The 119691-nt window shown below is 41.2% G+C and overlaps 3 protein-coding genes across 13 annotated transcripts; 1 reads left to right on the top strand and 2 right to left on the bottom strand.

Moving 5' to 3' along the window:
- Positions 1-7827: 7827 nt before the first annotated feature.
- tfb1m (transcription factor B1, mitochondrial) lies at positions 7828-35508 on the top strand. Of its 6 annotated transcripts, none has more exons than XM_061842937.1 (9): positions 7828-7963; positions 8058-8210; positions 9463-9611; positions 10135-10286; positions 10521-10629; positions 11084-11235; positions 12780-12899; positions 33700-33827; positions 34854-35508. In XM_061842937.1, exons 2-9 carry the CDS (start codon positions 8191-8193, stop codon positions 35107-35109), a joined length of 1086 nt encoding a protein of 361 aa, XP_061698921.1. In that variant the 5' UTR covers positions 7828-7963; positions 8058-8190; the 3' UTR covers positions 35110-35508. The 6 variants fall into 6 exon arrangements, with proteins under 6 accessions (XP_061698921.1, XP_061698926.1, XP_061698922.1 ...); XM_061842942.1 differs by lacking the exon at positions 34854-35508 and adding an exon at positions 33903-34183; XM_061842938.1 differs by lacking the exons at positions 33700-33827; positions 34854-35508 and adding an exon at positions 28272-31279.
- Positions 23229-28016, bottom strand: LOC133513246 (claudin-20). The gene is made up of 2 exons (XM_061843831.1): positions 27537-28016; positions 23229-26985 (listed from the first exon to the last, which is right to left on the bottom strand). The coding sequence occupies exon 2, from the start codon at positions 26861-26863 to the stop codon at positions 26138-26140; it is 726 nt and encodes a 241-aa protein (XP_061699815.1). The 5' UTR covers positions 26864-26985; positions 27537-28016; the 3' UTR covers positions 23229-26137.
- A 386-nt stretch (positions 35509-35894) lies between the features above and the next one.
- Positions 35895-117625, bottom strand: tiam2a (TIAM Rac1 associated GEF 2a). Of its 6 annotated transcripts, none has more exons than XM_061842924.1 (27): positions 117218-117625; positions 91441-91529; positions 89212-90397; positions 86728-87172; positions 85913-86085; positions 83408-83632; positions 80042-80227; positions 79680-79817; positions 75161-75217; positions 71684-71860; positions 71176-71280; positions 71012-71090; positions 70845-70934; positions 69830-70027; positions 68351-68442; positions 53693-53926; positions 52933-53001; positions 50307-50432; positions 49796-49904; positions 45935-46114; positions 45671-45789; positions 44232-44340; positions 42093-42151; positions 41898-42000; positions 41129-41222; positions 39665-39819; positions 35896-38831 (listed from the first exon to the last, which is right to left on the bottom strand). In XM_061842924.1, the coding sequence occupies exons 3-27, from the start codon at positions 90385-90387 to the stop codon at positions 38212-38214; spliced, it is 5118 nt and encodes a 1705-aa protein (XP_061698908.1). In that variant the 5' UTR covers positions 90388-90397; positions 91441-91529; positions 117218-117625; the 3' UTR covers positions 35896-38211. The 6 variants fall into 6 exon arrangements, with proteins under 6 accessions (XP_061698911.1, XP_061698912.1, XP_061698908.1 ...); XM_061842925.1 differs by having other exon boundaries at positions 89212-90393; XM_061842927.1 differs by lacking the exons at positions 91441-91529; positions 117218-117625 and adding an exon at positions 90613-90806 and having other exon boundaries at positions 35895-38831; positions 39665-39768.
- Between the last annotated feature and the right edge of the window lie 2066 nt (positions 117626-119691).

The following is a 119691-nucleotide window of genomic DNA, read 5'->3' as shown; positions in this document are numbered from 1 at the left end:
ATCAATCCTAATAATGAGCAACACAAAGCCAATGAGGAAAAACTAATATGATTTGATCGACGATAGCAAAGCGATATTAATTTAACAATATCTTGTAATTTTGTTGTGCTGTACTTCTCGTTTTATTTTGCCTCATGCAGCAAAACCAAGTAAACAAAGTATTGGCAACACCTCTCGGTATCACCACGACAGTTCTACAATACTGTATTATATTGTTATATCAATACCTCTTTGACAGGATCAATTAAAATTTGATTTGTGAAGCCAACATTAATTATACAGTACATACTGGAGATGTCGCTAGATTGTGTGGGTATACCTAATATTCCTCCTGTTTAATGCACATCAATAACAAGGGTGGTTGTGTCTCAGTCAGTAGCGTGTGTTGTGCAGTGATCGTTGGGTAGCTGGTTAAAATCCCAGTTCCGAGTGTCCAAATGTCCTCTGGCAAAATACTGGACCATAATTTGCTTCCACTGTACATAGCAGCACTTTCCATGGCATCAGTCGCCAATTTGTGAACAAATGTGTGTGCTTGAAAGCTCGAATATATTGGCTGTGTTTTAAATTATTGCATAGTCTCAACCTTTACTATTCACATTTAATTTACAGTATTTTTTGTTTAGCTTCTTATCCATCAAAGATTTTCAGTCCAATGTTTAGATTTTCAGCAACAAAAGGACCTCTATTTTTCCACTTGACCGCTGCTCCTACTGCTGCTAATGCTTAGTTTTTCCGCACTTAGATCCACCTGCTTTCAGTCGACGCTCCAACAATGACACGTGGTTTTGTTCAATGATCTCATTGATCTCTAAAGAAAAGGGCCATAACCCAAGAATTATGTATCTGGATATTTCTTTGAGTCTACTAAGAATATGGATCGTGATGCATACCATGTGTTTAATATGGACTTGATGTATGCTTTGAAGACACTAGATACATTATGTCAGGTCACGGATGGTGTAGTGGTTCACATGTCTGAATTCTGTGTCGGCAATTCCAACTCAGTGCTTATGTGATTGTGAGTGTGAATGCTTGTTTTTTGCCACGTGTGCTCCCTGTGATTAATTGGGGACCTGTCCAGGGTGTAGTTTGTCATTTCGCATACTGGCTTTGGTTCCAATTCCCTGCAATCCTGAACAGGATAAGCATTTTAGAAAACGGATGGAAAAATTATTCTATGCCATGTCTATGCCAGCAAAGAGTATAAAATTTTACGCGTCATGTTAAAAACAAGTTAGCCACAGTTATTAGTTAAAGATAAATGTAATAAATCTGTCTCACATTAATTACATAGATCGAAAGTTGAACTTTGCTTAGTCACAAAGGATGGGGACCGAGCATCGCTGTGAATAAAGAAAAACCATGAGCAATCCTTTTTTTGCTTTAGCCAGAGCCAGCAAATAGTTAATATGTGAGGGGTTTTTTTTTTGGCATGAATAATGAACAACAGGCTCCCCTGAAAAATATGCAAACACATGAATTAACGAAGCCAATTGACAAATCTCTCTTTTTACCAATTTTACTTGGCACACAAGGGTGACATGATTTCATCTTGTTCGTTAAAAAAAATAATGTACTGACACGGGTTTGATTTTAAACTGCATTTATGTAACTCAGAACATGCCTTGCCCTATCATTAAAGTATGATACCCCAGAACCTAAGAACAAAGTCATTTCAGGTTTCCATACAAATGGAAATATCACTACTAAAACTAGTTGATGACACACCAGTAGTAACCTTGATGCAATGTAACTGTTACTCTACCATCGTGACCACATGCCATTTGGTACATGTCAGAGCATAAAACGCCAATTCTAAAGTCTTTACACTGGCTTCCAGTCAGTTTTAGAATAGATTTTAAAGTTCTGTTACTGGTCTATAAATCACAAAATCCTGAATTAGGTCCTGAATACATGAAAGAAATGCTTACGGAATACAAACCCAGTAGAGCTCTGAGATCGATTGACTCAGGTCTAATCATGGAGTGCAGAGTCCAAAGCAAACATGGTGAAGCAGCATTTAGCTATCATGCTGCTGCTGCAAAAAAAAAAAAAAAAAAGGAATAAGTTGCCAACGGAGGTGATGTCAGCCCCAAGTGTGTGTGTTTTCAAATCCAGATTAAAACTCTTCCTTTTTCTTGTGTTGTAGAGTACTTCCACTTTTCAGTGATATTTGTTCCATTAAAATATGTTTTAATTGTAATTTTTCAAATGTTTTTATTCATGTATTTATATTTATTTATTGAGTTACATTGTGTATAAAATGCGCAATACAAATAAATTTGCTTTGCTTTACTTTGCTATGTACAGTATGTATGGTGACACTGAAGTCCATTTTTGAATGTTGACCTGGTTACTTCATGTAACTTTGTACATTCCTTGGAAAGCTTCCTCTTTTTGAATATGTTTCACATAAAAGCAAAAGAAAGATGAGACAAAATGTCCCATGTGACAAATACATGATTGCGGTCTTTCACCCAGAATTAGAAGTTCACTCAGTTGGCTCGAATAGCTTTTACAAGTGCCTTTTAATTATCATGGGACAAAACTCTTCACTGTAAAACCACTTGTGTGTTTCATAACTGTATACTTATCCATTGGTTTGAAGAGAATTTTTTGGTATGCGGTAAGAATGTTTAATTCACAGTCAGTAGGATGCTGCTGTTTGGACTTTGCATATTCTCCCTGTGCTCATTCTTGCGTTTTTCTGGGTACTCCAGCTTCTTCCCACATCCCCCCACCAAAAGAAATGCATGGTTAGTTGAGCTGAAATCAATTTAAAGGTCCACTGGCACAAAAAGCATGATTTTTAGTATTTTTTTAATAGAAAGAAGGCAGCCGGAATGGACCCATCCGCTTTTTCAACTCACAGCATAATTTTGACGTATATGGCTTTTTGTAACTCACGCTGTGATAATCCTCTCGATGGATTTGTTTTGGAGAAGAAGCAGGAAGTGACATTATCAGCAGGAGCCACCTCAGCCAATCTCGTGTGCTTATACCAGTTTTACCTGCGGGAAGGTTGCTCTTTGTTCTTTCGTGTTTCGTATTTTTCATTACAATATCTATTTTAGAATGTTTATAGACACATCTATTGGGCTTTAAGAGAATGCCGAACCAATGTCTTTGGTTTCACCTTGTCACCAGTATCTGTCTCTGCTTAGTCTTCATAGCTCTTTTAGTTCTGTACTACTAGATGGCTGTTTTTTTTTTCCTGCTGTTCCCTCAAATGTGTTCTGTGGGCCTCTGATGCCGTTTGCTCCAGTGTTGTTGAGCATTTTGAGGAAAACACCTGGCAAATATAAAGATGTTGGAAACCAAAGCAAACAAAAGACACATGAAGCATATCAAGTCACTCAGGAGTTACTTTAGATGATGGCACGACGAGTGCATTTACTCCCTCTTCTCCGATTCAGTGCGGATCTGACACAAGAGCAGTATTGTTTCATGTAGTCATTATCAAACTGGGCGGGTGTTGTGCTGATGTCATGCTGTTGATGAAGTGAAAACACACTGCACAGGCCATCTGGTTGATAACTCCTGACGTTGCCTCAACTATCACTTTATTCTGCATGTGCATGTGCACGTGCTTGTGTGACAGAACACCGTGTAATTATGTTGCAGGACGTCGCTCCACAAGCGCTATAACTAAATCCAATATGTGTTTTTGTGTCACCTAAAGCCAAGCAAATCGAAGAAAAACAATTCCTTGTGATATTCACTATGATGACATCTTCCTACTTGTGGTATCAAAGAAGAACGCTGATCCAAAATGAGGTCATGAAGAGTGTATTTTGATGGAAGGCCATAAATCCCACACCCTAAAGTGAAGTCATGTGGTGGAAAGCAACGAGGAAGAAGGTTGTTATGATTTCACTCTTTATACAGCGCATGTAATGCGCACATGACCCGTATGGGCCCATGTGTTATGAATCGCAGAAGAAATTTGGTCAAGTTGAAGAGAACCATTCCCACACTAACTTGACCGATAATCATATCTGATGTACATTCAATAATATTTAGAATAAGACGATGTGGTCATACAATTGCCCATTTGTGCTTCGTGCAACGCTTCTATTCCTTCACTTTTCCCCTCGGGCTCATCAACTGTGTCTGTCGTCAAAACACTGTTGCCGCTTTAGCAACCTACTCGCGAACACTTTTTTCTGTGTGTCTCATTCAAGGAACAGAATGACCCAGGGCCAATGCCGTAAGGGGATTATAAAGCAAGACAATTATGTTATGATGGAAAAAAAAAGGTCATGTAAATAGAAAGCATCAAACATTCTTGTGCTGTGAGTCTTTTGCCTTTTATGAAGGTGGCAGACTAGTCTGGGAGATGAGTATGCATGAATACATCAGTTGAAAAAAATGGACGGTTTTTCGCTTTTGGTACATCTGATGGTTTTCACCATGAAAAATTTGGGAGAGCACGAGTATAAAGTGAAATACTAGTTGAAGTGAATGAACTGGAAGTGTTATTGAAGCAGACATACAAACATTACTGAATTACAGAAAATAAATCAATGGCTTTGTTTGACTTTTTTTTGTCTTTTATTCAAATATCTATGCATGCGAGTAACCGACTACAGTGACAGGCAGGGAGAAAAAAAACGCTTCCACAATCTAGCAGAACATACATAATTCATTTCAATTTGTGACTGAGTAAATATGTGGCTTGGCTCAGTAAAGGTTGGGAAACAAAATAGAAGGTCAGAACCATAGGAACTTTTCACAATATAATGCAGTATGAGTACACGTAATTGAAATTGTTGCTATGTGTCTGTCGTACTGGATCTCATCCGGATGGTGAGTGACATATAAGTGACAAAAGAAGTTTGGTTCCAGTAACTAATAATGCGAATATATAATATGCAAGCAGCTGTTTTTTTTTTTGTATTTACCATCCATGCTTTAAAATAGAAGTTCTTATCGAATTAGTATTCAAACTGGACCAAACTTCCATCTATCTGTTTTCTACCCTATCCCGGCTATCTTTAGGCAAGGGGCCCTGAACTGGTCGCTTGTCAATCGCATGGCACATATAAACAAGCAACCATTCACACCTATGTGAAATTTCTTCAATTAACCTACATGCACATTTTTAGGGGATGTGGAAGGATGTTTAAAAAAAAAACCCAGGCATAGAGAGAATCTACAATCTCCACACAGAGTTAGACCAGATTTGCACCCAAGTTCCCAGAACTGTGAGACAGATGTAAAACCAATGGTCCGACGTGCTGCCTGGACTAAACAAAAGCACCATAAAAAAAAGTATTTCATAACCAACGCAATTCAGTACTATATACAGATACAGTGTATATCAAAACAATATGTCACTGTGCAAAGTGTTTGAATATCTTTCAAGACAACAAACACAGATAACTTGTTCATATTGAACAGTTGAACCAAGCAATTCTCGATTCATTACTGTATACATCTGGTTTCACTTTGTGTTTTAGTTCTTATGGCACCCTTGAGACGTCAAGTAAAATAACACAAAATAATACTGAGCCAGAGGTTATTGCTGAATATGGTGCAGACTTTATATTTCTTCTGGTTTGTGTGTTTATTTGCGTTAGCCAGTAATTTTTGAACTGCTATGGAAATGACATACTTGGGTGTTTCTTTTTCTTTTTGATCTTCCACTTACAGTTTTGTCTGAACATCCAAGGAAAGTTAATTGCACGTTAAGTGTAATTTCCAAGCACACTTTATGTCAGAATTAGAAGTCAAGAAAATTCCATAAGCCCTGATAAAACCTAGAAAGAAATGAGAAGTGGAAACTGCGTTTATCTCTGGCATATCTTCCAGAGCCACCCGTGACAGGTGAAGGTCTGCGATATAGGGAGACCATATTTATAAATATATATTCATAATTGGCTTGCTTTACAATTTATGCTAGGTGACAATGTAAATTAATATTTAATTTAATTTAATTTAAAATAATTCAATAATTTGTGCTTGAAATTTTTTTAAAGACTGTTAGATGCCCTGACGAAATAGGAAAGACTTGTGTGCAAAGTACAACACTTCTAATTCCCAAGCGCAAGATATATAAATGCATGTCCTAGTTACTATAATGCAAATTGTACCTACGCACTAAGTTGCATTTTTGAGTTTTTAAGGCATGTCCTCTTTCCTAAATAATTGTTTATATTACTTGGGCATTGATCATGTTAATGATCTTACTTTTGCCTTACAGCCCACAGTTCAAATGGTTCAGTTTGACAGTAATGTATATTTAAAAATATGAGGTTAAATGTTCACTCAGTGTCCTCAACCAGTAAGGTATCTTTGCCTTTGGATTCAATTAACTTTCTTTGAATTTCTCTCATAAGTTAAAAAAAAAAAAAAAAAAAAACAGAAAGAAGTCATCCCCTGCAGAGCCGTCAAATTTCCATGTGTAGTAACATCATCATATTCAGCGGACAGCTCCTCCTGTTCTGTGCTGCATAGCTCTTGAGTGGATTGCTGTTTATGATCTTCATGCCCAAAGCCGATCACTTTTGCACATACTGTAACGCCCGCTGGTGAATGATGCTGTGGTATTGCAGAAACTTTGGAAACTGTGTCACTTTTACAGCAATGAGCAATAAATCCTGTGTCGGTTTATCATAGCAGGAGCAACGTCTGTAGTCACTGTCACATCAGTTTATCCAACAATACCGTTTATTCTGTGAAAAAAATCTTGCACTGCGTTATATATTTCAACTCCTCTTGCAGTTGTCTTTAAGGGCACTAGAATCAAAAGTTCTTTTGTGGGGAAATCACCCAACACCATCCGGATAAACACCATTAGCTACACTCTACTGCTGCTATTCACAGACACATCTGCCTTTCGCCCGGCCCAGCTTATCGGACAAATTCCCAGACATACTAGCCGGCACTCCTCTCTCTTTCTTTTTTTCTTTCTTTTATTTTTTAACCTGTCCTGTTCAGCTGGATTTCCAATACAGAATGATGCATTCTTTTTTGCTCAAACAGTTTTGTTGTGCAACAGGGAAGTTTGAAAAGCTCTCCCTGCTTATGTTTTCATTTTTTTAAATTATTGTGATGTTTATTGAAAATTAAGCCAGACAGAAAAGGGCTTAAGGGAACAGGGGGCAGACCGAATACGAGGAATAGGGGGTGCGACCCACATTACAACAACAGTTAGTTGAGATATTTGACCACAAGTATGTTACACGAATCAAATTGTGATTGGGAAGGGGGAACCAAGTGAGGACATGCAAGAAGTCCTCAATAGGATAAGATGAGAGAGGGCCGATGAGGACCGAAAAGGGAAAGACAAGACAGTATGCGAAATGAACTAGGCCGTGCCACTGACGAGTGGTGCGGGGGAGGCTCTTATAGTCTCAAACACCTGCAAGAAGCCAATGAAAATAAAGTACAAAATATCTATCTAACTAATAAAGGAATATAAGAGTTTGAGCTTAAAGTAGTTCATAAGATGTTGCTGCATCCTGTGTATGAAAGTGTGAGACTGGTGGCACGAAACAGGGTATGTGGTGCAAGAATGTGCAAGAAGGGAATGTTTTAGAACAGACGGTGGGAACTGCAAGGATGGTGCGGAGACGAGAGGACTCAGAGGCAGTTGGTGGAAAAACTACTGTCAGGAAACCACCACCAGGAGGAGCCAGCACGCGATTCTGCAGGGGATGAGTCGGGCCAACATCCGGCGGACCAAAGGAGACCAATGAGAGAGCGCCAAGGATACCAGCAGGAGACACAGAACCAATAGTGAATTTGTAGATTGTACTTGAAAAATTGTTCTGGGAAACTCGGATGTAGAGTACGTCGGTTGCAGGGAACAGAGACGTACAGGGTTGTAAAGAGAGGGACCCGAGACCCAGGTGTTTGTTGAAGGAATAAATCCACTCGTGTGTGAAAATGCCGGCTTCCTGATACCTTTCTATTGCAGAACGAGCGCGCGTATTGTTGGATGAGTAGCAGTTGGGTAAGGTCACAAATTGGAGTCAGATTACTAACTTAAGTTTATGATGATTTAGAAATAAATTTCCTACTCTAACCTAGATGGCATGTCTTTTTAGAGGGGTCTTAAAATTGTGGATATAGTCAGTGTCTCTCAAGAGTTTTGTAAGTGAGTCCCAAGAACGAGGAGCTGCACGTCTGGACCCAAAAGAGAACGAATGGGGAGTACCAAGATGGAGGAAAAACATCGTTATGGGTGCGAATAGCAGAAAGTAAGGGTTTCAAAGTTGAGGAGAAGGAATTCTGATTACTGTATTAGTACAGTATTAATGTCAGAGTTTGTGCTTGAAAACTACACTCGGCAGCGTCCCGTCACTTACAAAGCTCCCTCTTCTGGCCATGAATTCTCAACACATAAACACAAACGACTGTTGAAGGGCAAGTTTTAAACCCCGCCTCCGCCCATTGATTGGTAGAATTTCCAAATCTCGCAATTTCATTGGGTAGTCTGACGTAATTGTCCTGACGAACGCGGAAATGCCCGGAAGAAAAGCGGCGCGGGTGAGACGCATGCTTTACGTTTCTACTTTACTTCGTTTCGTTGGTCGTGTAGTTTTTTTTCCAGTTTATTTGCACGCTGGCCTCAGTTTGTTGAATCCACGTTCTGCCACGCACTAGCATATTTATGCGCAACCTTTGCTAGCTCTTGCTGAACGAATGAGGAGTAAACATTAGCTCCTAATGCTAACGCCTGCTCGTGTCACAACTCGTAAATCATGACATTATAATATAGTTATGATCAACGTTAAGTATCTAGTTGGCGTCCATATGACCACTTTTTGAAATGAACGCAGGAGTGTCATCCACTTAATGTTTAAAAACTGTGACTAAATTATTTTATACCTCATCATAAAATAGATTCATAAATGCGTTTAAAACTTATTAGTCAAACATGTCAGTAAATAAAACAATTTTTGAAATGTGGTGGACGCTGTGTACTTTGATGTGGAAAGTACTCTACTGCCGTATTTAACTAGGCCACGAGATGGCGTACAAGGCCTTTCGGTGTAAATGCGTCATCTGAATTTCATCCAGTACAGCACAAATACAAGTTGGAGAAGCAATTTTGGGGGTGTTGATTGAACAAAGCATTGAATCAATGGCGTGGCTGAAATACATACAAGCAAAGTAAATCGAAACTTTGATAACCAAGGACTACATCAATGTTTCAATTGTTTTTGTAATACAGTTCTTAAACTAATGAGGCTTGGTGGACACCCTGATTAAAATTGCTCCACATGTTCTTGCTCAATTGTCCATTTTGACACAGAAGTGAGCTGCCTTCAAAGGTGCACATCTTAAATATTAATTAACCATTTAAGACTCATGGCAACATTCCTGTATCACGTCTCTATATAATAGTGTCCATTTGACCCCTGTTGCCTTTTCCAGACATTTATGACTCTCATGGTTTGTAATGCCGGGCATATTGTGGCTCATGTTTTTGTCTTTTGACTTCAATAGTGTATATTTAAACGGAATGGCTGCCTCCAGGAAGCTTGCATCTTTCCACTTGCCTCCTTTGCCCACCATCAGTGAACTGATCAAGCTGTACAACCTGCGGGCGGAGAAACAGCTATCCCAAAACTTTCTGTTGGATTTGAGGCTCACAGGTTGTTCATAGTGCCACACACACACACTCCCTCTCCTCTTCGCACTCTATCTGCATTGCACCAATACCTGCTACCTCCTATTCCTCATTATTTTGTCTACACCAGTGCACTTGACTGCACAGCTCCACATAGTCCTGTTTCCAGAATTAAAACAGACAGGCTTTCCTGTTTGGGTCAGGTTGAGGAGATCTCCTGCTAAAGGAATAAATAAATGAAAGCGAGTCATCAGCCCTTGTGGAGCTTAATATACTTCACTTATATGTAATGCACTGCAGGTCAGATGTGCTCTATTGTTATCGGGCAAGGTGACCGGTAGATTAATGCAGCTCCTCTTCATCACACATATATTGCTACATCGCACCCTATTTATCTAAATTTAGATGGGCAAGACTGATGAAGCCTTATGAATGGAGTGTGTCGTGTAATTTACATGACACACGACTCTTCTCCAAGCCTAAAATTTGTTATACACCGATTGCCTGCGCAAAGGCATTAACTTGATCATCCGTCTCTTCCTTTTCAGACAAACTAGTGCGGCAGGCAGGCAATTTGAACAATGCCCATGTATGTGAAGTGGGTCCCGGTCCTGGGGGCTTGACCCGCTCCATTCTGAATGCCGGAGCATCGGACCTACTTGTGGTGGAGAAAGATTCACGCTTCATCCCCGGATTAAAGGTAAATGAGAATCTTCACTCAAGATGGCTTAATGTCATTGCACCAACTTCTCAATGCCACTGGTTCATTTTGACAAAAAGCTTCAGCACTTCCTTGCATCTGCCCTTTCTAAACTGTTGATTTATCGTTATTTGCCTCATTAGCCACCTGGAGTGTGACTGATGAGACTGCGTCATGTTAATGAATGCGCTTTCATACTTCAAATTGGATGTTGTTCCAACTCTGTTTCCACAGCTGCTGTCTGAGGCGGCGCCGGGCAGGTTGAGGATTGTCCACGGTGACATTCTTACCTACAGAATGGACAGAGGATTCCCAGGAAGTGTCTCTCAGCCATGGGAGGACGGTGAGAATTTTTTTTACTAAACGAGTGTCTGGATTCGTTGTGTCAGAGGTTATTTTATCAATGAGTTGCATCCTTAATTCAAGTTTTATGAACTGTGATACACGAAATGTGTTCTTTGAAATTCTGCTGCCACGCCATGTACTCACGCCATGGCAATTTGAAGCAAAGGTGGTGAGCAAAGAAAGAAAGTTTGTTGTAGTTTGCTGCTCTTAACACAGGTCATTTCTATCCCATCTGGCCTGCTTCCATCAGCTGATGGTGGGCAAGATATACGGTCCACCTGGACTGGTCACCAATCAGTTGCAGGCGCTATATAAATGTAGCTAGCTGGTATGTCACCGTGCTGCGTTTCATGGTGTATTTTGGCAAAACTCCAAATTGTACATTTAACTTTCTTCTTTCTGCAATTTTTTTTTTTTTTCCAAATGTAACTTTTGATGTTTGTGTTCCATAGATCCACCAAACCTTCACATCATTGGCAACCTTCCCTTCAGTGTTTCTACTCCCCTCATCATCAGTTGGCTGGAGAACATGGCCAACAGGACCGGGCCTTTTGCATATGGACGCACCCGACTCACTCTTACCTTTCAGAAGGAGGTCGCAGAGGTGTGAGACTTACATTTTGTGCACAGTTTGTGTGTCTGGATTTTTAAACTCTGTTGAAGGAGGTTCGTCAGAATAAAAGTTGACATTTCCCATGTCGACATTTTTGGCCAAAAAAATCTCATTTTTTTTCAATATCTCAACCATTGTGGGAGGTGGAAGTCATAAGAGATGACTGATACAAAACCTTAATACAGGGGTGTCAAACTAATTTTTGTGGCGGGCCACATTGTCGTTATGGTTTCCATCATAGGGATGTTTTGGCTCTGAAAGCATCGAAATCTTTTGCCTCATCATCATATTTACACATGAAATTTATGAAATAGTTTTGGAATCTGAAATCAAGGGTAATGGATTTTTCAACTATTGTTGATATTTGCTAGCACAAAAATGCCTGCAATATCTCAATGTTATCATTTATGATATGACAATTTGAAATTTTGGTACAGATTTGAACAAAAATCACACATGATTTACCTCTGCGGGCCACATAAAATCATATGGCGGGCCGGATCTGGGCCCTGGGCCTTGATTTTGACACCTGTGCTCTAATACATTTTTTAATCTCTATCCTATATTGAAAAAAGTTGGAATGAATAGAATGGTTGCTAAACTCAGACACCTACAACAAATAATATTAATCATTTTTAATGAATCCTGATGTGAAAGATAACATGGCACATAACATACAAAAGAACAACACTGCATATGTTGCTAATATATATGGTAATGTACAAATATATCACAGAAAAGAGGCATTTGTAGTTGTTCATGAAATTAGCTTTGGAAGCAAAAGAATATCCAACTCGCTTATGTCACAATTGTATGTATATTGCACATGCGGAATCACAGAAACATCTAGAAATCACGTTGTTGTAGGGACTAGAAAGTGTATTGAGGCCTTGAAAAAAACTAGGAGTTGTTTGATTGCACTTCCTAATTGAGTGTCAGAGGCGGCCACTACAGATTCATATAAGTGCACATATCCTACTGTACAAGGCAGCGCTTGATACAGACCAGGGTGAATATAAGGACAAGTGTCTTTTTCAGGGATATTTATGCCCATTTATTTATTTATAACCTGTTAGCAAATTCCTCATTTGAGTTATTCTTACTTTTTATAATTGACTGTGATTGTGCATCTTGGATAAAAGATGTTTGACGTATTTGCATTGGCTGATCTTGCATTAAATGTGGATAGGCGTGGCCTGAGGATGTTCTAAAACAAGTACCAACATAATTATAAATCCCAGGTTTGTGCATCAAATGTTTGTAAGCGCTATGTAAGCACAGATGGTTAATGACGCCCAATAAGTCTTATAACTAAAATGAATGCAGCGCCAAAGCACAAAGCTATTGAGACAGTTTTTATGACTGACTAGAAACATTTATGAATTTCAGGCATGGAGTGTCGTTTACGTTCCTAAATATATTCTGGTAGTATGCCGACGACTAAGAATATTTGAATTAGCTCACTCTGTAACCATGGTTTACCAAAAAATGTATCAGTGAATACTAATTATTGTGGGGTTGTCTTTTGCAACCAGAGGTTAACAGCCAGCACAAAGAGCAAACATAGGAGTCGTCTGTCCATCATGGCTCAGTACCTCTGCACCGTACACCACCGTTTCACCATCTCTGGAAAGGCCTTCGTCCCCAAACCAGAGGTAGGACTTGATTTTTAGGTTCTCTCTGCATTCAGCACTGTGTCAAAGCAAGCACAAAATTGCTTCATATTTTGTTACCGAGGCAGTCTTTTTAATTTCTGTGGAGTCATTTGATTGCTGCCCCTTCAATAATTATCTTCTGATGTGTTTGCTTAAGCGGAGAAAATCCTCGCAGGCCTCCTCAGGGGGGTGTTACTCAAATAGCATTTGATCTTTCAGAACACATATTTCTTTATTTTTTTATTTTCCCAAAGTTTGCTGTTTATTTCTATCAGTTGTAAAATTGTTGCTCCAAGGCCATCAGTGGCAGATGGACGTCTTGTTAGTATTTCGTGCTTCTTCCTGGAGGCCAATTGTGAAACCTCAACAAGAAATCTGTGGCCTTCTTCATCTGTACCCATGTTCCCATCACAAGTCCCTTGTCATGTCCCCATCAACCCCCCCCCCCCCCCCCATCCTTGCTTCAAGGCTTCATTATGACTGTGTTGAATCACTTTTGTCTCAGTTCTGTCTTTGGACCATTTCTGGGATGTAATGATGCCTGGTGGGTATTTGAGATGTGGCACCCTTGCGCTGCGCCTCGTAATGAGGCCCGAATTCTTTTTTAGGCCCCATTTCTGCCGCGGTTTTTTAGCCCGTGTGTGGATGAGCGGAGGAAGAAAGACATTGGTGCTTATGTAACATGTGAATGCAAGATGTTTTTGCTTTATTTTCGGGGCCGGGATTTATAGTAAGACTAGAGGGCGTATTAAAGAAATAAAAACCCTGCTGGAAAGACTTGAAAATTAAAAATGTCAGAACTGGATATAGACAGCTGCATTGAGATATTTATTTTGAGATAATAGACGCAAGGCCTTAAAGACTCAAGGGCTTCCTTACAACCTGATACAAATGAAACCATGTTTCCTTAGTGCCTGAATTAAAGGATAGGTGTTAAGTTGATGTCAGGGATGGACTTTTGGTCCCTTGAAGATACTGTGGTACTTTAGGACGCACTATCGATAAATAATTCATTCCCTGTGAGGGGTAAAATGTGGTAGAGTGAATGGGACCAGGGCTGATTTTTCATTCTCTTTTGAAGAGATGGCTCACGATGATTATTTCATCACAGTCAGCTGCCACTCAACACGTTCCTTTTACTCTTTGTGTGTATATCTAACTGTGAATTAATAGGGATCAGCATGCTGTGCTGTATACACACACACACGCGCACACACACAAACCTTACATACATGATTTACAGAAGGATCACACTGCACTGCAGATGATTCAGTGCCTCCCACATGCCTACACGAGGCCATCTTTCCTCCTCTAAATGTTTTAATAGGCACTTGGTGGAAGTGATATCATTAGGAAATATGATGACAGGTTGATGAGCAGACCCCCTAGTGCTGCGCCCTATAAAAGATTGCGGAGGACTGAGTCTTTTAATGGTGGTATGTAAGCCCAGGACATATGAAATAAAGTTCTGGGACTCCAGGGCGTGATACCTACAGTGAAAATAGAGTTTGTCCTCCTTTTGAGCTTTCACAGCTTCCACTCATTTAGGGAATATTACTAATATGTTTGTTGGAGATTCCGTTCAGAAGAGCGCTGGTGAGGACAGAGGTCACAGTTGTTGGATGACAGCCTGGCCGACAATCTCTGTTGTAGTTCATCTAAAAGAGGTGTTTGATAAGGACTGGGTTGCAGTTCAGTTCTTCCACATCAAACTCATCCTGGCATGCCTGTACCCTGCTTGTGCATTTGGGCACAGTAATGCTGCAACAAAAAAAAGTTTGGAGAATGCATTATTTACCCATGAACATCAAATTGTGGTAGTCCAGTGCAACTGATTAATCCATGTGCAGTCTGTCAGTGAGATACATGGACAGTATTTTCAATTGTCCTCTTATGTAATGCCTCAGTAAAAAGCTTTGTAGTAAAGTATTTTTTTGTCAATAGTCTTCTCATTATATTTTTTGCCCAGTAAAATTTTAAAATGATCTCATAGGTTGCAGTGTGCTGGTTGCTTGACTGGAGGGAAACTTTTTTCCTTTGTATTAAATTGCAAATGTGTGCTATTTTGTCGAGGGAGGAAAACTATTAAACTCGTGCAATGGCTGAGCAGAATAGATATTTTAGGCAATGGAAATAATTTAGTCAGCCAAATTGGTTAAATAAAATGTTCTCTCATGAAAATGAATTGTTTTTAAAAGGTTTGCTGCAGGAAATATGCTGCCCTTGGTGTGTGTTGCTTGTAGAGGGGAGAAGTATGCAATATAACATTTCAGCTTACTCATGAGGATTACTTTTTAAAAAGTTAGAGTATATCCACTCTTCAATTCCTTGCATTTTCAACAAGACTTCAATCAAAGTAATCTATTTCAACTGGAATCTGCACAGAGTGGTTCCTTTTCAAGAGGTTTTTCCCGTATGTGGTTCAAGGGAGACATTTTAAATCTACAAAATGTCATACAAAAACCACAGAACAAAACTTCCGCTACTGAAATAATGATGATCTCCTCTCAAATTATTGTAAAATATGGGTCTTTTTTGTTTAACACAAATCTAATTTGTGTATGGTACTCACAGAAGCCATGCCTCTTGTATGAATTGCAAAAGGCAGATACACAGGTTTATTTATTGCACCTTCTGCCATCCAATGGGTGAGCATGGGATAGTTCTGTTTTTGATGCCAGAGATTGATAGAGAAATATTTTGCCATGAACAACTAATAATTTTTGGCCAAATTAAGTGAAATTGGATCGTTTCCCATGGCACCCATGATAAACTCATGGCACCCTAGGTGCCATAGCACTCTTGTTGGGGATCACTGATATGATGGAACCAAGGTGTTAAAATAATTACATTACAGACTATATGTTCATATCTCACCATGACCATGTAAAATAAAGCAAAACAAATTCAGTCTATCTAATAAGATTTCTACATGGCAAAGTTGCACTTTAAAAAAGAGACCATTTTGGTTTGTTCACTGCTTAAAAATATATTTAAATATATTTCCATGTTTTTATTGAATATACGTTTATATATATAGTGTGTGTGTTGTAACTGTGAATATAAGCAGGAAAAAAAATCACACGATGTATGTATAGCCAATTCTGCTGTTATAAAATACTAGTTTATTTCATTGAGTGTGCAAATGTTTTTTTTTTGCATACCACACACGCATTGCCAGTAAATCGGATCACTGGTCTAATTGTTAGTGTTATTGCTTTGCTTCTGAGGCTGTAGGCTCACCAATTGTGTTAATGAAGAGGGATTTGCTCAAATTGTTACACAAAAGTGATTTCTTTTTGTGTGCTCTTGGCATACCTAAACCTTAGTTTCATTGTTCTGCTGTCGGCCTTTGAGTTGCTGCTCTCCTTAGAAGGTATGTTGAATCATTTATACTGGCTGGAAGTAACTGTATTTAACTTACCTATACAATCCAACCCAAATAAGCTGTCTGGAAAAACTATCGTGCTTCCCTAATTGTGTGAAAATAATGGCTTTCGATCCTCACAGTTTCTCTCTGCTCCATTCTGTCGTCAGTGGCAATTCTGGGCCAGTAGCAGGTGTAACGCGATCCTTATGGCAATTGACTTTTTTGGAAGTGGATTGATGTTGTGCACTCGCACAAAAATAAGCAGTGCACCATTCTAGGACACAGTAAAAGGCGGGAGGAGGTGCCGTGGTGCTGGACAGTAATCAATGTATTAGGAAGGATTTGTCGAATCCATTTTGTATGAGTGACCGTTGTTGGCATTACTGACACAGCGCAATGTGTGATAGTCCGTCCTATTTTATTTGTCAGCGTTGTTTTCCTTACCCCCATCTGCTTTGTGTCTTATTGAGTGGCTGAGATTGTCCTTGAGGGTTTCAGAGAGTCAGGATTGGACGCTTTGATGGCGTTGTCCCTAGCGGCATACACTCGAGGCAGATCACACCTGAGCCCCGCGTGCTCCCACTTCCTACTTTTTTCTTTTTAGTCACACTCCTCTGGTACATTCCCACACAGCCCGATCTTTGGATCGCTTCAGTTCACTCTCTGGGTTCTGTGCTGGCCATTTGTGTATTTGTATCCACCTCTTTTTTTTTTCTTTTCTATTTCTTCCTTTTTTTTGCAACCATTTTAACTGTTATTACAAATGTAATAAAATGTCCTATGGGTGGCGACTGATTTTGCAATTTTCAACTTCACTGCTTTAAATATATCAATAAAGAACTGTTCACACTGAATTATAACTCGTGGCTTTTCAACGGCCCGTTTTGGCCAAGTGAAATGCATTAAACCCATAATTTTGAATTGCTTGTAATACAAGATTGACTCATACAAGTTGTGTCAATTGGGTTTCATTTCAGACTCAACACTTTGACTCAATTGTTGTTTTTAATGTTTTGGAGCAGATTGCATCATTTATCAGTTTTTGGGCAAGGGAGCAATGTCACGTAATATTCTCAGTTTCTGAGGCATTCGCAGGCATGCTTAACTCTAATGGACTAAATAAATGGTGCAATTCAGCCCTTAAGAGGTGGAGATACACTCTGCTGACCATGGAGAAGACGTCCATTTTAATTTAAGAAGCGGGAGTTACCTCTGCCAGCTGTAGTAAAATCCTATTATTTGCAGTATAATGAAAACAGTGAAACTAAGCATGTGTAAAATCGTCGTTGTTTTGAACTGGTGCATTGTCCACACTAACTGCAATTTGAAAGGTTTAAAAAAAACCTCATAACAAGAACTGCTGGTCGTTAAAAACCTAATGCAGTAATTAAAAAATTTAGATTGAAATTACAGTATAGCCTATGGGGCCATGATTTGCTAAAGGTATGCACGTGTAAAAAAAACTGGTGCACCCCTGGATTGTGATCGCTTACACAAAGAGATGTGGAAGCTGATCCACCAACTGGGTGGACCAAAGATGACATCTGCCAAATGAGTAATGTTGCCGTGCAGTTCATTTTGCGCATCCTGGAACCTGTATCAGCTAATTGATGAATTCAGCACACACAAAGTAATTGATTGAACTTGAGGTGAATTGTGAGATCTTATTTTGTGTCTTTAAATGCGTCCAGCAGTGTCAGCGTAGTACATTGAAAGGCAGCGAGGTCAGCTTTTCTACTTGTATAAACCTGGGGTTGCACTGGTACCACTTTTTTTCAGACAGAGCATAGCTACATGTACTTAGATTTGAGTACTCACCTACCATGTACCTGATAATGCCATTACATCTTGCAGTTATGATGAAAATGTATTTTTATCAAATATTGTTCAGAGGCACACAATGCAAACTTTTGTTCAACATCACATCCTCAAATCTGTTTTTTAAATGCAGTAAATAACTTACTGAATTCCTGGGATTTTAAAATCCAACGCCATTTTTTTTTCCCCATTGTTCTTAAAGGACCGTTTCACTTAAATACAGCCTGTAACAGAAGATATTGCAGTTACAAAAGAAAACCTTGAGCAGCATAACTGAAGTGATACCTCATCACACCATTGCTAACGTTTCTCGACGTGCCGCACTGCAGCATGTTGCCTGGCCCGTCATGACCTCCTCCATTTCTACTTCATGATGGGGGTGTGCGACTGGGTTGACCAGTGCCGAGCAGCACGGAGCAGAGCTCGAGAAAACTGGATGCTTGCCAGATGACACCGTGTTTCTAGAGCTCTCATATTGTAATTTGTGTTCGAAGGTATATGGCAGGCTGGTAGAGTGGCATGAGCGTCTAAATATCAGAGCATCCTGAGTGCATTTTTTTAAATGCCACAACAAAATTTATTGTGACTTTTGTGAGTTTCTGAATGACCATGACAAGGAGCCATGCCAAAATCACCTTTGGCAAAACTTCTTTTAACTTTGTATTTGGTTGCATCAGTTTCATTTTAACCAGCGGATTGTGTCAATTTGGTGTTATATAAACGGTAAGCCCGCACAGTGTCTCCACACTGTTTGTGTGTGCAATCTTTACTGCTGCTGTTTTTGTAATCATAGTAATTTCTCATTTATATTCTCGTCATGGGTCAAGAGGGACCCATCAAACTATCATTACCTTCCACATCCTGCCATCCAGATTCATCTCCACGGCATCTTTACATAGAAATGAGCTAATTGCCAAAGAATGGAGCTGTGTTCATGAGCAGAATGTATTTCAAAGTCCACTTCAGACTGTGATAAGTAGCCCTATAAGTCATGCAGTAGATGCTTCATCACATGCAACGTGCTTCTGTAAAGCTCCACAGTTCCCCAGCAAATAGATCATTTGGGAAAATTTTTAAATGCACACTGGGGGAAAGGTAGAACAAAAAGATGCTGGACAAACGGCTTGGTAACGGCACTTGGTAACTGTGTCACAGTTTGGGCTGTATTTTTCAAAAGCTGCGTTGCACTGCAAATGTGGCCTTGTTCTACCATTTTGTAGCTGGTACACTGCTACTATCATTCACAGCCACCCATAATTCCTTCTACACTATCCTTCTGTGTTAAAAAATGTGCTGCTACAAAGCACAGAGCGGATTTGTACAACTATTAGTCCATAATCATTTGAACATTACTGCCATATATGTTAAACCAAAATTTGTAAGCAGTTGCCTCCTGGCACTGTGATGCAAGTTGGAGGGTAATTGTGAGAAAACAGAACCAGGAAATCTTTCAAAGGCACAGGCGTTTTGTGTAATAAGGGTTAACACAGTAATTTGTAGTGTTAAGAAAAAATACAAATCATTGAACCTTTGGAAAAACTTGCTCAATTTGATTTTTTTTAATTCATTCGATTACATTTTAGATGAAATAAACATTTGCTCGTTACGAGTGTGTCAGGAAAATGACCGGCACAGTTAAGCCTTATTTACAGAATCAGCCAAAAGGCCGCTTCATTAGAAGATGGATCTGATTAGAGCGCGAGCCGTACCTCCAACAGATGGTTGTATGTCTGGGCCATCATCGGCCCGGTCTTGAGTAATGGTTGCAACGGATGGCTCAGTTCAGCTAACTGAGCCTCGCGGGAAGAAAGTCCTACAGATGTTGGCCTTGTACACAGTCATCAGCTAAGACCACAGGCCAGATGAGCTGAGCCGAAATTAAATTTGTTAATGCAGCATTGAACATCCATTAGTGCTCGTGACTGTCCAGGGAGGATGCAGATGTATGCACTGCTGTTATATATTGGTTCTCCTTTCGCCTATGCCTTTAGCTTGTGGTCCAAGTATCATCTCTCGAAATTCTGCATGGTATTTGGATGGTGAACTAATGTAGTGGCAAATGCAGTGATGGATACCTTTCCCATGACCTGACGTGGCCCAGCCCTGCCTTCAACAGCAAGAGCTCAAATTTATTCTGCGGGGCTGCACGGTTTTCTCACCTCCTACTGTGCAGAAGCTCCACGGCCACCGTAATTCATCCCAGCCTCCTCCTGTCTCGTAAAGCGGGTCAAACGTGGTATCAAGAGGATCGGGGAAAGTTATTTTCAGGGACCCGTGCCAACACATTAAAAGCCTGAGGTTTTGCTCTTGCTACAAGGTTAAAAAAAATATATATATATATGAATACCGTTCTCCTCCTCAAACAGAGGGAAGCATTTGGCAAAATTGTGCTTTCATGATGTATTTAAACAATTGATTTTCTGGACCACAGGTGTGCTGTTATCGTACGACTTGCTAACTACCGCTAAATACAGGCTGCAGATGTGGCGGTGGGGTCATATGTACTGTATGTTTGCACGAATGTAGCTACGTAACACGATATTTATGCCGGCATGAGGGAAACCTAATTTGCTATTTGGTTGCAGTTGTCACACCACAGCCAGACTGTGTTTGGAACCAGTGCTTTTCAGTTTGATGACTGTATTCATCCCTAAACAAAAAAAAAAATGCCAACGGGGACAAAAACCAACAAATTATCAGTTAAAACAAACTGAGTCTTAAAATATGTATTCTACTTTTTAGCTTCTTCCTGTCAGTCGACCAACTGCAGTGGTACAGTACCTGAAAGGTGAAGCCTACTGTCCATTTATGATGATGTCAACATACAGCATTGTTCTCTTTGTTGAAGTTATTATCCACATATTTCCTCCAAATAACGCAAGCCAACCTACTCTTGAAAAACGTGAAGGTCATCTGGATTTACCATTGCAAACTATACCTTTTTAAGGCAAACCTCTTAGTGGAAACTTGGCTAAAGTAAAGCAAATTTGTCTGCGCTCAATTTGAAGCCCAAGAGGATTTGCTAGTGCGTTTTTGTGCCCACACACAGAAAACGTAGCCAGCCTCACACTGCTAATAAGGTATGATAACAGCAGAAAGAAAAAAAAAACAATCTATAAGCTTTTAACTTGAATGTGCCTATTTAAACGTAATGTACTGTGATTTCACGATTTAGTCTTTGTGGAAACACCTGTGAAAGTGAATGTGTCAATTTTGTATTGTTCAGAAAACATTCACCAGCCTACATGTTGCTTCGGTACTATAATTAGAACACAGCTACAGAGATTTCTTTTCCCATTTAGCCTTGCCTGGCCACCAAATCCTCCCAACCTCACAGCTACCCCCCTGTATTAAACGGCCTCCTTTTGAACTGTCACAGTATTTTGTTTTCTTCCACGTTGTCCCTTTGTCATCCCCATGGTTTTTACTGCCTTCCTTAGCAGTTTACCGTGGCGGCAAGGTCGCTGCCATGGTTCCCCAGCTTTGCATGTGCGCCAGGGACACGAGTCGCTCCAAACAAAGGAAGGTCATACTCCTTCTCCCCCACCTCCACAAGCCTCTTTTTCAGCATCAATAAGAACATTATATCTCGAGTATGATCGTTCACAAGCATAACGGCTGTCCAAAACAGTGAGCGGCACTTAAGTTCAGTGACACACACGGGCCATTTACTGTAGTTTTCTATTGCATTTCGGCCATTGCACTGATGGAAAATGGACGAATGTCTCTCTCATCCCTGCCAGCCTGGATGCTGGACTGTGCTGTCTTTGCCTCATTATCGCCTACGGTTTCCATTTCTCCACATTCTCACAAAGGTCATTTGTAGATTAAGAAGGCAACTAAAGATATGTGCAAATGTGACGTGGTGGGGGAGGATGTTCAAAAAAAAGGCACCGTGTGAGATTAACCCCTGGTTGGAAGTGTCGCCCGCTCACCAACCCACTCGTCTAAGTTCATGCTTGGATCTGTCATTGTGGCAAGTCAAGGTGGGAGCCTTTGATGGAGAATGTAGGTTAAATACACTGAAGAGAAGCTCTTATTAGTGTGTTCCCAATAAGAGGAGTAGCTATTTAAGATCCACGCTAGTTGCATAACCACGAGGAGTGGGAGAATGTGAGAGAAGCGTGAATATTCCATGTTTGTTTCAGGAATTTCCTCTCTTTGATGCTGGTCAAAATCCAATCAGTTGTAAGAATGGGCCAACCCTGAATTTCTGTATTCTAAATGCTGCGTGTGAAACGGAAGACAGAGATTTCAGTGAAATAACATAATATTCACTCTCGGCATTCATATATGCTACTTGTATGGATAATGTTTCAGGTTTTGGTATTCATTTCACATCTCTGGATTGTTTCTGATTTTTATACCATAAATACTTACGTACATGGCTTACCTCCTGGTTCCCTATTAGGCAAATGATAGCATTCCAATGTCATATTCTGTTTTTTCTGAGTCAGAATTGAACCTGTCTACTAAAATAGTGAGACACTACAGTAACAGTTATCAAAAGATGTAGGGGGCTTATTATTTATTTTATTTTAATTTTCTCTTGACTTATGTTTTAATGAGATTTTATATTGAATGGTGCTTATTGCAGAATCTGTCATGTTTGCTGACATGTGCCCTGTAATTGACTGGTGACCAGTCCAGGGTGTTCCACACCTCTTGTCAGCTGGGTTACGCTACAGTAGTAGTTGAACTTGACCCAAGCATATTTTCTTCTTGCCATCTAATCGTGGTTTAAAATAATTTTGGAGTAAAAACACATTTATAAAATACTAATAAAGTGCTTTAATAATGCAGAATTAATCTCTCTCTACTTGTACCTATAATTCCATGGAAGGTTATTATTCATGCTGTCCTCCCAGTGAGGAAATGCTTGGGTGCGACATTCTGAGTAGAATTCCTTTTTCAAAACCCATTTGCACATGGCAATGTATTATGGATGCATACAGTACAGTCAAACCAATGCCGCCGCTCCCCAGGGTGCTGTGCTGTGTAAGAGCAGCTCGGTCGGCCGGCTGGGCTCAGCACGGTCTGTACCATCTCACATTCTGGCAATTTGGCAGGACGGGTGACTGCCGTCTTCATGCTTGTTCGCCAGACATGTAACATATACCCAGCAGGCGTGATGCTTTCATAAAATAGTTTTATTAGTAAAAAATAGAACTACTTGCACAAGCACATTGAGACAACCGTTTCAGAACTTGTGAGCTGCTCATCATCACAAATATGCTCTGGCAAAGTAAGAAGTGCTAAAGCATCCACAAAAATAAGCTGCAGTTTATCCAAAAAGATAAATTAATATATCGGTACAGTTTCTATGCACATAACTCTTTAAATTCTTCGGAGCACTTTGCACTCGGGCCATTTCTAAGCTAATGAAATTGCGTGCTGACATCAAGCTGCACAGACAAAAAAGAGGAACCTCTAGCTCGTAACTCCCTGCTGGAGCGGTCAGACGTCATTGCCTTTTTTTCCTCATCTAGAGTGCCACTTGTGTTGTGTTTGTACTGGTGCAGGGAGCTTGAAATGCTCAACCATTTGAAACAAACTACTCTCAAAATAGTAACACAAAAAAGGTGCATTGGAGTACTCTTCTTATAAAGAAGATATGGTATGATCATGGTGTTGTATCTTCTATAGGAACAACGTAAGGAAATCCCTCAGCATAATCACATTGATACTTGTGTACAGCTGCCACAAACCCTTCAATACTCCTGAATGAAAATATTTATTTAGAAAATTCCACTCTCATGTCCTCTCCACACTCGTGCTTAGCGAATCTCTCTGTGCTTTGGGAAATCAGGAATAAAGAGGATTTGTACTAACCCTCGAAAGCCGCCCTGGACTGCACACAAGCATCGAGTTGACTTCAGACTTAGTCTGGCAGAACAAATCCATAAAACATTCGCTAATGTACAATTGACGTACAAACAACACGTTAGAAAAATAAAGATAAAGGATTCCGAATAGTAATAAAATGTCATCATGAGACTACAGTATTTGGCACATTCTTGAAACGCAAAAACGTCAGTATTAGTTGATGACATGGCACATTCTTCGCGCTTTTGTTTATTGCATTGGTTCTGGTGCCTGGGCACTGAGTTATTGTCACTAGGCCAGCTCTGTTGGAGATGCTGGGACAAGATGGCGTAGAAATCTGGTCCCGGAGGGCTGCCAGGACTGGAGATCATGCCCACAGTTATGCCTTGTGGTGTGCCAGCGTCGGCCTGCAGGTGGCGAGCGTGGCTTAGCCATCTGCTCGCTCCACAGAAAGCTTAGAGTGTTTATGAGAGAGAAGGAGGGAACCGTGTGGTCCGATGCATCACTGCCAAAGCCTGTCTCAGTTATAATTCCAATGTTTCTGCACTCCTTCTTTAGAAAAGCGTACACGCACACTGGGACATGGATGTGTGAGAGTGCAACAGTGCCCCTGACATTTGAGGCGCTGAGCGTATGTAGACGTGTGTGTGTGTCGGGTCACGCTTTTAACACGCATCAGACTTCTGCCGTCAGCTATCACATCCATGTGACGAAAGCGGGACAGAGAAAGTGTGCGTGTGTGCATGTGTGTGGTTTGAGGCGGGGTGGCAATGGTGATAACAATGAAGTGGCTCCTATTTACGACATTGAGACCTTCCACAGGTGCAGCCTCGATGCTGACAAGCTTGGAAAACAAGTCACATATGGAGAATGACTCAAACGTTTTTTTTTAGCTGCCCGCCATATAGTGCGCCAGTCGAACAAGACTTCACATTTGCCTCTATGCCTCTCTTGCCACTAAATGTGTCTGGGCAAAAAAAAAATAATAATAAATGGCTAAACAATTAAACATGGATGCTGCCTCTTCTCACTGGCTAATAAAGGGGATTAGACTAAGTCGTGTACACAGAGGCTCTGATTGAAGCTTATGGAACAATGGGACGAAGCAGGGAAAAAAAAGCTGTCCTACCACAAACAAATCACTTGGCTGACAAGCACCAGCCCTCAGACAATAATTTGGTTTCCATGGTAGCATGGAGGAGGATGGTAGGGGTGAAAACAGATGCAAAAAGCAGCATGTGTGTGTGTCTTTACTGTGTCTGTAAGGACACACACAAGTATGTGAAGGAGTGGGGGAGTGCATGTGTAATAGGGCGCTCATGTGTGTTTGTGTTTGTGTGTGTGTGTGTGTGTGTGTGTGTGTCCCAGCAATGGTTACATGGGCCAAAATTGACAGCTTAGTGACGGGGTGTTTTCAGGGGGCAATAAGAAAACGACCCCACTCCCACATGGTCCACTCATGCATTCATTTTTCTCCATCTCTCTCAAATTTCCACCTGCCAAGAGGAGGAGATCAGGCATCTGTTTGTGTGAATTTGCTCAAATCCTGCCCAGCAGCCCACATCTCCTCCTCTTTGAACACTTTCCGCACGCTAATGTCTCTACAGCTTTTTCAGGCACAGGCATATTGTGTGGCTATGTCTCAGACTTCTAACGAACATCCCACTGTATTAAAACACAAGACAGGCGCCACACAGAGCATGCTTAGCGGCAAGACATCAAAGTCACTGGAACAGCAAACAAAAATATGGCCATTTATGTAAGGATGTCCACCTACTGCGTTTGTTGTCAATTGAGAGAGCCCCAAAAGATTGTAAATAGCAGCTAAGTGATTGCTTTTTTTCTCTTTCGATTCAAACCCTGGGCGGGGGGAGGGGGGATCCTTCCTATTTGCTTAATCCACTCCCCAAGGAACCCTCTCAGTGATTTACTGATGAAGGATGTCTTGCTTTTGCTTAGCGACTCCCTTCAATTGTGCAGCACCTCATCTGTGCTCCTGACGCCTTCCGTCTGTTTGTTCCAAGGTGCAGCTCAGGGATTACCTCCGCTGCTTGTGCTTGCAAAACAGAAGAAAGACAGGCGCAAGACACAAAAGCAGGAGATACTTACTTCCCCTCTCATATTTTCCCACCTGTGTGGAGCACAGCCTACTCATAAATCATAAACCGTGATCGTCCACTCCTCCCCCTCTCCTGTAAGCTTGCGGATACGCAACCCTGCCTTCCTACACATAGTCCTGCAGGCTGTAGCCCGTCTTATTGTCTAGTGGGGAAAGAGAACAATACTGGTGCTGGAGCTCCTGTTGTTGGAGCAGCTGTTGCTGCTGTTGCTGCAGTAGCAATTTGTCAGGCGGGGGGAGCAGGACCAGGTCCTGGGGGCCGTGCCTCTTCCCCGAGCAGGACATGCAGAAGATGGAGCCCCCCATCAGGAGGAACCCGGCGGAAACGAAAGCCACGTACACAGCACCCCCGGGTTCGAACTTATTGCTCTCGGGCACAGTTGAGTCCAAGAAGTTGGTGATGACCTCATTGGTAAACCAGGAAGCAGGCACCAGACACAGAAATCCAGCTGCAACGAAACAACCGCCGCTGGCGATGGCCGCATGCTGCTTGGAACGCCGGCCCCCTCCCCAGCGTGTGCACTTCAGTCCCAGGGATGCCAGGCAGAGGCCCATGGCTGCCAGTACGCAGCACAAGACCATGGTGGTGCGCGCAGTCTGCAGGTACGCGGGAAGTGAAAGCACGGAATATTTCAGCGTGCAGCTGAACATTCCCGTGCTGTACCATGTGCAGTCCATCCACAGTCCCTGCATCTGGGAGATAGCCGTGATGATGTTGGAGCCCACGTCGGCGCTCACCTTCCAGTTGGGCAGCAGAGTGGCCACCATGGCACCCATGATGCCCAGCAGCGCCAGCACAAATCCAAATATCTGCATGCCCGTGGACGCCATGCTACTTCCACGTCCTCGCCAGGTAGCATTCGCTGACCGGCGACCACCGGCGCCGTGCCTCTCCCCTCCCTCGGACGCCAAACCCTTGCTTCTTCAGCTCCTCGGCTGCAGCTCCAACTGGTCTGGAGGAGGGACAGACAAATGAGAGAAGGGACAGAGTGGCTGCCTTCGCACTGCCTCCTCTCTCCCCTCATTCAGCTCGTACAGACGCACTTTAGTGGCTGGAAACAAAAGACAAGCAATAAGAGCTGACTGTGCCTGACCCTAGGTAAGCAACAGAAAGGAATCTATTGTGCATGTGTGCATCTTCTATCTCCTCTCCTCTCCTCTCCTCTCCTGTGCCTTACACAGTGGTGATACTGGAGAGGGAAACATGACTTTGTGTTATTTGCAATGCTCAGTGGCTATGGAGAGTTAAAGCTGCAGTGCCGCTTACCTTAATACTCATTAAATGTCTTTATTCCACTGAGATTTGAGTACTTTTTACCAGCAGTCAGTTTTTAAAACCGAAAAAAGCACTCCGTTCGCATAAGTAATGTAACAATAAATACACAAGTCATCCGTAACTTTCTTAGTCTACTAATTCCGGCATAAAATCTTTTTTTAGTCAAACTAGGTTAATTGTCTCGTGTCCCAAATGGGGGAGTAATCGGTTTCTTTTGTTGCGTCTTACCCTGGATACTGCTGCAGCGCTGCCGCTGACGCGTCACGTTGTTTGCAATGATTCCGGTAAACACACATACACGCGTTGCACGCTGAATGACGACAGGAAGTCGAGGAAGGGACGCCGTGGACAATTTAGCCCGGACCGCAGCTCCGTTCGAGACGTCCATCTCCTTAGCAACAGCGGAGGAGAGCACACCCCAGCCCGACGGACCACACAGGATGGACCGAAGCCTGCTGGGGGGGAAGAGCCAAGGTGCTCTGGCGCTCTCTCTATTCTCGATCGCCCCCACCCCACAAGCCCGCCCTCTCTCCTCTCTCTCCTGCCCGGTGTGTGCGTGCGTGCGTCTGTCAGTGGGAAGTGTGTCCGTGCAGCTTGTCAACATCTCTCAATCAAACACACACGTGCGAGAACTTAGTCCACAAGTTTGACATTTTCCAAAATGTAATCCCTCACTGATAAGTTATCCATATCTTTAGTGAGTTGAAATATTACAATTAATGACACACACGCCTTTATCTTCTTTGCTACGCCTGAACTATAAAACTATTGTACATGTGTATTGAAGGCTAAATGGTGTGTATTTAAATAAAACTTGTTTATTTTCATTGCGGTGTATCGGAAACTCCGAAGCAGATTGAAACAAACCTACCTTAGGGAATCATGTAGATCAGGGATCAGTTAGTGGGGGACTTAACCTCGCAGACTCTGCCCGATACAGCTCTGATTATCTCTTTTTTTCAGTGGAGGCCATACAACAGGGGAGCGTGTGACAAGAACGTTCTGCCGTTCCTGAATGACAAAGAGGCCAAATTGAGAGCGCACACCAACATGACCGATCGACCGATACAATTCAGCACGCAAACGTGTTGTGTTGGTATTGTGCTTCATTGCCGTATCAGCACAAGCAGTTCTGCAACACCTCCAAAGCTGCAGGCGCTGACCATTGCAAGTGGCATCTATTCCTTTCAGATCAGCTGCTCGCAGTTGCTCTGCACATCTATCGATCTGTTTTTTTTGCATGGCCCAATCCTCTCTTCAGTTCCCCTGAAGAGACTAAATATTCAATCTGAATTATATTACTTAGATGGTTCAAATCACATTCCTTCAAATATGTTGCGTTAGTTCTGTCCTACCGCAGCTCCCGGAAAAAGAATCTTTCCACTTTTCTGCAGACGCAGTCGTATGTGACCTGTCTCCTTGGAAGTGATGAGAGCCTAAGTGCTGATTCTGGTGTTGCTCTCCGGGGAATTTGATAAATAAATAAATAGCTCTGAAAAGGAAGGTGGGTGAAGGTGCAAAGAGCGAAGCAGCAAAATGCAGTTAACATACAGTGGAGTAGTGCAGATGTGTGACTTCGATGTGTGAAGATTTCACAGGCTATTAAAAGCATGGTCTCCCCAACCTGCCCCTTCTTTATCACCTCACAGCAAATCCCTCCATCCCAGTCTTCCCGCAGCGCAGCCTGACCAGTTGTATGACCCGCGTGTGCGTCTTTTGTCGTTCAATTAGCATTCCTCTCCTTTCTGCAGCCCCTTGTGTAATTGGTTCCCATGCTCGTTTTAGAATGGCCGTTCGTCCGCAGCTGAGGTGCAAAGGTGTTACGTGAAAGCGCTTACGTCGCTGTCAGCGCCGCCTGCGCCAGGCCTGGCACGGCCTGTGCCCAGCGTGAAGCGCTTCATAAATGGGATTCTGACATTTTGCCGGTTGAAGTTGCACACCTCAACTGGCCATGGAAAGTAGTTACCTGTGATGAACAACTTTGGACAGATTTTGCGAACTTGTATGGGGACGGCAGTTCTCAAAGGAGCCGATTCGGCCTGCCGTCCTCTTGCACGCCCTGGGCCATTCGGTGGGAACTACGCTGGGCTGCCTGCTCAGGAAGCCAAAGCCCTTCCTCTGGAAAGCCCTCGAGCAACATCAGACTTGTATAATAGGCTGCCGTCTCTGGTTGAGAGGCTGCCTTTTTTGTGCTTACGTGGGGGTGTTCTTCTCAAGGTGTCCTCATGATTAATGTAAGTCTTCGTTTTTGGTTGCAACATCCCGGTGAGCCGTTCTCCCACGTATTCTCTCCCGGCTTCCTGTAAATAGCTTCCCAGCTTTTCCTTCCTCTTTGCTTTTCCTCATTATGTAAGCGCAATTGTTGGTGGGACAGCTTCCAAGGTGCCTTGCGCCCCCGGGCCTCTCCCATCGCATTTCCGTTCGACGGACGTGACAAATTACAGCTCGCTCACTCACCCCTGGGTGAAATGTCGTCGTGATGCAGGTGGGAACGGGAGGCGGAGCCAGAGAACAAAAGAGCAAAGCGGTAATAGAGAATTGAACGGAGGAAAGGTCAAACGCGTGAAATGTGGAAAAGTATGTCTATGTGGATATTGGACTTTTCAAGTAGGTCAGAAAAAAAGTTGTTGCTTTTCCAGCAAATCTTTCTATGCACCATATTGCATTTGTAATGTGATGCACCAGCCAAAATGTACACACCGGCTGAAGTGTGAATGCTCCACACGCACACCAGAGTTGACGTGATCCACATTGCACCGCAGTTTTCAGAATCATTGCTTTAGCATCGATTCCTACACAACAAACTCGTTTTGATGAGTCACTTGTTTTTGCCTACAAATGATAATTGCTTTTACGCGATTTCAATGTTTTTTTTTTTTGCCTGTGGGGAAAAAGGAGTGTAAGCATGTCGGTAGCACCTGAAGTTTCAGGCCAGGTGCTGGCATTTGATTTACTGTAGAGTTTCCTTGCATGCTGAGGTTATGAGGGGAGGATTAATGGTGGGGCGCAATATATATTACACGGGGCTACCTAGTGAAGCTGTGCAGCAAGGCCAGCCATAAATCATCATGGCAAAGTGACATGGACAAGCTGATGGCTGAAATGCCGCCCTACGTATAGTCCCGATATCCACTTTTCGCTGCGCTCTTCTCTTAAATCATGGAATATGGAATATAAATGGCCCAATTATTCCAGAAGAGGGTGGAATTAAAGTCATGCGTTTTTATTGCTTCCGCGGAACAGATGGTGGTGTGATTTTGATATTCAGTATATGCTGGCGACAAATCCCTCGTGTGTGCACGACAGGTGGAAAAATTGATTCCGATAAGGTTGCTGTTCTGAGCCGTGCGCCGGGTCAGCATTGCAGACATCTGCTGCTCATCCTTTTGTCTTGAAAATGCATTTTCCAAACGTAAACTTGGCGGGGGAAAGAGATGTTGACAAACAAAGGTAACGTGATGTGGCAGACAAGATTTTGCATGAAAGAAAGCCATTTTGGAGCTTTCTCCACACATGCATCGTCCCATTATTGCACTTCACGGTGCAGTGAGGCTCCACAGGCCCGTTTGCAGATGTCATAAGAGATAGTCCTGTGGTTTACCAGCACAGCTAAATGCAGCCACAATTGTTTACTTGAAAATCTAAACATCTTAATAGGAGCCGCTCACGAGTCCTTGGACCACTTTCTTTCCCTCACTTAATTCCTATCGTCTCTCCAGCAATGCAAAGGCCGGCTAAGAGCGGATGAGTCACCAAAGTCCAAGAATACAAGCTTGAAGGGTGCACGAGTTGATCATTTGCGTGACTAGTGGCGGAATAAACGCAGCTCTCTGCAAGTTCCTTCCAATCCAGGACCACTAAGTTATGGATGTTGTTCTCTAATGGATCTTTCCAAAGCACCCAAAAGCCCTTAAAGGGAATGAAATGTATTATGATGATGATGATGAGTAATACCACTGATGTCTGTGATGTGTATGCGCTTAGCCAGAACGCAGCCACTGGACCGACTAGTGCTAAGCTCCTCTGTGCCCGGCCTTGCCAGGCCATTGGTTCTCTCTCTCTCTCTCTCTCACACACACACACACACACACACACACACACACACACGCAGATTGTATGCTCACGCCACCCCCATTAAGCTATAACATTCATGTCAAATACTGTTTACAAAGGACCACTAAATGCCCAGATGTGGGATTATGAAATTGTCTTCCGATGTTCCGTGTGATTCCATTCTGGTTTTGGGAAGATGAAGGAAGATGATCCTCTAGAGGAAAACAAGCGATCGGGGACAGAGGGGGGCGGGTGTTAGCGGCGAGCGTGTGCACTTGCTTGTTGGTTAAAGTGAGAGCTCCTAAAGCAACTCTGCCGACCGAGTCTGTCACGACTTCTTCAACGGCGTGTCACGTCAGCTTAGGGCTGACACGGGAAGGATGGGGGGGCAGCACCTCCACAAGTCGTCATGCGCCGGCAACAGTGAGGACCACATGCGCAGGGAGCTCCACAATTACACACTCCTTGACACCAAGATAAATCACTCGAAAACTTTTTTTCGACCATTAACATGGCCTATCATAACTTGTAAACCTCTGTTGCATTAAAAACAAAAATGTCAGAGTGGGAACGCAAGAGTAAATGATTGAAACTACTTGAGATGGGACTGTGTTCAGAATTAAGACTTGAACCATCACAAAATGGCTGACGTGTGGGAAAGGATGCATTGAAACCAAGATTTTTCATGCAAACCCAGCACTTAATATTTAATATTTAAGGTTTCACTGATCCCGCTTGGGAATGGGGGGTTGGGGGGAGGGGGATCCATGGCACACTGGGTGGCGCATTGACACACTCGTGTTATGATTGATCTGAAATAGGCTTTACACAAGCACACGCCGGATCAGCGAGTTGAAACGAGATGATCACCGATCTGATCACAAGATGGAGCAATGAGTCTATTCAGATAATCTGTTCATTCACTGTATATACTTGTGTACTTATTTGTTAAAAAAAAAAAAAATATATATATATATATATGTGTGTAGAATAAATGAACAAATTCTTTGCACATATCTTTATACCAGTGAGGCATAGTGACATAGAGAACATAGGTACGTAAATTCAGCAATTCATGTGACATTTTTGTTTGTTGGTATGCTGTGAGATGTGTCAATTGTAGTACCGCTATGTGCCTTGACTTCAAAAATGTTGGAATTCACTGCTCTGGTCAAGTCATCTGTTCAATACAACAGCAGCATGTTTACACACACACCCATGAGTGCTAGCACTAGCTTGCTAGGCTATGTAACGTTTTGTCGATGGCTTGCGAGCCGTATCACAAAAATATGTGAACATATCTCAAGCAAGCCTTACTCGAAGTTTTCTCCTGTCCTGACCACCAACACCCCCAACATTTTCATCTTATAATACAATCGGCGCATTCCACTCACGCTTTCATGCCCACAGGAACGAGTGTATTTGGTCACATTTGAATTGACAGGATAAAGCCCAATGATCATGAAAAAAGGGACGCGGTGGTATCGGAGTACGAGGTTTTATTGCAATTGTCAAAGAGCTAATTTTTCTTGCAGTCTGAGCCGCACATTATGCATCATCTCTCTCAACTGTCTTGTCGCTCCCATTTTACAGATACTGTACTGTATATAACTTTATTGTCTGTCAGATATTTAGAGTTCTACATCAAAAGACAAGAGAGAATGCTAAATATAAACTTGCTGTTGTATTCAAATATCCCGGGCACGATGGTGACGTGGAGTAAATGTCTTTTGCGGACATAGATGGGATCGGTGAATTATGACAATAAACCGATCAGCATAAAATGCTAATGATCGCACAATACCGATCTCACTAATCAAATTAGCGTCAAGTTTAATCCGAATGCTTCTCTTTGTCCTTTTTTATTAAGAAAAATCACCTTACACGAAATAAATCAGCTTAATGTTGTGTTGTATGCAGAAGCGATATCAGAGTTGTGAGGGGAAAGGTCAGTGGGGTCAAGGGAGGATCTAAACGTGTCAAGAAAATCCAAATGTATAATTTTTTTTTTTTTTTTACACTTCGGTCACAAACAGGCATACAATGTACGACGGCTTCGGAGTGACATTTAACAACATTTACATTATAAAATAATGACATAAAAGAAGAGGTGAGTCAGCCTTTAAAGGTGAACAAAAAAATGATGCCACAGCAAAGACAGCTCAGTGTTTGGTCTGTGGTGTTACTATGACAACTCCGCTGCCGCATCATCGTTTTCCTCTCTTTAGTCCAGCAACCTTTCTTTCTCCACTATCGTGTATTTCACACCCCAAACGCCTTCTTGCAATTCTTTCCCAAAGTCAGCTTTACATTCTCTGCTGTCTTTGTGTGCTCATAGGTGGACGTCGGAGTTGTGCACTTCACCCCTCTGGTTCAACCTCTCATCCAGCAGCCCTTCAAACTAGTGGAGAAAATCGTCAGGAATGTTTTCCAGTTCCGCAGGAAGTACTGCCACCGAGGAATTGGGTGAGTACTGATGTCATGGTGTTATCTGACTGTGGTGTTTCACACCTTGTCGGTAATTCGTCCCGTGCACTTTAGAAGATTCCCTAACGGAACTTGACCAAAAAATGTGAGCTTCAAAAGCAAAAGGAGCGCACAGACGCGCTCACGTGCACGGCCCAGCCTCCCCCGTGCTTGTGAGAAGCCCAGAAATCAACACCGCGCCGGCTACGGGAATGAGAGTAGCAATTATTAGTCACCGAGGTGGCATAGCAACGACGAGGCTGCGGATTTGATGGAATATTCGACATGTTGGCGGGAGCAGCGCACGACTGGCGATTGTGCGGCCATGCCTATTGACTACTCGGGATGGACCTATTGAATAATTAATTAAATAAACAATGAGGAAAAAATATATATATAAATATATAATGGGAATGTCTCAATGAGTGAGCGTGATTGGATGAATCCAGTTCAAACCACGCAGGCTTACTGCCGCCCACCACCGATAAAACGCCCACAGGAGGGATTCGCGCGAATCTAAGGACAGTCTATCCGGATGGCTACACTGAAACGCATCGACAAAAGCACAATTCACTGCGTGCTTTGGAGAGTGATAAAGCATTACCCATGGCTACGTTGGGACGCAGATTGGACGGTGCGTAGGGATAAGTGTGGCAGCCGTGAAGAGTGTCCCAGAATGGTGCTGAACTGAAATGGCGAACAGAAAACCTGCTTCCCAGGCAGCTATTTTGCAACGCCAAGTGAAATTCTTACAAAAGTGCAAAGCATAAGATGTCACGGTGGCCTCGAATGATACCCGGAATGAAAGACGGAAAAAATAAATAGTTCTGACTACCTGCGGCATATGGTTCCACCATTGTCTGAGAATTAATGCGCTGCAGGTCAAAAGTGCAAAAGGTGAACAATAAGCTCTTTGCACGATTTCAAATAATTGAGCACATTTCTAATAATTGGTGAGTCTTCCTTCTATTTAAGCATTAATCATGAATAATCAAAGCCGCTCCTCTCGATTCTTCCTCCTCCCAGAATGTTGTTCCCTGAGGCGTGTCGGGACGCCCTCACAGAGGAGCTGATGTGCAAGGCAGATGTGGAGCCCACCCTGCGCCCCACCGAACTCACCATCCCCCACTTTAAGGCGCTGGCGGACGTCTACGCTCACATGTGCAGCCGGGAGCCCCATCTGCTCGGCTACGACTTCCGACAAGAGCTCCGGCTGAAACACCTCGCCAAGCGGAGAGGGGATGCGGACGAACATGCCGGAGGCGATGCCACCGAGCCCTGAGCAACCAAACTGAACATGACAAAGACCAGAAAGCAAAACCTAGCTCTGCTCTTATAGTCTTGACATTTCCATCTGGCAGCCTGCATTTTTGATGCTTTTTTTTCATGCATCCAAGACCACCAACTGCTTATTGGAAGATAAGACATTAGCAGGAATTGAGCAGAGGTTAAAGGTTTGTAGATGTTCATCACACACAAAGTGAGTGCTCCTGTCACATTTTTCAATGTATTTAATTGTATCTTTTTGTGGAACAACACACAGGAAATGGTGCTTTGCGCCAATGTAAAGCAGTGAGAGTAATTGTGTAAATTTACTTGGCATTCATAATAAAGTCTGAACCACTGGCAAGAAGAGTAGACCGGAAGCAAAAATGTCCAAAGTGTCATTATGTTTTGAATCAGTTCCAGCAGGCTTGTATATTGGGATGGAAAAACAATGAGCAGATTGAGCAGTGTTAACACCTGGCTGATGTTAACTGAAGTGTATTTTTGGTGTAAACAACATGGCTGAAGCATATCCAGGTCATTAGTTTTGTTTTACAGTGTTTTGCTGTCACTTGGCAGGAGGACAACAGATCACACATATGAACGTGTGCTGGGTGGAGAAGTCATCTTTGGTCAAAACAAGTCAACTTGGGAGAATTGTGCATGTTATGAAAGCCAATGATGTTCCCCATCAGGGGATTGTCAACAAAGGCAGAAAAGAAAAATAAGCAATTTTCTCCAAAACGCCTCACCTGATGTGTGGAATACGCACACACACACACACTCAGAAGCAAACGCAGCACTGTTCACAGATAAGTTTTTATTTTGAAAATAATTCATCAGGAGGAATTCACATTCATTGGTATACTAACATTGAAGGCATGATAAGAATAATGTCTTTTAGTGGTTTGCCTTTGAAAGTACCTCAACTCCATCCATGTTGCATTACAAAAAAAAACAAAGAGCACTTGAATTTGTTGCATATTTTTCTGCCTCATTTCTAAGTTGTCCAGTATCAAGTAGAAAAAGGATACATCATGTAGAAAAGATTGCGTACAAAAGATGCACACAAACATACAAATCATTTTACAAAATTGTCATTCAAAAACAAAGAAGCCTTACCTGAAACAATTCCTCTCCTCAGAAAAAAAAAAAAAATCTAATCCAAAGGCTCCACATTAGAAAATAAACCTGCCTTTTACTTTTCCTATTTGCAAGTGAATCTAAATCTTAAATGCCTGACACCTTAAACCGGCTTTATAAACAATCTTCACTAAAGTAATAAATAAAACCTGCCGTTAATAACATTAAAACCTGTACAGGAAAATATTTCAATTGTAAAGGCAAACAGTGTACTTTAGTGCAGAAAATACAGAAGGAAAAAAAAAAAAAAAAGATTTGATCATTGACTGCAGCACGTCTTTGGATCTTTGCTCACAGTGAAACATGTGACCATTAGCTGGGGCACCGTGTGCGTGCACATCTCCCAAGTATATCAAAGAAGCCATCATTTCCTTTTCAATCTGCTTTTATCATATCTCATCATTCAGTCTACTTTTAAAATGTGTTCCTGTCAGCTATTTTTAAAGGTGACAGGAAACGAGATGTCATAATAGAAAGTGAAACCAACGTGCCCCAAACTTCATTTTCTTTCAAACCATCACATGCTTTAAAAATAAACGTAAGTCAACCTTTATTACAAAAAAAACCCTCTCCAAATAAATAGTTTGTCCTATTTTTGCATGTGAGGCTGCCGTCACCATGTTATTGATTACCTGGTGCCCTTCAATTGCCATATGTTCACGTTTGTTGCCAAAATTTTCTCCTTAGCTCCGTTGGTGCTTATTAAGTATTAACCTCTGCAGAAAACAATAACCGTGTCTGCTCGCAAACTAAATGCAGATTAGAAATATCCATGCATTATTTTGGGTTAACCAGCATATGATGGGGTTTTTATAAACTTTACATTTGAGGTATTATTGAGGCAGGAATATAACCAAAAATGTACTGTCTGTATTTTAATGGCCCCGACCCCAAATTAATCATGCTGTTCCGAGTTCACAACACAGATATCAAACCAAAGGGCCAGGGGACATATGTTGCCTGTTAAAGTAAGTCTACTTGCTGTTTTTTCTAAAAATACATTACTGAAATTGCAACTTTTTAACTAGCTTTTACAAGTAACCATTTTCACCAAATTCTTTTTTTTTTTTTTTTTTTTAAACGGACAATAATTGTACAGTCAACCAGCTACCAACTTGCTTCAAGGATTCACAAATTTGCTTCGCAGATTTTTTTGGGGGTGGGGGTGGGTGGGCATTTCCTCCATCATTAACTGAATAACTCACCAACTCATCACGTTTCTGGCCCAACCAAAATTATGACATAAAAAAAATTGCTTTGTCGTCACTTTTAGCATCTTGGTGCCAAGGAATTCTGTTGAACTGAGGGGATAGGTTTCATTTAGTCAGGCCATAGCTTTGTCTAACAGGGAGAGAGGGGGGGAGAGAGAGATTTGCCACCAGCAAGTTACAGATTATTGCTTTTGCCAGCGGGACTTGGTCCATATCCCTCATTAATTATTTGCATACCACTATTTATGATTTGAATTTAAATTAAAAATATACTCCAGCCATCTGAGAAACGGACTTATGTGGCCCGCGGCGAAATGTGAAACACTCGACCATATTGGTACAATGTGGTTTGATTGTGGTGTTCAAGGATTTCGCTCATCTGATCACTGCAAAATTTGAAGTATTTATTGAAGTAACAACAAAGAGCGAACTTGTTATAAATTCACCCCTACGCCAAAAACTGTAAATGGCCTATAGATGCCACAAGCTGGTGGCAAAGAACTGAAGTCTAAATGAAACTCAAACTCATCTTGACATGAAACCAAAGCAACTAGATAGGGCCCCCCAAAAATAATGCTATAGTTTGGTCCAGAGAACAAAACCAGCAAATATGAATATTGCTGAAAACTGCACTTGTTTTCCAATGTCACAGCAGACTGGACACAATGCACGGCCTTGAGGCTGTAGGTGACCCACAACCCCCTTGGGAGAGTCCATACGCCAATCAGCTTGCCTCCAGTTCTCCACCTGACCACGGCTGAGTGCTAACTGGAATTGTTGTCCCGTACTCTTGGGGGTCTCTCCAGGGCCGTGTCATAGAAACAGTCCTCATTCACCACTGATGTCAGACTTTGGACGCTAAACTCTCTCTCCAGGAGTGCGTTGAGGTCCACGGCGCCTGGTGGTGATGACGGCGCATCCAGCGAGGTGCTTTTATCCTTCATGCACACTAGCGCCCCTTGGCTCCTCCGCAGGCTGCCGTTCTTCCTCTTTGCTGCAACCGCTTGGTCACTTGTCAGTCTGGGTCCGGCCTCGGGAGCGTCCCCCTCAGGCTGGACGCAGGGCGCGTACGTCAGCACCGGTTCCTCGGATATTTTTAACTGGAAGAACTGAGCGTCAAGAGCGTCCCTCTTGGCAGCCGCAGTGTCGCTAAAGCCGTCATCGTCCTCGTCGCTGAGAATGTCGGACTCCTTCACAGAGCCGGAAACAGGCCGGGAGTAACTTGCCGGCGGCGTCCCGGACCAGCTCTCTTGGACAGGAAGAAGGGAGGCGGCGGCGCCCGACAGACTGCAGGTGCCGCTGCTCAGGCTACCTTCGTCGGAGTCCGGTCCGGACTTGAGGTCTGCGAGGGGCTGCCGACACAACCAGGAGGCCCTGGAGGAGCCTGGAATGAAGATGGACATGGAAGTCATACATGGTCATCTTATCTGGGCAAAACACGCATCCAGCTCACTGCCTTCCAGTCTTTTTATGACCTAAAAAGTAAAGATATGATCTGGTGAAGGTGTATTTCACACTTCACACATTAAGGCAAATGACCTGAAGGCTAAATAGAAAGCAACCAAGAACATGTTCTTCCTTTAGAATGTTATTCAATAGATTTGCCTAGGAAAAAAATATGCCTCCTACAATGTATTTTTCAAAGTATATACTGTCACATTCACATCAATATGGATAGAATGTACAGTGTAGTACAGTACATTTGTATTTATTCATGTACAGTTGACATGTTCATGCTGCCAAGCCTCATTGGCTGATGTTGTACATGCATATTTTTGAGTTTATTGATTTTGTTATTCTTGTGTGCTGCTCCTTTGCACGTTGCTAGTGTAAAATAGAATTTCCTTGTTTCCAGGCTGTTTGCTTGTGGGTGTTTTCTCAATGTAATTAAACCTCCTTCTACAGTACAAAAACACTCAATTGAAAACTACATTGTTCATTGGAGTGAATGTGAGCGCAGATTTTTTGTCTATACGTACACTGGGAATGATTGACGACCGGTCCAGGATGTATCCTGATTCTCGTCTAAAATAGATAAGACTTTAGCCCAAGATCCTATTGACAACATTAAGCGGATGTATGGATTTTCAGTGGGTTATGAAGTGGTACGACTTAAAGTTCCTTCAAATTTGGAGGATTTATTCCATTATCAACTGTTTTCCATAAGGAATGCTTTTGGAGGGATAAACTGAGTCTGTGGCAAATTGTGACACTCACCCATCCTAGCGGCGGAAGGCACAGCGTTGCGCATGGCCGCCAGGCGTTCTTTACAGCCACGCTCCAAAGTGGATTCGCCTCTCGTGTTCCTCCGGGCGTTCTCCCTGAGGATGGAGCGGATCACCTTGATTACGTTCACCTTGCTCTCGGGCTCGCTGAGGAGGACAGAGACGAGGTGACTTGAGCACATAGTGTGATCGCTTGATGGTTTCAGTCAAAATGTAGATTAAGCGGAATGCTGCCAGAGACTTCCAGTCTGTCCCCAGAGAGAAGAGCAATGACATTCATTCAGCCTGATCCCAATTTCTCAGTGCATTACGGGACTTTCATTCTTGACAGCAAGCCTTACTCTCACCATCGCAGTGAGAAACTTAACGCCGTAATCGATGCAATTCACAGGACGTGAGAAATTTGGAGCTGGGAGGGTTGAACTACAAGCAACAATTACGTGGCCACAGCCAATCCGTGCGTGTTGAGAATAGAGTACGTCACGCACAGCAGCCTGTACAGTTGTTGGGATGAGGAAAATGGAGGCGGTGATTGTTGCAGTCTGGGGACCATGGCCTGTTATCAGTACCAGGACCACACTTAAATGCTTTAAAAAAAATTGTGATACCTGGTCAGTACATTTATTCATTTACAGCTGTTCAACTGTGAAACAAGATGGCAAGAGCATTGGCCAAAGCTTTACCACAACCAACGCCCACTTGATTACACAGACACGCACTTATTTTTTTTATTTCTATTTACAGATGGAGAACAGGAGGCTGCTGCTTGTGCGCCAACTCAAAGACCACCTGGGGGTCCATAAAACATCTGGATTGAATTTTACAGGGTACAACTATGGTATGCTTTTCACAGTCAGTAGTTCTGTATCCCATAGTTTTCCTTTTGGATTATTTACTTATTTCATGGCTTTTTTTCTGTATGGGCTCAAATTTCAAGAATTTTTTCATCACCCACTGCTGCTCACAATTGTGGAAATAAATGTCTTCACCTCCTGGAGGAGAAGCCCCTCCTCCTCCTCTGCATGTACATTGCAAATTAAGCAAATGCGCATACAATGTGTATTTTATTCCCTCCCGCAATCAATCTCAAGTGAGGGACACGAGGCGGAGAGAACTTTTGCATTTAGTGTGAACGTAATATCACCCATGTATGGCAAAAAATACCCCTTGTAAATTGCAGTTTCGATACATTCTGTCTTATCAGAGAGAACTACTGGACCTCTCAGTTAAAACTCTCAATTAGTGCACATGAACGAATTCCCTCATTGCCTAGTTCGTGTGCGTAAATATATATATATATATGCAAGAAATATCCTTCTACAAGATGACAACCATCCACTTTTTGTCACATTTGTTTGTTGATGTGCAGTGTGATTTGTCACATGTAAAATATGTTCACCAGCTCAATATGGTTGGGGAAACTGGGTCTAGAAAAGGTACCGAGTATATGTCTAACCTGCTACACAGCTGGAAGACAGTCTGTGGTCTCCCTTCCACTTCAGACCTAGAATGAATCAGCTCCCAGATACAGCTGCTTTCCGTGCCCGGTCCTATGAGAAAGCAGAGGGAAAAAATGTTTTAATCCTGAAGTCTTAAAAGGTTTATCATTTTAGAGGAAGCTGAAGGGGGGGGGGGGGGGGTGCAAGGAGAATGAGCTTAGGGGGGTGTTCCGGGAGAAGATGAGAAAAGAACAAACAGATTTAGTGGATTTTCTTTGTGAGTGATTAGCAGTATTGGGCAGCAGCAGTGTTGAAAGTAGCAACGCTACTAGTCTTAACTATATTTCTCATTGGGTGGTCATAACGTTGCCCTTTTATACCTCAAATAACCTTTCAGCACTAAAGCTACTTTTGTGACCACAATAGCTGCACTTCTCTACAAAATGCTAATGCTTACATGCATTTCTTCTGTTCGACTTCACTTATCTATCCTCCTCATGTCCTCCCCAAGATTTCTATAGATGAGATTTTGATAAAAGATCCCCACAAATTGTTTGATAATGCAGTGAAGCAGGATGAACAGTGTGCAGCAGGACAACAGCAGAGCAGAGGGAAGATATGCAGATTTTGTGAATCTCCTTTCCCGTAGCATAGTTTGCCACATGTTTCTCGTATGTACAGTAGCTTTAGTGTAGGAAAGCTTGACTTCATCTAAAATATGTCATCTCACTCACTACTTTACTTTACTACACTACACTACAACACTGGTACTCTGAAAAGTCTCACCTGCTGTATTTCCAAGCCTAACTTGGAGTGCAGAGAGAGGGATGAGCCAACGGAACTTGAATGGGTCCGGGTCACCGTGAGAGAGCGCCGAACGCGGGTTGGTCTGATCCCATAAAAACGAGGATAGAGATATGTTCTGTTTTATTCCAAGATACCATTTATGCCATGTGAATGGGCATGAGCGAAGTGCCTCACCATCTTTTTCTTCAGCTTGTTGTTTTCCCTGTAGACCAATATGACGGCTTTCTTGAAGACTGGCAAAAAAGAAAAACACATCTCAGCATCTTCTGCGTGTGAATGCCTCATGGGGGGAGTGGAATGAAGCAGTGCAACACAGAGAGGCATTTTAGATGTCTAAAAGTAACAGTTTTAGAGCAAGACTTTGATTCAAACCCAAACCCATGCACTGTACATGGATTTAACCCCATCAAGTGAGATTATTTAATAGTATGTTAATAGCAGTCCAACTTTGCGGGGTTATTGCATATCAGGTTAGCAGTCAAAAATATTATTTTCATTTGTTCAAGATAATACGACAAAATACAGGCTGGATTTACACTGTAGGTTCAAGTTCCCAATTCTGATCGACTGCTTACATCCAATATTTTGAAATGGCTAGACATCCAATTTCCATTCCTATTGATGGAACACATAATACGACACACGCGCAGTGCTTAAATCACACGTGAACAACTACAGTACTTGAGCATTGGCATTGAGAACATCAAAGTAAACAGTAACTAATAAAATGCAAATAATAGTATTAGACACCACAGTGTTGGCCTGGGCCTACTCTTACCCTTATTTTCAAAGAGGGGAAATGTCTGCATTATTTCATTTTGTTTTTCCACATTCCAAATTATTTGTCTATACAGTCACTGAAGTTCAGATTTTCAGTTTTTTCCCCCCATATGTTTGTTTGTGTTCTTTGGTGCTGTCTATACATCGCCGCTCAGTATTTTGATGGCGCCAAGCTCAAAGTGTGCAACATTGGCATACACACTATTTCCGCCCAAACATTCACTCGACTGCCTTGTGCAGGCCAGTCAAGTTCATCCATACCAAATTCTCTCAACCATGCCTTTATGGACATTGCTTTGTGCATCGGTGCAGTCATGTTGGAAGAGGCCATCTGCAACCTCCTCCCACAAAGTTGGGAGCAATAAATTTTCCAAAAAATCTTGTTGTACTGAATCCTTCAGAGTTACTTCCAGTGTAAATAAGGAGTTGTTATTATGGACAATTCCATGCTCCCAACTTTGTGGGAATTAGGCTTTACATGATCAGGATTTTTGGGACCGATCACTGAGCTTAAAAAAAAAAAAAAAAAAAAAACCATCACCCGTCTAATCACAAGTTGGAGCAAAATCTAAATTTAGTATTAGGCTACCATTGTTTTTTTTTGCAGTGCATTTTGAGTAGTGACTTCAAAATGAGATGTGTCCAGCAGAGTATTTAGCAGGAGACCCAGTAGCAGCCCCTAGCCTAGTGTACCATAAGATGCAATTAAAATTCTTACATTTTCTCCAAAATGGACTGTCTACGTTACGTGCACAATTGTTGTGTGACTTATCCAATGAGGTAGACTTGAACACACTGGTTACACTGTTATGCATGCCTGCACATTTTTAGCACATATGTAAGTTAGCATATGATGGCACGCACGAGGCAGTGAGGAGGAATTGCATTTCACATCTGCAAGAAGATGAAGCTTACACTGCCCCACACAGCCTGTGTAGGCAGGTCATTTCTGACGATGTACACGCTCACGCTGTCTCATCAAAAGTAAAATTAATACCACAGGAAAAAGAATATCATAGCTTGCAAATAAATAAAATAATGACACAAAATTACCGACACAGAACATGCACTTTAAATCCTATTCAGGACCTCCATAATGCCGCAAAGCATGCTCGGAGCTTGTAAATATCACTTAAATGTATAGGCAGGTGAGCAGACACTTTTGACAATATGGTGTATCGGATATAGACAAACGCCTGAGGATATCCAATTTGTTTTGTTTTTTTTAATTTTTAAATGCAGTCATGGTCAATATACGAATTCTGTCACTTGAAAGGGAAAAAAATAAAATAATCTGAATTGTGTCACTTGAACCCTGCAGTTTAAATCCAGCCGTAGGCACTCGCCACATCATTAGGTATAATGGTGAGCCTATGAGATCCAATACATAAGAGAGATGCATCTAGAAATCAGTTTATTTACTGGTGTGATAGTGTCCATCAAAACTCTGTATTCTTCTGATATGTGTACCAAATGTGGCTGTTGAGTCTATTTATTTTACCCAGTATGCAAGAGTCAAAGAGCCAGACCTACCAAACACGGTTATTTCGGGGTCTTTCCTCATGCGGCCTAATGATGGATGCGGGTTGAGCCACACTGCAGTGGAATGCAGAAGAAACTCACCCATAGAGATTTCAGTGACCTGTGTGACACAAAATTATGTGAGATTATTAGTGTGTGTGTGTGTGTGTATGTGTGTGTGTATATATATATATATATATATATATATATATATATATAAAAAGGCGGCACAGTGGAGCAGCTGGAAAGTGTTGGCCTCACAGTTCTAGAGACCGGGTTCAATCCCTCCCTGTGTGGAGTTTGCACATTCTCCCTGTGCCTGCGTGGGCTTTCTATGGGCACTCCGGTTTCCTCCGCCATCCCAAAAACATGAACATTAATTGGACACTCTAAATTGCCCCTAAGTGTGATTGTTGAGTACAACTGTTGTGTCAATGTGCCATGGGATTGGCTGGCAACCAGTTCAGGGTATACCCCAGCTCCTGCTCGTTGACAGCTGGGATAGGCTCCAGCACTCCCGCCACTCTTGTGAGGATAGGTGGCTAAGAAAATGGATGGATGGATGATCGAAATTGAGTATTAGAATTGCAACTGCCAACAACTAACAGCTCTGACAATCCTTATGTAATCACCTCAAAGAAAATATGTTGTGAATTTGTTCTAACATTTCCAAGGTGTCACAATAACATGTCTGTGACATGCTTTAAAAAAAGAAATAAAGAATAATATTTTAGCAGAATGTTCCCGCCACAGTGAAATTAGCTCATTTTAAGGGCCGATTTGTCTGATTCATTGCATCCGGCCTCATCCAGTCCCACATATTGTTGGGTCAAAGGTGAGCTTGGCTTTTGTTAAATCTCCTCTTCAGTTAGTGTTCTGAGCTGCCGGCTGTTTGCTTCTTTTAGCATAAGCAGAGCACAAGTGTGGAAAAATAAACAACCACCCCAGACATCAAAAACATTTTTGTGTGCATGGACTCCTGGTGAAACAAATTATGCCTCTAACAGTGGGGCAGAAGACCAGAACGGCACATTTACAAAATAGGGACAGAAGATTTACTTGTTTAGATATCATAGACTATTTGAATACAAATATTAAAAAGAACTTTCATTTACACACCCACTTTAAGTAACAAACCAGACGTTTGTAGACATAGTGTGTGTTTCTCTCTGATAACTAACTGTTTACATGCACGCTTTACTGCATTATGGACCATATTATTTCACATTCACTTTGAATACTGATACTGCAAAGGATACCAACTAAATATTCTATCAATCTGTAAATGTATTCAGTCCCCACAAGGCAAAGAAACCAGAAGATGGCATAAACAGCACAAGTAGCAATGCAGTTTTATGCTGCATGTGTGTGGGGAATATTCAATTTGACTTAATTCTTATTAAGAGGCACCATCAGGCCTATAAGAGATCCCTTGTGAAGTATGCGTGTACCTCTCTATCATGGCTGGCCTGCTCGGTGACAAGTTGATCAAAGACTGCGCCGTAATCCTCGTAGATTTTCTGCATCTCATTGATGTGGCTGGCCACCTTCTCCATGGCCCGAAGCGCGTCTGCACACGCACCAACAAAAAAAGTCTTAGCAGGAATTAACTCTTAGCACGGACTGCACAGGACATCTTAATACTGAATGGCAAGAGACGAAATGGTTCAGTCCATTTGTATACAACGTGCATGTATTTTCATCTTTTAGATTACCTGTGAGGTGGTAGTGCTCTTCGCTGTTGGTGTCAGTGAGGGAGACCAGCTCCCTGAGCAGCAATGGGTACTTGAGAACTCTTTGCACCGGTTTAATCAGATAAGACTCTAGGGTGGAGGAATGCTGCTTAGTGGGGTTCCTTGCATCCAAAAATTCCTTAAAGGCCCGATCCGTCTTGGCTGAAAAACAAATAGACCAAATTGTTACTAATTGCGAGAAGAATAACTCACAATACAAGAGAGTATGTGTGGGTTTATGTCATGGGTGCCCAGACCTTTTTACCCCAAGATCTACTTTTCAAGCAGCCAGCCTCTAGTGATCGACCAGGGTCGGGGGTGGTTTGCACATGCGCATAGCCGCGACTTCCGTAAATAGGAGACCAGTTTACTAGAACGCGCCTTTGTGTGCGTGCAATTGACGTATTGGCTACACCTGAATCAAGCAACGAGGTGGATGATAGGCTAACAGATGTCTTTTTTTTTGGGGGGGGGGGGGTCACGTCGTCACGCAGAAGCACTACTGGTCTATGTAGATTTGAACACAAATATTTAATATGGCTTAAAACTATAGCTTTGAAGTCACTACTCAAAATGCACTGCAATTCTTTCCGATTCTTGCCTGATGTACAGCTTTAACTGTTCCAACAGTGCTGAATCTCCCTTGTCGTATTTTACGCTTAATAATGCGGCAAAAATTTTCTATGGGAGATTGACCTTTCTTGTACTTTGAAGCCACACTGTTGTAGTACGTGCAGAATGTGGTTTGGCATTGTCTTGCTGAAATAAGCACAGGCGTTCATAAAAAAGACGTTGCTTGGATGGCAGCATGTGTTTTTCCAAAACCTGTATGTACCTTTAAGCCCCAATGGTCGCTTCACAGACTTACCTATGCCATTGGCACTAACACAGCCCCATACCATCACAGATGTTGGCTTTTAAACTTTGCATCCATACAAGTCCAGCTGATTCTTTTCCCCTTTGCCCAGAAGGAAATGACTTCCACAATTTCCCAGAACTTTTGAATATGGACGTTGCACGTTTTTTGACTTTGCATCAATCCATCTTCGATGAGCTCAGGCCAAGAGAAGCCAGTGGCGGTTTGGCTTTTGTTTTGCATAGTAGAGTTTTAAGTAGCACTTACGGCTGTCGCGCTGAACTGTATTTACTGACATTGGGTTTTCCGAATTGTTCTTGAGCCCATTTGGTGATATCCTTTACACACTGATGTCATTTTTTGGATGCAGTGCCACCTGACGGATCGAAGGTCATGGGCATTCAACACTGGTTTTCAGTCTTGCCGTTTACATGCAGTGATTTTACCAGATTCTCTGAATCTTTTTTTTTGATATTATGGACTGTAGATGTTGAAATTCCTAAATTGGTTGAAACTGTATGTTGAGGAACATTGCCCTTAAACTGTTTTACTATTTTCTCACACTCTTGTTAAAGAGGTGAACCTCGCCCCATCTTTTGTTGTGAATGACTCCTTGGCTCCTTTTATACCTAATGCTAACACCTACCTGTTCTAAATTGGCCTTTTCACCTGTGGGATGTTCCAAACAGGTGTTTGACGAGGATTCTTCAACTGTCTCAGTCTTTTTTGTCACCTGTCCCAGCCATTTTTGGAACATGTTGCAGCCATAAAATTCCGAGTTAAGGACTATTTGCTTAAAAGTTCATCAGTTTGAACGTTAAATATTTTGTCTATGTAGTGTATTCAATTAAATATAGGATGAACATGATTTGAAAATCATTATACTCTGTTTTTATTTATTTTTGCACGATGTCCTGTACTTCATTGAAACTTGGTTTGTAAATATGGAAACACTTATTGAAAGCTGTATCTTATGTTACTCAAGTCAAAACAAATCATATATACCAAATATGTCACAGCAATGAGAGTTCAGTTTAAGAGTCTAGTGCAGGCATAGAGCAATAACATAACTTAACATAGCTCCAGCAGGGGGTAGTGTAGGCTTCTTGTTAACATGAAGGTTTTAGTTCATACTGCAGTAGAAATAATGAAAAAACTGATACTATCGCCACAGCCATTAGAATAGATGGAAATATGAGTAATAATAGAGGACAAATATTTTCCTTGAGCAACATGCTTCCATCGAGGGGTGCCATTAATGTATTCATTATAGCACTCCCAGCTGCAGACAGGCAGCTCAGTCAACACCTCCCAGAGTAATTGGCAGGCAATTAACGAGTCGACAAATAAACAAGGAAGCTAGTCTGTGGCATAATGTCAGGAGGAGGCGGGTGATGAAGACGGCAGAGATAGCCACCCATTTACTTGTTTAGGCTTGACAACACATCCCAGGTGCCCTTGGATCAGCTGGATGTGGTCAGGCCGTGGCATATTCTGAATCATGGCAAGTCACAATCTCACTTCACACAGACACTATATAGTTAGCGAGTGCTACACTGTGCAACTGTTTGATGCACGTCATTCCGATACGTGTCAGTATCTAAGACTCTTGATTCCATAATAGGCTGTATGGACCCTGTGGATACTGCCACACACTTTCCACTCATGCATCCAGGTTTTCTCTCAATGAAGAATATACATAATGTAATTTCGTCCGTGATTCTTTATGCATACACTTTTTCTTATAATATTTTTGTGCATTTTCTCTGAACAATAACATCCTTTCCAATATTAACGGAGAAGCATTTTCTTCAGAAAAAAAGTAAGATTGAGAGATGATTAATTAGTTGATTAATTTTATGAACCCATCATAGCAATTGTTTAAAATGACGTATATATTTAAAGGTGCCAAAGCAACATTGCGACAACCCTATTTTCTTATTGATCTCATTAGCAGAGTTGTTAAAAAATATTTTTATTAATAATTGACAGGTGTATTAAGGCAGGAAAAAGTATAGACCATCAAACCCTAATGTGGAAGACATTCTTTGATTAACCAATGATGCCGACTAGTGCAATAAAGAGGTGCATAAGTACAAAGATTGTTTTTTTAACAATGCAGTTTTAATTGAAATAGCTGTCCTTCAGTGCATTAAGTGTTGCTCCAAATACTCGCACAGAATAAACAGCACATCATTCTTCTCTCAGTAATACTGACTTAGAGACTGGTCTGAGCGTCTCATCCTATTAAATGCCCTTCGGCTTTTAAAGAGAAATGTACCATGCAAATCTGGTAATCGGACAAAATTATCCATCAGCCTCCTCAAACCTTGATGATCAAGAAGCACAGCCTCTTATAGCTGCGGACAGCACTGCCACAGTGTTTGAAAGGCCAGCATGCTCACCAGCATAAATCATTCTGAAATGTCTACTATGTGATAATCAGGGGAAGATGCGTGGATGTTATTCAGCTCTCTAGGACATACTGCATATGCTTTAAATTTAGACTAATAACATTTAGAAGGTCATTTGAAGGTTATCCAAAGGATGAACCATCTTTTTGTAAAGAGGGTTTTTTTTTGTAACCGCGGATCACAAAATGACAGTGAGAAGCAGACTCCCCTTTCTTGGAACTGAAAGAGGTCCCACCCTCCACCTGAGAATGCAGGATGCTGTGAGGTGTAACTGATGCAACACAGATGTAACAATGCTGGTTTAGCAGGTAGAGACTCCGATATTTCTTTTGTTACCTTTTAGGACCAAATAGAAAAGGAACGCCTCATCGTATTCTTCAGTGATCCTCTGCAACACTGAAAACCAAAACTATGATAACATATTCTTTATATTGTTTATGTAATATTATACTTCTGACTGCATCAAAATTGAGCTTGATCAAGGCAGAATTTTTGTTCCTGCAATTTAAGTTGCACTTCCTAAGATTGTGCACGTGTTTTGGGCAGTGCTCGTAGATGTCCATAATCAAATACCTCTCTCCAGAACTTTCTGGACCTTGATGTGATTGGCACAGAAGCCACTGTAGAGCTTGAAGTGGTCAGCGTAGTACAGGAAGGAACCCCCCAGAGAAAACAGGAGCTTCTGTGAAAAGACAGATATGAAAGGTGAGTGCACAGACAGGAGGAGGCGCAAAGTGAGAACATGGGAAGTCGTGAGCCGAACACTCACAACCTCCCTCTCGTGGGAGGTGAATTGAGCGCTTCGACCTCCAGTCCTCTCCCTCGCACCTAACCTCTTTAGTGAAGCAGCTTTCAGCACCTCACAATCTAACCAATGAACCACCACCACCAGGATCAATGGACCCTCGTGACCTGCCACGTCAGGCCTATAAATCTGCCGGCAACCCTCGCGCCACTCTCTCACTGGTTTACATCAACCTAAAGCACTTGGTGTAGACACCTTGGTCTGCAGAGGTGGCAAAATAAACGTCCAATTGAGTGAGCTCTAAACAAAATCTCTGCTGGCCGGTAAACAGAATCTAACCTTGAACTGGGAAGGCGTTTCAAGTGTGCTGAAGTCAGGGGAAGAAGCAATCCTCTCTTCGAGCGTCTGCAGGAAGACCCGCTGGAAGTCCAACATCTCTGGCAGACTGCCGAACAGACTCTCCATCTTGGAGAAATATGGAAAGGAAAAGAATTGTGGGCGAAGGGAAATGTGAGAGACATAGGGGACAGAGTGAGGAAATGTGAGGTGAGGAGGGAGCCCAGATAGCTTGTAATTCGGAACAGCAAGTCAGACAGGCACCCTGGAGTGTAGTATGATGCCTTCATCACTTACAAAAGCATTTAAGGAACAAGCAATAGCTGTAATACAAATGTCTCGCACACACACGCACTATTTTTCTGATACATACATCCATGAAAGGTGAGCTGACCCACCTTTCATTAAAAGCCATTCTGGGGAAAACACGACCTTGTCCATTTTCTGTCTGGAGATTTCCGACTGTCCCATAATGTTCTTTTAATTTTCCCACTGCTTGGTGCCTTATCGACCAGGGCATTTTGAAAGAAACCGTATGTGTTTGAGGTCACAACTGGCAAAAAACTGTATATTTATATAAACAGTACATTTATATATCCACAGAAGTAGCAATAATACGGATATATTAAATAGGTGGGAAGGAACATGCAACATTTACTGTTACCATTATTCAAGTAACTTTTTGGTTAAGTTTTACTTGTCAAGAGTAGTTTCAATGAACTGTACTTTTGACTTTTACATGAGCAATTATGTCAAAACAGTACTTTAACTTGGTTAGAAAGATCAACATGACACACTTCTTTTATTTAGTAATTATTGCTTATTTATCAATGGTTGCTAGGACAATCCGTTTAGACTTCGATTTCCCCATCGGGCACCTAACCAATGTAACCACTTGTGACGTTTGGCTCCTGATTTTAAAAATAAACTGGTTCCCAATCCCCAAAGTTATCAGTGATTCAATACTGAGTAGTTTGTTCAGTGAGTACTTTCTCACTTGAGTAATTACATGGAGGGGTACTTTTTACTTGAGTCATTTTTCCAAAGCAACAGCCTCTTACTTCAGGAAAATATTTGCTACTCTATCCACCTCTAATGATAAGAATTAGCATATGAAACAGTCACAGAAACAACAAATGTAATTTACATGATGAGAAGAACATTGTGCCATTCTGTTCCTGTTCATAGCTATAGAGCGGCTGTTGGCACGGGAGAAACGTAATGAGTCAGGTTCAAGTCGTGGTGTGCAGAGATCTGAAAGACCAAAGGTGGTATCTGTACGATGTACTAAAATTGGGAATGGTTGCCAGACAGATGCCTGTTTGCTTCCTGAGCAGTGGTGAGGTGACCTAAAGGAGGGAAGGTTACTCATGATATTTATTAATGTTTGGTTTGTTTATTTTCCATTTATTTTCTGTTACATACAGAGCAGTAAAATTGTGCTCACAGCTGTTTGCTCCCAATTGTTGAAATCCATTATTTTTTCCCATTGCATTCACACGTAACAAATGGAAGAATAACCTTAAATCTTAGTCTACGTGATCGACAATTGTAAATCCCATTTCTCCTTAAGGATACAATTAAAGGTTCTTTTCCCCCCCTCTATGCTCCAGGATAAGAGGTTAGTTGAAAAGATGGCCTTCACAGGCACGTCCCTTTGGGAAGGTCATTGTACAGGAGATGCTAATTTGTCCTCCAGGCATTCACAGTGGTAATAAGATATGGCCTGGCTGAGTTTAACCTCATCATCATTCATTTCATGTTGCATTTCACAAACATTCTGACTAGCTACCACGATTATTTACATTAAATATTAATTATAATTACGTAATAGAGTTGTTTTGTTTAAACTATTTTTTCAAAAATACTTTGTTTTACTTTTTATTCATTTTAGTATGCTTTTATTGTTGTTATTATTATTATTTAAGATATGGGTCAAGTGTGAGATAAAAAGGGGGAAAAAAACCCCAAAATAAATTGTCATTAAAAACTCTGAAATACCATTTAACAAATCCATTAACTTTCTAACAGATACCAGTACTGTATAACAGTCAACAACATGAAGTGTAATAAGTGCAGAGCACAATATGTCTTAAGGTTAGATTAGATGCATCACAACCCATTCACGAGACACATGCTAGATAGAGTAGGGCCTTTTTAAAAATGCCTTTATATGGTATGTCTAACTCAACTCAAATCAAGTTCATTTGCACGTTTTGCTTCCGTTGTTGATGAATTGCAAACTTCTCAAATTGACTTTCTGATTTGTGAGAGATAGAAAGATAGCTTGCTTTTACCTCCTGTATCTCAAGTGAAATTTAAAAATTTGATTAAATGATCAAAACTTGCAATTAGTCTGGTGAGCAGTTAATACAACTGTACTGCCCGATGGCGTTGCTTCCATGCCACCTTACTTGCATATCCATTTTGTATTTATCCAAAATTTAAAATCAACAGCCAATGTATGCCAACAGCTCATGTATGAAACTGATAATGAAAATGCAAGATATTTTTCTTTATAATTAGTTTTGCAAACATAAAAATGTTTTAATTTTATAAAAGACATTTTCAGTACGAACATGTTACTTTCAATTTTTGTCCCATTTACTATAATCATCATGGTACGTACCTCATCAAGCGTGAGGAAAGTTTCATTCTGTAGAGGTTTCAGGTAGATTTCAAACAAACAAGCCAGATCCTGCACAGAAAAGACAAAAAGAATGTCAGTGGAAAGAATGCGTTTTGCCCTTAATGTGCATACCATTTAAATCTTCACATTAATTCTCATTTTATGGCCTCCCAGTCTCCCACGGTCCCGCACCTCAAGCCTCCATTTAACTATCGCTTGCAGGGCCCGTCCCCTAACCGATTTAATGTGGTTGTAGCTTGTCTTGGTATCAGTGGAGATATTCTCATTAGGGTGGATTTATGAGTGTCGCCCTCCGCTTTGCACAGATCTGGGCCAACAGGCCTGCACCAATGCACGCTAAAATCATACAATCACCTCAGCTACAAAATACAGCTGAAGGGGAGAAATGCACGAGGGGTGGGAGCTAATGAAAAGTGAGAAGATGTCAGCCATGATTATCATTGCTGAGACAAAAAGATCATGAATGATATATTTTCAATGGTGTCAGGAAGGAAAAGGTCACGCTGGGAAATTATTTGGGGAAGGAAGATTTGACATGAGTTCTAGTATGTGTTCTATGAAGAGGGGAACTTGTCATATCAACATCACAATATGTTCAAATACAGCAAAAACCTTTCAAAACCTGAATCAGTGAATGAAAAGCAACATTTTGTTATTTTCAATGAATTTACCCTTCATGGTACTTTTTCCTCAATTATCTGCTGATGGTTTACAACTGATCAATTAAATCAATTCTCACCTTCACATAGGACTTTTCTGTGTCCACAAGCTCCTGGATGACCTTGCGTAACCGCTCAGTGCCACTCATATGCTTGGGACAGGGTCGGAGAAGCGCGGCGTCTCCCCTGGAGCCTGGTCCTAAATCATCAGCCTGCTTCAGACGAGGCTCCTTGAGGTCCTCCATCGGGTTGCAAGTGGCTGAACCTTCTGGCTCCTGGAAGGACTGATAGAGGTTGCACACTGTGTCCACACTCTTTTTGGGGGGTGAGAAGAGGGAGGGTCAACATAAAGTAGAATGTGAGAACCAAATGAGACCAACAAGACAGACAAAATGGTAATTGTGTATCTATACAGGAGAATATGTGTGCACACAAATACACTCACTAAGCAACATTAAGTAAGCATGGTTGCACAATCAGATTCAATACATGGGATGCATGAAAAATTCAATGACTATTATGCAGTACCTCATTGGCCCCACCCTTACGCTATAGAAATGAAACCTACAACCCACATGCCAGTGAAAAAGATGTTTACAATGTACATGCCAAGTGTACCATGAGTCTGTAGTATTATATATAGTATATAAAGTATTCACTGTATTCTAATTGCCTTTGTATCAAAGACATTACAGTGCAGATGAAGAATGCTACTGCGTAACCCAAAAGAGAACATGTGAGTTTATAACGACTATTGTCAGTTCTGCAACTTTGTGTCACATCAGCGGATGAGAACTTAACATTGTGGATGGAGGTTTTGAACAGTACAAGCATTAGCATTACTAGGCAGTGGCCATTTATGCTTTTTTGAAGCAGGAATTGTGCTATTTTCATCCCCATGATTATCCTTTACCGTAATTTCTCGAGTATAATGAGTCCTGAAGTATAATGCTCGTCCCCCAAAGTTGACCTAAAAAAATTTCAGGAAAACCCTTCTCCCAATGTGCACCACCAATTTGGTGCTATCCATATGGTCAAAATATTAGGAATGATCTGTATTTCTATTTTGCTAGGTTTGTACATGTATTGTTTTTCAAAAAACTCATCTGTACAACAATCATCAATAATAATAATAATAATAATCTTTGTGCATGCACTGATGCAGCTGTAATATATATCTTGGGACAGGCCACAGGACACGCTTGTCCTGGTCCCTGCAATTGACCCCTCCGTAGAAATTGAGTCATCCGCGTTGCTGACCAATCAGAGGCCAGAGATCTGCATAAACCACGCCCCCTTTTTGCAGACAAGGTTGCACGGTCCAGTATAGCTTTTGTTACCGTTGGGTTCTTTAACAATAGATATGGTTAAGAGGTGTAGTCACGGACTTTGTAATAGTGACGACAGGTATCCTGAAAGGCTAGTTGGTGGAGTTCAATTCGTACCCTTTCCAAAACCGAAGACCCAGTACGAAAAATGTCTTCGATGGATCAAACTTTGTGGAAGACCGCATCATCAACTGAATCCATCTAAAATCAAACGGAACAGAAGACCGAGTACGAAAAATGTCTTCGATGGATCAAACTTTGTGGAAGACCGCATGATCAACTGAATCCATCAACCGGAACAGATATGTTTGCACGAAGGTAAGTCCTATATTTGATTTTCAATACATGTCTCAGAAATGAATCAGCAGTTCTTCGCTTGCATAATATAGCTTCGTGTGAATGATTGAGACACTTGATCTGTGTTGAGCGATATTTTGCGATGATCTGACTGCACAAACGTGTCCCTTTGTTCGCGGCTACGGTAAACCGGACTGTGTTAGCACGAAGGTATGCCCTATATTTGATTTTCAATACATGTCTCATATAAATGAATTAGCAGTTCTTCGGTTGCATAACATAGCTAAGTGTGAATGATTGACACACTTGATCTGTGTTGAGCGATATTTTGCAATGATCTGACTGCACAAACGTGTCTCTGTTCGGCGCTCCCAAGCTAAGCTAAACCGGACTTTGTTTGCATGAAGGTATGCCCTATATTTTATTTTCAATACATGTCTCATATAAATGAATTAGCAGTTCTTTGCTTGTATAACATAGCTACGTGTGAATGATTGACACACTTGATCTGTGTTGAGCGATATTTTGCGATGATCTGACTGCACAAACATATTGATTTCTTGCTGGCTCGTGGCCGAAAGTTAACCAGACTGTGTTTGCACGAAGATATGCCCTAAATTAGATTTTTAATACACGTGTCGTATAAATGAATGAGACGTTCTCCGCTAGCATAACATTGCTACGTGTGAATGATTGAATGAAATCAGAAGCATGGCGTCTCTCTCAGTGGCGTGACGTCACTTCAGGTGGGGTGGTTAAGTGCCCTGTACGGAGGGGTCAATTGGTATCGACCCTGAAAAAAGTATATTGGTCTGTCACTAAGGTACTAACACATTTATATTCCATGTTATATTCCTATTTATCCATCCATCCATGTTGGCGGCTACCGAGCTAAGCTAAACCGGACTAGCGAGTCCTAAAAGCCTTCGACGTGCACCGAGACACCAAGACTGAAGGAAGAATGTTTGAGGACACTATAAAGTAGTGATTGTCGTACTCGGTCGGGACTTACGTAGGTTCGGCACTAATTCAAGAATAATTATTGAGGGGAGCGCGTGACATTACACAAAGAAAACGAGAGAAACTACTCGTAAATCAAGCCTCGCCTTCTTTTCCTTCATACGGCGGTTCACAAACGGCTATACAGATACACATACAAATTCTGCACACAAGTGTAATAGGTAACACGAAAATAGGAAACTGTCAATGACGAATTCGTACTTGGGTTATAATATATTATGTGGTTTCTCAGTCTTCCTCTGACTCCGGGAAGATCTCGCGCTAATATCAATGGTTTCTCCATTGATATGCATGTAAATACCATTGAAATACCCCTCGCTGAAATACTTGAAGCCCTTACATTTCAAGTGTTTTGTCAATTACAAGTACAATTAATCAAAAACACATTTGTAAGGGTCTTCGGAGAACAACTGTGTAAGCAAAACACTTCATCATTTGGAATGAGCTTGAATGCAGCGTTGCACACAATTATTGTGGGATTTCAAGCCAAAAATAGGGACAGTGCTGACCAGTCAAAATGTACATTCCAAGCACATCCTACTCAGACAAATTCTCCATCGGCCATCATCAAGAAGCTACTTTGGTCACACCTGAAGTTGACTCCTACGGTGAAAATGTTACGCAACTCACCTGAGGATTTTAATCTGTAGCACAGTGGTAGTCATGTGGCAGGCAGGTCCACTGTGTGTCAGCACTCTGCTTTTGGTGGGTAAACATTTAAAATAACGCACATGTAAAGTGTGCATGTGGAGCTCAAGACTGCACAGATGCACAGATATACGGTATGTCCCACACCTGCAGGCGTCACTTTTGAGAGTGTGACAGATTATTCAATTCTTTCAGGACTTAAAAGCACAGAGGAATGTCAGCTTTAAACAACAACACCTTCCAAACTGTTCCGAGTAAACCAACAGAGATTCATTTGGCTCAATGTAACATGGCCTACCCTAGAGGTGTTCCTAAATGTAGCTGTGACAATTTGAGAGACACACTTCAAGCGAAGACAGGAAGGACTACCTACATCTGCCCACTTCATTTGTAGGCATGTACAATTCTCATGATGGGGGACCAAAATAAATACTGCAGATGGGCAGGCTCACTCACAGTTATTGCAATTAACTGAACTGTAGATACCTACGCTTGGAACAAAGCCTGCTACCAGTGTTTCACTAGTAAAGTAAGTGTACAGTCATACACTTGGATGCATGTGGAGAGGATCTGAAAGCCACTCATGTTTAGTGATGAGGTTTTAAGTAAGCTACTCCTGCTATGCAGCATCACTGAATCCATACAGGATATTTCAGGGGGTTCACCTGTATTTAATATAGCGATGCATAACTTTACTGTCTTGAATTTACTTTTTTTAATTTACATTTCTCGCAGATTGCCATTTTTAACATTTATTTGCTTGTGAGGCTCTCTAGCATCTAAAATAGAAATAGATATGTGCAGTGTGGGCTGTGCAACGAGCTTATAGGTAGTGTAGCAGCTTGCACTCAGTATAATGGCAGAGACCTTGAATGACATCTTTGTCCTGTCTCGCATGTGCCCAGAGAATCTTATCCATTAGCAGAAACATTTGACAACCAGGGACACTAAATTCATGTCATAGACGACTGCATTTTCTTGTGTTCTCAGATATAATCCTTCGGAGTCACTACAGTCCAATTTTATTTATAATGAATGTAAATTATTTATACCACATTAACATCTATTTTGACCTCACAACTGCTAGAAAACTTTACCCTTCTGTTCCCAAGATTCAGTTTCCATAATGTTGTATGGTGTGTAACGTGCTCATTCCTCATGTATTCTTCAAAATATGTTGGACCACAGCCACCGCCAGACAGCATTTTGAATATGGTATTTGGGAACGATGTTGCATCCGCGCTCAGCGCCACACACTAACTCAATATTCAATCAGGTAAGAGGATGGGAAAATGTGCCTGAAGGAAATACAGGAGGTTAAAACATATTAAGAGTGACATAGTCAAGTTGCCGAGTTGCCTAAAACGTGAGAATGCTTGTGAAGACTGTTAAGAGTCACAGCGATCATTTGTCCAGCCATAGGAAAAGTGAAGCCTACAAACAAGCTTGTGTGCATGCAGAGTGGCACACTATCACTAAAGTGCTGACTTGGTTCTCGCAAACACACAGAAAAATACATTCAGGAGCAAGTCACATAAATGGATGAGATAACAGATGCATAGAGTTGGAAAAAAACAATTGTTTGACAGAAAGGTTGGGAACATGTTCATGTGAAATCACTCACACACACACACACACACACACCACACACACACACACACACACACACACACACACAACACACACACACACACACACACACACACACACACACACACACACACACACACACACAGGGTGTAAGTAATTAGACAGCCACCGATTGTGTAAGTCGTCCTTCAGATGAGGGGTTGTGTAATTTTCATCATAGGCACACTTCACCTGTGAGAAACAATCTAGGGGGGGCATCAAACTCAGACTCTCAACCAGTGTTCCAGGGAGTACTCTACAGGTGTGTTGTGACAAATTATACAGTTTTACAAAAAAAAAAAAAAAAAAGTATATTCTTCATCCATTTATGCCAGCGAGGCATATTGACAGAAGAAATAAATGCTATTCTATTTGACACCAATTCATGTATCCACATTTGGTGAGGATTTTTCGTTTGTTTTTTTTTTTTTTTTTTGGTGTGCAATGAGATTTTTAAAATATGTGCCTTAACTTGATAAAAGGTTGGAAATCACTGGTCTAAGGACACCAGGGACAAAATCGTAACCATACACAAAGCTAGGATGAGCTACTTTACAATAAGCAAACACCTAGGTGAAAAGAGATAAACTGCATAATTATTAACAGACAGTGGTAATAAAAGATAATTCACTCTCTCTTTCGACCGAGAGGATTGGGAGATTGTTCAGTGGCCAGCAGACACCAAAATAGCAGTGTTATAAACTCAAGCCACCGACGGTGCTGCAGTAAATTCGCCTGACCTGGTTGCAGGCAGAGTGGGTTCAGTTGCCACTCAGCGACAGTGTGAATGTGAATCGTTGTCCATGTCTGTACGTGCCTTTTGACTGACTGGCAACCAGTTTAGGGTGTGGTCTGTATTTCACCCAAAGTCAGCTTGGATAGGCTCCAGCGCCTTGAAACCCTGAACACGATAAGCAGTACCGAGAATGGATGGATAGCATAAACTACTAGCCATGTTCTGAGGAAGATGAATGATGAGTGGCATTCCAAGAACATACGCACTGTGAAGAATGAGAGTGGGAACATCATGCTTTGGGGCTGCTTTTCTGTAAAGGGGACAAGACGACCAATAAATACTAAGGAGTAGATGAATGGAGCAATGTATTATGAGATTTTGGGTAAAAACCACCTTCCCTCCACAAGAAAAATGATGATGGAATGATGTTGGGTCTTTCCGCATAACAATGATTCCAAACACGCAGCCTGAGCGGGCAACTAAGGAGTGAACCCTTAAGAAGCATCTCGAGGTCCTGGAGTGCCCGAGCCAGTCTCCAGACCTCAACCCAATAGGAAAAACTGTGGCAGGAGTTGAAGGTCTGTGTTGGCCAGTAACAGCCGCAAAACATAAGAGAACAAGCAGGATGGAAAAGTGGGCCAAAATACCAGCTACACTGTGCACAAATCTGGCCAAGAACTACATTTACCCTCAGTAATTTCAAACACTGTTTTCATTACAAACTTCTGATTGTCCGAATATTTATATTCCCAAGAATATACAATTGTTTAAAATTCATACAATGTGATTTCCTAGATCCCTCCCACCCCTTCTTACATTCTCCCTCTCACATGAATGACTTGCGCTATTGGTTACTGTCCAAAGTACTGTGTATGTGGATATAATAAAGGGGAGAGAGTGCGAGACAAAGTGAGAGGGAGAGAGACACACACACACACACACACACACACACACCACACACACACACACACACACACACACACTGTCTGAGGAAATGTGATGATCTTACCAACACAGCCTGACAGTCAGCCCCAATAACCCACATTAAGTACAGCAAACGGTAGACGGAGTAAAGCCATACTGCAGAGAATTCCTTTCCAGGTTTTTCTGCCTTACAGCTCAGCGCAGTCAGGTTTCTGCCTCTTTTTGGCTCTTGTGTTATATTAACCAAGTAATTCGATAAGTAGAAGTTTAATCAACGAGCAATTCATGTCCCCTTTTAAACGAAAACCTTTCAGCTTACAAAATTAATATTCGATACGGTGATAAAAACCTAAGCACTACTGTAATTGTAAAGTCAGATTTGATGCAGCTGTGTTGAATCTTGATTGTGAAAATGTGACTAATGTAGTGGCCTCTGAGTGTCAATGTGTTTTAACATCCAGTTCAGTCAAAATTGTTAACCGTATGGTTGTTGTTGCTATTCAGGAAAAATGCACCCTCGTCTCTGCCTGCTCACCATGAAGAGCAACCTGTAGAGCAGCCTCCATGCCGCTGTTGCCTGCCGCTGTGTTCTTCTGGCCAGGGAGCATCCTTTCCTACGCAGCCTGCCCCCCCTGCATGTCGGCATGGTGCTTCCACAGAAACCGTTTGCACGCCAACAGACACCCACACGACACAGTGAAATATCTATTTCCTTTCGGCTTCTACTTTCACAGGTTGATTTTGCTCACCCTCGCAGCTAGGCCAGGTCAAAAGCAAGTCTAGTCTTCAGTCCTTGGGACATAAATTTGCATGTTATCCGACCAGTCGTTCTTGTACTGGTAAACGTTCAGTGATGCACTGGCTGTGAGATTGTCTTGCGCATCAATAAATAGTAGATTTTCTGCCCACTTGGCTTGTGTACTCTTTCCCAGCATCTCATGCATCCCTCTGCCTTTCTGTTTCTCAGGTGTCCGATGCTCAGTCCTCTCACCCTCGGGTTCTTCCTCTCATTTAGACATGTAACTTGCATGTACAATTTCCAGAGCACTGGAACCAGAGTGTAGCATCGGTGCTCAGCCTCAATAGCAGCAGTACAATGTGGACTGTTCTGGCTTGTACTGCCAAACACAGAGGAATGGCTGACTCAAAAATGGGAGGCTACATGCTTATTGAGGAAACAGGGCAGGAATGCAAACAACTGCCATTACAACCAAATTTACTTTTATTAGTTAAAAAAATGCAATGCTGTCATTCTTTGAAATTAGTCCTTAATACAATGAACTGACCATTCCACATACAGTAACTTGTTCGATGTTTTGTGCAATATTGTTAGTGTTTCTTCACCTGTCCATCACTATCAAGTTATTCTGGATTGTATAGCTATCCAATAAGAAGAACAACTCTCAGAATCACTGCTTTAATACATTCAAAGGTTTCTTGGCTATGAGCAGAAGCTCTTTTATTAAATCAAAATCATCCGCTCCAACAATCTGGGTATTAGTAAACTGGTTTAAAAAAAAAAAGAAAAAAGAAAAAAAAAAGAAACGAAAAGGAAAACTGACTGGCATTTCTAAGTCAACCCGGCAGCTCAGTAAAAAAAAGGAAAAAAAAAAACTGTTGTCATGCATGTTTAAGTGTAAATGGAGCTGTGACAAAGTTTTAAAGTTTAGAAAAGATTTAAATTATGGGATGCCACATGTAAATATACAACCTTTGTCCGGTTCATTAAACATGATGGAAAAAGGTTTGTCTAACCGGTTTTCAATACTATGTTCCCAGAGATTGTGTTAAAACACGACAAAACTCAAAACTCTCAAAGAAATCTCCATTGCTGCCAACACTTCAATGAAGGCATTACACACGCATCATAGATGAAACACTTGCATCTAATGAGCAGTCGAGATGCCCCATCTTAGCTGAAGTAAACAAGCAAGCATACAGGGAATTAAAATGGAGAACAAACAACAAGCAGTTGAGCTTCAAGATTGCTTTTCTCGTAGCTTGATAACGAAACTTTTCAAAAGTCGACTGTCACCTGGTGGTCAGCTATCGAGCCAGAATTCATTTGGCATGATGGACAACAGCAGTGGCACAATAGTGCTGAATTTTCAAAGCTCAATTACAGAAAACCCCCGCTCATAAATCAAACAGAGTGGAGGGGAGGCAAGAGGAGATGAGAACATGGACTGGTACCATTCTGCTACAATCCAGCCCATTTAATCTTTTATTATTCATCCTAAACAAATATTATTCTACTAATTCTCAGAGGCCTTTTGGAGAAAGAGCATGTTTTCATAATGAAGCCAGTTTCAGATTAAAGCACCCATTCTCCTGAGACCCAAGGCTCATCACATTCACACTAATGCACAAACACTGCTAAAATGGCAAAATAAAGCTGGTCATATACATTGCTATCATTGTTAAATTGCCCAATGAAACCTTAAAGAACAGATGCTTGTTGACAACATTAACCAAAGCATGCACGACACTAGTCCGTGCAATTGCTTTTATGACATACATACACTTTACCCCAGAAAATTGCAATAGCATCAGAAAAGTTTATTTCTAGAATTCCATTTAAAAAGTTAAACTTTCATAGGTTATAGATTGAGAAACCACTAAACAATTTGAAGTATTTGTTTGTATTATATAGTTTTCTGTTCCAGCTCATAAAACCAATCCTGACTTGACTTTTTCCACAATAGCAAATGTACCACTGTTAGTGTGTGGTGTAAGTTTAATATAAAAGTAACATTTGAAGATGAATTGATGAGACAATATAACACTAGGAGAGTGATAGCTGTCTTCAGCACAGGCAAAAGCCACTGGACCGTGACATTGTCACTAAACATTTTGCTGGCCACCATAATAACTGCTGTCTTAAATAAGCTTAAACAAAAAAAAAACTTAAAACACTAAATTGGGATATTTATTGCCTAGGGTACAGGAACTGGGTTAGTGTGCAACATTAACCTATGCTTTGTGTGTGTGTGTTGGGGGAGGGGGGGTATAAACTCTGGACCCCTAAAAAAAACCCTCCTGCCAGCCCTTTTCCACTCTACATAAAATCATCTAGAAACCAACATTGCTCTCAAGACAACACTGGTAAACCAATTATATTGAAATACACCAACACATGAGCTTCTGCTACATGGTTCCAATGAAACCTACAAGAAAAAAGCTGTGGTAGAGTACAAGGTGGATGGTACTTAATGGAAGAAGATATCTACAGTGCCTTGTGAAAATATTTGGGCCCCTTGAACTTTTCAACCTTTTGCTACATTTTGCTACATTTCAGGCTTCAAACAAAGATAGAAAATACTTTTTTTTTGTCAAGAAACAACAACAAGTGGGACAAAATTGTGAAGTGGAACAAAATGTATTGGATATTGTAAACTTTTTTTTTCCACAAATAAAAATCTGAAAAGTGGGGTGTGCAATATTATTCGGCCCCTTACATTAATACTTTGTAGCATCACCATTTGCTGCAATTGCAGCTGCAAGTCACTTGGGGTATGCATCTATCAGTTTTGCAGATCAGGACTGAAATTCTTTCCCATTCTTCCTTGCAAAACGGCTCGAGCTCAATGAGGTTGGATAGAGACCGTTTGTGAACAGTAGTTTTCAGCTCTAGCCACAGATTCTCAATTGGATTCAGGTCTGAACTTTGACTTGGCCATTCTAACACACTGATACGTTTATTTGTGAACCATTCATTCCATTGTATATTTGTTGGAAGATAAATCTCAGTCTCAGGTCTTTTGCAGACTCCAACAGGTTTTCTTCCAGAATGGTCCTGTATTTGACTCCATTCATCTTCCCATCAACTTTAACCATCTTCCCTGTCCCTGTTGAAGAAAAGCAGGCACAAACCATGAGGCTGCCACCACCATGTTTGACAGTGGGGATGGTGTGTTCAGGATGATGAGCTGTGTTGCTTTTTCGATTTTGGTTTCATCTGACCAAAGCATTTTCTTCCACATGTTTGGTGTGTCTCTCAGGTGGCTTGTGGAAAACTTTAAATGGGACTTTTTATGGATATCTTTGAGAAATGGCTTTCTTCTTGCTACTCTTCCATAAAGGCCAGATTTGTGTACGACTGATTGTTGTCCTATAGACCAACTCCCCCACTTAGCTGTAGATCTCTGCAGTTCATCCAGAATGATCATGGCTGCCTCTTGGCTGCATCTCTGATCAGTCTTCTCCTTGTTCGAGGTGAAAGTTTAGAGGGACGGCTGGGTCTTGGTAGATTTGCAGTGGTCTGATACTACTTCCATTTCAATATAATTGCTCTCACAGTGCTCCTTGAGATGTTTAAAGCTTGGGAAATCTTTTTGAATCCAAATCCGGCTTTAAACTTCTCCACAACAGTATCTCGGACCTGCCTGGTGTGTTCGTTGATCTTCATGATGCTGTCTGCACTTAAAACAAAACCCGGAGACTATCACAGTGCATTTATACAGAGACTTGAATACACACAGGTGGATTCTAGTTATCAGTCAACATTGGATCATTCAGAGATCCTCACTTAACTTCTGGAATGAGTTTGCTGCACTGTAACCAAAGGGACAGAATAATATTGCACGCCCCACTTTTCAGTTTATTTGTTAAAAAAGTACAAAATATCCATTAATTTCATTCCACTTCACGATTGTGTCCCACTTGTTGTTGATTCTTGACAAAAAAAAAATAATATATATATATATATATATATATATATATCTTTATGTTTGAAGCCTGAAATGTGGCGAAAGGTTGAAAGGTTCAAGGGGGTCGAATAATTTCACAAGGCACTGTATCCATATATCTATGCAGAAAGTTACACAAATTCCTCTCAACATGTTTGACCAAGTCTCACAGCCCATAGCTAGAGTACCTGTTGTTGTTTTTTTTTTGTGTTACCCTGGCAGGTTAAGCAGTTTTCCACATTCTGCACCAAGCAGGTCAGTTTGTCTTTAAGGAAGCGTCCAAGACTAAGCAGCACAGAAGCCAGGAACAGATCATTTTCAGCTTCAGAGCTGGGAGGCCAGAAAAAACTCATGGTCAGCAGGGAACAGAGGGCCTGAGCTGGGACTGGTCCTGCATGAAGAGCTCAACTAAGGTGGTGAAGTATAGACTCTGGCCAGGATCCTAAGTGTTCACTGCTGGAGCCAAAACAGGTACTCCAACAGCCATGGTGGTGTTGGTCACATCTGGTGTGGTCATTCAAAGCAGATCCATGTCACGGTTCTAGCTTCCTGTAGATCTGTCTGTTTCTTCTCTTTTTGTTTTCAATCTTAAATGGTTGTTTCCAGCAGTGTGGACTGAGAGGAAGAGACAGGCATTAACTGCACTGCAAACAGTAAACCCAGATTATTAGCCTGCTCACAGCCAGATGGCTAGCGGCTGATGGGCTTAGTCATAACACACACCTCCCAGAGTTGCAGCTCCACGAAAAACAGACCCACATAAGCACTTAAAGCAGATTCACCAGAGTTAAAGAGAGGGGACGACTGTAGCTGCGAGCAAGAGGAGATTGTGTTTTTTCAAAGTGGTACCATCTAATATCTAAAGGCAACAACTCTAAACTTTTTGAAGTTCAAGACCCAAGAGGAAACCTGAAACTGAATATTTTCACTTTTTCTTTGTCACATATTAAGATTTTAAAATCCCCTCTTATTAGAGGGCTATCTTAAAACGACAAGACTAAAATGAAAATAAGGAAATGGTTAACCTGACAAAGCGGATAGCTACATAGCATCATTACCTAGACTTAACAGCCAGAATCACAAGGACTCCAGTCAAAGCGCGTCAGTCAATTTAAATGCTCTTACAGAAATGTCTGTCTGGACAAAGAGGCTTTATGTCTGACTGAGCTTTAATCTTTTGGTTCATAGAAGACATTGCAGGCAACTATTTTATGTCAAACTTTGCATGGCTATAAATACAACAGTGTTCATCTGTTACAATTTAATGGTCCCTTAACATCAAGCATGCAGGGTGGCAGTCTACCAGAGATCCATGACCTCATCCTCTACAATACACAGCATGATTGTTATGTTTTATTCGATTTTAGAATCCATCTATCCATTTTCTAACACTTATCCGAGGTCGGGTCATGGGGGCAGTAGCTTCAGCAGCGATGCCCTCTCCCCATCCACTTCATCCAGCTCTTCCGGAGGGATCCCAAGGAGTTCGCAAGCCAGCCAAAAGACGTAATCCTTCCAGTGTGTCCGGAGTCATCCCCGGGGTCTCATGCCAATGGAACGTGCACAGAACACCTCCCCAGGGAGGCATCCAGAAGGCATCTGAATCAGATACCCCAGCCACCTTATCTGGCTCCTCTCAATGCAGAGGAACAGACGATGAACTCTGAGCTCCTCCCAGATGACTGAGATTCTCACACTCCCTCTAAGGGAGAGCCCAGACACGCTGTGGATTAAACTCATTTTGGCCACGAGTATCCAGGATCTTGTTCTTTCAGTCAGCTTTAACCATAGGTGAGGTGTAGTAACATAGATAGACCAGTAAATTGAGAGCTTCGCTCCTTCTTGACCACAGCGGACCAATAGAAAGTCCTCCGCATGGGGCAGGATCTCATTCCCGACCTGGAGAGGGCATGCCATCCTTTGCCGACTGAGGACCATGGTCTCAGATTTCAAGTGCTGATTCTCATCACAGCCGCCTCATACTGTGCTGGGAACTGCTGCAGACTCTGTTTCCTCTTGGGGAAGGCGTGTCAGTGGAATTAAGGAGGTGTTCCAAGACACTAGTGTGTAATCGAGGTAATCATTTTAACTCTGTATAGAATGACAAAAGAAGAGATTCACATGCAGCACATTCATTCATAGCCCCTTTCCCAAGAAAACACACAGACACACTTTTTCCATTCGTTCCTCTATAAAAAACAAATGCCAAGCCTGGGCAGCAGTGGTGCACTGCAGAGGGATTATGAGTCAATTTAGTTGCCACTAGAAAGAACTCAAGAGACAATAACAGGAGAGCTAAGTGAAGATGATGAGGCTGCCCTCTACTTTTGTTATATGACCTGAGGTGAAGTTTTGGCAAGTTATAGTAGCCATTACAATTGAAATGGTTTCCAGACATTTTCCCTGAATGTACAGTACAATCAACAATCAGTGAAAATGAGTAGAATACCACAGATCATTCTTTGTAGTGATCATTCCAATCAGTGGTGTCATTCCTGATGTGTACAACAGTTAATTTGCAAAACAGAACGTGGAATTGCATTGCATGCATTGATGCAAGACAATGAATGAATATGCATGAACACACACATTGGTTAACACACACACAGGCTTGGATGATTCCAGACATGTCTACATCATTAACAGATGGCTTTTCATGATGACCATACAGACTCATTTACCACTCTCAATAAACATCAGCATACTCACTTCCCCCTATTGCATTACAACAATGAGGAATACCTCTCACAAGGCTCAGGCTCACACTCATTTTAATGAGTTCATTAAAATTAGTTTAGCTACTGAAAAAAAACAACTAGATATATAGCAACCACCAAGAAAGAAATTGAAGCCCAATCTGCCATACTTCATCAGGGACTACCATTTGGCATGTTTATAGAAGAGATATTTCAAAAGAGCATGAGAAGAGAAGAGCTGCATGATTGTCTTCAACCAGAAAGCAAAATTTATTGAGAAGAGGGGAATACTATGTTGAAAAGATGATGCCTGCCACCACAGCTGATAAGATGATGTTTGAGCGAATGTCAGGATAACGGGGGCTATCTGACAACTGTTTATTTGGCCCTAAGCTGCATCTCTGACAATGTGTACATGCAGCAAGTAGTTGAGAATGTGTGTTAGCTGTTGAGTTACTGTTAGTCAAGAGGCTGCGAAATGCATGCCAGTGATCCTCTCAGATATAGAAAAACAAGATGTGTTTGAGGATTATTTCTTCCCCTCACAGATCACCCTGCATGGCAGTAATAAGATGTGTTTGTACCAGTGGTTATGATGGAGAATTCTAATTATGGGAATATGCGAAATTGGTGCCCGTCTGGTTTCAGACAGCCACATGGCCGCCATTGTGACAGCCCACGTGGACACGCACACGTTCTGGAATAAAAGACACACACTGTATGTGAAGTGGGTGTCTGCATGACAATGGAAACACCCTTTAGCTCCACCCACCTTGCTGATCTGAACAGGCCTGTATGCGCAGTGGGAGAGACTTTCCATCCTGGCACACATGGACTCACTACCCACCGCTGCAGTGCACAAGTCTGCAGAAAGAGAGAGAGAGAGAGAGAGAGAGAGAGAGAGAGAGAGAGAGAGAGAGAGAGTGGGTTAAGTTGTGTGCTTATAAAATTTGAGTTACCACTACAAAACACAAATAATCAGGTATGAAAGCCATGAAAGGCATCCAACAGGCACTGTGGAAGGTCTATAAATGACAATGGCATTCAGTCATTTCACCTAAAAAAAAAAAAAAAAAAAAAAAAAATCTAAATCCAATCATCTAATGTTTGTCATTGTGCCCCTGAGAAAAAAAACCCACACATTGGCAGTACTTTCTTGAAAGCCTTGGTAATGTAAATTTGGAGAGCCACGCAACAAGATATTTTTAAGTGCGTTCTGATATGGACTGCAGCTCATTAAATTCAAGGTTCTCATTCCAAACTGTGTAGCAGTTGGCACATGAAAGGACTTTATCCCTGATTGTAGACTGGGAGGTAAGCCAATCTGGCAGCAGGAAACAAAAGAAAACTTCTGGACCTCCTACAGAGCTAAACGTGTCCTTTCTGAACCAGCAATTGTAGTCAATCAAATTACAGACAGCCAAATAAGATATTCAGTCTGAATTCATCTTACACAATCAAGAGAGAAGACCATTTTCTCAAAGGAATTTATGTTTGACAACTACTAATTCCTCTCAGAGTTTACCTCCCTGCTGCCTGATCAGACAGCCTGGGATCATGCGCCCTCTAAAGACTGACAAGAAAACTGCAGGCTCTTTGATCACACCGTTTACTGTAATGAGGCTTTCAAGTCTTTAATCCCTTAGAGTTTAATTAAAGATACACCAAGGAAAGGCTATGCAAATGAATTACTACCATCACGATAACGTAAAATGTTCTGACTGTTTTGAGAAATAAAAACAATAAAAAAGGCATGACAATGCATACATGCTGAGGGAAAATGTGATCCGCACAGTGTGGTTGATTTAATTTTAATCATGTAGCTTATTAATGGGTCATTTTGTTTATTTTGTAAAGTACATTTTTTTCTTGGAATCAAAAATCACAGGTTCAGGTCTGCGCTTGAACATTATGCATAACCAATTCCAATTTCAGAAATAATTTTGTCACTAATTAATGGTGAATTAAATATAGCAGCCTTTCATAGAAAAAAACAAGACTGATCTGTCAACAAGACAAGGTGAGACAATTGGGAGAGGAAATGAGCGCATGTCCATATAAAATTCCCTCCAATATCAACCAATACTTGTGATGAGTACACGTTCCATTTTTAGTCAATACTAACAACTGTCAAACATACTTCTCCAGCTGCATGCCTTTTCAAGATGAGATCATATAATCACATTGATATCTGGATTTGATACTGTTGGGAGAATTTTCAAGTCATATGATTGCATCTGTACTTCAGTACCTGAGGAGGACTTTGCTTTGAGCTTGAATGCCAGAGGAGGAACTGGGTGGTCAGAGGCAGAATTTTGAGGCCGCGGTCCATCCCGCCTCAGGCACAGGTTGAGGGTTTGCTCAGCAAAAAGTGTCTGTATCAGGGTCAGATCCAGACCTGATACATAGCGGCCATTCAGCATCAGAACTTCATCACCTGGACGTAAACCTAGAACACAAACGGAACACAATGAAAGATAAGGACCAGAAGCATGTAACACATACACTACATTTCCAAAACTATTTCCTCACTTGCTTGGACTCAGATATGGATTTAAGTGACATTCCGTTACTAATCCAGAGGGTTTACGATGATATCACTCCACCCAGTGATGCAGATAGTTTCAACTCTTCTGGGAAGATTTTCCACAAGGTTCAGGAGTGTGTGCATGGGAATTAATCAAAATGTTTCCAAAAATGCATTTATGAGGTTACACACGAGGCTGCAAAAGAAGACCTGGCTCTCAGTCTCCCCTCTAATTCATCCAATTTTTTTCTATAGGGTTGATGACAGGATTGTGCAGGTGAATTCTAAATGCTTCATCACACAGAGAGATTGTGGACAAGCAGTTTGGGTATTACCTCTTCCAACATGTCTGTGCAGCAGTGCATAACGCAAGATTCAAAAGTGGATGAGAAAATTTGGCATGGATGAGCTTAGTTGGCCTGCACAGAGTCCTGCCCTCATCCCGATAGAACACCTTTGGGATGATTGAGTGGACAGTGATTCAGGCCTTCTTGTCCGACAGTGTGGGACCTCACAAATATGCTCCTGGAAGAATGTGTTGGACCTTGTTGAAAGCCTGAATAGTTGAAGCTGTTACAGCTGCAAAGGGTAGACCAACATCATTATAAACCACAGGAACTTAGAATGGGATATTACTTAAAATCATACATGATTCAAAGCAGGTGAGAATATTTTTGGCAATACAGTGTATGTTGTTGTTCATGGAGTTTTCTGGTCTTTCTGGTATTGCTGTTGGTACCTTCACTGAAGCCTTGTCCATTAGGGAGCACTTCACTGACAAAGATCCGACTGTTCTTCTGACTGTCAATATGTCCTGTTACTGCAAATCCTGGACAAGGGAAGAGAACCAGAATGATGGAACGAGAATGAAGCTGAAATGCAAAGTGCTTACAAGACTTGACTTACCAAAATCTCCACTGCCACTTATCCTGCTCATTTGCAGGGTAAACACATTAACTGGGACCACCTCCAATTGGCCATAAGCCTACAGGGAATTTCAATCAAATCAAAACACCTATGTTAAACAAGTGCAGAACGAAAATCTTTTTGTATCTGATTCATCTCCTCACCAATTCCCAGACAAGCTCGCCAGGCGCCACAGATCGAATTTCTGTGTCCTGGCCAGGCTTGATGCGCAGACGAAGCCGGTGCAGGTCTGGGTCCAGCTGTTTAGCCTGTTTACACAAGAGATTCTAATGCTCAGCAGCTTGTGTGCACATACTTATCAGACATATTTCATGCGGCAACCCTTGGTTTGACAGCTGCAGTACGGTAGAGGCGTGCATTATTCACACACTTTACACTCAGTGATGAGAGCTTTGTGGTAAACAAAATAGCATAACCCAAGTGATTACATACAGCCTATCCTTCACTCTTATGGAACCCTGCGACGTTGACATGGATGAATACAAGTTTTGCTTTTAGCCCACATGGGAGTGCAAAATGACAGCATATGGTCCGACAAAGACTGCTTTACCGTTAACATTTTAACATTAACAGACTAACATTCAGGACATTTGTGTGTGTGTGTGTGGGGGGGGGGGGGGGGGGGGGCCTCGATGTACACAAATGACTAACCTTGCAAGCCTCAAAGACGAGGTCAGCGGCTTTCTGGTCAGTTCTAATGTGAACCTGGGCTGTCAGGCCATCTGGCATATAGACACAGGTCAGCATGCTTGTGGTAGAACTGATGATATCCCGCACACCATCCTCAGAGGGCGACATGGAGTAGATACTGGTGAGCACATCCACCCTCTGTAGTATAACAGATGGGTGATAAATTAGGGTGGGATGTCACAAAAAAGGTTTAAATAGAAGTAAACAAGTGTGGGCGAAAGCAATAGGCTCCGAGTAACAGCACATAAATCAATTTTATTTGATTACTCGAAGTGGTTTGCTGTGGTTCAAGTATGTCATAATAATCCACTTTTAAGATTTTTATTTGGTGTTGTGAGTCAGTCCCTTAATGTGATATTCACAGCAATGATTGTGCAATCAAGGGGACAAACAGAAGGTTTAGGAATCAATCTGACAATTATTTGATTTCTAAAAATCAATATAAAAAGCCACTATTTAAAAAAAAAAAAATCACGTGAAATGAATGAGCAAGTGTATTAAAAGAGGAAAAAAAACATTTGATTTTTTTCTGGCAACATTATGAGTGAAGTTTGAGTTTCACAAGGGAGATTTTAGCTCTCATCTTGGAGCAGCTAGGAGGTTATGCTTCAGACATTGTGTCTCTGGAGGGAAACACGCCACTGTGGCGTTATGGGCCTGTGGGAGACATCAAATTATAGCTTGTGCCCACAATTGTTAAGGCGCTAGATATTGAGGAAACCATCACATCAAATGACCCAAACCTCATTGAATGAAGCAGTTTAGTGATTCAGCAAAAGATGACATGACTGTGGTTTAGACATGAGAGGAAAAAATGCATTAGGCACATGCCAAATACAGCAAGTTATTCTTAATGTACAGTAGTGTGTGACTGTGGGTGTCGAGGACTTTTGAATCTGATATGAGCTTTTTTGCGCTTTAAAAAGGTGCTTGCTCATCACTCTGAAAAACCTTCAGCGTGCTAGCTACAAGCCCAACACACATTATTAAGAGCTCTTGCCAAGATAAACACTGCAATGGACTTTATTTTCTATGTTCATGATTAGTCCTCAAAAATAAAAAGCCAGCAGTGTTTTTCCCTTACATGCAGGCATGGATGAACACAAGGTGCTGCTTCTTTATTTAACCATTTAGGGAAGTGAGGTCAATGCTTACTCACAGAGGATGAACTACAAAGCAACACTGCAATTGGTTACCTAACAACCCCGTTTGTGTCCAAGCGTTATGGCGTGACTGGAAAACTAAGATTTTCTTGCCTTCACTGACCTTAGCAGCAGCTGATTTAACACTGTACGCCCATTCATGGTCACAGAGGGTTAGAACAGGCGGGCGGTTGCCTGGTCAACCTTCCACCACCAAGAGCCAACAAGACTGTGGAGACGGCACATGCTTTGACATCAACAAGTGCCCTGTGTGGTTGGTGTGTGGGCACTATTCATGTTTGCATTCAGTGAGAAATACACTCAGAATGATATTTCAGTCCTTCCTTTCTAAAACGGAAACTACTCCCAAAGCAGTCGCCAGAGTTTCTTTAAATAAAAAAAAAAAAAAAAAAAAAGACATTTTGTGACTGTTGCATAAATACTACACCCTTTCTGCAAAACACACTCTTTCGGCTTCCCTTAGCAACCATGGAACACGTATACTTCAGGTTCAACTCAAATAGATTTGACTAGCCTTGAAGAAGAAGATGTTGGAGACAATTTCAGTCAATTTCATTCAATTACATCAATTAGAGGAGCATTACTTTTAGTTTCTTTAAAGCTCCACCCAAAGTCCTTTTCACTAGAGAAGACAGTGGAGAACGACTCATCAGTGGAAACTGAATGGAGATTTTAACCCAAGACTTAACATGTTAGCCTTTTAATGAATTGTGTTTTATCAACACCTCGTACTATATACACACACACACATAAAATGATAGCAACGTGTCAATATCAATAAGATCCTGGACAATGGAAGCAATGAGAATTATACACTAAAGACCAATATACTTGTCACTTGATTCAACTTATAGGATTACGTAATTTAAAAAAAGACGTTTTATACTGTCAAGCAATGAATAGGACTCTCGATATTTGGACAGGGGGGAAAATGTGTTAGCAAAATCAATAGATCTGTGCTATCCTCTAACCTCACTGTCTTTCCTTCTTTACTCCCACCGTGAAATCTTACTCCCCACATCAAAATAACCTGACTAAAGGAAAGATCAAAACACTACCTCGGAGAGGCTCCCACATTGGAAACAACATGAAGCATTTACCCAATGAAAGACCACATTGTTTTCCAAACCACTTCCACTCTAACCCTAAATATTTGATGGTGGGGCAGTTTTTGACACTTGTCATATTCTCCACAGATGATGAACCATTGCATCCTGTGGAACGTACAGACACTCATTCAGTCTAATAGTGAATATTGTGCTCATTTGTTACCACCAAATGACTAATTACCCAAAAAAGGCTTTGAGGACATTTTATCTGAAGCAAATGTGCTTACATTTTAGCAAATACGTAGCTGAACCATTAATTGACAACGCTGGAAAAGCACAAGTGAAATCAATCATTTTCAGAGTCCAGATGATTGGAATTCTGCAATCCACTAGTGACACAAAAGGAGTTTGCAATAAAACCTGATCATAAATCCCCATGACCGCATTATTTAAGGCTTACGTTATACAGTGTCGGTTACATCTTTACTGGAGATAACCAGAGAAGCACGGAGACAAGTCTTGTTTCAGGTTAGGAACATTGAATCCGAGCACTGACTCACAACCTTAATCTTGGCATGTAAGTATTCAATTGCCTGGGCGCAGAACCTGTAACGTCTGGCCACCCAGATGGCCAAAACTTACACTCTTCAAATCGGTTACATTTTTTTTAAATTTTCTGAGCCGCTTATCCTCACAAGGGTCATGGAAGTCCTGGAACCAATCCCAGTTATCTTCGTGCAGTAGGTGAGGTACACTCTGGTCGCCAGCCAATCGCGGGTCACATGACCATTCAAACACACATTCACACCTATGGGCAATTAAGAGTCTTCATTTAACCTACCATGCATGTTTGTGTGATGTGGAAAGAAACTGGGGTTCCCAGAAAAAAAAAAACACAGAGACAGGGAGAATATGCAAACTCCTCACAGGCTGGGACAGGATTTGAACCCCAGACCTCAGAAGTGTGAGGCAGACGCTCTGTAAATATGCTGTTTGTATATCTCAGACTGACATGAAAGTGGAGTCTGCTTTATTGTTGGGCAAGAAATTGACATAAAAGTCACCTTAAGTCAAAAAAACTAATAATACCAATGATCAAAGCCATGATTTTTACCACCACGACAACAATTTATCATGACATTTATCACAGGAGAACGCTTGTTTAAAATACTAAATCTAAAATCCAAAAAACTTACTGGACAAAATGAGGGAAGACAATGACTCACCTCAGTGTTCTTGGGAGGCGGAAAATGAGCTTGACCTCCTGCGTCGCTCTCAAAGACCTGAGATCAACGGACAGGCATTTAAGAGGGAGCCAGTGGGGAACCACTGACTCATGAGCGATTATGTGCCCACCTACTTGAGTAACAATATGCGACCTCAAAGGTGCTATTCAGTAAAGGTAACTATAGCCGTGCATGGTGGGCTCAGAGATTTTGAGGCTTTTGGAATGTGCTAAATAAAATACGGTAGGTATGAGCAAAAAGGTTGTAAGTTCACACTGTGGGATAAAGATTTTAGTCTAATAACAGACAAATAAAGTCTCCCTATTAAATGTCTGAAACAGCTGGATTCTTGTGCTGACTTGAAATAATTGTGTGAGCCTGAAACTCTAGGCCACTCAACCTTTGAAATATATGAACGAAATAAACAATAAACATGAAATTAATGCTCAAAACAATCATTAAATTAAAATATGAGCCTTCACTTGATGTGTGGTAACTGCTCACTACTAGCCTGTAGAGATTTATTTATGGATAAATTGTCAACATTTTAGAAGGGGTTTTTGTTTGTTTTTGTCTTGGAGGGGGTGGGGGCCAGTCGATCGGTCCGCTTCAGTACAAAATGGTGGTACCAGTCTGCAGCATGGCAGTTGGGGATCCCTGGTCTATATATAGTATTTGCTCATAGCCTTTTATAAAAAAAAAAAAAAAAAATTGTAATTAAAAAAAAAACTATGCAGCTGTATCAAATCTGATCAAGAGGATTGTTTTTTTTTTTTTTTTTTTTTTAAGAAAAGGGGACATTACACTTCCCTCAAAGGTAGCAATTATGTAATCATGACACTTGACTTCTCCAGCTTTGATGATGTTTGGTATTTGAAGTTATGGAACTAGGAGACCCTGTGAGGTTAAAATGACTTCAAATCGAGCAGATCTAAGTGTAGAATGTACCTAAAGTGTCAGAAATTTACTTCTATTGTGCATATCATTTCTGACAGTGTAGCTGCCTGCTGGTATGGCAGATGACAGTAAGCACCCCATCTGACCCCAGATGGTACTTCAGTAACTCTCATGTCCCTTACAGGACTATAAAGTGACTGTAAACAGCGTTGCTTTGCTGTAAATTAACTAGCGGTAATTTTAGAATGCATTACCAACTCTCCTACAAATCCTTAGATTGTTCTGGCCTACTTCCCACAGCCCAATGTGGGCCAGCTTCTTACTGTATACCTATAGCTCTGCTGAAGGGGATGATACTCGAACAAAAGGGGAGGAGAAGACCGGCAAGCATGACTCTGGGACAAGATTGTCGAACGCAGGGTTAAATGATCTTAAGTCAACATAAATGAGTCAGTGTGGACGCAGTGGTTGAAGGACTGCCAGCTACCCTTCTGTTTATCCCCTAAGGAAAAGAGGGTTGGATTAAGTTGTATAAGAAAGACTACTCAAGAGTAAAATTGTGGGGGGGTGGTAACAGCAGGAAAATGGATTAGACCTCAAGACAATTTGAAAGCCTGTGAATGTATAAATGCATCAAATTGATATGGACTTGTTTGGATGCTCAGAGAGCTGGGGTATGCAAATCTTTCAACAAATGTCATTGGGACGGGTGTCATCACAGGCAACTCTAGAGTTGGATTTCCCACAATCAGGGCAGATAATAAATGAAGAGTACTACTATAAAAAGTAGTAGATGTCCAGGAACCGACCCCAACCACTACCACCCCTCTCCCCTGCAAAACACACCCACACCCACAAACACACCATTTATTCTTCCCAATTAGCTTTCATGCTGAATTGACAATAGTGCTTAAAGTGGTTGTACCTGAGGGGAAAAATGGAGGGCCATCTAATAATTAGTATCCAAACAGTAAACTTCTGATTGTGTCTACTGGGCTGAGTGAAAACTGGGGAATGCCATCTCCAACATATGGCTATTCATAATTTATGTTTTTGCGGCAGCGCCAACTCTGCCTCATGCACAGCATAATGCCAACTGTGTCTTAAGAGTGACTTCCTCCAACTCCTAAAATTACAGAGCACACAAGTATACCTCATTACTGACTGACCAATTTGATTGACCCATAACTCAAGAAACTTTCTTTTTTCTTATACTTTAAGACTGATTTGCATGATGAAAGGACACATGCATGGGGTGGGGGATCTTCTCTCGTTGACCCCCGTGTTTGCAGTTCTGTGGGGGCGTGACCAGATGGGGCTCCTGAAAGGGCATTGGTGATAAGAGTTGCCCAGGTTCCGCAAGTGCTGTTGGGGCCCCTTCAGTCGCCCCTTAGGGATGTTTCTTCCTCATCTCTTTGGGTCCTGGTGCAGTCTCCTTGTCCTCTTCTAGTGGAGGGTGTTCCCTTGCGGGCTGTGGAGCGTTTATCCATGCCTGGCCAAGGGGTGGTGGTTTTTGGGGGCTAGTGTAGGTGGCTGGGGGGCATCTTACTCTCCTGGGGAGGGGAGGTGACATGTCCCGTCCCCTGGCTGCTCTTGGGTGGTCTCCTGGGCCCCAACTCTGCCTCTCAAATGATTGGGAGGGGGTTCTCATCCTCTACGGTCCAGACACAGCAATTACAGGACACTTGTGTCAGTCATGATGCGTGCGAAACATTGTCACTTCACTTGCATGTGTTCGCACGTTTTCACAGGGTCTGGGGCCACTCAGTCATTTCGACAAATAACTGAATGAATATGCAAATTGCTTGGGTATCGCCTCACTCAGACTATGTTCCTATAGACTTTGATAATTTACAGTTACTCCTACCACACTTCAGTTGTACAGCCGGGTTCATTACCCTTGTCCTGCATGCGTCCTCTCCTGTCCTTGTGTCTTATTTTGTCCTGTCCTTTCCTCAAAGGTGTATTACAACTGATTCATATCTAATGTCCTTTCTGTAGATATATAATACTTTAGTTTTTTTCATCTTGTTCACTTACTGCTTTGTCTTCTTTTCTCACTACCCTCTCGAAACTGTTCGACTGATCAACTCTTGATTCTCAATAAATACCCATTGTAATAAGAAAAAAAAACATAGCACTAAAACTGTGCTGGCAGTAAAAGGGCTACAGTTCCTCCTTTCCGCTTAACCCAACAGCCGGGGGAAAAAAAAAAAAAAAAAACTAAAAAAAAAAAAATGCTGATGATCTCAGGCCATAATGATTGTGGCACGGTGGCGCAGCTGGTAAAGTGTCAACCTCACAGTTCTGAGGACCCGGGTTCAATCCCAGCCCCGCCTTTGTGGAGTTTGTATGTTCTCCCTGTGCCTGCGTGGGTTGCCTCCGGGCACCCCGGTTTCCTCCCACATCCCAAAAACATGCAACATGGATTGGACACTCTAAATTGCCCCTAGGTATGATTGTGATGATTGTGTGTGTGGCTGTTCGTGTCAATGTGCCCTGCAATTGGCTGGCAACCAGTTCAGGGTGTACCCTGTCTCCTCCCCGTTGACGGTTGGAATAGGCTCCAGCACTCCCCGCGACCCTCGTGAGGATAAGAAACAAAGAAAATGGATCGATGGATAATCTGAAAATAACCAACTGTTTCCTGTGGTCTCTCTCAAAATGTGAATCTCTGTGCACGCACTGGGGATTCATATGTCAATAAATTCGTATTTGCAAACCTGGGAGGACTTTAACCTGTGCACCTGGATTATGATTGCTCCTATATTTGTTGATAGAACGCTAGCATGTGGACACAAGAAAGGAAATGGTGGGACATAAGCTTACAAACAATGATTTGATGTTTTTTATAAGGTGATGCATGCCTGTAAAAAAAAAAAAAAATTAAAAAGAGGCGAACACTGTATATGTCGGATCTTTTTATGTCCATGTTGTGCTAAAATTCTTATATAAAGTAGACAAAATTTTTATTCTGGTCCTTAGAGGAGATGATTTTGAAGTCATTTTAAAGGTAGAGTTGGTGCTGTCGGAGCGCCAACGCATAGCTTGAACAGAAGTGTCCATATATCTTGATTTAATTCTCGTGGGGTTTTTTTTTTTTTTCATCTGTTTCTCAAACCGAGCGAGTTCAGAACACTTTTTGAAGAATTTCAATTTAGGGTGTCCTGGCTACAATGAGTTTGACCACAGGTAGACAAGATTAACACTGCATTTTTAATCTATCTGCATTATATATTTCAGAAGATTTAGGGAACTTGATCATCTTTGAAACCCATCTTTTCAGGATAATGAATATTTTAACCCCTTTAGCACGTAAATTTTAGTTTTCACGCTGAAAACATCATAAATAACGAACACTCACTGCATCTTTGATCTTTTAACAGTTTGATGGCATTTTTAACTACATTTTGCAACATTTAAGGACTGAAACATTTACAGTCCAGTAAGTTTAAGAGATGGACTGTGTGCTGGATTTTTTTATTTAAATGTTCACGATTTTATCAAATGGATATCACTTCTTTAAGGTGCTAAGGCACATTATCATTGTGTCACATTAATATCTATAAATGTATTGACCTGATATCTTTGCAAAAACTACCAATATTGTGTTGAGCCATACCTGTGATGCAGAGACCCTTTTGCTCTTCTTTGTCAAGGTGTCAAGCCCTTTGAGGGAAGAGAAAATGCCTCGCTTGTGCTTTCGAAAGGTTCGTGACAATGAGCGTCTACGCAGTGTGGCCTCATCTCTGGAACAAATCTGAACAAAAGAACAACATGAGGACTATAATCAACCAACTCTAAAAATACTTTCGAATCACACCATCTAAAGATTTCAGGTTTCCATAAGAGTCCATTTGCAAGAGATTGATAAAATTTTAAAGGTTGCTGCTCAACATGTTAATTACAATCAAAGGAATGTTACAAGTATTTACACAGTTATTCATCATGGTCCCTCATGGCCCCTGTCCTTTGCTTTCTTACCAGTGCATGAAAAGATGAAACAGAGAAGATCCCAAGACGGCCAAGGGTAGTTTTGGTAGGGCGACTAGCGATTGCTAACAGACTCTTTGGGTTGGGGAGCTCACCCCCCTGAAGACTGGCCAGGTAACAGCGCATCCTAAAAAGATCCAAGTTGAACCTCTCCAGATTTTGCTCCCACTGCTGAATCTAAAGGGTGGGGTGGGGGGGTGGGGGGGGGGGGGAGAAGAAGAAACCTTAGTTTTGTGTTGAAACTTAGGCTCAGAGTCCAGTTGTTGTGTAGTGGCTAAGAATAGATAATATGGGGAGGTGAGGACAGAAGGGAAAAGTGGGAAGAGGGAAAAGAGGATGAGTAAGGGTCATAAAAGTGCTCCTATCAAGCTATGATTGCTTGCACATGTTGGTGGAAGCTAAGTGCATTCAATTGGAGGGTCAATATCTAGGAGATAAGTGTAGACATTTACAGCAAAAACCCTTTTTAATGCTAAGTCTTGAGGAATGGTGATGCTGCATACCAGCCGTTAACCCCCGCAATTTACAGTTGCCTCTACCATTTGTCTTTGCCCCGTATAAGAGCGGAGAAGTGCTAATTTTTTTGGACTTGAAACTCATTTTAATGAGAACAGTTTGACAAAACAACCCACTACAGAAACGGACTTTTAATAGGTCTTCCCTTCACTGTGACTTCATTTATAATAATGGACCCCTTGGCATTGTCCCAAAAGGGCGCATTTCACTCTCATAGCCGTCTTTATGATAGGGAAAGTAGCAGGTTGAGAAGCAAGTGTGCCTTTTACGAACCTCTGCAAAAATTAAGAAAGTTTATGTAAGGCTGAAAAAAATGACTAAGGTGACTGGGTAGCCAGCAGGCTAAGTAGCTGGTGGCTCGCTGGAAAGGCAGCAACCTGGTATGATCCGTGACAATTATAACCACAGACGAGCCCAAAAAAAGACCTGAGATTGTACTCGAGGCAAAAGTACGGCGCGGGATGATAGTTAAAATTAGCCATTTTGAACTATAGTTAAAAAAAAGGGAGGGGGGGATATGTACGGAGATGTGGCAGTTAAAACATACCAGTTAAAATGTGCCAGCATGTTTTCTTAATAGTTCAATAGATAGCTTTCAAATTAAAGATTTTTTTTGGTTGGACTACTACTTTACAATTGTACAAGATGGTATTCACTCATAATTTTCAATATGAATAGGATTTTAGGTTGCAAGTGCGACTATTAAAACACACAAACCTATTGGGATTGATGAATCAGTGTAAATGAGCAGCCCTTGCTACACAAGATCAACTGCACTTTAAAATCTGTCGCTGAAACAAACTTGTGCATAAGTAAAAATGAAACATAAGTTTAAAACAACACAAATGGACAAAAATAATGACAAGACGTGTCATGTAGTGTTGAAAGCTAGGGAATAAAGCCTGCCAATGCAGAATTCTTCAAACGCTCTTACTACAGTACTCAACACTAAAATATGCATAGAAGACAAACCAAGAAAAGAGGTTTGATACAGGGTGATAAGAAGAAGGAACGGTTAACTTCAAAAGCTGCCTGAGGGTTTCTATAGACAGTTGGAGTTCGACTGGTAGATCAAAGTTGTGCCCTGTTAGTTCTGGATAACTCCAATATAACATTCAATCTATCATTAGCCTGTGGGCACAGATATAAAGAGTAATATGCACCTCTGACCCTGTCATTGACTTCAAATCCCGTCTGTCTGATTCTACTCTTGAGATGGTACACAAACTAATGGCATAATCTTCCTTTTGGTGGTGGTGGTGGTCTGGTTGCAAGAATTGATCCAAATTACAACAGGCCATGTTCATAAATAAATGCACGGAAATGTTCTGACTGTGTAAGAAGAAGAAAAATTGAGCATCTCCACAAAATCACCATAGCATTTATGAAATGCGTAACACCCAATGTTCAACAAGTTAATGCATGGGACCTGCAATCTGTATCAACTGGGACCCTATTTCCCTATAAACAAGGCATTTGTTTGAAGTACCTCTGAGATTTAAAAAACACAAGAGAAAAGCCCTGAAACTTTCATACCTTTTTTAAATCTTCACATTTTCAAAAGTTGGCATCATCGACAAGCTTCCAAACACAGAAGCTGGCATCACATAAAATGTTTGTCCTTTTTATTAATTCTAAATTTAGAGAATGCCACACACAACATACATATACAAAAGTAATTTAATAGCTGAGAACCAACAAACACTGCATAAATAGGCATAATATACAATTGGAACAATATATAGCACCACAATCCAACATCAACTATTAAACCAGAAGCACTTGGAAAATATGTAATTCCGATTTTCACAAGGGTTTGAAAAAATGAGTTCTACTCACTTTTGAACGTTTTGTCGGTTGTTTGTAAACTTTCCATTTGAGGAAATGTTAAGATTTTCTTTTTTTTTTTTTTTTTAAAGAAAACTACTCAAATTAGCTTTAGAGTAAGTCTAACAGCAAAATGTGGACAACGTGAAGGGGTGTGAATACTTTCTGGTGGAAGTGACGATTTGCACAGTTTATACAGCACACAGAAACACTTTAATGGAAAAAGAGTAAAAGTGAGTGTGCTTTTAAGGTTACTCAGGACAATTTCCACGTTAAGGTTATTATTGTATTGTTAAATTTATGATTGATTTGTAAATTGCTGTAGTTTCAATACTGTGCATCTTGTGTAAAAGACGTGTGGTTGATGTTTTTTCAAAAGTTAATTTTTAATTGTGTGCACCCATGGTCTGAGGAGCTAAATTTGGTTGCAGAGTAGTACTGATGAATGAAAAGAATATAAGTGTTGTGTGTCACCAATCTGAAATCAACAAAAGGTAAGAATAAGCCAAGTTACAGACACTCATAGAACCAATATCAAGGTGTGGTAAAGTTATTTTAATCTTTTCCGTCCAGCACTTGTTTGTTTTGGCATTTATAATTTACACAGTAGAGGCTGCAACACATCCCTTGGTGCTTGGGATTCTCCCCCCAGGTACGAGGAATAGCCAGATAACAACAAATGTTGAGACCATTACGGGCAAAGATCTGGAAACCCAATCTGATGCTGGGAGAAAGATGTTCCCCTGGGCCCCTCGTGAAGCATTTGGGGATTGATGCATTTAGGTAATTTTCCCCACAAAAATAAAAGCACAAGATCATTACCACAGCAAAAACAATCAGTATAATAACAGTACACCACAGCATGTGGTTGGCAAAAAAGCCACGCAAACAGTCTAAAATTAATAAATGTTGGTCTCGAGGGAATATGTCCCAAGGGACAAGCTGTAAAATTAATTTGAGGCCTTCGTTTGTTGTTGTTGAGAAACAATTTCAAAACTTCACCTAACACCTTACCTGGTTTTCGATGGCCTTGCGATTTTTGGGGTCACTGACAACGGTAAGCTGCAGCTCAGCCATCTTCTTCATTTTCCCATCCATGTCAATCTTCTGCAACAGGCCACGGACCTGGCTCCGCAGCAGACGTACTGTATCCTCCTTTCCCTGGCGCTTGGCCAGCAACGAGGCGCTGGCTGAGTGGATGGCTGTCACCCAGTTTTCTAAGTCTGTCTGGTTGCCGGCCTGCAGTGTGCGGCAAGAATAAGATCAATTTGATGAATTAAAAAAGATCCCGATTGAACATGGGAATTCCCCTAATAAATCTGATGGGATTCTTCTATTATTCTGTCACAACAAGAACAAGTAAATAAATATTGAACATGTAACCAATTTTTCCTCATCAAATATTTCTAAAAGGTGCTACTGCACTGACTCACATGTGAAAAATGTACGGTGTGGTCAGTCATGCGCGCAGATATAAAGTTATGGGTGTGGTCCACCAGTCATGCCCACAGATATAGTTGCTGGCGTGTGATCTGTTTGTAATTATGAGTGTACCCCTTTAAAAATTTCCCCAGATCTTGCAAGGAGTACCTGATCCAAGCAAATTTATGGTGGTATGATTGGCTTTCCACTGACCTATTTTGCATATGAGATATGAACCTGTCACCAATGATGTTATGTTTTGTCACAATTAGTTTGCAATGTTCTTGAGGTATGCTTAAACAATTTCATTTCTGATCTTTGTTCTACTTTATTTGTACATGTGGAATTCTTTGGTTGTTCCAGACGTGGTAAAATTTTCAGTTCAATCGCAACTCCATCCATCTTCTATCACTTAACCGAGGTTGGGTCATAGCGACAGTAGCTATAGCAGAGACATCCAGACATCACTCACTCCAGCCACTTCATCCAGCTCTCCCGAGGCATTCCCAGGCCAGCCGAGAAAAACACTCTACAGCATATCCTGAATCCTCCCCCTGGGTCTCCTTCTGGTGAGATGTGCCTGGAAAATCTCACCAGGGAGGCGCCCAAGAGGCATCCGAATTATATACCCCAGCCACCTCATCTAGCTCCTCTTCGGCTCGACTGAGCTCCTCCCGGATGACCCAGCTTCTCACCCTATCTTTAAGGGAGAGCCTAGATACCCTGTGGACGTTTATATTCAGGATCTAGCCCTTTGGTCATGACTCACAGCTTGTGTGCATCACAGCAGATGCTGTACCGATCCACCTTTCGATTTCTAGTTCCAATCTTCCCTCACTTGTGAACGAAACACCAAGATAGTTGAACTCCTCTACTTAAGGCATGATCTAGTCCTCAACCTGGAGAGATCATACAACCACCCTTTCCGAATGAGGACCATGGTATCATATTTGGAGGTGCTGATTTTCCTCTCAGGCGCTTCTCAGTCTGCTGGGAACCGGTCCAGTGAGAGTTGGAGATCACAGCTGGGTCACCACACAGGTTCTGGGTCTTCTGAATTTCTGTTTGGTGCAAAAGCAATAACCACAGGCAGGACCCATCACCCACCTGAAGGCAGGGAGAGGCTACCCTCTCGTCTACCGGGGTGAACGCCAATGTACTGGCACCAAACAGAGGAGGCAATAAGTATACCCACGTCATCTCGGCACCACTCACCATGGCCAACTCCAAAGTGGAAGAGAGTCCAACCCTTCTCAAGAGGACTTTTACCAGAAACCAAGCGTTGTGTGGTGGAGGGTCCAACTACATCAATTTGAAACTTTGACCTCACACACCAGCTCATTCTCCTTCCCTGCAAGACAGATGACATTGCACATCCCAAGAGCCAGCTTCTGTAGCTGGGGATCGGATCACCAATGACCCTGCCTTCGGCCACCGACCAGCTTGCACTGCACCCCACCCCTATGGCCCCTCCCACAGGTGGTGAGATCATGAAAAGGGGGACCCACGTAACCCTTTGTTACCGGCTGGCCCCATGTGTGGAGGGTTTGTGACCAGGCGCGCCTTTTGAGAGCCACTTCTAGGCATGGCTCCAGAGGGAGGGCCTGGTGATGCGTGTCTGGTTAAGGGAAATCTCTCCTATATAAGTCTTATATTATAGGAAACTGACAGCTGTGCTTTGTCTGGTCTCTCAATCTCTCCTTTGGAAGTATGTTTAGTGAGAAAAAATGCAATTTATTAAATGTTTTTTTTCATATGCTGCATATTTAGAATAACCTATGTTTAACAGGTCATGTGAAGAATGATATAAAGCCATTGCTGTCTCCATGTTCAAGAGGTGATCTCTTTGCCTTTGGGGGCTCATTTTATTAAATGCACATATGGTCGGAACACCATAATGCAGTGTGGCAAGCTTTTAACGATAAGTGGTGGGGGCACCATGTGCCTGGGAATACTAACATCTAGGTCAGTAAGCACAACTGGCAAATGTACTCTTAGACCTCTTACCTGCCAAGTTTGGTCACATTTTATGCATACCTATCATCAGACTAGCACCTCTCATACATGCACAATAATACCACCCATCATGGACCTTACCTGAAACAGATAGATATCTCCGTATGAGTTGCTGAGGCAAAAGACATTCTCCTTTTTGGGGTGCTCTGGAACAGCCTGGACGATGCTGTCTTCAGCCAGGAGAGAGTACCGAGGAGAGAGCTCTTGCTCTGATGAGCCTTTATTGTAGGTCTCATAGAATAGCAAAGTACATCCTAAGAGAGGAGATGAAAGCCCAAAAATGTCAGAGGCTAATTGATGCAGGTTTGGTTTATTATTGCACACATCGAATTAACGAACAATGGAAAAACAGAAGTAAAAACGGGGAAATCACTATTCTGTGCTTACATTCAAATGGACTATAGTATTGCGACAGCTAGCCATTGCACAGCAATTGATAACAGACAGAATTTTGAAGTATGTTCAAGATTGGTGCGGTAAGAGGTCACAGGTGTTGGATGAGAGTGTTAGTCTGTTCCAAAGGTATCTGCTTGGGTTTCAGGTCAGAGCTCAAAGTTTACCCACAGCAAATTCATCTAACGATCTATCTATAGAACTAAATCTTCATCACGCTGGAACAGAAAAGGCCTTGTGCATTTAAAAAAAATAAAATAACATTCAGGGGGGGTTAGCTGATTGATAAGTAAGTAGGTACGTCCCATTTGTCCAAAAAGTATCCTTTACATTTACCAGCGATACCACTGGGTCATGAAACTAATGGGGCTAAAAGGCTATTATTTAGATTTTTATAACATTTAGCCGCTAAACACGATAAAAATCTCCATGTGGCTGAATTAAACAATGTTCACTGACATGAACTCTGAACTAGACAAATCAACCAAAATGTAAATGCACACCTTTTAAGGTAACCCAGTACTGTTTCCATTTGCGGCAGGTCACCAGCTCCAGCTTCCTGTCCTTCTGCAGTGTTACTAATGGTTTGAAAGAAAGCCAACCTGCCCGTCGGACCACCCCTTGCTCCTTTTCAAACAGCAGGTCCAGCTGCTCCAAAGAGCCATCAGCTGACTCACTACTGCTCTCCCCCTCATCTTCGCCCGTGGAAGGGTCTCTTCTCTCACGTCCTCCCTGGCCACTACTCGTCTCCAGCTCTCTCATAAAGTTCTTATAAATGTTCTGGCGAAGGGCATCATTTGTTGATTGGTGAATAGCCCCTGATGATTGGGTTCTTGGGGCTCCTGGGAGCCACAAGAGGCTTGATGCCTGAGACGGGGAGCTGGTATCAACGGTCAGACCATCAACTCCGCTGTCAAAGGTGTCACTCAGGTCTTTGTGCCTGGTCTCCTGATAAGACAAGTAGTGTAAAAGTGAGAGGCATGGACTAGATGTGCAATGGATATATGAGGCAGTGACCACTACCAATTGTGTCTTTAATGCAATATATGAGAATCAAGTTCACAGGTTCATTTTTCATGAACTACAATTTTACTAAAATGACACCTTGCTAGCCCCGAGCATTACACACCGCTGTATGTATGCCAAGCCTTGAGTCTAAAACATAACTGAAGCTGTGCACTTTTCATTAGCCAGGAGGCACTGCAAGGTTCAAGAGGAACCTTTGAAAACGGAGTCAAATCACTCAAAATTACTTCAAAGGTCTGCAATACAGTGGCTTGATCTTGCAGTAGGCTGGGAAAATGGGGCAAATTTCCTGTGCCAGCACCTGGGGAGGTTAGAACCCTGAGGCCTCAAACAATTTCACATCATTTACAGCCTGAAGTGGGTTCCCAATCCCACAAATAAGAACTTGATGGAATTGCACTCTCCAAATCAAATGAAAGTAACCTGTACTTGAATAGCTTGCTGCATCAATTGTAGCGCAGGCAACTGTTTGGAGGGAGGTGTGTGCCTTTCAACATGAAGGTACAGATGAGCCTCCATGCTTATTCTGCCTTTATAGTTCTCATCTATCACAGAGTTTAATAGAAAATAATGGTAATGTGATTGCTTTAAGTTCAACAGATTTCACTCTTTCCCAGCCTCACATTGGAAAGGTCAGAGAGCAGTTTGAGTAGCATATGTGCACAAAACATTTGTAAGGGAAGACAAGTACATTTCAGCTTCCAATCATCTGTGCTGCACACAAAGTCAAGAAACCATCTCACATCTGTTGCTCATTGATGCAGGTTCTTTGGTCACAACGTGACCTTTAATATTCACACCAGAATTGGAGTTGGATGATAAGCTGGAAGGAAACCAAATGCTCTGGAATTCATGAATATCTAAATCTGTTTTTTTTTTTTTTTCTCTGAGTATCTGGACTCAAAGCTAATTTAAAAACCAAATGAGATTTCTGAAGGAAAGATAGCAACTTCATAGAAAAAAAAATTGAGGCTGAAGTAAATCAAGTGTGTGATAGCTCTCATAAAGAGTTAAGTAAAACCACATGGCAATACATTAGAATGGTGCTGGCTAGAAAGGGATTTGGAAGGGAGTAAAATAGAGTAAAAGTTGCTTGTCACTACACAGGCAAGCAAAAATCCCATTACAAACTACCTGGGGGGATTATTTTGCATTTTACAACTCCATATTTTAGAAGCAAATGTCAATATAGAATCATAGGTAAATTTTTTGTTTACTCTCAGACCTAAATGGAGCATCAATAATTTTAGCACACACACTCTTTTTGGAACGAAAAACACGACCAAACAGTCTGGGTCAAATAACAAGCAGAACAACCCTAAGTCATTCATTAACATTAGAGGGATGGGGTTAAATATTGAGCTAGGATTAGGTTTTGCTCGAGTTGAGCCTCTAAAAGGCTTATATTATCTCAGTTTCCCCACAAGCATGTTACAGCCTTTACAAGGCAAGGCCAAACTATGTAAAAGGAAAAACAATTGAATGTTTTGTAAGAATTCAATTTGCTTTTTTTCGATTTACAGGAGTCAGACAGAAGAGTTGTACTTATTTCCAACATCTCCTCTGACATGAAAAAGTATGGAACAAGTTTCATTTTACATCACCCATGAATGACACGCTTGATGCTCTGTAAGCAACACATTTTATGTAATAATATTTTGGGTGAACCAATTCATAAATCCTCCCACTAAGCATCTGTCCATTTGATCAAAAAAATAATCTCTCCATCCTCACAATCAAAAATCAAACCGTGCCCGTTACAAAGTACATCTTGTGCCGAGTGATTACATCTGGTTTTGTGATCTGATACTCATGCCAAAGAGATATGCCAAACCTGCTACAGTCCCCAAAGACTGCATAGCTGTTATTGATGACCTCTGATAAGCAATAAACAATAAAGCTTGTTATGACACAAACCTAGTGAAATGCAGCACATAAGAAATAATTCAAGCCGCAATTACCTGGGTCTTTCTCTTCTTACGACTGAGGCTGCCCGTCCAGTCACTGAAACGTCGAATGTGTTTTTTTATGGACGCTTTCTTTTGGAAGCCAAACTCTGATGCAGCTCCCTCCCGATGCTGTTCATTGTTGGTGTACTGATGCAGACCCTCGCTCATGGTGTGAGCTTTGGGCCTTCGACAGGGAAGGGTGTATGATGAATATTGGTGGCCCTCAAGGCATTCCTCCTTCAAGGGAACATCTAAGACTGATGCAAGGGAGGCTGTATGTGGCTGTTGGCCATTTGGCGCTGCCTCTAAATGGGAGGACAAGTCTTTGGCTGTGGGGAAGGTAGCAGCCATTGTGGAGTTATTATAGAGGCTTACAATGGACATAGGGGTAGATTGTTCGATGAAAAGGTCATGCTGGTGGATAGGGGAGTGCACTTGTGTACTGTTAGAAGAGCAAGACTGATCCTGCTCACAAAGTTCTGTGCTGGCCCCCCAAGGAGAATCATACCAAGAACCATCTGAGCTCAGAGAGCTTCCTTTACTGGTTCTAGCAGTGGAGGACGTAGAGGCTGGCGGAGGACCACTGCGTAGGCCATCGGGCTCGCTGCTGCCAGAGCCTGGCAAACTAGGGGTTGAGGGGGACTCCAAGTTAGCAGAGAACTTGAGGAGTTGTACAGGACTTGAAACCTCATCCAGGAGGAAATCGCTACCTGAGGTATTTGTGAATTCCACTCTCAGACTGCCATCCTTCTTGATCACCACTCTTGGGCTACTTTGTTTTTCCAAAACCTGCTCTTTGTCTCTTTGACCATTCAAAGTACAGCCATTGAGCTCTGCACCGTACGGATTATCTTCATAGTCATCGGATACATGCCGCTTGCGTATACCACATCCAGTCGAACGACGCCAGCGGTGCTCATTCTGGCTGCCCCTCACTCCTCTGGAGACATAGTCATTGTGACGGCCAGAGTAAGGCTGGCGGCTCTTTGGAGGGGAAAGACAACCTCGGCTGACACATTTGGCCTTATACCCAGAGCTCACTGGTGCACTTTTCCACCACTCGTGAGGTGACAGAGGGTCATCTGTGGCTGGGCCAAGATTTAGTGAGCATGGCTTCTGTGTCCCAGAGAAGCCAAAGCTGGTGGCTTTGAGGCTCTGGATGCTGTACTGGCTCTCAGAATTTCCCATTGCTGCCTGCCTGGAAATAAATTACCATCAAATCACTGAGATTATGTAAATAAAAAGACAAAGAATGGTATTCACATTACACTTGTAAGACATAATGCAAGATCATTTCATCATTTATTAAAATACGAACATTTCCACAATCCTTGAAATGAAGTAAATCTAAATCTTTATCCAAAGCAAAATTGAAGCAGGTAAATGTTTTCCCACCAGTCTGGTTGAACTCACCCGCTTATTCTGTGGTTGTTCTTCATTTTATGACTTTACCCTTGAGAAAAGTGACATGAAAAGGCTTACGGCCATCATGGCTTTTATGTGTGACGGAATCCCAGACGAGGAGAAAGACAACTTCCAGGCTACTCCAGAAAACTATTCGTGACAGTGCACTGTGGCCGAACATCTTTTATTACTGGTCACACACAACATACTAGCATAAATAGTCATTCAAAGCCAGTGGTTTGCTTTATGACACAATAGTTTAAGCAAAGACTTTATCTATTTATTGGGTTTGTAAATCGAAGATCAAAGAGCTGCCTAACATTGAACACGTGGCCTTAAAAATACGCAAGACTTAAAGGCAGCATAACCATGTGATAAAGATTAAAAGGGATTATAATTATTATTAGCAACAACCCAGTTACACTTAATACTTTAGTAAAGAGGTGAACCACCTGTTTAAACAGAGCTACTAGGGCCACTAGATTGAGCCATGAAATTTGCTCAAATTACATAAATTATATTCACATTAATCTGAAGACACTCATCATAATCAGTGTTGAACATGTAACAATTTAATCCTACAAATTTTTAAAAGTGTTTACATTTTCAAATGTTTACCACAACAATCCGAGGAATTTGCCATGTCCAGTCATTGGTGAGCTGTTTTGGGAACAGATACACAGGCTACTCATGTGGTCTAAGGAGGGCTACCCGATGCCCATGGGCACTGTGTTGTGAACCTTGTATTAGATACTTTTCACTTTGTACCTTTAAGTGGTAGAAATGAAAAACATACCAAATGGTTAAACCCACCCAACATGATGCCCTCTGACTCACCTGTCTCAAAGTCTCAAAATGGGGCTCCTAAGTGCTGGATCTCGCCACCTCATGTCTCAAAGTAAACTATTTCCTTCGCAGCCTCTCATCTGAAAGAAACAGATTAATTTTAAATATCATTGATTGACTAATTTAATGAGTTATAAATTATACCTGCGCCAATTAAAGAGCTAACCCCTAATACAGTGAACAAAATAAGTTTTGAACACCCTGCTGTAGTGAAAGTTCTCCCACTTAGAAATTATGGAGGCTCTGAAATTTTCATCATAGGTGCATGTCCACGTATGATTTTTTAACGATTTATTTGTGTGATACAGCTGCAAATAAGTATTTGAACACCTGAGAAAACCAATGTTAACGTTTACACAGTATAGTAGCCTATGTTTGCAATTACAGAGGTCAAACGTTTCCTGTCGTTGTTCACCAGGTTTGCACAACACTGCAGGAGGGATTTTACCCCACTCCTCCACACAGACCTCCTCTAGATCAGACAGGTTTCTGGGCTGTCGCTGAGAAACATGGCGTTTCAGCTCTCTCCAAAGGTATTCTCTTGGGTTTAGGTCTGGAGACTGGCTAGGCCACGCCAGAACCTTGATATACTTCTTATGGAGCCACTCCTTGGTTTTCCTGGCTGTGTGCTTTGGGTCATTGTCATGTTGAAAGACCCAGCCACGACCCATCTTCAATGCTCTGACTGAGGGAAAGAGGTTGTTCCCCACAATCTCACAATACATGCCTGCGGTCATCCTCTCCTTAATACGGTGCAGTCGTCCTGTCCCATGTACAGAAAAACACCCCCAAAGCATGATGCTACCACCCACATGCTTCACAGTATGGCTGGTGTTCTTGGGATGGAACTCATCATTCGTCTTCCTCCAAACACTGTTAGTGGAATTATGACCAAAAAGTTCCATTTTGGTCGCATCTGACCACAACACTTTCTCCCATGACTCCTCTGTATCATCCAAATGGTCATTGGCAAACTTAAGACGGGCCTTGACATGTGCTGGTAAGCAGGGGAACCTTCCGTGCCATGCCTGATTTCAAACCATGATGTCTTAATGTATTACCAACAGTCACCTTTTAAACGGTGGTCCCAGCTCTTTTCAGGTCATTGACCAAGTCTTGTTGTGTAGTCCTGGTCTGATTCCTCACCTTTCTAAGGATCATTGAGACACCACGAGGTAATATCTTGCATGGGGCTCCATTCCGATTGAGATTGACCATCATGTTACAAGTTTGAGTCTTATTGATTGCATGGGGTGGACTTTGTCTTTATGCCGCTAACGACCTCACACAGGTGCATGGCATTCATGATAATATATGGAGTGGAGGTGGACTTTTAAAGGCAGATTAACAGGTCTCCAGGGTCAGAATTCTAGCTGATAGACAGGTGTTAAAATACGTATTTGCAGCTGTCCCACACAAATACATTGTTAGAGAGATAATCTAAAAAGAAAAATCCAGAAATTACAATGTATGAATCTAAAAAGATAAATCCAGAAATCACAAATGTATGATTTTTTTTTTCACAGCAGACATGCACCCATGATGAAAATTTCAGTCCCTCAATGATTTTTTTCTAAGTGGGAGAACTTGGAATATAGCAGGGTGTTGAAATACTTGTTTTCTTCACTGTAATTGGCAGAGTACATCAAATGTTTTTCTTTCAATGTTAAATGAAGTTCTTAGAATGCAAATAACACCACTCTGCAATTTATAAGAGTCTTACTTTTGGTGAAAGTTTTTCAGTCTGTAGAGGTTAAAGCTTGTTACTGGCAGGTTTGCAAAAAGTCCAGGCACCAAAGTTGTCGAGTTGAAAAAGTTTCATACAAATAAAAAAAAGTACCATTTATACAGGGTGAACGAGAACATGAAATACAAAGAGATTCTATTGAACCAAGCAGTTAAAGTGTCAGTAGTAACATAATGCCATCGTGTGTCTGCTGAAGCACAGCAAGTTGAATGTTCTCTCCACCCCAACGCTTCTGAATCAGCCAATCCAACTAAATACTGGAAACGTTTTCCCCTCCCCAATACAAAATGACGTCTTTGCACAGTGCTGGAAATGTTTTTGAATACTGGCTGCAGTTTACTCATCTGTTTATTTTCAAACCTTGGAATCCTGGCTCGTTCCTTTTTTTTTCCTGCCAATGCTAAGTTTGTTCAGAAGCAAGAACCAAAACCAGAAATGGCTGATGTGTGCTCTTTGAGGAGACTCAATGAGTCTTTGGTCAAGGATTGTCATTCTTGTATGGAAATACAACATATTCATGTGGATGGTTCATCCTTCTAAAAGTGTTTCAAGTAGTGTTAACTCTCTAACCCTTCACTACACCGCATCACATCTAAGGTTACCAAGCAAGCTCACCACTGTCAAAAGTCTTAACCTTTGGGATTAAGTGGTGTATAGTATTAAGAGTTTTATCTGCTCCTGCTAAAATACACCTTGCCACAAGGTCATGTTGAATAGTGTGGCTGAGTAATTTGAATTATTTCTATACAGTGATTACACAAATCTCCAGAAAAACTATCATGGCATTTAGCAATTTCAGCATCTTAAGCTCAAAGTGCTAATGATGTAAAAAAAAAAATAATAATAATAATAATATATATATATTTATTTATTTATTTTGCGGTTCTTGTTTAATTTTACAATGATCAAAGGAAACAAGCCCTGGGAAGTACTGGACTGTAGAATGTAACCCATTCAAAGAATGCCGGTTTGCAATAAACTTGGCCCATTATTCTAACCAGATGAAATGATTAGGGCAATGTGAGTTCATGTGAATTCTGTAAGGGGGGGGTTAGGATATGGATGAGCCCACAAGCCTTTCTAGACCATTTCTCGAGTTGCTGAAACACTGAAAATAAATTTCTGCCATTGAGAACAGAGTAAGTGAGAGGAGCAATGAGGAGTTCACAAAATTTTTATAAAAAGTTCCAATGTTGTGTTTTTCATGTTGGGTGTTGCATTTGAAACCCCCCCCCCCCCAAAAAAAAAAAAAAAAAAAAAAAAAACATCCTTGGTCCATCATTTATGGTTGTCATTACATGGGGGCTGGATTAATTTTCAAAGAATATATGCTATCAATGTGCATGTAGAGTTCAACATCTGTTCATATTCAGTCAAGTGCTTCAGAGAGACACTTCATAGTGCAGATGAACAATGACCCAAACATAGAATGTAAAAAGATTTTTTTTTTTTTTTTTTTTTGAGGCAAAGAAGCGGAATGTTATGGAATGGCTAAGTCTATCACTTGACCTGAATCTGACTGAGCATTAAATTTTACTTGAAGACAAATGTGTCCCAAGAATAAGCACGAATTCAGGACAGTTACAGTAGAGGTCTGGCAAAGTATCACCAAGGATAAAATCCTGCATCTGGTGACATCTATGGCTTCCAGTTGTATTACATGCAAAGAATTTTGCGACCAAATATTACAAATTGAAAGTTTTATTTATGATTGTTAATTTGTCCCATTAGTTTTAGTACCTTAAAACATGGAAGGCACATACACTGTTGTAATTCCTACACTGCTCACCTGATAAATTGATGTAAATACCCTCAAATAAAATCAAACTCGACTGTTAAAGCACATTCAAAGTGTTTTAAAAAAAAAAAAAAAAAAAAAAAAAAAAAAAGTAAATGCATACACTGTCACCAAATATTGTGCCACTTTTTGGGCATACAAAAATCTGCCTTTAAGCTATGGCCGTGGCGTTGAGTCTGAAGCCCCCCTCCTTCCTTCTTCCCCTTCATCCCCCTGCTCTCCTCAATGGAGAGCCTACAGGCCATCTGCTCAGAGGTCAAGGGATCCCGGCGCTCTTTGACACACCCAGTGACCTGGCATTCTTCTCACGCTGCCCTTGAATAACTCCCACGCAAGCTTCATGTTTAGTCTGGCACTGTGTGTTGGGTCTGGAGCTAGGGATAATATTGAGTGGACCACACCTCAATTTTGTACAAACAGTGGGTTTAGGAAATTAATTTTCCTTAAAAGAAGCCTTTGTCAAAGGACAGACAGACACATTCTGATCGTTTTTGTCATTGAATCTAACCTTGAAGAAAAGTGAACCAGCAAGCTAGTGGCACAGCAGCTTGGCAAGCAGCACAATCCCCTTGCCCCCAGATCACCACGTAGCGATATGAAAAGGCAATCCCCCAATTCACCAGATAGTGATATCATGTAGTTTTCAAAAATCGACAACATTGCAGTGCTACGGGGGATTGGGGGGGTTGCAATACTTTATTGCGCTCCAAGGGAGATCATGAATGCAGAAAATAAAATATTGTATATAATCATTTATGGTGCAAAAGTAGAGGGCAGTGGTCTTCATGAGCTACATGATTTGTTGTTTTGTTTCGTGTCCATCGTGTGACCCATGCTGGGCTATTTACTGCACCAGCAGGACATTCAAAAGGAGGAGAACGTTGACGTTTGCACTCTATATTGCAGCAATACTGTATCTTGGGGAGGAGAATGCCAGAAATGATTGACTGTCGCCACTTGTTGTTTTAGTGCCTTGATGAGCAGCACTCTTGCAGCAGCCGTGCAAATGTCAGAGCTGGTCACTACCCATGATGGTGCCCTATAATTGGATGCTTGGCAGGGTGGTGTTGGTGGTTTCACCTCAGCAAGAAGCCTGAGCAAGAGTTGAGGAATCCATAGCTGGATGGGACTTAAGAACGGAGACATTTTGTATGTATATTGCGTATGTATTTCACTCGACTGTGGACAATACATTTGCTAGTTTACGTTGAATGGGAGTGACTTTGGCCACATCAGTTACGATTGATGCTAGAGGGACCTCCTACATAACTAATTCACACAACAAAGTGCATGCAGAAATTAATGTTTGACAGCTTTGGGTTTTATGGTTTGATTTTTGTAATATTTTTGTGACAGTGGCCTCTTAAACAATTTTGGCCTTGTGTATGTTACAGAAATACCAGGACTGACAAACAAATGCAGTCACAACGAATGACTAATCTACTCACACAGTAAACAACAACCAGTTGAGGCCTTTTGACTTAATGATGCTGCGAACTTGAAACAATGAGGTAATTTGTTATTACTACTGCCTGTTGACACAGTCGCACTGCTTTCTTCCTGTCAAATCGCATACTGGTGGACCAGCCTTACTACTTTCTCCCATGAGAGTTGATGAAGCAGCAGTGCTTTACAGCTTTTGTGTTTAAAAGCAAACTTATGCAAAACAGCATCCAGTTTTTGTACAACAAAACAAAGTTACTAAGGAAGAAGGTGCCAATCAGTAGGCCATCCCCTGCTCTTTTCTGTAATTCAAATCACATCATGGTGACAACTGCCATTGTATGAATCACTCAAAAAATATTGTGCAGTGGATACAGTTGAACCAATAATATAAGTATCCTTATAAATTTGATTCAGCACATGACTACTGTCCTGTACAAAAGTGACTTGTGGGGTGGGGGGGTGTTCAAACAAAAGAAGCACAGCCAATTAGCTATAACTGCATAAGTTTGTTTCTTGTATAACTGTAGTGGTGATGAGGCCAAAGAGTAAAATAACCAGAGCATATGCATCAATATATTTGATAACGTTCAAAATGGTGAAAGTCCATTCATTAACTTTGCTTACAAGACAACTCTGTGAAGGCAGAGCATCCATACACAAAAATAAAAAAATAAATGAAAAAAAAGATATGCACAATTACAGTCAAGTAGTGTTGTAAAGGTTTTGTTCGGACTCAGTGCAGTAACTCACACATGTAAACACCAGTGCATGTCAATAAGAAGATCCTAAAAAACAACGTGACCACTCCTGCCACCAGGACAGACAAAAGGGAGTGGGAGATAAAACAAGATGCCTTACCTCTGCTGCACCGGCCTTTAATCTAAAAGCTCTTTGAAGAGATTGCAAAGACGAAATCTCACTGCTATTCTGTCACCTCAAAGTGGATTCGACCTATGAAGGCTGGTTGAGTCTTAAAGCAACAGACACATGCTACATCGGGCTCACACACAACCACACGTGGAATCCCCCCCCCCTGCTCCAAGGCAAAGGCGAATCACGGTCCTCCTGGGGTAACCCTTGGTAACGGCACACAGGCAAGAAAAGCAGGCGAACAGTGAAGGAAAACTCAACAGAAGCACTCAGAAAAAGGAAGATTTTTTTTTATAGCTTCCATCAATTAAAAGCCTCGACTCCTGCCAGTTGTTTTTCCCTATATGGTACAGAAACCCTGCTTTTCCATTGGCTTGAATTTGAGAAGGATGCATGACTTGCTACCGCCAAGACAGTTTTCCATAGCCGTCTGAGACAACTGGGCGAGACAAGCAGGCGTGGAGTGGCTGCAGCGCTGCCTTACAGGCACTGGAGAGGGAGTGATGACTGGAGCCCTTGTGTGATCCGAAATAGCACAATGACTCCAGGAGGAGGGCAAGGTGGCCAGCTACTCGGGAGGCAGTCTGTGTGTGTGGTTGAACTGACAGGAAACAGTCTGCTACACGGCTTACCTCCTTGTTTCTTGGGGTCAAAGCACCAAACTGTCCAAGAAAAGGACTCCAAAGATTGCCTGCCAATGGAATTTGGGAGATGCTTTTGAAATGTTGTGACTAAGCTGTACCCTGGTGAATACGCTTTCAAGACTGCCAATGGTTTCAAACTCCACACATGCTTCGATTTGTCTATGGCTCACATAACTGTGGTCGCATAATTGAGTTGGGCCGATTTAGAGGGCCACAGCACAGCTCAGCACAGGACCAGTAGTTGATTTTTTTTTTTTTTTTTTAAAACAAAATGCCAAGTTCTATACCAGCTAACAACATTATTGCACGAGTCAGCTGGTTGAACATTACAGTTTATATTAAGACACAAAGCTGTATTGCTTTTTCCACTGTAGTCCGCCTGCACCAATGGTAATTTTGAATGGTTTGCTAGTGGAGGGTGCGTCCATACACTGGCGTTGAATGGGAGGAAATTAATACAAATGGTGACAATATAATAGAGGATTTGAAAGCAGTTATTTATTTTCACATTCCTCATTGATTTATTGGCTAGAGTCTATGTAACATTGGCATAATGTCATGCCAAGAAATGAAAGATTGATTTTTGTTTACCATTTCAAACCATGGCAAGAGAATTGGTACTGCATATGCTGGTGGAGATGTGGCTTTTTTTAAACAAGTGTGACAAAAACCCCTGAGCTCCAATCATGTATTATCTTCCCTAAAAAAATGATTTTTTTTCTCCCCAAACTCCTTTTCAAAGTCATCCTTGAACCACATGATATGAGCAGCTGTGAAATAGGCATCAATCAACCTGCTGCCTGACATGACAACATCAGGCCCAGCAGGACTCATCTGACCTAAACAACATTGTTCGGCATACGATAGATGTGGATGAGTCTGGGCCGCTCTCAAAGCCCTTTGTCTGCTCAAAGGTTAGTGAGTGGGGGACATGAAAAGACAGAAAGAAGGCAGTGCGCCACTGTGAAGCATATTCACAGAGAGCAGGTGCTCAAGCCATTTTATTCAGGCCAAAAGTTGAGACCCACCAGATCAATTACAAAATTCTGCAAAGACAAAAGCAATCCCTCCATAGCCAAACACAAAAGCTATATATTCTAAATGAAAAGCACTTGTTTTGTTACAAATTATATAAGTGAATCATGCTTTTTTTAGCATTAACCAGACAGACATGAGCAAATAGAGATATAAGGAATTGGGAACGTTCATTGAGAAGTGAAAATTAGAATTTAACCTCAAGTCTCCTTATAAATAAGAATATACATTCCAGTCGCCTGTTAATCTATACTACAAAAATCACAAAATAAATTAGTTTCTTTAGGCTTTTTTTTTTGCTGGATTAGTGTTAAACTGTTACAGCATGCAAATGCCTCTGTACATGTAAAATGTCACATTTAGTCAGACTACTTTCAATAATCCGTATTTAATGAAAACAAAATCCCAGGGGGGGTAATGCTTGTGGGACATGGCCTGACAAAATGGAGGACAGCTGAGGGAAGAACTATACAAATTCATTTAGCATGCTAATACTCCTCTCCCTGAAACAACATTGCTTGGAGCGGTTTATGAGGTGCCAAGTGGGACTGCAGTCTGACGTAATTCCCAAAAGACAATAAGTACGGAGGCCATAAATTGATTCTGATTGGTCATGGTTGCAAAAATGAGTACACTGCTACACCCACAAACAAGGATTAAAATCTCTGGAGTCTCCAGATGCTTCACTTACAGGGTAGTTGTTAGTGGGAATTGAGGAGTGAGAATTGAAGGAATTCACAAACCATGGTAGTTTAAATCTGGGTCAGGGGTCCAATCTTTTTGTGATTGAGTGAAATCCACTTAGCATATCTTTTATTTTTACCAATTAAGGTATTCATGCTCCATCATAAAAACGTGTGCGAGTCTCAAAATACAGTTAAGTGTGATATTCAGTGATCCATTCGAATATGTTTCTGCATATGTGTGGAGTATGTGCGTATTCAAGGTGACACAGGAGTGGATTTTGACTCCCGCTGCCTCCCACTCACAGATTTTGATCTCATTTTCCTCCAAATCCCGAGATAAAAATTGTACAGAATCCCGCGAAAACCATGGTTTCCATTCCCATCACGATTTCCACACCTGGTGACTAAGTAGTAAAAGTTCCCATTCCACCCTGCCCTAGTGACTTTTGTACCTGTTCCTCCCACTGGTTTGCTCCCGCTCCAACCCAAACTCATGAATCATAATAAAATTCACTCCCATTTGGCAAGAGAAAATGTCGCAGCCTCTAGTGTGTAAATCATGAGAGACTATAGGATTTTCTCTGAATTAATTATTATTATTATTTTTTTATGCTTTTCTAAGAGGAAACTAATGTGCACTCAGGTGCTGTGAGGGTCCATCCAGCTACTGCTACATGGGCTCAAGTGTGCTTTTAAAACTGCCATGACATTTTCAAATGGCCAAAAGAAGGGATAGGTTAACACTACTAAAGTGAAGTAGTGTGATGTCTCAGCCTGAAGGTATGGAGATTCAAATTGCCCAATTGAAGTTTATTGGGAGGCATATGTCATTTTTAATATTAAAGTATTATAGAGTATTCCTGAACCTACTCCAAAAGATACTGACCAGTACCTATTTTCAGCCTGATAAGTTATGAAACACCAGTCCTAAGAAAATAATGCAATTCACAGTTCACATCAGTACTAGTGCGGTACTTCAACTCATAACCCTTATTACGACAACATCTGTGTACCACATAGTTTTCTGTGCTAGTCACATTCAGCATTTGAAAAACATGTAAATTGGCTGGGGGGGGCATCCCATTCTGGTCACAGATTTGCTTGAGCCTATCCGCTAAATGTGGAAACCACGTGTGCAAAACTGTAAAACAAGTCAGCTGACTTCATGTGTATGCTACGCTAATGAGCATGACTACGGTTCAAGACCATGATGTTATGAACACAAACTTGCTAATAAAAATTAAAAATAAAATATGGCTTGTGTATTCAGACTAGTATTTAAACAGCAACATCAATTCCTTTATTTTTGTTGTATACTGAAGATTTTTGGCTTTCAGATCAAAAGATGAATGAGAAAAGTTCAGATTTACACCTTTTTAATCTAGGTGTGTTACATAACTCAGGACAGAGCACCTTTTGTTTGAACCCACCCACTTTTGAAGTAGCAAAATTATTGCAATGTGACTGAAGGGTAATTGTAGTGGCTCAGGTGTTGCCTTTTAGATTGCTTAAACATGAGTGCTTTGGGTTTCCCCTGTGAAAACTGCATTTGTTATTAAGCAAAGACCAGAGGTGTGTATGGGAGAAAATTAAACATTTTGTTGTCGTTTCCTCACCTGAAAAGTAGGTGGTTTTAAGCAAAAAGTGCTCTATCCTAAGTTGTTTGACACATCTAGATGTAAAATAAATAGCTTGAAATCAAAGATGGAATTCTGGACTTTAGTCTCATAACTTTTGCTCTGAAACCCAAATGCCTTCAGTATACAACAAAAACATGAATTGCCCCCACCCTTCCAATACTTTTGGAGGGAACTGTTTATAAAGTGTGTCCATATAGATTATTTATATGAGGCAGCATGGTGAAACAGCTATGGAGCGTTGCCCTCACAGTTCTGAGGACCAGGGTTCAAATCCCGGCCCTGCCTGTGTTGAGTTTGCATGTGCGCCTTCGTGGGTCCTCTCCATGCACTCCGGTTTCGTCCCATATCCCAAAAAAAAAAACCGCATTATTTGGAGAAATAACTGTAGTCTGACTACTACAGTTTTGGAGTCACTGGTCATATGATGCTTTTCCCACTATTTTGATTAAAGTCACTTTTTACTCAATTTTGGTCAAAATCAATTGTGATTTTGAAAAAAACCCGGAACTACTAACCCCAGAGCTTAGTTTAAAACCACATTTATTTCCTTTTATAGTTTGACAGTTGTACACAATGTAATTAGGACTGTTGTTCACATTATACAATGTAAATAGGATTACCAGTAGTCATCTCTTAGAACTCCACAACTCAGATTCATACACACATAAATAATAAAATGAAGAATTGCATTACAAAACAGCTCACAAAAGTATGTGGCAATATTTTCCCAAAATTCTGAGATGAGCAGCACATCTGAGCTTAGTTGTTTCACACCTTTGTCACATTGTTCACTTTAGCATGGAACCAAAGCAAGACCACGGGGCTGCTTTGAAGAAGATAGAGAGAACATACTAGGAATGAATGTTGTTGATAAAGTAATTGAGAGTGAATGACAGGCCATGGATGTGAAACATGGAAGCACAAGGTCAGATAAACGGTCAGATGGAAAGGAAAAAAATGCAAACAGCTTCTATGTCACATAGCTCCATATCTCCTCACTGATAAAGTGATTGAAAAACAAAAAGTGTTTCACATGGAGTGAAGTGAAAATATTAACTGATTTGCATCCTCCATTAATACAGTAACAAAACCATTTCATTGTCATGATTCTAACTTTATTCGGTTCATGTGGGTTCCTCCACTGGAATTGACTGTCAGTGCTTTGTGAGTATCATCTATCACACTGTAGTGTGAGGTAGAGTGAGTAATAAGATTCACTTACTCATTAGCAAAGCCACCGTACTATGCTACGGTGAGACGCGCGCCAAGCTTTTCACGGATGATCCATCACAGATCATTTCGCTGTGCACCACAATGAGAGTTTGCTGCTGGGGGTCCAACACTATTGCCAAAGGTTTCAGAGCAACAATGGAATCATGGGGATTAGGGAAAAGAAGAGCCACATGCAGAAATGGTAACTCAATATTACAAACGTGAATGAAAATGTCACAAACGCTCCAATGCATTGAGGCATTGATAACCTATTATGATGCACCACAAATTTAGTCCAGTCCACTGATGGGTTGACATATTAAGAGGACAATGGAAAAAAAAACTGAAATCTGAAATTAATTGGTTAATGGAAATATGGCAAAGCATGGGCTTAAATGAAAAGCATATGAGGATAATAAAGACAAAAGATGAGGGAGTGTGCATGAAATCATGGACACTATCAATCAGTTAAAGTGTCCCAGAGAGGAAGTAAAAAAGCTAAAAGGTCTTTCCAGCCCAAATGACACGTGGCTGTTGCATACCACAGTATCTGGGGTACTGAACCAAACCTTGTGTGGCTTTGTTCCAAAACAAACACTTGCTATGCTAGCAGATATTGCACTTGCACACCCAGATGGTTTGAAACTACACTGTATGACATGTTTGTGTGTGTCTGAGGGAGAGGGGGGGGGTCTCATTCATCATTTGTTCCAGACATGAATTAATCCCTCTCTGCGTTCTTGAGGAATTGTGACGCCAGCAGGGGTTTGCACTTGTGCTCACACACTGACAGGTCCCTAGAATCAGCTTTACTTGGAACCCAGCTAAAACCATATCCCAAAATCCAGACAGGTACTGGTGAATCACTGGAACATGAACCAAAATTAATAAATAAATAAATTTAAAAAATGAAGACAAGAGGGCAGGTTACTGTCGTGGTCAAGGAGAGACGTACATTCTAGTTGATCTAGCAATGGCATTCTTTTTATGGCCTATTTTGACCAATAAGCAGATCAAAGCCAGGCCAAACGTAACATGAAATAATCTCTTAGGGATCTAACTATGGCCACAGGCAATGACCTGGAAAACCAAAGCCATGAAAGTCAAGAGTTAAGTAACCTCGGCAAAGCCAAGTGACCCGTCGAAGTGATGGTTGCTAGCTCAGCACTTTCATCAGTCACTTGTGCCAAAATCTTAGTGAGAGAGTGAAAGGTAAAATGATGCAGTGAGGCTATTACGGGCAGTTACATAGTCTGGGCCTGCCTGCTTGCTTGCTTGCTTTGCTCATTATGCTCAACGTCACAATAACAAAATGCTGCTGTTCACTGGCCTTTAGGGGCCATTACCACATTGGCAGGTCTACATGTGTGTACAGCATCTGTCAAATTACTGCATTACCATTATAATAGCATTTTGAATCTAATACTTCTATCAAAAGCCTATCAAATGATAAATAATTCACAGAATGGATAGTTTATTGCAGAAAGACAACCACTGCTTCAGAAAAAGCATTTTGTACAGTGGTGACAGTTTGAAGTTTGATCGACCAATTAACTGCTGGGGTCTGCGTGACTAACACCCAGTCTGTTACTACAGCATTATTTGGTGTCCTCAATTTTCATTAAATTGTTACAGAACGTAGCACGAACTATTTCGCATTTTCTCTTATTCAACAGAGTTCCATATTTATAAATTTAGGGCATTTCTGTAATGGAGTATCAATCCAACTACAAACATTATTGAAGACAGGGACTACATGATTTTTTTTTTTTTTTTCCAAAATCTTAATTTTCAAATGTAATGATTTATATTTTGAAAGCCCATCACTCACTTGTGAGACAACTAGACAGAGCATGACTAATTTCAGAGTTCAATGCAGCCAGACAGGCAGCATGCAATAGATTGTGTGCTAACCAGCAGAGTCCCAGGATCATCACATGGACCTATACCAGAGTCCCATATATACAGGACCACGGTCTGGATCGTTACATAAACATCCGTTAGGTGAGAAAACATCTTGGCCATCTGGAATTAAGCATGAGAGTTTCCCACTGAAATAAAATCTAACATACTTACTGCTACCTCCAGTAAGAGAGCACCCTACTTAAAAAGTACAGCTCCCAGTCATGATTTAAAAAAAAAAAAAATAAAAAAAAAAAAAATGGAAAAAGTAGCCACCCTCCTACATCAACAGCTATCTGCTGGAAGAGAGGAACTGACAACCTAAGCACAGTGTTGCTCAGGTAAATGCTGAAAGCAATATATACCTTTATGGAATCATCACTCCTGTGATCAAACGCTGTGGCTTTATTGTGGCTTCAAGCTGAACTCAACATAATATACGGTACGACTTATCAGGCATATCAACAGGAGGTTTATGACTCAGATAAGGCAGAAATGTGAGCATCCTGGAGCAGCTACGATCGGCGATACAGCTGGTTCACGACACACACCCAAATGCACAGTCATGTGATTCCACTCAAGGCCACACTGGATGTATAAGTCAACATGTTGCAACAGATCTGAATAAAAGTCCTCTCCAAATAAAACCCAGTTTGAGTCATATCTGTTTTCCTTGCTTTGATTGACTATGTTTAATAGAATTCCATAGAAGGTTGCTTGATAAATGTGGAGAATTTTTTATGAGAGAAATGAAAGGTTGCGCAGAGACTCTGGTAATGGGTTTTAATAATCCTGTTCACTGGTCTGTACTAGTTTGGTGATGTATGTGCACCAGTGTATTGGCAGTGTGAACGTGATGTTTGTCCAAGAGTCAACTAATCCTTCTTTCCGACAAGAGGAAACCGATTCAAATCTTAGTATTTTAGAGCTGTCTGAAAACAGTCATAACAGCTGGAGTTAAGATTGGGTTTCACTGCAGGAATTATCACAAGATATTAGCTGGGAGCCGCCATCACCTATAATCCATAGCAGGTGCTACACAAAGCTGTGGTGTGTTTAACTAGCAGCATTAAAATAAATGGAACAACCAAAGGCTACAGTTTTCTAACCAAAACCATTTTTTGACACAAGTGGAGTCACGTGAAAAGATAACCATTTGCAAAACAATTTGATTTACACACTTCAACTGGGGTTTGTCTAAGAGGATTGCAGACATACAGTACTGATAAGCTTTTTCGTGCGTGACATGACTCCGATAAGGGGCAAACTGGGGCATATGTGTGGCACTTTTTGCTGATGTGATTAACGGAAGGTCTATGCTAAACTCCTATAATCCGATCCATATTTCGAGGGACCAGAATGTCAATAAGAGTCCTGGTCATTATGCAGTCATCATCCAGACTGAACAGAGAGAAACAAAAACCTCAGTCTAAAATCGAGAGCTTTTTTGACACCCCCTAAAAATTGACCAGGCCTTAATGATTAAATAGTGAAAGAAGTTCCAGAAACGTTAGAATTAGCAGTCGAGGGCCAGATGTGGTAGCCTACTGATGTCCCACAGGAGCCTGTTGGTGGGATTTGACAGGCAGATGCACTACCAGCAGGGGTCATGAGAGGTCAAGCTGTTCCATTATGAGAGGACAAGGGTGGTATTTATTCACTACGCCCCTCCCCCTCCTAAACGGGGTGGGTTTAGAAGGGAATACAGATGGATACTTAACCCTTGAGGTGAACGACTGATTACAAACCATCCTCTGTCCTCCTAATCTTCTGGTGGACATGCTACAAACCCAGAGGTTCAAGGAGAAAAAGGCAATGTATAATTTTGATGGGGAAACAGACATTTTGCACATTATCTCACTTCACAATGATGAAAAAAAAAAATGGACCCCTGGGGCAAGAAGGGGAAACAGATACACAGTACTTGAACAACAATGATTATCATGGCAAAAAAAAAAAAAAAAAAAAAAAAAAAGAAACATTGTGAAGCTGCATCAACATGTTTATGATACAGCATTGTAAAGAACTTCTGGTATTTTTCATGCCGTGTATGTATTATGGCCCTAGGCCCCCAGTGGCAGGGCAAAGCATAAAGCATGGTTTGCCAAAAGTCACACAGTGAAGATTATATTTTTAAAATAAATAAATAAATAAATAAAAATCAGAAAGGCGAAGGGATTACCTTGCAGATGGTTAAAATTGTCACTTAAGTCCCCCCCAAGGCAACAGCAAACTAAGATAAAACCTCTCTCCTTGTTGGCACTAACTAATCCAACTTGGGTACACATGAAGGAGAATGCAAACTAAGAGTATTCACCAGAGTTTTACTTTTAAAACTAGACCTCTCATCAGTAAGCGAGCAAATGAATCAGAGAAACGGAAAATCCAGTGAGAGTCATGATACGAAAGCCCATTAATATAACATGACTGCATGAATACAGCTTTCACTGGGGCCCTTGAACCCTAACAACCGTATCGACTGACAGGAAAACCCAGATCCTGGCACGTCTCTTCATTGTTATTATTAGCCCAAGACTATGCATATCAGCATGGACGTGTGCACCATAAAACATTGTTATTAGTGCACAAGAAGGCAGCCACAAGTTTCCAAGTGGAGGTGAGGCACAGACCACAGGGCTTGCCGCTGGAGCCCTGCAGTAGCACACAAAACTATACCTGAGGACTTCTAAGACAGGGCAATAAACTCAAAAGAAAACAGTTACCGTAATTTATCGTTTAATGTACATTTATTCCTCACGAGAAATTTTCAAAAGGCAATACTGCGCGTTATACATAGGTATAAGGGAAAATGACCAAAAATTCATTTCATAAATGTCTGCTGCATTACAGAAGTTTTGAAAACGCTGTAAACCTTCATTCCAATATAACAGGTTTATGTATGACTGCATACTCTATATGTAAGGTTGTGCTCATAAGTTTAAATGCCCTCGCAGAATTAGATATTTTTTTATGCGAATGATGACTGAACAATAGCCATTCATTTCTTTATAGTTTTGTTTAATGATAGTGCATTTTGAAATGCTTGACAGTTTAATTTGAATCCCATTAAATTTAATTGAATGTGCTTCCCTTGGCAAAGATGAACACAACTTTTTTCCTTTAATCAATGTTTGTCTGTGAATTTCAAAATAGGAGCAACTAAATAAAGTATTGTGTTCAAAAAAAGTGCTTAGCTTCAGAAAGGGTTTCCAGAATTTGAGGTCAATTTTACTGGCACGCATTACACACAAGAAATCGCGGTATCATAATTATTATTATTAAGGGTTCAGTTGTTTGTTAGACAGAGGCAGATATCTGAGGCTCCAAAAATTCCAACAATAAGTGATGTTAAATTAAGACCATTACATTTTCATTGTATAAGCAGGAATGATTCATTCCAAAAAGGCTGGGGATTCAGAGGAAAAACACAACATATTACATATTTTTTTTAATTGATAAAGATCAGTAGTAATAATAAATTTGATTATTAAACTTACTATTTATTCGACTACCAAAACTCTACTTTAAACACAACTGAAAGAATTAAAAAAAATTGAATTATATTTAAAAAAATGGGGGGGAAAAAAAATACAAATTGCCTAGTATAAATATTTATCAAAAAGAAATCCTGGCATTTAGTAAAAAATAATCTTGGCAATCCAAATTGACCAAAAACATGAAATAGTTTGATTTTCATGTCAGACAGAGTGGACGAAACATTTTGTCTTTTCGTGCAAAGCAGTCACTGTATTTGCTCTTCCTGCTTTGTGGGCCTTGGCCCCTTAGGGGCAGTGTGGTGCGAAGCATGCATTGAGCCACATTTTTACGTAAAAAAAAAAAAAAGGCCATGATAAAGTTTTATTAAACTTTAATACATTAGTAAGAATATATGCCTTTGAGTATTGTTATTTTACCCACCTGTATGTGTTACTATGGCGTTTCTGTGTGAATATTCATTTTGAAGGTTTTTTTGCTCCCAAGATCAAATGCTAATTTTAACATGGGAGTCAATAGGTTTTTCCATTAACTGTTTAGCTAAAGATGGTGATTTCTAAAACAATGTATTTAAATATAGCCATCCATTTTCTTGACCACTTATACTCAAAGGTCGCAGGAGCGTTGGAGCCTATCCCAGCTGTCAAGAGGCAGAAGGCAGGGTACACCCTGAACTGGTTGCCAGCCAATCGCAGGGCACATAGAGACAAACAGCCACACTCACAATCACACTTAGGGGCAATTTAGAGTGTCCAATTAATGTTGCATGTTTTTGGAGTGTGGAAGGAAACTGGAGTTCCCAGAGAAATCCCACACAGGCACGGGGAGAACATGCAAACTCCACACAGGGAGGGCCGGGATCGAACCTGGGTCCTCAGAACTGAGAGGCTCCAGCTGCGACGCCATGCTGCCCTATTTAAATATATATATTATTGAGAGTAATTCTTTTACTTTTACCATAGGCTTCAATTAGGGTGTCTCTAAACATCTATAAAATTTTAAAGCACGCCCAGGGAGGGCAGAATAACATGACGTGCTTGCTGCAAGCAAAATGGTACATTCAGGATGCTTTTACAATGTGGAAACTTGCATACAAAGCTCACGCTGCTGCCAATTATTGTTTTTCCTTTGATCACAATCATCATCATCATCATCGTCCTTTTTATTATTGTGAGACCCCAAAACAGAAATGATTACATTTGGATGAAACACTCATCCCTACAACACCCTTCATTTCATCCCACTTGGATGCCAATCGATTCATCAGTCACATAACTCATTTGTCAACAGTCATCACATCATTGACTTAGTGAATATTAAGAAACATAAAAGTCATTTAACTACTTGAATTCATATAGCAGGACGGTGAACCACTGGTTAGAGAGTCTGCTTCACAGTTCTGGAAACCAGGGCTTAAAACCCAGCCCTGCCTGTGTGGAATTTGCATTTTCTCCCAGTGGCTTCCTCACACATCCCCGAAACATGTATTAATTGGAGAGTCTAAATTCCCCTTAGGTTTGATAAGTGCAAATGGTTGTTTGTCACATGTGGTCTGTGATTGGCTGGCAACCAGTTCAGGTGTAGCCTCCCTCCTGCCCAAAAATAGCTGGGATAGGCTCCAGCAGTCCAAAAACACCTGCGAAGATACGAGAGTCAGAAAATATTATATATTATCTATTGCTTTCGGGTAGTCCCGTGGGGGATCGCCACACAGCGTGCCATCTTTTTCCATGTAAATACACACACATACATTATATATATATATATATATATATATATATATATATATATATATATATATATATATATTTATTTTAATTGGACACTCTAAATTTCTCCTAGTTGTGAGTGCGACCGTTGTCTGTCTCCATGTACAGTGCGATTGGCTGGCAACCAGTTCAGCGTGTACCCTGCCTCCTGACCGTTAACAGCTGGGATAGGCTCCAGCACTCCCACGACCCTTGTGAGGATAAGTGGCTCAGAAAATGGATGGATTTATTGTTTAAGTGCACGCGCACACACACACAAGAATTTGGGACGTTGAAAAAAAAAAAAAAAAACTCCCTGGTGATCAATTACTAACCACTTATTTCAAAATTACTCCATTAAAAGTTTTTATAGTTTGTTTGATCATAGAACATTATCCAAATATTCACCATGTTTGTGGTTTTTTTAAAGAATGAGACATTCATAAAAGGTGAATCATAATGTTCCTGACTGACAAGTTTGTTCTTGTATTAGAAGGATTGTTTTCCCTTTTTTTTTATATCTATATTTTTGTTCAACGTGTCAATGCCGGTAGACACTGGTGTGAGGTCATTTCTTTCTCAGAGATGGAACTCTCCACAAGTGAGCCACAGCAGCCGTTATTTATCCACACACAGTGATTTCCCAACACACACACACACACACGAGTTGTTAGACTGATTTTGCACATCCCTTGTAGTCGTGAGTCATGTGTTCCACTCTTACCCCAGTCAGTCTAAGCTGTAGACACTTAGTAACATCTGGAAAAGCCACCAAATATGTTTCCATCCTCTAGCTCGTGTCATCTATACCAAACAGCCAGATAGAGAAGTTGGTGAGCTCATTGAATTATTGGTAATTGCAGTATCTCTGTCAAAGAGACTGACGTAAGGTGTGATCAGCAAGAAGCAACAGGACCAGATCAGCATGGAAATAAAGCAGTCCACTCCCTGGGTTGTAGGACCTTTAATAACATTAGCACAGAGCTGCTGACAAATTAGAAGTCAGCTTCTTCAGTGACTGTTGAATGTCAAATGCCATAAATAGCCTTGGCGTCGCCTGCAAAGACAGCATATCTGCATGAATGTTTGATATTTACAATAGCTTGAACAAATGGCTGCTGCCCATCCATTTAATCACAACCCGAGCTATGACCTAGACGTTTGAACCCAATTTGATGTGTTTTAGGATATCTGTACAAGAATTGCTGCATAAACATTGCAAATGGAAACTTTTAACATTGAATTTGATCTTCTCTGCTTTTTAGCCATGCAGGTGCGGTGTGTAAGTGAGACACTGAAGGAGATGGGTCCCTCCACTTGGGCAGACAAAGCAGACCTTTGGTTCTAATATCTCATGCAATAATAGGGAATAGATCTAGATGCTTCTGTTTGATAAGAAACTTTGTGTACCCTTTGGGCATCATGTAAGGCTGGAACGGGGAGCTTACTGCCTGTGGCCCAGACACAAAAAGAGAATTTCATCAGGGCCACCGTGCAATTCGAAAAACATCTCAGAGGAACAGTTATAAAAAGCCTAAATAAAACATCCAATCCGCAATGCAGAATACATAAAAGAAGCTTTCATGATTGCATCATTTTTGTCATACATTAAGTATAGCTGTCAAGAGAACTTCAGGAAAAAGGTTCCCACCCAATGATATCAGGCAAGGTGCCCCTGTGATGCACACTGCAGCGCTTTTATCCCTGGTGACTCTAAAAACAAGATGAAAGATGAGTGTTATTGTAACATACTTTGCAATGAGCTAACATCCTCTTCAGTCTGACAGCTGAGGCCTGTCAGCCAAACAAGGCTTGATGATTGTATCGCTCCAGGAAACACGATATTTGATTACATTCACCCACCCACCCCTTTTTTTTAAGGAAAGAGTTAATTGAGCATGTTCAAGGAGTCAATACAGGATAGCCAGGGACCTAACAAAACCAGAATGTTTACATTGGTCATACGCCAAATGACTGAACCAACATGACAAAGCTTGGGGAACAATAAATCAAGAAAAGAGATTATCTGGCTAGGAGATCAAGCCACCTACTGCTCAAGTGAAGAGTGGCCTGGACTGCAGGAGGAGTGCTAATGAGGGTCTTCAATATTGTAATGAAACAACCACTACCAAAGTGCCTCCCAAAACCTTCTCACAAAAGAGAACATGATGTCTTGCGCTGTTAAACAACTGAACAGGTAAAATTACCACAGTTCCCACTTAATGGTCTCAGTAATCTCCACTCACCATCAACAAAGGTGACGGAAATAATCACAAAATGTACTTTTCCTTTCGGCTTGTCCCGTTAGGGGTCGCCACAGTGTGTCATCTTAGATGAACGCATATTTGTTTTGGCACAGTTTTTACACCAAATGCCCTTCCTGACGCAACCCCTCGTCACAAATGTACTTATACATACAAAAACAGACTTGATTTAAAAAAAAAAAATCCCTTCAGCATTTTATTTCTTTGAATATACAGTGGTCCCTCCACTTATGAACGTCTCTGTTAACAAATTCAGGCTACGAAACGCCTCAGTAGAAAAATATTGTCTCTTGTTACAAAGGAAAATTCAGGATATGAAAGGGAAAAAAAATAGGCACTGTATTCGCAGACCCCAAATTCCACCAAACGTAAACATCGTGTATCTTTGTTTGTGTGGTGCAATAAAGCTTTCTCACATTGTAGAACCTTCCTAGCATCCCATTGGCTAGGCGGGACGTCAATCTTTACCCATGATCCTTTTCGTTTCCCTTGGACACTAAACTATGACCAAATCAAGCTAGTGCTGTCACACACTGCTAAAGTACAACTTTTTCTGGAGTTTTTCAGTTGTGTTTTTTTGCAGGCTTATACATCTTTATTCGCTATGAGCCCCAAGAAACTTTAGTGGAATAAAGTTGTGTGCATGCGTCTATTCGTATATTTATTTTCTCTCAGCTGTCTAACTTTTGCCTCCTCTTCTGTCCTCCACAATGCCTCTTGCTTTTCACACACCCTTCTCTTTGCATAGTTGCCAATGCCAAAGGTAAATGAACACCCATCCATTTTCTTCAGCGCTTATCCTCACAAGGGTCACAGGAATGCCAGAGCCTATCCCAGCTGTCAACAGGCAGGGTACACCCTGAACTGGTTACCAGCCAATCACCCATTATGTACTTCGAATGCTTACTTTAAGATGGGGGGCTTGGAAAGAACTAGGCTATTTACATGTAAAAAGTGCTTCTCCTAAAAAATTCCCATTACCAAATGACTTTCAAAACCAATTATTTCCTAAGTACGGGTACCACTGTAATTAATGCATTATTGTCAACAGCCATGTGCATGAGGAGGTAAATCAATGAAATTGTACAATTCAGTTGTAAGAAAGAAAAAGAATAGGCTGGAGGTCTGCATGCTACTGAGCAACATTGTAACTTGTTTGTGGTTGGCATTTTAGCTCCACCAAAGCCAAACAACAATGGGAAAATAAATCTGAATGCGCACCTAAATTGAATGGTTTAATCATTGTCTCAAGGTCTACCCCTCTACAAATCAGTATGTTTTATGTAATTATGCACAGAAACAGATAACTGATTTCCCTTGGTGGAAGTAATTCAACCCTGTTAGACGTAAGGTATTGGCTGACTTTCATGCAACTAGTGGGGAGTTAATGCTCCCCTTCACAATCACCGTACGACAAGCCCTGGCTGTCGTGCGCCATCTATATTATGTCATCTGAGACAAGCGACAACAGTCTCTGCTGTGACTCTGAAAATAGATCCACAGATAACAGATGGCCAAAATACCATCATTCATGCCAAGAGGTTTTGCAAATACATTTGAGTTGAACGTGTTACACAACAGATAAAGTGCACATTTCCTATCGTTTTATCTTGAAGATGGAAAGTTAATCCAGTCAATCTCCACCCAGTGATGAGCAGGTGGGACATGCTGGTGTAAATGTGAATTTGCACCATCCATCATAGATGAACAATAGAAGACAGCACCAAGTAGAACCCTTGCAGTGAGCACTTTGGCTGGCGCACCATCTGTGTTTGCCTTTCCAATAAAGATAGTTAGTGGCACCTGATGGCGTCTGAACCAAGGAGGCCTGGGTCAATCATAATTGCTCATCACAGATCGACGTTAGCAAGCTTTGGGTCACGAGTGCGCAAAAGGGACATTTCCATATAAACAAGATTTGTGGTTTAGCATAATGAATGAATAAACATTTTAAAAAGGAAAGCTATCTGAAACACAAATGTGCTTCAAAATCACTATCTTTAGCAATGTTTGCCATCGTCAAGGAAGCCATCAACATCCTATATGAGTCATTAAAACAGCATTTGTTCCCATTTCCATATTGTTCAGTTCCATTAATCAAAGCAATAATGGTTCCTTCGGGTACACTAATTGTATTGCAACTGACATGAGCACCAGTTCAAAAAAAAAAAACACTAAAGGCTTTTTCTGTGGCGCTACTCATACTGGACATAATATAAAGTACAATTGCACAAACTGATGCAATATAGAGCAATATAAAAAAGACGGTACAAATTTGAATTGACACCAAGAGATTTGATAATTTAATGTTTAATATTTTGGCTCCAGTTTTCAATAATGTTTCACATTACTGCACTAACCAGAGATGTTGATTATCTAATTTGACTACATAACCTAGGAATGCCTCCCAGTATGACTGGAAACTAGGACCACAATTAATTCATTTATAAATTTCCATCTCTAAGAACATCACTCATTACTGATTGCCATCATTTTATTAACTCAGATTAAATTTTGATAGTTTTTGTAATCAGAACACATCAGAGGCTGATGATGTAGATGGTGAGTCGCTGAAAAGAGGGGGGGGGGGAGAGAAAAGCTCCCTCCCATCTATTTTCCCCCTACCTACAGCGACTCCAATCGTCCACCTGGAACCTTTAAATCCTGCACCAAGTGACAAATGGATAAAGCCGCCACCCTGGTTCAGTCTTCATTTTCTTTGCACAGTTTACAGACTGTCCTTTTTTTGCAGGTGACCCTGAAGGGTGCTTTAATCTGCCCCAAAGGCTTGAGGCTGTTAAAAAGAGCACGATTGGGTGGTGCACCTTGTTCTGCTGGATCAGACCTCGCTGCTCCACTGATCCTGGACAGAAGGTTTCCGTTTGTGCAGCAGCAGATACACAAAGTGCATCTTAACCGAGTAAATCCTTTCAAAGTGGACACATGCGTGAGTCCGCAAGCACAGCTGCAACAAAAACTTTTAAATAAAGTTTCAGTCACTGAATTATGCATCAAGTAAAATGTGAATATTACTTTACTGCCATTAAAAGCCATGACAGCACTATCAGGGTTGTGTGCAAACCAAGGTCAAAGCCAGTCATGTGTCTTTTAGGTGACCTTCACTTGCTAAATGACAAGACGTGGTCCAAGATGCTGTCAGCACCAGCCTCTAGTTAGGCTTCTTTTTATAGCAACCTTTCCAGATGCTGCTGCGTGAACAAGACAAATAGAATCCAAACCACAGTAGCAGAAAATAGAAACACGCGAGTCGCCATCACACTGGTCTCACTCCACCATCTACATTGCAAATTTGCAAAAAAGAACCTGGAAGCCATAAAAGTACAATGCATTACAACCATTTTGTCCTACTGGATTAATGTTAACTCACTCTGGAAAATGGGTGCACCACCTCCACCTTAGAGGACGCCACCATGTGACAGCGAGCACAGATGTTAGCCATGCCTGAAAAGTCATATGCACACCTTGCCATATATGGAGAAAAATGCAGAAGGGAGAAGACATGAAACATTGGCGACTTCAGAATTAACGGCGACTCAAACTTCCTAATAGACTGCAGAAGCGCTGGAACAATCCCAAAAAAATCTTCCTGGCCACACAGACCATCAGGAGAAGAAAAGTTATTTTCCATCATCCATTAGCCTGCACCACCATGCATAATTCACACTAAATGAAGTGACATAGAAAAAAAAAGGAGCAATTTGCAAAAAGAAAGTTTATGTGGTAATGATGTCACTGTTTCAAGTTTCCATGACCACCAACGAAGAAAGATGGCTGAAAGGACAGCCCTCTTTTGTCGTGAGTCAATATATTTGACAGCAGAAACTCCTCCTGCTGTCACAAAAAGAGAACAACAAGAAACAACAGATGCTTTCCACTAGAAGGAAATTATGGGTCACACTCAAATCGCAGTCACAAGAAAAAAAATGAAATACAAACATCGTGTTCCGTGTGGTGGATAACATTTCCTTGCCACAAAAATGTGAACCGCATAGACAAAAATAAGAACACGGTGCCACAACTTCTGACCCACCAAGTATAGTTTCCACAGTTAAAACAGGGAGCACACAAACAAGAAATACAACAATTATGGAAGTCGATTACCATTTCTCTGTGGTCCATTAAACAAGCAGAACCAATGAGGTTGGTCCCTCCTCTCAGACACTGTTTAGTAGCTTACTGTGGAACTCGTGCCGGCTCAAGCTAATTCCAGTACAAATGAGGTAAACAGTATTTCCACAACTCCAATGCCTCAAACTGATCACTAATGATGCTAATTAGGAAATAAATACCCCAAAGGAGTGACTCAGCACACACTCCTGGGTGGCGTCCAAGCAGAACCTTTCAAGAGAATACTCCCCAATCATGAGCCAAGCGCTTTTATTTTTGCATCCGCCAAGCCACGTTCAAAAGGTAGGACTGCCCCAGTTGTGGGTTGCCATGGTGAGAGGGGGGCAAAATGCCATTAGGCACCTCTTCATGGCTGTTTGCTGTGGTCAGGCAACCCACTCGGGAGGGAGGAGTACCCTTTTGTTGGCCCAGTATGGGGCTTGAGGGCCCTTTGGGAGCAGCACACGGCCTAACAACAATGCTCTCCATTCCCAACTAAATCAGTCTAATACAACTCGTGGCCATGTAATTTGACTGACTTGAGTGCCAGCCAGTGCTCCCATAAAATCAAAGAGATTGACATCACTGTGGGCTACATGTTATTTACCTTTAAAGTTACATTTTGAATGCAATAACATCCATCCGTGAGTTGTTTTTTTTTTTTAAATCAGCTTGAATAGGGTAAAGGAGAAGGGCAACCCTGGGCATATCATAAGAGACTCGCAGGACAACAACTATTTACAATCACATAAACCCATGGACAATTTAAATGTAACTAGAAATCCGATTTTTTTTTTTGGAGGGGGTGGACCCTATTACAGTACACAATACAACGACAATTTTAAAATTGTATAAATTTTCAAAAAAAAAATGCTAACATCCAAGGAACGGAGTGAATCCGAGTGTGTACTAAGTGAAGGCAGAGGCAGTTACGCGAGTGTAACTTTCTTGAACTAAAACTGCGCTAGGACACTTGTTGGTCAAACGTCGTTGATCATGTTTTTCGTAAGGAAATGCAAAAGTTCTAATTAAACTAAACGTATTGGATCACATTTCGAAGAATATTATATCTTATTATACTGGCGACGTGAAACGATATTTTCATTAGATGGCGCCGGACAACGGTGATGGTAAAAATAAGTTGTACACTCACCGGTTAGTGTTTGCTCCGCTCGAAAATTCTGTTAGCCTCCTCAACGCGTCGACACGCAAGTTTGTCGGATTTCGAAAGATTACAAAAACAGGTTGGCTCCGTATATGTTAGTTCCACGATCGGTGTTGCTTCCAGACGGGACTGAGTGCGTGGAGACGAGTAAAGCGACTCCTCCCAGATTTAGTGGGCTTGAACTCCTCCTCCCTGCCTCGGGCAGCGTGAAGGGGGAAGAGGCAGCCAGAGGGCCCGGCTACTCGCTCGGTTTCTCGCGGTTCACGTTCATCGAGACACGCCGTCAACGTATTCACGATTTTTTTTTTACGTGTTCGCGTTCATATTCATGACTCGCAGAGATGTCCGGCGCTTACTTTCCACAGCTGTCCCCAAAACAGCAAATGGAAATCCAAAGGTGTTCGTAATTGCCTTAATTACGACTCCATTCCATTTCAGTTTTGTCGTATTTTTTTTTATATATATATACATACATATACATGATAAGTAGTAGTAATAGTGGGTGAAGTTGCAGGTTGAGGTTTTCCCCATTTGTTATTTTAGGATTATACATTGAATCTATGCAGTGTCCTGGACCTGCCTTTTTTTTTTTTAATCATGTAATTGGGGATTATTAGGAAGATCAAATGAGGACTGGGAGATGGACTTGAGTACATTTTTGTGACTTCATTTTTTTTTTCTGTAAACCTAATTAGCAACATGACCAGCTACGGTATCCACTTTCTAGTTTCCTTAGAAATGGACAAAAATGAGGGCCAAAAACGTTTGTGTAAAGAGAACCTTTGAATGCAGTTGCAAAAACATGATGACAAACTGCCCATATCAACTATGGTTTCTACACAATTCAAACATTTCTCACCGCATAACCTTTTAAATGATATCCAACATATATTTGATCAATCTGTTTGACTTAAGAGTAGTGAACTGAAATGTAAAAAATTAAAATGAACTATGTACTGTATGTATAGTACATTTTTAACCTTGCTGAATGTACCTTTTACATTCAGTGAAGTCTTCAGGATTAATAATCTATCCACCCCTTTTTTTAGTTCTTTGTGGTTTTGCTGCATTGTGCAGTCTTGGGCCACCACTAGCATTGTTTTTATGAGAATTTTCCACAGTAGTCACTAATATAATCTTATTTAACAGTCACCCGAATCAATATGCAAAACTATGTAAAGAAGGAACAACAATTAGATTTAATTAAGTCCTTTTTGGTAATGTTTTGTACAAGGGTGTTGTTTTTTTATCATCTGCTAACGAACAAACAGAAGGCCAAAAAAAATCTAAATGCAAAGCTGTATGAATTTTTCACTTACTTACAGTTCATCTTTGGTGGAGGTCTGCACTCTAAATTGTGGCATTCCAGTTTTGCTACCATTATTGCACTGTTAAAACAAAAAATTTAATAGTTTTATCGATTTATACCATATATATAGCTGTATTTTCAGTGTTGTGTAAAAAAAAAGTCTTTGGCCACTACCTTCAGTGACGTTTTTTGGTGACCTTTTCTGACATATGGTATCGATAGAATTATTCACCCCCTCCACTCCCCACAAGCTTCATAAATGCACCTCCCATCTGTTTTTTATCCTCCATTAACCAGGAAGTTGCCTGCTAACGAACAAAGAGGTGAACAAACAAAAATGTGATGCTCCGTTCCTAATTCTGTATTTAACTTCCGTTTCAACCTTAACCATTTTGTGTGAGTGGCTCTACAGTGAGATATTTGAATTTTATATGGTTCTTCTAACTTTGCAAATACACTGACGCTAATGATAAAGTATTATGGATAAAGTATTTTGCTTAAATTGATCATATATATACTAGAGAAAACGTATTTTTTGTTTTGGCCTTTTGTTATATTCTAAGCCTTAACAAAACAATACAACTACAATGCAGACTATTGATGGAAATGGTATTCTAAAATATTATTGAAAAATTTTGTTGTTATTATGATCACTCACGTGTTTCAATGTTTTGCATCCAGGCTTGAGTCATTTAATTGCACATTTAATGTGGTTTCCTGTTGTCAGGTTTTCATGCTTGTCTGTCACATGGATCAATGAGCTGATAAGAAACAGGTTTGGTCTCGACAGACAATCAATGTGCATGCATGCGTTGACAGGATGCATTGTTATTCATGCAGAAAATGTATGAGAAGCATTCTTTCATTTTCTCTCAACCGTGTGTATAACTAAAAATACCTCCACCCCTTTGGTAACACTCAGCATATCATCTGAATTTCTTTCACGCTCCCCATAAGATCCATGGTGTGTAATGGGGCTCTTTGGACAATCTGACCCATACGTCTATATACTGTGTTGTACTTAAACACTTTTCCGGGGGCTCCATGGGGAGGCTGATAATTCATGCTAATCTCTGCGAGTCGTCATAGATCGATACAGCACGGCTCTGTATCTTACCATTCTGTTGCTGGATATACCGACTGTCGTTAGTCA

Source organism: Syngnathoides biaculeatus, chromosome 15 (assembly GCF_019802595.1).
Source record: "Syngnathoides biaculeatus isolate LvHL_M chromosome 15, ASM1980259v1, whole genome shotgun sequence".
NCBI classification, from domain to species: Eukaryota; Metazoa; Chordata; class Actinopteri; order Syngnathiformes; family Syngnathidae; genus Syngnathoides; species Syngnathoides biaculeatus.
Note: the sequence above shows the minus strand (reverse complement) of the source record. Positions and strands in the feature narration are given on the sequence as shown.

Excerpts from the sequence above, each read along its gene's own strand:
- tfb1m (XM_061842937.1), top strand. The coding sequence starts at position 8,191 with ATGGGTGCGAATAGCAGAAA. Across the intron at positions 10,630-11,083 it reads CTCTCAGCCATGGGAGGACG|ATCCACCAAACCTTCACATC; the intron begins GTGAGAATTTTT and ends TGTGTTCCATAG. Across the intron at positions 11,236-12,779 it reads TTCAGAAGGAGGTCGCAGAG|AGGTTAACAGCCAGCACAAA; the intron begins GTGTGAGACTTA and ends TTTTGCAACCAG.
- LOC133513246 (XM_061843831.1), bottom strand. The coding sequence starts at position 26,863 with ATGGCGTCCACGGGCATGCAGATATTTGGATTTGTGCTGGCGCTGCTG.
- tiam2a (XM_061842923.1), bottom strand. The coding sequence starts at position 90,638 with ATGAAGAACAACCACAGAATAAGCGG. Across the intron at positions 45,790-45,934 it reads AGAGCACTACCACCTCACAG|ACGCGCTTCGGGCCATGGAG; the intron begins GTAATCTAAAAG and ends GTGCGTGTGCAG. Across the intron at positions 42,001-42,092 it reads ACAAGCTGAAGAAAAAGATG|ACCAACCCGCGTTCGGCGCT; the intron begins GTGAGGCACTTC and ends TTATGGGATCAG.